This window comes from Neoarius graeffei, chromosome 3, assembly GCF_027579695.1.
Source record: "Neoarius graeffei isolate fNeoGra1 chromosome 3, fNeoGra1.pri, whole genome shotgun sequence".
Classification (NCBI taxonomy): domain Eukaryota; kingdom Metazoa; phylum Chordata; class Actinopteri; order Siluriformes; family Ariidae; genus Neoarius; species Neoarius graeffei.
The window spans coordinates 113,574,797-113,718,975 of record NC_083571.1 but is presented as its reverse complement, the minus strand read 5'-3'; the positions used below and the strand labels follow the sequence as shown (position 1 = coordinate 113,718,975).

The following is a 144,179-nucleotide window of genomic DNA, read 5'->3' as shown; positions in this document are numbered from 1 at the left end:
CCAGTGTAGCTTTAGCAGTATGTTTAGGGTTATTGTTCTGCTGGAACATGAAACTTCATCCCAGTCTCCAACCTCTGGCCAACTCAAACAGGTTTTCCTCCAGAATTGCCCTGTATTTAGTGCCATCCATCTTTCCTTCAGTCCTGACCAGCTTTCCTGTCCCTGCAGACGAAAAATATCCCCACAGCATGATGCTGCCACCACCATGCTTCACTGTAGGAATGGTGTTCTCAGGGTGTTGGGTTTGCACCACACATGGCATTTCCCATGATGGCCAAAAAGATCAATTTTAGTCTCATTTGAACAGAGAATCTTCCATGTGTTTGGGGAGTCTGCCACATGCTGTTGGGCAAACTCCAAATGTGTTTTCATAAGCAATGACTTTTTTCTGGCCACTCTTCCATAAAGCCCCGCTCTGTGGAGTGTACGGCTTAAAGTGGTCCTATGGACAAGTACTCTCATACGTATGGGCGCTGTGTGAGACGGCTGCCTCTCCAGTAGCTCTGTAGTTTTTAGCTTTTTAAACCTCTTTTTTTTCCACGTTTTTTTTTTACTTTTCTGCTCTTCTTATGAAGACATAGTGTGTTTTACTATATAACATGGATATATTTAACTTTAACATGCAACCAGGAGCCAGTTTTCTCACTTATTCAAGAGAGGAGCTGCTGGCCCTGAAAACAATGGGACGAGCCGGGATACGACACCCCATCCCGGCAGAGCTGAGGAGGAAACCCAGGGGCTGCAAGGCTGGAGCTAAGCTAAAGGCTAGGCTAGCGGACAACCAGCGGTGCTACAAACCATCCATTCCCTCCGTTATCATGGGGAATGTGAACTCGCTGCCGAATAAAGTCGACGAGCTTTCTGCTCTGAACAACCAGCGGATTTACTGGGAGATCAGCTTATTTATCTTTACAGAGACATGGCTAACACACCTTGTACCAGATGCTAACGTGGACCTGTGGGGATTCACTGCTGTGGGAGCTGACAGAGACACTAACACATGCGGGAAAAGCAAAGGTGGGGGACTCATCATTTATGTGAACAATCGCTGGTGTAACCTGGGACATATCTCCGTAAAGAGAGTTTTATGTTGCCCGGACTTGGAGCTGCTAGCCATTAGCCTGCGGCCATATTATCTGCCGAGGGAGTTCAGTCATGTGATCACCATCTGTGTTTACATCCCTCCGAGGGCAGACGCAGACGCTGCATGTGAGAGGATTCACTCTGTCACAGCAAGGCTGCAGACACAGCACCCTGAGGCATTTTTTATCATTTCTGGGGACTTTAATCATGCTACTTTGGACTCTACTTTGGCTGCTTTTTACCAGGCTGTGGATTGTCCAACAAGGAACAACATGACAATTGACTAGCTGTATGCTAATGTGAGGGATGCATACAGAGTCACACCCCTCCCCCCACTAGGGAAGTCTGACCACAACCTGGTTCATCTACAGCCGAAGTACACCCCCCTGGTTCAAAGGCAGCCTGCAATAACGAGCTCCATCAGAAGGTGGTCCCCTGAAATGGAAGATGCCCTCAGGGACTGTTATGACATCTCAGACTGGGATGTGCTGCTTAGCCCACACTGTGAGGACATAGAGGGGCTGACACACTGTCTGACGGATTACCTTAACTTCTGTGCAGACGTGGTCTCCCCTGCTAAGACTGTACGGTGTTACCCTAATAACAAGCCATGGGTAACGCAAGAAGTCAAAGCTGTCCTCAACAGGAAGAAGGCCTCCTTCAGGAGCAGGGATAGGGAGGCAATGAAAGCAGCACAGCAGGAGGTAAAATGCTGCATGAGTGAAGCTAAGGACAGCTACAGTAGAAAGGTGGAGCAGAAGCTGAAGGAGAACAGCATGAGGGAGGTCTGGGAAGGTGTGAAAACCATCACAGGCCACAATACAAAGACCAGAGTCATTGAGGGGACAGTGGAGAGGGCGAATGAGTTGAATGACTTTTTCAATAGGTTCAACCAGCCCACGTCCCCCCACTCTCTCCCTCACTGCAGCCATCTCTCCTTCTTCCCTCAACACACCTCCCCCCAGTCATCACAGCAGCCCCCTCCTCCCCCACCTCAACACAGACTTCTCCATGCATTACTGCAGACCAGGTCAGAGGTCAACTGAGGAAGCTTCACCCCAGGAAAGCAGCAGGCCCAGACAAGGTGTGTCCCCGACTACTGAAGACCTGTGCTGCTGAACTTGGTGAACCACTCCAACACATCTTCAACCTCAGCCTGCAGCTGGGGAGAGTGCTAACCCTCTGGAAGACATCATGTGTCATTCCAGTTCCCAAAAAGAATCGGCCCAGCGAGCTGAACGACTTCCGACCGGTGGCACTCACTTCACATCTGATGAAGACGTTGGAGCAGCTCTTCCTCAGCCTCCTCAGACCCCAGGTACAGCATGCCCAGGACTGTCTGCAGTTTGCGTACCGGGCAGGTGTCGGTCTGGAAGACGCCATCCTCTACCTGCTACACCAAGCCCACTCGCATCTGGATAAGGGAAATGGCACAGTGAGGATCCTCTTCTTGGACTTCTTGAGTGCCTTCAACACCATCCAGCCCCTATTGCTTCAGGACAAACTGAACAGGATGTGAGTGGACCCCTGCCTGGTCACCTGGATCTCCAGCTACCTCACTGACAGGCCGCAGTACGTCAGGCTGAAGGACATCATGTCTGACACTGTGATTAGCAGCACCAGAGCACCCCAGGGCATGGTGCTGGCCCCTCTTCTCTTCACCCTGTACACCGTGGACTTCTGTTACAACTCAGAGCTGTGTCACATTCAGAAGTTTGCCGATGACACAGCCATCATTGGGTGCATCAATGATGACAGAGAGGAGGAGTATAGACCCTTTTCAGTCACGTGACCTTCGTAAACGCGACCACCATTTTGGACATGTCGTGGACTTCGGCTCGAATTGGTTTGAATGCGAGGAAGGCGACAAACAGAGAACATACAAGAAAAAGGAGCGAGATGCAGAAAACACCTTCGCTATCCAGCGACATAGGGCATTTACAGGGTGAGCAGAGGGAGAGGTATTTTCAAAAATTGAGGTTAGCAGGCTTAGAGAGCGACATTTACCATCACACTGCCCTGGCGCTGTGTACAGTTTACCTTCTATGGTTTGTGCACTCACTATTTGCCATTACTTTCTCCAACCGTTGTTACAGATTACAGGGAACGGCCTGGATTTAAGAGACAAATACATGTTCCTCTTGTTTTGAACACTTATTTGTATGCAGTGCTTAATTTGTAAAGTGGGAGGTCCCGGAGCGCAGAGGATGAGCGGCTCTGGTGCAGAAAAAAAGAGGGGGGAGGGGGGCGCGGCGCTGCGCTTCTGGGCATGTTTTGTAATAACACTGCAAATTAAGTTCATCTGCAGATATTTTGTGGATGTCGTTTCATGAGAGAAATCACCAACAAGACAGATATCAAAATCAGACATTAACGCTAAATAAACTTGCATTTTTTTATTTAATTATTTGGGGGGTTTTTTGTTGTTACATAGTCAAAAGAGGTGTCGGATCACCGGATCCAGTGTAAATAGCTGCCGGAGCCAACGCCCGAGGTTCCGGAGCGCGCTCCGGCTTGCTCCCCCTCAAATTAAGCGCTGTTTGTAGGACACTGCCTCTGATCTGTCCTACAGTCTACCAACAGCAAAGGAACACAACGCTAGCTAATGTCGTTAGCTAATAGCTACTACAGAAGAACAAAGAGGTTACAATGGGTTATTTTAGCCTATTTGGTTACACACTCGCCGCCACAGAATGTTAACAGCAACGTAATGCCTTTTCTGGCTAATTTTATTCGTCTTATCTCCAACAAAGTGGTCACTACACAAGCGCTGGTATGCCGAGGGCTGCCAATCTTTCCTGTTTATGGCCGCTATCCATCTTCTCCGTCGGTCAGCATCTACCGGGATCCAATAAAATGATAACCCTTGCCTTGTTTGTTGATGGTTACTACATCCAGGTGCACAACAATATAGTGGCATGATGGAAGTCTTGCTGAAAATAAACACTTTCTTTGCTGCCGTTTCTCAATGCTGGCTGTGGTAAACTACTGGTAGTACATGTCCAAAATGGCGGCCGCGTTTGTCGTGACATCACGTGAAAAGGGTCCATAGGAGCCTGGTGAGGGACTTTGCTGTGTGGTGCAACAGGAACCATCTGCAGCTCAACACCTCAAAGAGGTGGACCAAGGAGCTGGTCATTGACTTTGGGAGGTCCAGACCAAGGTCACGACCAGTTCTGATCAAGGGAGTCGAGGTGGAGGCTGTGGATTCCTACAAGTACCTCGGGCTGTGGCTGGACAGCAAGCTGGACTGGACTTGCAACACCAAACACTTATACAGGAAGGGACAGAGCAGGCTATACTTCCTTAGGAGGCTACGGTCCTTTAACATCTGCAGGAAACTCCTGTGGATGTTCTATCAGTCTGTGGTTGCCAGTGTCCTGTTTTACACCATGGTGTGCTGGGGGGGGGCAGCACATCCAAGAAGGACACATCCAGGCTGGACAAACTGATCAGGCGGGACGGCTCTGTGGTCGGCATGAAGCTGGACTTTCTGGTGACGGTGGCAGAGAAGAGGTCTATGGACAAACTATTGAACATCATGGATGATGCCAGTCACCCTTTGCACACTGTCATTAGCAACCAGAGGAGCCTGTTCAGTGACAGAATGCTCCTTCCCAAGTGCAGGACGAACAGACTCAAAAACTCCTTTGTCCCTCATGCCATCAGACTGTACAACTCCTCTCTGGGGGGGAGGAGGGGTAACAGGAGGACAGAGGATGGGAAGGAGCAGTAGCCTAGCCTAACAATAAGCAATACCAGACAATGTGCAATATAATGTGCAATATAAAGTGCAATATCTCTCCTGCCACCGCCCCCCCTTTTTTCCCCTCTTTCCCCCCCTTCCCCATATCTTATTCTTTTTATATTTGTATAGGTAAATAATTTATTTTACTTTATCTAGAAGTTTTCTCTATTTATTTTCTCTGTTTATCTGTAATGATGCTGCTGGAATCTTAATTTCCCTGAGGGAACCCGCCCAAAGGGATCAATAAAGTTTTATCTAATCTAATCTAATCTCATCTCTGCTGTGGATCTTTGCAGCTCCTTCAGTGTTATCTTTGGTGTCTTTGTTGCATCTCTGATTAATGGCCTCCTTGCCCGGTCTGTGAGTTTTGGTGGGCAGGGCCTTCTCTTGTCAGGTTTGTAGTGGTGCCATATTCTTTCCATTTTGCTATAATGGATTTAATGGAGCTCCGTGGGATATTCAAAGTTTGGGATATGTTTTTATAACCCAACCCTGATCTATACTTCTCCACAACTTTGTCTCTGACCTGTTTGGAGGCTCCTTGGTTTTCATGTTGCTTGCTTAGTAGTGTTGCAGAGTCAGGGTCCTTCCAGAACAGGTTGATTTATACAGACATCATGTGACAGATCATGTGACACTTTGATTGCACACAGGTGGATCTTAATCTACTAATTATGTGACTTATGAAGTGAATTGGTTGGACCATTTAGGGGTTTCATACGAAAGGGGGTGAATACCTATGCACACTCCAGATTTCTGGGGGTTTTTGTCATCTTAATTATTGTTTGTGTTACAATAAAACAGCAATGTGCACCTTTAAAGTGGTAGGTAGGTATATATATATATTAGTGCTGTCAAAAATGTCGCGTTATTAACACGTTAACTTGACTCAATTTTAACGGCGATAATTTTTTTATCGCGAGATTAACGCTCTGTGACATGATGCCACGCCCCGCACAGCCAGAGTCCTCTGCCCTCCCCCGAAGAGCCACGGTGCTCGGCTTAGGTTTCGTTTTCCCATCGGCGGCTCCAGCCCGACTTTGCAGTGGCTGTGACAAGACGTGTTATGCTCTGCAATAAAAAAAAAAAACATTGGTACAGCCAGTGTTCGAACTATGCCGATATTTTCGGGGGGGGGGGGGTCCTTTATTTTCCCTTGGGGGGGGTGCTTGCGCTTGTCTCAGAGCGCGGCTCTCCATCGCGCGCTCACTTCGGATATGCAAATGCTTCCCGTTACACATGATTGCTATGTCAATAAACATCATTTTGCCAATATTTTAGAGACCCCCCAACATTTCCCAAATCATGTTTTCAAGGGATCTCATGTCTGTTTCAGGGGATCTCGGATCCCCCGTGTACCCCCGTAGTTCGAACGGTGAGCAAGCCCATTCACTTTTTTATGCTGATAAGAGAATTACAATGGTTTTTCATGTGACAAAAATGTGCGATTAAATTGCGATTAATCGCGAGTTAACTATGACAGTCGCGACATTAATCGCGATTAAATATTTTAATCGCTTGACAGCACTAATATATATATATATATATATATATATATATATATATATATATATATATATATAATATAAACAGACACCTGTGTCTCAGCTATTTTAAAAACCACTGTCACTGGTTTACATTCCGTATATAGTGGACACGTCTTGTGCATTTTGAGATGCCTTTTTGCTCACCATGTTTGTAAAGAACGATTAACTGAGTTAGCCTTCCTGCTCAAATCAGTCTGGCCATTCTCCTCTGACGCCTCTCATCAATAACGCATTTCTACCAACGGAGCTGCTCACTGGATGGGGTTTTTTTGTTGTTGTTTTTTGCGGCATTCTGTGTAAAATCTAGAGACTGTGTGAAAATCCCAGGACATTAGCAGTTTCTGAAATACTCAAACCATACTTACCATGTGATTGTCAACATCAGTGAGATTACATCTTCCCACTATTTTTAACTGAAGCTCTTGAGCTGGATCTACATGATTTTATGTATTGAGCTGCTGCCATGAAATTAGTCGATGTACAGGTGTTTAGATGGTCATAATAAAGTGGTCAGTGAGTATATATGTTAATTTCTTCTTATAGGTCTTTTTTAAAGGTACATAAAACCCATATTAATCCATAAGATACATTCTTAATCATTTACTGCAAATTTCAAGCAGTTAACTCTGTGTTGCAATTTACTGTTCAAACCTCCTTCTGTAGAAGGAATGAGCAGACCTACAATTTTTTTTTTATTTAGGAAATCTCATCTCATCTCATTATCTCTAGCCGCTTTATCCTGTTCTACAGGGTCGCAGGCAAGCTGGAGCCTATCCCAGCTGACTATGGGCGAAAGGCGGGGTACACCCTGGACAAGTCGCCAGGTCATCACAGGGCTGACACATAGACACAGACAACCATTCACATTCACACCTACGGTCAATTTAGAGTCACCAGTTAACCTAACCTGCATGTTTTTGGACTGTGGGGGAAACCGGAGCACCCGGAGGAAACCCACGCGGACACGGGGAGAACATGCAAACTCCGCACAGAAAGACCCTCGCCGGCCACGGGGCTCGAACCCGGACCTTCTTGCTGTGAGGCGACAGTGCTAACCACTACACCACCGTGCCGCCCCATTTAGGAAATAGTTTAATTTATGTATACTTACTTACTTACTTGAGGATGTCTTTAGAATTTGAGGTCACGTTATTCCCTCCTTCATTTGTTCTCTCTGTCCCAAGTGGAAGAGAGTTTTCATAATGCTATTCAAGAACAAAATGAGCTTACCTGACATGCCCCAGGCCTGACCCCGTGCCTCTGGTGACTCAATCCATGGCTGGTTTTCTTACTGCCAGCTACAGATAATCCATCACTTCCTCAAGATGAAGTATTTGTAAATTCCTTAAGCCACATTTAGGTATTTTTATTATTACTTTTATTATTTTAAAATAACAATACATCTGAATAAGCTTGATATGAGTAAAGGCGATTGGCTCACTGAGGACCAGAAAGGAAATGTTGTTCTATTTCACCTACGGGCAGCATGGTGGTGTAGTGGTTAGCACTGTTGTCTCACAGCAAGAAGGTTCTGGGTTAGAGCCCAGTGACTGACGGGGGCCTTTCTGTCTGCATTTCCTCTGGCTGCCCTGGTTTCCCTCACAGTCCAAAGACATGCAGTTAGGCTAACTCTGAGACTATTAAAATTAGTTCTAGATTGTAACCAACTTATTCCAAGATGTCTTGTTAAGTAAAATTATCTGTCCATGCAGCAAGATACTTTCACTAGTATTAAGGAATTTTCTCCTCAGATTCAGTTTTCAGTTTTTTACAGTGTGGTTCTGAATGACAAAGAACCCAAGTGGTTAGAGCTAGGGGTGATGCGGTAGGGTATTTTAAGGTAGGGGGCGGACACCCCAATTTGGGTGATCCACAATAGGAGCAGTAAGGCGTCTCCTTCCCTCTGCAAGCCTGGGAGTCCACTGTGGGAAGGTGGTAGTACTCCCTTAACCCCCCTGCCTGGGATACTGGCAAAACCATGAGGAGCAGCATGGTGGATTTCTGGTGCATTACGGATGAGTTGTCACTGACCAATGACTGCACATGAAATTGATGTTGGGCAGATGATTTGCGCTAAACAAACAATGGCCAAGGTCTCCCAGTTGTGTTAGTTGACTACTGCCAGGACCGTAGGCATGACATCCATGGCTCCTTTTCTTCACCACCGAAAGACTTACCATGTCTCAGCCTCAAATAACTCCAATCCTCACTCAACGGTGTCTTTACAAGAATGTTAAGAACAGCTTGAAATATGTCCTGGAAAGACCATTCAACAAATAAAGAACTATACGGATTTATTCCCCCCGTATCAGCAACCATCCAGGAGAGAAGATTACGGTTTGCTGGCCACTGCTGGTACAACAAGGAAAAGCTGGCTAGTGATCTCCTTCTATGGCAGCCCAAATACAGCACCACCTCTGTGGGTCGTCCCACACGTACCTACATCGATCAATTGCGGGACAACACGGGCTGCCTAGTCAAATAACTGCCTGCAGCAATGCAGGATAAAGTCGGTTGAAGAGGCAGGGTCATGGGGGACTGGGCTTGCTCGACATGATTGATTGATTGATTGATTGAGGGGTGATGCTAACCTTGTAACTTGAGGTATCTCATCCCATTTAGAAAGCATATAAAAAAAAACCCAGAGAGGTGTGCACCATGCCCTGTATCTAAAGGCTCTTTTGTTCAGAATTTTTTTCCTGAACTGCGAGGTCACAGTCCTCTTTGACAATTGACTGACTGAGAATTCCAACTTGATATGTTCTGGCCTTACACCCAGGGGACACAAACCCCTTGTACCTCTGTGGCACCACCCTGATTTTCAGCCTCTACAGAAGGTCGCCACTGTGGTCATCTCTTCTTAATGGGGCACCGCTCGCAATAGGACAACTCAGGCTTGTAGTACTCGAGTCCAGGACTCTGACTCAAGTCCGAATTGTGCCCTAATTTTAAGGACGCGTGATTTAACTTGGACTTGAGCACTGATGACTCGGACTTGGACTCAGACTCATGCATTAACTGCATTCGGACTCATAAATTGGAGACGAGGATGTGGATTTTTTTTCTTTATTTTTTGTAACATGCCATAATAATTGGCATAAGATATTTATATCTACACCGATTTTTGGACTAATTTTGTGCAAGAGTGTCACACCTGCGCGCCTTGGCGTGTGCATCAGATACTCTTGGGTGCACTCCAGACAGTGCATGCACCAAGTGGACTCTTGCGTGTGCCATAAACGACTCACACCTGCACAGGATTAAGACGCAATCAACGCACCGATATAAAAACTGAAAACACACTTACTTTGCAAAGTATTGAGTTGCGTTGCTGACACATTACCGAGCCTTATTTCCTTGTTTGGTTTCCTGATCCCTAATTTCCTGTTTCTCATCTTTGATTCTGCCGAGTCTACGATAGCCTGTTTGTGCCTCGCTTGACCTATCACCTGTTTCACTGTTTTACAATTTTGCCTGCCGTTCTGGATTGTTTACCGTCTTCACTTGTATTAATAAACACACCTTCTGCACTCACATCCGTCTCCCAACCATCTCTGACAGAATACTTCACACTCCCTGATAAAGAGAAGCACATTCACCTGTTCATATGTCATATTCAGGAACAAAGTAATGTTAATGGCGCTGAAACAGCCAACATCAAATGATGCGGTTGGAGTCTTGTTCTCAGACTCGACTCATTTTTTTTTAATGACTTGGACATGGGGGCGGCACGGTGGTGTAGTGGTTAGCACTGTCGCCTCACAGCAAGAAGGTCCTGGGTTCGAGCCCCGGGGCCGGCGAGGGCCTTTCTGTGTGGAGTTTGCATGTTCTCCCCGTGTCTACGTGGGTTTCCTCCGGGTGCTCCGGTTTCCCCCACAGTCCAAAGACATGCAGGTTAGGTTAACTGGTGACTCTAAAATTGACCATGAGTGTGAATGGTTGTCTGTGTCTATGTGTCAGCCCTGTGATGACCTGGCGACTTGTCCAGGGTGTACCCCGCCTTTCGCCCGTAGTCAGCTGGGATAGGCTCCAGCTTGCCTGCGACCCTGTAGAAGGATAAAGCGGCTAGAGATAATGAGACGAGATGAGACTTGGACATGAACACTGGAGACTTGACTCGGACTTGAGGTTTAGTGACTCGACTACAATACTGGGACAACTTTTGTGAGAAATGTCCTCCAGCAAACCGGTTACAGGGCTCCATTTACTGTGACAAGGACACCTTTCTGTCTGTAACATTTGTGTCCAACCTTAAACCTATGGCCATGGATACTGTCATCAGTCCTCCATCAGTCCTAAATCTGATTGGTAAGCGTTATAATGTTAGCATAAAATATAATCTAGGGGCGGCACGGTGGTGTAGTGGTTAGCGCTGTCGCCTCACAGCAAGAAGGTCTGGGTTCGAGCCCCGTGGCCGGCGAGGGCCTTTCTGTGCGGAGTTTGCATGTTCTCCCCGTGTCCACGTGGGTTTCCTCCGGGTGCTCCGGTTTCCCCCACAGTCCAAAGACATGCAAGTTAGGTTAACTGGTGACTCTAAATTGACCGTAGGTGTGAATGTGAGTGTGAATGGTTGTCTGTGTCTATGTGTCAGCCCTGTGATGACCTGGCGACTTGTCCAGGGTGTACCCCGCCTCTCGCCTATAGTCAGCTGGGATAGGCTCCAGCTTGCCTGCAACCCTGTAGAACAGGATAAAGTGGCTAGAGATAATGAGATGAGATAGTTAATCTAGCCTCATGCATGCTAATGAATCATGTGGCTTGCTTTGGTGGTAGTAGACTCTTTTTTTTTTTTTTTTAATCTTCTACCTTTTTTTTGTGCGTCTGTCAAAGAAGGAACAATGGCCTTGCAACAGAGCAATAATTTTGTTTGGGTGAGATTTCAATAAGGCATTTAGTTCAGAAAAGCCTGGGTACCAGCTGCAAAACTGTGGTTAATTTGTCTATGCTGATGTAATGCTTCATCTAGTGAGACCACCAGTGGCATGACACAGGCGTCAGCAGTAAATATTCTGCCATAGCTGTCTCACATGTGATTCACTGTATCAGGCAAAATATATACCACAGACTGCAGATGAGCTGGGGTCTGTAGACATAGCATGTTCTTCTGATAAGAAATGCGGGAGATGACTTTAATCCAATGTATGAACACAAGAACACACAATGTCATTTAGAGCTGTTATTCATATTCATTCACTCTTGCACTAACCTGCAGATCAGCCTTTCACACTTGCTCGCCTCTCAATTCAACTGTCATACGAAAAGCATCTGTTGTCCTCTCAAAGATAGAAATTGATTATCAGGATATAAAAGAAAGAGAGAAAGATAGTAAACGAAGATTGTGTCCTGATGATGTCTATGACATGACATTCGGCTAATTGTACTGGTCATTAATCATTTGCCTTCCTGTGCTGACAGAAGAACATTAATCAAAATAAGGATGATTATACAGTCAGCATCTTCCAAACCAATTACGTCCTCTTGTTCCCCAAAAATATTAGCAAATACTTCCAGAAATAATGGTGTTGAGTGTACAGAGTCTCTCTGTCCTCAATTTCTTTTCACTTGGTCTAACTTGAGTGCTCCAACCTCTCCTCTTGATTGGATTAGTGAAGGAGAAACTGAGGGAGTTTCAGTATTTTTAGCTCTTCTAGCTTGCCTGCAGTTAGCCATTCCTGACCTCAACTGGATCACCAACAAGCTGATTAATCTGTCTTGGAAACTGCTTTCCAAATGCAAAAAGTACTGCCAGGTTTGAAGTTCACAACCTAGTTGACCAGTAAAACATATCCTGATCTGAGAATACAACTGGCCACACCCTCACTAGATCAAAAGTCAAAATGGTGTGTTTCCATCAGCAATGATATATCTAACTGGAGGGATATCTAGATTATGTAAACAGAATTTACTATATCCCCTGCGATGATCTGATGACTTGTCCAGGGTGTACCCCGCCTCTCGCCCATAGTCAGCTGGGATAGGCTCCAGCTTGCCTGCAACCCTGTACAAGATAAGCGGCTACAGATAATGGATGGATGGATGGATGAATGGATAGAACTTACTATATCCATCATGAAAAAGTGCTGTATAATTAACCCTGAATAAATTGGATTAATCCACCATCAAATCACAGAAATTTTAACGATATTTGGTAGCTATTTGTGAGTTCTACTCGCACTCAGGTCAGACCAAAGACCATCATAAAAATGGTACCTCTTGCGGTCTGGCAAGGCACACTGCAATAAAGATGCGAGTAGGGAGTCAAACTCTCTCGGTTACCAGAGGACCAGCCCTCCACTGTAACCCTAGCTGCATTAACTACTTTCACATTACTCATAATGCTTTGTGCCTCGGGAGGGTAATCAAAATATAAACAAACTAAAACAACATGGCGTCGCACACTGACAGCAATCTTTCAAATTTAAATCTCCCTAAAACCTTCAAAGAAGTGTCAAAACTAATGAGACCAAAGCTTAAAGAAATCTGCAAAGCCTTTTCTGCGGACTTCGAGAAATCAATCAGTAAAAAAAGCACATGTAAATATCATATACAATGCTTTGAACATCTCTCCTTCAGGTGACAGTGAGTCAGCAGCCTTCTTCGTCTCTCAACACGGGTGTTCCAACAATTACTGACCTGCAGAAGGTAAAAGATTGGCAGAAGAGCTGAGAAAGATCGACACTGATCAGAGAAGAATCCACAGTGAAATGGTTTTTGCTGGGTGCTGGTTATGACGAGAAAGCCGTAAGAAAATACAAAACGCTTCGTGCACGGGAACACAAGCACAGAATTCACTCAGTCAAGTCAGTACTGTAAACACAGCAGAAATGTCACATTCATTTTAAGTTGAAGTTGATTTTGATTTCCTTCACTCTGGTTTTCCTCGAGCGCATACGCTACCAGATTATGACAATCTTTGGGCTGTTAGAGGAAGCTGTTCGGACTACAGGGTCAAATACTACACTCGATCTCCCAACAGAAACACTAAGGCCCTGTCCACACGGCAACGGATTCAGGTGAATCTGATAAAATTGTTTATCGTTTCGGCCTGGCGTCCACACGGCACCGGCGTTTTGGGTGCCCCAAAACGAAATCTTTTGAGAACGGGTCCCAGAGTGGAAAAATCTGGCAACGGAGCCGTTGTGAAGTCGTCTGGATGAGTAGAACGGATTTGTTTACGATGACGTCACAACCACATGACTGTCAGTGCTTCACGCCGAGTAGAAGTGTAACGAACTCGATGCAACAAATTGTTGACAACAAGTTGTCAACAAATCCTTTAACTTGGTTCATGAAACGCGCTTACAAAATATTTTCACTGTGAATATTTATTGTGTAATGGTGCAAAGTGAGAGAGAGAGAGAGAGAGAGAGAGAGTGAGAGAATAGCCCTTAGGGCAGAGTCTTTAGTCCAAACACTGCGGAAGCAGTACTAAACCGCGCACCACCCGTGCACTTTCCAAAAACAATCCCGCCAGCAAACATAGGAAAAAAAAAGGAGCGATCTCACCTCTTCAGATGTTGGTTTAAGTCCGACAATACATTCCTCAAAAAGGGCGTAGAAGAACAAAGTAATCCATCAATGTGTAGCATTCAATTTATTCCGGACCATTAAAGAATTCTGGAGGATATCAGAATGTTGGCGTACCGGCTTCCATCTACCCCCATTCATTCCTCTTTCCACGTCTTTCGTTTTACGCTACTGATTAATAATCAAAACTTTATGTGGCTAATGCTACAGAAGAAGGGGTTTATGCGCATGCATCTACTTCTATTGTTCTGGTGTCTCCGATGGGACCATCTTACAGCGCACGTAGAGGTGTGGCATGTGTATTGCATCGTTTTCAGCAAGCGCTGCGTTGCCATATGAACCTGAAATTTTACTGATCCGTTGCCCATGTGGACGCGATATTTAAAAAAAAAAAATCTTGTCGTGTGGATGTAGCCTAAAAGGCGAAGGACATGTAAGCTTACTGACACTGCATCGTTTGTGCTTTGTTTTGGGATTTGATCCTTCAATAAAGTCGTCCTTTTCAGTTCTTTGACTTGTCCTTGGTTTTCAGTTTTCGCACTTTTTATGAATAAACACAAAGACAGACGGGTTGTCGGCTTTGTGACTTGGATCATCAGACTTTACTCCACCAATGAAGTGTGTAGAACACAGTCACGTATTGTCTGTCGGCATAAAATTTTGACGGTGAATTCTGTCGAACCACGCTTTTCGACGCTTAGCCTCTTTAGGTATTCTATAAAACTTTTAAATCAGGAAAAGTCATTTTCCCTCATTTAAATTCAAAGAAATGACTGAGATTGTCTGACTTAGTAAACAATATAGCGTCTGGTTACCCCCCAAGGCGCAAAGCATTATGGGTATGTGAAAGTAGTCAATAAGATAAGATAAGATAGCCTTTATTGTCATTGCACAGTCACCCATACAACGAAATTGACGTGCCACAACTGAAGGTGTATTAAAAACATAAGAACAAGAACATACATAAAAACAAAAACACATAAAAACAAAAATATTGGTCATGCCATAAAAATAGAATAAATAAATAAATACAATCAAGGTAGTTAAAATTTATTGCACTTCACAAAAATAAGCAAAAGAGCATTTTAGCAACCCATGTGTGTATTATGTGTCCTGACAGCTCATGGAAAGAAGCTGTTTTTCAGTCTGTTTTTTCTGCTCTTTATGCTCCTGTACCTCCTTCCAGAGGGCAGCAGGCTGAGCAGGTGGTGTCTGGGATGGAGGTGGTCGCAAATGATCTTCCTAGTTCTGGAGAGGCATCAAGAGCTAGCGATGTCATCCAGGGAAGGCAAAGGACAGCCAATTGTCTTTTCAACTGACCTTATCACCCTCTGCATCACACAGTGATGGAGAAAGCCAGCACACTCTCGATGGTGGAGCGGTAGAAGGTCACCAACAGCCTTTCCTCCAGTCTGTTCCTTCTGAGGACTCTCAGGAAGTGGATTCATTGTTGGGTCTTCCTCACCATGGCTGGTGTGTTAGCTCCTCAGAGATATGAGTCCCCAGGAATTTAAAGATGCGGACCCTCTCCACACAGTCTCCATTGATGTAGAGGGGAGCAGGGTCAGCCTTGTGCCTCCTGAAGTCTTCACCTGAAGTCAACACCTCCTTTGTTTTCTTGGTGTTGAGAGCCAGGTTGTTTTTGGCACACCACTCTGCCAGCTGCTGCACCTCGTCCCTGTAGGCCGACTCGTCCCCTCCAATTATGAGCCCCACCAAGGTGGCGTCATCCGCAAATTTAATTATTGTGTTGGTGGGGTGGGTGGGAGTACAGTCATGGGTGTCAATAGGTGAGAGGTTCTATTGATCCTATAAAATATATAACCGACTTCACTAGACAAACTGGATCATCAAATTGCACATATCTGTACCAGGAACACATGGTCAACTTAATGGCTGAAAACATTTTCATACAAGCCTTATATAAAGTATAAATTGCTTTAATGGCTTGTTAGTCTTGAAACTCTACATTGATGGAAGAGATTTATTTTTGTAAACTTACCCAATTCTTTAAAAATATTGGCTAATTTTTGTATTAACGATGTTATTTGGGGGGCAGCATGGTGGTGTAGTGGTTAGTGCTGTCGCCTCACAGCAAGAAGGTCCGGGTTCGAGCCCCGTGGCCGACGAGGGCCTTTCTGTGCGGAGTTTGCATGTTCTCCCCGTGTCCGCGTGGGTTTCCTCCGGGTGCTCCGGTTTCCCCCACAGTCCAAAGACATGCAGGTTAGGTTAACTGGTGACTCTAAATTGACCGTAGGTGTGAGTGTGAATGGTTGTCTATGTGTCAGCCCTGTGATGACCTGGCGACTTGTCCAGGGTGTACCCCGCCTTTCGCCCGTAGTCAGCTGGGATAGGCTCCAGCTCGCCTGCGACCCTGTAGAACAGGATAAAGCGGCTACAGATAATGAGATGAGATGAGATGTTATTTGGCAGAACTGGAACTGACAATTGTGGCCTGAATTGTTTGTTTATCATGAGGAAAGAAACAGGGTGGTGTGTGGGAGTCCAGTCTGCTAGCTGTTGTGTCCTGCGGGTTTTCTGGTTAAGAATAACTTTGCAGCCTTTTGCCATGGTTATTGTAAGCATGGATGCCATATTTGTATTCATCGTATTCATTTGCTTCGTACATCCAGAGGATCCTGGCTATGAGCAGAAATAATGCATGTATTTATCTTCATAGTCACATTATAGTGAATCATGAAAAAATAGACAACGTGAACAAACATGTTTGTAATGAAGGTGATGTTCAGATGAAAATGCAACAAAAAAAAATCAAACATTAAATATAAAATATCTGCGCAGCATTTTGTGAGTTGCTGAGAGGATATTGTGGCAGCTGCTTGTTGGTTTGCTCTTTCAGAAAAGTCACTTGCTTTCTTCTTTTTCCTCTCCCTCCTCCTTCCCTTGCTGCATTCACCTCAGAAGAACTGCGTCAGTGTCGGGCCCAAATAACCAAATCTAGGAGCCTTATTGCATAAGCAACAAGCAGAAAGTAGGCCAGCATGAACTGAACTGGATGTGAGGCACATGGTCTGGTAGAAGAGCAGCTGCTGGTAGCTGTGTCAGTCTGCACCTTATGGGACTGATGTATGTGAAGAGATGGAGAAAGATGAAAAAGGAGGACGGGGTAGGGATATGGCCATGCTGGTGACGTCTAGCCTTCTCCAGGGCCAGCGTGACTCAGAATCCCTTTGCTCGCTCTTCTGCTCATCTCCTCTCCATTCTCCGGCTCTGCCTTTCCCTCTCAGGGGAGTGGAAGCCCTCCCTCTCCGTTCTGTTTCATCTGGGTATGGAGTGCAAGAAGCTGAGTCACAGAACGGTGGGGGTGGAAGTCAGGAACAGAGAGAGAGAGAAAGAGAGAGAGAGAGAACCAAACAGTTGATATGTGTTGGTGGATTTTGTTTTTGCTTCAAAATGATTGGACGTGTTCATAGTGAGGTTGAAGCTTAAAAGTTCTAAAGCTTGTTACCATGGAAATAAGAGCTGACACCATCCTTTTCTGGTGTTTTTTGGATCTGGAGGGCATGAAGCTTTCGATTGCAACAGCACTGAACCAGAAGCAAACAAAAAGTATATGTGTGTGGAAATAACGTGGTGAAAAGGTGTTTTAGCTGGCAGCATGTGCATTTAACAAGAGCATGGGTCCAGCGAAGTGAGATGTGGAACAAGAGAGGATTATTTAAAAAATAAAATAATAAATAAATAAATAACAGAGGAGAAAAGACAGTCGCAGAATGAAACATACGGTAAACGAGAGTGGAAGACTGTACAAAAAATATGCATTTAAACTCGCACGACCTCCGTCTCTCTATATCTCTCTCTGCATGACATCCATTTTTGTCACAAAGACCATGTGTCTTTATCATGCAAATATGTATCTATAATGTATTTTATTGAGGATAAATGCTTAAAAGAAGTCAAAAGGTGTGATTAATCTGTTCATGCAATTGAACTACACTGTCAGAAATAGGGGCTACAGTAGGAGTCTATTTCTGTCCCCTAAGGTACAACCTACACTAATGTACCTCCTAGGGCTCATTATTGGACTTCAAGGTAACTTTAACCTTGTCCACACTAGGGATTTTGTACCGATACGATACTACTTTCATACCGCAACACCTGTCCACACTAGCAACTATACCGGTACTGTAGCGGTATAACCGTATCGGTACGAAACCCACAAATGTATGGGTTTTGTACCAGTACAGTATCGGTACTGTAGCGCTTCGCTGTAGTGTGGACAGATGAAGCGGTTCTGTATGTACAAATATAATGCGCATGCGCAAAGTCACACACCTCAATCGATGTCTTCGCTGAATAAAATAGTGAAGAACGGAGATTCGTTTTCTTTGTTTCTTTCTTAACTGCCTCGCGCGTTTTATACGATTCGATTGAATAAATGACCACCAGAAATACAGACTGTACATTGACAACAAAAAGCACACACACGTTGTTTCATCCGCCATATAGACCCCTTCGCAGTAAACGTCATTCATACGTAAGAGGAAATTGCGCGCGCAGCCTGGACCCAAAAAAGACTCAGCGACGGTAGAGACGAGAAGAAATATTTGGAAGAAATGCCTAGTTGTTGTGTTGTCGGGTGTCAGAATCGTAGCAGTGATGGGGTTAAAATGTACAGAATTCCAGCAGGATCTCACCCATTCCAAAAAAATCGCTGACGTCTATGGGTACAAGCCATCAAACGTGTAGACTGGGATGAAAGCACCATCAAAAATGCGCGGGTTTGCAGCGCCCACTTCATCACAGGTAAGATCAGGCTATTTATTAAATCTTTCTTTTTTATTCTTTCTAGTCTTCGTTTATTGATGTAGCAAAATACTTTGGTAACGTTTGTCTGATTAGCTGGGTCATAGTTACACAATGTAATGAATATTGTTAGCATGTTAACTTAGCTTTGCATGCAATTTTGTTTGTAGGAGAGGTCTCGCTTGACTCAAGCAGTCCAGATTTTGTGCCGTCATTATTTGTGTATGCCGAAAATCACAATTTTAAAGCAAGGATGGAAAGGTAAAATTGTGTGCCCTCACTCTAAATGCCAACTTACGTTGAGTGCTCTAACCTAGCTCCCGCCCCGTTCAGCTTCATTTCTGCTCTCTGCCTCTCGCTTTTTACGCAGCTCTGATTTCTCTTAGCTGCACTCTTTACACTATCATTCCTTTCATGCCATTCCCTCCTGCAAATTGCTGTTTAGTGTTGGTATTTGCTGTTGTAGCTAAAGCCACATTGCCATCACATCACTGGCATAATTTGATTAAAACAAAATGAATATGAATGTCCCATTGTTAATCAAGTTGTAGTCTCGCTGTAACCAGAATGTTGATGGCAGGCTACTTTTGTAAATGGGCAATTCCATGTAAATGTCAACCTCACCATGCAAAAATAAAGCAACATGTAATACATCAAAACCACTCCCAGAGATCTCACCTAGGCCTGTATTTTACAGATGTGAATAAGTTGAACCAATTTGTTGCAACAATTGTTCCCTTCACCTTAATATGTCAGTCTTTCTTTCTGATAATGTAAACCCCAAGCTAAAATCAACTTTGATCATGTACAATTCTATATTATTGCCACAAGCCACAGAAATGTATGCTAAAATCCACCAAACAGCAAAACAATAGCCATCCTAAATATTATTTAAGAACTTTGATAGTTTTAGCTGATATTTAGAGAGTTTTTCAAAGGGTTATGGTGGTTAAATTGCTGATTTTCTAAACATACGCCATGTCTATTTCAGACGCGTCACATCCATAACGGAATTTCGTCACATCCATAACGCTGACTTTTCCTTCCGAAACTCTGCATGAAATACAAAATATTTTAAACAAAGATTTTTTAATATTCACCTTGGACCCCTCTATCAAACGGATATCTCCATTTCGACATTAGGTTTACAATTTCACAGAGTTTGATAAAAATGTACAGTCACCCAAGAAAAGTGATACTTTTTCTGTCACATCCATAACGCATCTTTTATTGGCGTTTTCTGGCATGCCCTAGATGTACTATGGGAATTGTTCTTGTTCTATCACTTCTCCAGTATGGTACAGCCTTAAAATATGCAACACCTGTTTAAATACTGGGAGACAATAAAACATGCACTGGGTCATTTGTTGCCATTTTGAGTTCAAGTGTCACGTCCATAACGCTGGAATTGCTCAAATAGGTTTTTTTTTTTTTTTGAGTTTGACATTTTTTGTAAATAGTATGACTGCCTTCAGGTATCAGAGGAAAACTTACTAACATCGTCCGTCCACTCTTTAATTAAATACGGATCCGGTAGGCGATGTCCACTTGTTAGAGTTAACTTATTTATGTAGCATTCTCGATCTTGTAACGACAATTGTTTTGCATAATCTGACAGCTCATAATGCCGGTCTATGGGCAGCGCCATTGTTTCTGGGTCCAGGCTGCACGCGCATCCTGGCAACAGTCGGTTTGTTTACAAACATGTGAAGGGGTCTATTCTCGGAAGGAAGTTACTCGGTAACCACGGAAACATTTCGCGCACACGCATTTCAACTACCGTGAAAGAAAACCGCAAACATTTCTCGCTAGTGTGGACAGATGCATTAAACTGTACCGGTATACTTTGTATCGATACAGTTATACCGCTATTGTACTGGTATAAGTGTAAACACAGCTTTTATGTACCTTTTTTGGGTCAAAAAGGTACATATATGTTACCAAGTAGTATATAAAGAGTACATATAAGTACCTTAGAGGGTACTGATCCAGTGACAAGCCGCTGTACACCTAAAGGTACCATGATGTACTTTATTTTCTGACAGTGGAAGTTTTTTGTTTTGTTTTTTAAATAAATAACCTTGTGTATGAAGACTGATAATAACTGTGAACATGTATTCTAATTTATTTATTTATTTATTTATTTATTGAAAAGAGCTTAGTCCAGGATTTATGATGAGCTGGATCTGCCAACAGATCTAAATAAATGGTGCAAAAAAAAAAAATTAAGTGAGCACTGGATGAGAAATCAACCTTGAAATCTTGTTCTTTTGTCAGATAATTGTGCATGTTGCAGACATTTATATTTAGAAAGAAGAGAAATTATCTGCTTTTAGAACAAGACAGTTCCAGAGTTGAAAATGTCTAGACAGATGCATAATTTATTTTATTGTAATCTCATAATGAAATATATTAGATAAATCTGTCCAGGGTGGCATGGTGGCACAGCTGGTAAAGTTTCTACCTTACAGCTCCAGGGAACCCAGTTTAATGCTGAGCTCAGGTTACGGTCTGTGTGGAGTTCTCTGATTTCCTCCCAAAAACATGCTAGTAAGTGGATTGGCTAAGTTTAATTGCCCATAGGGTGTGTGTGTGGTGTCATACAATGGACTGGCATTCCATCCAGAGTGTATTCACTGGCTCATGCCTAGTGTTCCCATGAAGGCTCTAAGGCTCTGGATCCATCATGACCTTGATTTGGATAAAGTGGGTACTAAAAGTTACTGAGAATGAGTGTAAATACACACATACACACACACTGGCCACTTTAATAGGAACTCGTTCTTGATTCTAAGATTCCCGTTCTTGACTGCAGGATTGGAGCCGAATGTGGTCTTCTGCTGTTGCATGCTGAGATGTTTTTCTGCTCACCACGGTTGGAAAGAGTTGCTACGAGTTGCTATATCTTTCCTGCCAGCTCAAACCAATCTGGCCATTTTCCTCTGACCTCATTGAGTCAAGTCAAGTCAAAGTCCCTCCCATGCCAGTATCTGGTCTTCCCAGGCAGTCTCCTGTCCCAGTACTAACTATCTCTTGAGGTGCATCTCCATTTCTATAGCCCTTGGCCTTTCGCCTATTATATAGCTAGGGTTGCAGTGGAGGGCTGGTCCTCTGGTAACCATAAGAGTTTGACCAGATGGCAGTAGGTACCATTTTTATGATGGTCTTTGGTATTACCCGATCGCAAATAGAACTCACGATCTCCCAGTCGAGAGGCAGACATGCTAACCACTAGGCCAACTTGTAGTACTGACCTCATTGAAGTGAACATTAACTGAAGCTCTTGATTTGTATCTGCATGGTTTTATGCATTGTGCTGCTGTCAAGGGATCGGCTGATTAGAGAACTGCATCAAACAGCAGGTGTATGGGTGTACCTCATAAACTGGCTGGTGAGTACACACACACACACACACAAAATAAGGTGAATTATTTATTTTAGAATTATTTATTGTGCCTCCAGGATGATGGTATAATGTATAATAAAGGGTCGATGAACAGTGGACCATGTAAAGTGCAAACAGTGCAACAAGTATTACACGAGTTCACACTGAAACAAGTGCAGCACTAAACACTAAATCCAGAACACAGTGCAGGTTATTTGGTTTTGAGTCACGCCACAATGATTATATGATTTGGTAGAAATTCTGTTTGAAGAACTTTGTTCCTTCCTTAAAAGAAAAGACTCTTTTCAGTGTTGCAGGGAGTTCAAGGCTCATCATTATAAAGTAATGAAGAATACTGATTGGTGATTAGTGCATCTAAGTACATTGATTGAACGGTACATTGTATTGATTAGGAATTGATCGATTAGATACAAGCAATCACATTATATTGATTTGGACTTGATGGATTAGATAGCACCATGTCCGAGATAGGAACCTCCTAGTGTTATACATCCACATCCACAAAAGTTTTACATACATTTAGACATACATAAAATATTATTATTATTATTATTATTATTATTTCTGACAGTTTATCCGCTATTAGATAAGGAAATCATGTGTGGAGGACTTTTTCATCATCCACTCCACTATAAAATATTCTATTCTATCCACATTCACTGGATATGAGCAATCGCGTGCTCTGATTGGTTACTCTATGACTATCCTAGTCGTAGAGTAACAGCTCATATACTGTGAGTAGAGAAAAACAAAATGGCGGCCCGCATCAAGTCAGATATATCACTTTGTTATCAAGTATGTAAAAGAAACAGAAATAGCTAAAAGAATATACTGTAGTCATGTCGTCCCCCCCCCAAATCTCCTGTTCCACACTCCAGCCCAGTCGATGGCGGTAATGCACCTTTAAGTCGGTTTGCCAACCACCAAAAAAACCCTGAAGAAGAAGAAAATGGCAGAGTGTGTTGCTGAACCAACCGAGGATGAAAAAAAAAACTCTACTCAAAAACAAAACCCCAAAAAATACAAAAAAAAGAAAAAGAAACAAAATATGGAATGAAAGTATTTCATGATAAGAACATTTTTGTTTTTTTTTCAAGAATTATTATTATAGCATTTTTCACAAATTGCTCCTGTCGTTTTGCTGGTTTGTTTACATTCTAAGCAGAAATGATTTTGTCGGATGTTTTGTACAAAGTTTTTATTTATCAAATTTGCAAAAAATAAAAATACTCCATTTCTCAAAATCCAGTGAATGTAGATAGAATAAAACAGTTGTTCCTCTCAATCTGGTCGTACATGGCTTATGGCCAACTCAGTGCTACGCGCCTCGTCGGCTATCAGCTCATGTATGACTCGATTTCGTGGAATAACTGTTGAATATCTTAGCAAGTGAAAATATATTTAAGATGGGCAAATATATCCATTATTATTATTATTATTATTATGGTGGCACAGTGGTGTAGTGGTTAGCACTGCCATCTCACAGCGACTGGGGCCTTTCTCTGTACAGTTTGTGCTGATATGGGTTTCCTCCAGGTGCTCTGGTTTCCTCCCACAGTCCAAAGACATGTGGATTAGGTCAAGTGGCTGCTCTAAATTTCCCATAGGTGTGAATGTGAGTGTGAATGGTTGTTCATCTCTGTATTAGCCCCGTGATAGATTGGTGACCTGTCCAGGATGTACTGTGCCTCTCGCCCGAATGATTAAAACATAGATGCTTTTACACATTTCATGATTTAAATGATTTTATGATGTTGGCAGATAATGTTTTTTCTTTCTAGAAATAAATTGTTAAAATTAGATACCTGATTGATTTCAAGCTTGAAATTAATCAAAAAAAGACAAGAAAAGAAATGAAGAAATGGAAAAAAGAAAGTCAAGAACATTGTTTAATAATTTTATATCTGAGTTACTGTAATAGATAGATAGATAGATAGATAGATAGATAGATAGATAGATAGATATGACTATATTTAAGACAGTTTCACTTCCTAAAATGTAATTTTTGCAATGCTCAGATTCTAATCTGAGTGAGTGCTAAAGCTTTATTAAAGGCAGGTACGCAGCTTGCTGAATCAGTTACAAGACTGAAAAACTAAATGTTAGTCAGCCTGTATTTGTCTCATGGGTGATATTAGAGAGTATTTGAATCAATCGTAAAATACACTCACCGGCCACTTTAATAGGAACTTGTTCTTGATTCTAAGATTCCTGTTCTTGGCTGCAGGAGTTGAACCCAATGTGTTGTTCTGCTGTTGCATGCTGAGATGCCTTTCTGCTCACCACGGTTGTAAAGAGTTGCTGAGAATTGTTATATCCTTCCTGGCAGCTCAAACCATCCATCCATCCATTATCCATAACCGCTTATCCTGTTCAGGTTCGCAGGCAAGCTGGAGCTGATCCCAGCTGACTACGGGTGAAAGGCAGGGTACACCCTGGACAAGTCGCCAGGTCATCACAGGGCTGACACATAGACACAGACAACCATTCACACTCACATTCACACCTACGCTCAATTTAGAGTCACCAGTTAACCTAACCTGCATGTCTTTGGACTGTGGGGGAAACCGGAGCACCCGGAGGAAACCCACGCGGACACGGGGAGAACATGCAAACTCCGCACAGAAAGGCCCCCGTTGGCCACTGGGCTTGAGCCTACACTGCAAAAAATGGCCTTTCAAAAATAAGAAATAAAAGATTAAAACAAAGCATATTTGCTTGAAATCAGGTGAAAAAAATCTGCCAATGGAACTAGTCAAATTTGACTTGGTAAGATTTCTTAAAGTAAGATGAAAAATCTAACCTGTTTTTAGATGAAATAATTCCAAAATAAGATTGGGGAACTTATTATGCGAGATCTGATTAACTCAAAATAATCAAAATAGTTCTTATAACAAGATCGCACTTCTTACATTTAGCCATTCAAGTCATTTTTATTTATTTCATTTTAAGGGTATTTCACTTAAATATATGACAAAGTCTTAGCAGTAAAAACTGAATTTAAGATAAATATACTAATATTAGGATTGTTAAATTCTACAACTAAGCATTGCTAGCTTAAAAGATTCTCCTTTTGTGACCTGTAATTAGTAAAATACTCTAGATATGAGACCAGAGACTATCTTGAATCAAGTTGACGACACGTGTAGCATTGCAACAAGTTTTTTTTTTTCCCCATTTCAACATTCAAACATCTCTTAAAGTGCCGTTCCACCATTGGATGTATTCTTTGGCATAAAATACAATATATTTTGACAACATATATAAATGGTATCACTAGATAGAGAAATCTTTTAGCTTCAAAATGATATATCAAACAATTTTGACAACGACAAGTATATTAATTTTGTGACCAAAGTCACCTACCCTTTTAATTTCCGCGCGTGATGTCATCGGCAGGTTCCCCTTCTTGTGTACCACGTGACGTGGCACATATGATCAGCAATGGCGGATAGAATGCGATAAAAATAATACCAATAAATCTAGCTAATACCAATAAATCTAGCTAACTCAAAGATTAACTCAATTTTTTGCAATTTTTTTGGCCCCCATATACGAGGAGAAATGACTCTCTCACTTTGGGGGTTTCCTGGTCTAAAAATAGACCGACACGTGGTACACAAGAAGGGGAACCTGCCGATGACATCACGTTTCACTACCGCGCGGAAATTAAAAGGGTAGGTGACTTTGGTTGCAAAATTAACATACTTGTCGTTGTCAAAAAATTATGTTTGATATATCATTTTGAAGCTAAAAGATTTCTCTGTCTAGTCATGTTGTCATAAAATATATTGTATTTTATGCCAAAGAATACATCCAATGGTGGAATGGCACTTTAAGATTCCACTTCCCCAGGACCTCAGGCACCAAAAAATAATAAATAATAATAAAAAAAAAAGTCTACGCATTTTGACTTACAGTGCTTACACAATGCCAAAGCAACAGTGCATTTTGGGGGCACTGACTATTCATGTGTACGAGGGGTTTACAAGATCAGGCACAAAAAAACCCAACCAAACACAAAAAAACACTGAACTTAACTCACAGCATTCCAAAAAGCCCTCACTAAAACGCCCTCCACTCACTCATAGCCTTTTTGAAGGCACTTGTCTGGTCTAGAGTCTGTACAGCATCTAGAAGGAGCTCGCTCTGAATGACTGAGAAAACAGTCGCAGTAAACTTAGGATCTGTAAGGTGGAGTTGAATTGTAATGAAAGATTCAAAGATTTCAGTAAAGTTCATTTATTCCCAAAACAAGCATACTTTGTTTTTTTTTCTTGAAACAAGATGAACCGCATTTGACAAATGTCCAAAATGTACTTACTTGTTTTAAAAAAAAACTTGTTTTATTTTCAAAGGTGCTCCAAATAAGACTTTTTCAAGACATTTTGTCTATACAAGATTTTCAAGATGGACTGTCTAAAAACTAGCCTTTCTAGCTAAATGAGGTTTTGCTTGTTGGGCAATTATGTCTTATAATAAGGGTGGCTAGATGGTTTGACTTGAAAATAGACAAATAAACTTCCTAAGATTTTTATTGGGGCGGCACGGTGGTGTAGTGGTTAGCGCTGTCGCCTCACAGCAAGAAGGTCCTGGGTTCGAGCCCTGGGGCCGGTGAGGGCCTTTCTGTGCGGAGTTTGCATGTTCTCCCCGTGTCCGCGTGGGTTTCCTCCGGGTGCTCCGGTTTCCCCCACAGTCCAAAGACATGCAGGTTAGGTTAACTGGTGACTCTAAATTGAGCGTAGGTGTGAATGTGAGTGTGAATGGTTGTCTGTGTCTATGTGTCAGCCCTGTGATGACCTGGCGACTTGTCCAGGGTGTACCCCGCCTTTCGCCCGTAGTCAGCTGGGATAGGCTCCAGCTTGCCTGCGACCCTGTAGAACAGGATAAAGCGGCTAGAGATAATGAGATGAGATGATTTTTATTTTTTGCAGTGTAGAACCTTCTTGCTGTGAGGCGACAGTACTAACCACTACACCACTGTGCCGCCCCAGTTCCAACCAATCTAGCCATTTTCCTCTGATCCTCTCTTATCAACAAGACATTTGTTTCCACCCACAGAACTCAATGTTTTTTGTTTTTCACACCATTCTGTGTAAACTCTAGAGACTGTTGTGTGTGAAAACCCCAGGAGATCAGCAGTTTCTGAGATACTCAAACCAGTCCATCTGGGTCAAACCAACACCCATGCCACAGTGAAAGAACGTCATACTTTGAGATCATAATTTTTCCCGTTCTGATGTTTGAACATTGTGAACATTAAGTGAAGCTCTTGATTTGTATCTGTATGATTTGATGCATCGTGCTGCTGTCGAGGGATCGGCTGATTACAGAACAGCATCAAACAGTAGCAGGTGGATGGGTGTTCCTAATAAAGTGACAGCGAATGTAAATACATGCTCTTTGTTACAAGTGTCTATTTAGAATGATCCAGACCAGATTTTTCCAGTGAGGTCTAGATTTCTTTTTCCAATAAAATAAAAAGTCACGAACATTTCTCACTTCACTTATACCTTACACCTTTGTAACTTAGGCCCTGTTTACATTATTTCGAATCAGCGGATCATCAGATTAACGTTTTTTTTTTTTTTTAAAGATATTTTTTGGGCTTTTTTTCACCTTTATTATTGGATAGGACAGTGTAGAGACAGGAAAAGAGTGGGAGAGAGAGACGGGGAGGGATCGGGAAATGACCTCGGGCCGGAATCGAACCCGGGTCCCCGGATTTATGGTATGGCGCCTTATCCACCTGAGCCACGACGCCCCCAGATTAACGTTTTTAAAACGATTCGCGTACACACACAAAATTTCTGTGCCCGCAACAAAACCGTTCCCCGTGCACACAGCGACGCCAATACACGGATACGCTAATCACATGACTAATTAGACGGCACGTCACACGATCCCAGTGCATATCGGGCATGCGCAAGTCACTCACCATTTGCAAGCACATAAAGTGTGTGAGAGATTGAGTGAGCGAGTGAGAGAGAGAGAGTGAGCAAGAGAGTGTGAGAGAGAGGAGAAAGAGAGAGCAAGCGAGCGAGAGAGTGTGAGTGAGAGAGCATAAGAATCAAAATTTGAAGTTCTTTATGGAAATCAGGGTCGCCGTGTCATTGGGACTAAAGAGGAGAAGGTTTTTCAGCAGTCGCGTCACATGACCAACGTGGCATGACCAACGCCAGCGAATCAGGAAGGTGGATGTCACAGTGACGTTGTCCAATGACGACATCAGCTAGAGCTCAGCACTGCGTATCCTCGTTCCTCAATGTTTACACAGCACCGGATCAGATACGTACTGGGTTGAATACGTGGGCCCTGGCGGATTCAAACTGTCCGGCCTGTGGAGTCGTTTCCCGGCGTTTTAATGTGCACGGACAGTGCATCCGCAACGACAACGATACGGTCTAATGTAAACACGACCTTAGACTGTCGAATTCTAGAGTATTTAACTTGAACCACTTAAACATTTGACAGGCGGCATATATCCTCAGTAATCACTTCAGAATGACTGCAGTGCTTTCCATAATGAAGTGCTTTTCCTTCATTCCATAAAGCCACTCTTCAGAACGTACAGTGGTGCTTGAAAGTTTGTGAACCCTTTAGAATTTTCTATATTTCTGCATAAATATGACCTAAAACAACATCAGATTTTCACACAAGTCCTAAAAGTAGATAAAGAGAACCCAGTTAAACAAATGAGACAAAAATATTATACTTGGTCATTTATTTATTGAGGAAAATGATCCAATATTACATATCTGTGAGTGGCAAAAGTATGTGAACCTCTAGGATTAGCAGTTAATTTGAAGGTGAAATTAGAGTCGGGTGTTTTCAATCAATGGGATGACAATCAGGTGTGAGTGGGCACCCTGTTTTATTTAAAGAACAGGGATCTATCAAAGCCTGATCTTCACAACACGTTCGTGCGTCGAATCATCTTTATCTTCCTGATTTGACAAAGAAGCCTCATCATCTCATCATCTGTAGCCGCTTCATCCTTCTACAGGGTCGCAGGCAAGCTGGAGCCTATCCCAGCTGACTACGGGCGAAAGGCGGGGTACACCCTGGACAAGTCGCCAGGTCATCACAGGGCTGACACATAGACACAGACAACCATTCACACTCACATTCACACCTACGGTCAATTTAGAGTCACCAGTTAACCTAACCTGCATGTCTTTGGACTGTGGGGGAAACCGGAGCACCCGGAGGAAACCCACGCGGACACGGGGAGAACATGCAAACACCGCACAGAAAGGCCCTCGCTGGCCCCGGGGCTCGAACCCAGGACCTTCTTGCTGTGAGGCGACAGCGCCAACCACTACACCACCGCGCCGCCCACGAAGAAGCCTCCACAACTAAACACAAATGCTTCCACATTTATTTTTCCGAACATCTCCAAATTAATAACTTAGAAAAATCTGCTATTTAAGAGCAGTTCAGTGAACATAGCAGCTTACATGGACTTCTTAACCCTCTGGAGTCTCAGCGTATGTTCTGGTATTCTAATATGTACAGAGTTTGGCATGCTATGATGATAATGATGTCAATTTCAACAAATCTAAGCAGTATTTTTAAAGTCATATGAATTTTCTGTATTCATCACAAGTTCAGCTGCAATAATATCTACAGTCATGTGAAAAAGAAACTACACCCTCTTCTTGTTACATGGTTTTACCAATCAAGACATCTCATCTCATCTCATCATCTCTAGCCGCTTTATCCTGTTCTACAGGGTCGCAGGCAAGCTGGAGCCGGCTCGAACCCGGACCTTCTTGCTGTGAGGCGACAGCGCTAACCACTACACCACCGTGCCACCCCCAATCAAGACATGACATAAAAAAATCATTTGATCCTTACCAGGTCCTAAAATTATGCAAATCTAACCATGTGTAAAGCAACACATGACAGATTCCACCGTGTTATTATTTATTTCACAAAAATTACGTGAAAATGCAGAATCCATGTATGAAAAAGTAAGTACACCCCATGATTCAGTAGCTTGTAGAACCACCTTTTGCAGCAATAACTTGAAGCAATCATTTCCTGTATGATTTTATCAGTCTCTCACATCATTGTGGAGGAATTCTGGCCCGCTCTTCTTTACAACATTGCTTCACTTCATTCACGTTTGAGGGCATTTGTTTACGCGCAGCTCTCTTAAGGTCCCGCCATGGCATTTCAATTGGGTTGAGGTCTGGACTTTGACTTGGCCATTCCAACACCTTGATTTGTTTCTTTTTCAGCCATTCTGCTGTAGATTTGCTGGTGTGCTTGGGATCATTGTCCTGTTGCATGACCCAATTGCAGCCAAGCTTTAGCTGTTGGACAGATGGCCTCACGTTTACCTCTGGAATACTTTGGTATACAGAGGAGTTCATGGTTGACTCAATGACTGCAAGGTGCTCAGGCCCTGTGGCTGCAAAACAAGCCCAAATCATCACCCCTCCACCACCGTGCTTGATGAATGGTATGAGGTGTTTGTGCTGATATGCTGTGTTTGGTTTTCACCAAACATTTCCACTTTGGTCTCATCTGTCCAAAGGACATTGTTCCAGAAGGCTTGTGGCTTGTTCAGATGCATCTTTACAAACCCAAGCCATGCTGCCATGTTCTTTTTAGATAGAGGCTTTCTTTGGGGCGGCACGGTGGTGTAGTGGTTAGCACTGTCGCCTCACAGCAAGAAGGTCCGGGTTCAAGCCCCGTGGCTGGTGAGAGCCTTTCTGTGTAGAGTTTGCATGTTCTCCCCGTGTCCGCGTGGGTTTCCTCCAGGTGCTCCGGTTTCCCCCACAGTCCAAAGACATGCAGGTTAGGCTAATTGGTGACTCTAAATTGACCGTAGGTGTGAATGTGAGTGTGAATGGTTGTCTGTGTCTATGTGTCAGCCCTGTGATGACCTGGCGACTTGTCCAGGGTGTACCCCGCCTTTCGCCCGTAGTCAGCTGGGATAGGCTCCAGCTTGCCTGCGACCCTGTAGAACAGGATAAAGTGGCTACAGATAATGGATGGAGGCTTACTTCTGGCAACCCTTCCAAACAAGCCATACTTGTGCAGTCTTTTTCTAATTCTATTGTCATGAACTTTAACATTTAACATGCTAACTGTGGCCTGTAGAATCCTAGATGTAGTTCTTGGCTTTTTTGCGATTTCTCTGAGCATTGCACAGTCTGACCTTGGAGTAAATGTGCTGGGACGTTCACTCCTGGGAAGACTGGCAGCTGTCTTGAATGTTTTCCACTTCTGAATAATGTTTCTCACAGTAGAATGATGGATTTCAAATTGTTTGGAAAAGGCCTTCTAACCCTTCCCAGACTGATGTGCAGCAACAATTGCATCACTAAGATCATTGCTGATGTCTTTCCTCCTTGTTAACATACACCTGAGTGTTCCAGACCAGCAAACTGCCAAAACTTCTGCTTTTTAAGACGTGGCCACACTTGCTGATGATCAATTAATCAAATTCATTTGATCAGCAACACCTGGCTGCTAACTGCCTTCATAATTTCTATGGAAGCAGTAAGGGTGTGCTTAGTTTTTCACACACTGCTACTGCATTTTTGGCTTACTTTGCGTTAAATAAATAATGACAGGGTGAATACGTCATGTGTTATTGGTCATTGGAGGTTGTATGTTGGTGCTCTGAGCAGCTCCTTCAGCAGCAGACTGCTGCATCCACGATGGAAGAAGGAACGCTACCGCAGGTCTTTCATCCAAAGTGCTGCCAGACTTTTCAACAACAGCCTGGCATAATGTAGCACCGTTTTTTTTCTCTCTCTCTCTCAATGTCACCATCACATTTTTGTCACTTTATCCTCATCTCATCGCCATCTGTGCAACAATATTTGGTCCAATATCTTTTTCATTGCAAGTTTTTTCTTATTCATGTCTCACTTTCAAAATTGTGTCCAATTTTGTCCATCGCCTGTGTTTTTCCTCGTTAGTTCTGTTATGCTTTGCGCAAGAACATTCACTACCAAGTGCAATATTTCTATTCCTATTTCAGTTGCCAGTATTTAATTAGTGCAATATTGCTGCTTCAGGTGAAGTTCTACTCTTAAGTTCCGTTCTTATTTTGTTGTGTACATTACCTGTCTAGGGGCGGCACGGTACGGTGGTGTAGTGGTTAGCGCTGTCGCCTCACAGCAAGAAGGTCCTGGGTTCGAGCCCCGGGGCTGGCGAGGGCCTTTCTGTGTGGAGTTTGCATGTTCTCCCCGTGTCCACGTGGGTTTCCTCCGGGTGCTCCGGTTTCCCCCACAGTCCAAAGACATGCAGGTTAGGTTAACTGGTGACTCTAAATTGAGCGTAGGTGTGAATGTGAGTGTGAATGGTTGTCTGTGTCTATGTGTCAGCCCTGTGATGACCTGGCGACTTGTCCAGGGTGAACCCCACCTTTCGCCTGTAGTCAGCTGGGATAGGCTCCAGCTTGCCTGCGACCCTGTAGAAGGATAAAGCGGCTAGAGATAATGTGATGTGTGTGTGATGTGATATTTTATACTTTTATTGCACTTTATTTCTTTTTGTTACTGTCTATCCTTGACTTGCAAGCGACGTAAAAGCGAAATAGAAACCCGGATGTCGGCCACGTTGGTGGAGATACAAATGCAGGGTCAAGCGACATTCCATACAAAACAGTCACGCGTGCGCAACTCTTTGTTTTTCCACTGCTTTAAGCGTTCTTTTAGCTCTGCCGTGTCTTTGTGCTGTATATAGTTGAGGTCACAACAGTACTCGTGATTTTTTAGAATTCCATCCGTGATTCGAAAAGAGGGCGAGGAAACTCTGAGGCTTAGTACGGAGAGGAGACGAGATGAGCACGGCTGAAGAACATCGGCAGGGCCGATCTAACAGAGGCTAAAACCAAAACAGCTCGTGTTTGCAGTCATCATTTTACCTCAGATGATTCAAACGCTTTCTCGATAATATCGTGGAAGAATTTTATTTTGTGTTGCTAGAATTTTGCTATAAAATGAGCGTTCTCTTGTCGTGGTTCACTCGGTCGCTCATCTCATCTCATCTCATTATCTCTAGCCGCTTTATCCTTCTACAGGGTCACAGGCAAGCTGGATCCTATCCCAGCTGACTACGGGCGAAAGGCGGGGTACACCCTGGACAAGTCGCCAGGTCATCACAGGGCTGACACATAGACACACACAACCATTCACACTCACATTCACACCTACGGTCAATTTAGAGTCACCAGTTAACCTAACCTGCATGTCTTTGGACTGTGGGGGAAACCGGAGCACCCGGAGGAAACCCACGTGGACACGGGGAGAACATGCAAACTCCACACAGAAAGGCCCTCGCCGGCCACGGGGCTCGAACCCAGGACCTTCTTGCTGTGAGGCGACAGCGCTAACCACTACACCACCGTGCCGCCCCTCACTCGGTCGCTGTTATAATTTTAACACGTATATTACCATTTCGCTTCTAGGAGCGCCAGCAAAATTATACAATAGATGCAATCCAGACTGGGCGCCCACTCGGAAAATGGGCTACGTTTCATCCAAGGTCGGATTTGATTCTTTGGCAGCCAAACGACACGAAAGAGCTCAAAGGAGGACGAAGACAGCTGAATTAGCGGAAGCTGCACGTGGTAGCTCGTATGTGGAGTTCCAAGACGTCCAAGCCACCACGGTTGAAGCTGAGAAATTAATACCAGGTCAGCTCATTTTGACTGAAACAAAGTAATAATAATAATTTCACAACTTCCATAAATTTCAGATTTCCAAACTGATCTGGGTACTCGATGGTTGGTAGAAGCGTCTCATCCTCAGAAAAATCTGACTTTTTGAAATAATACTGGTCAGAACCACGCATATCTATCTTCTCTTTGTATCGAATCTTCACTCGGCTGTTCAAATCATGGTAATACTGAGAAAATTCAGCATTGTTTACAGACACGCTTTCAGCGGCTGCCGTCCTAGTCGCTTTGTATATCCACCATCATGGCGGACGCTCATGACGTAGCACGTTTTGATCACATCGTTGCAAGTCATCTGTTCCTGCCTCTTTCTATCTGTGAGCTGCTGGAACATGTATTAATCCCTCGGTAGGGAAATGTAAAGTTTATCTCATCTTATGTAGTATATATGTCGAATACGTGAAAAAAAACATGACCTTACTCAGTGTGACGAACCGTTTTGGTCACTTGAGGTGATTCTGTTAGCACATCCTATAGAATGATGAAGACCACTGGATGGCAGCATCGGGCAGAACATATCCTACAGATACTTTCACCACTTTCGAGAAGCAAATGCCATCAGAATATGCCATGCAGAATGATAGAACTCTGAAAAGTAATCTAAACCTTTAAAATCAGCAGCGTAAATGCCAGTTTACGCTACAGATGATCTAATTTGAAATAAGATGAAATTATTTATTTATGAAATACCCTCGGAGTGATGCCCTCTGAATGTACACGTCTATCTAGGGGAACTCTCTTCTGATGGAGGTTCCTCATTTCCTTAGTGCTTGAGGTTGTGTGGGGTTTTTTTTTTTTAAATGCTTGCCTCTTAATACAGCCGAGTGTGTGAGTGTATTAGCATTATAGCTGTCCATGTTGTTCTTCCAAACCTTAAGTAAATTAATTAGTCTTACTCGAGTGCACTGTAAGCAGACAGTTGGTGGATTAAACTAAGTCACTCCACAACTTTTCAGAAGGATTAAGGTCACGGCTTTGACGGCTGGCCACTCAAGCCTGTTCTCCTTGTACAGACATGCTGCTTGGGCTGTTGTGAGGTCCTTAAGGTCACTCCTGTGATAATCAGTCTGGAGTTTTGCAGAGATAGGAAGTACTTTACTATGACATTTAAGTATCTGTAATTTCCTTTCTCCTCATACAGTGGTGCTTCAAAGTTTGTGAACCCTTGAGAATTTTCTATATTTCTGCATAAATATGATAAAAAACATCATCAGATTTTCACACAAGTCCTAAAAGTAGATAAAGAGACTCCAGTTAAACAAATGAGACAAAAATCTTATACTTGGTCATTTATTTATTGAGGAAAATGATCCAATATTACATATCTGTGAGTGGCAAAAGAATGTGAACCTTTGCTTTAAGTATCTGGTGTGACCCCCTTGTGCAGCAATAACTGCAACTAAATGTTTCCGGTAACTGTTGATCAGTCCTGCACACCGGCTTGGAGGAATTTTAGCCCGTTCCTCCATACAGAACAGCTTCAACTCTGGGATGTTGGTGGGTTTCCTCACATGAACTGCTCACTTCAGGTCCTTCCACAACATTTCGATTGGATTAAGGTCAGGACTTTGACTTGGCCATTCCAAAACATTAACTTTATTCTTCTTTAACCATTCTTTGGTAGAACGACTTGTGTGCTTAGGGTCATTGTCTTGCTGCATGACCCACTGTCTCTTGAGATTCAGTTCATGGACAGATGTCCTGACATTTTCCTTTAGAATTTGCTAGTATAATTCAGAATTCATTGTTCCATCAATGATGGCAAGCCATTCTGACCCAGATGCAGCAAAACAGGCTCAAACCATGATCCTACCACCACCATGTTCTTATGCTGGAATGCAGTGTTTTCCTTTCTCCAAACACAATGCTTCTCATTTAAACCAAAAAGTTCTATTATAGTCTCATCCATCCAAAACATTTTTCCAATAGCCTTCTGGCTTGTCCACGTGATCTTTAGCAAACTGCAGACAAGCAGCAATGTTCTTTTTGGGGAGCAGTGGCTTTCTCCTTGTAACCCTGCTATGCACACCATTGTTGTTCAGTGCTCTCCTGATGGTGGACTCATGAACATTAACATTAGACAATGTGAGAGAGGCCTTCAGTTGCTTAGAAGTTACCCTGGGGTTCTTTGTGACCTCGCCGACTATTACATGCCTTGCTCTTGGAGTGATCTTTGTTGGTCGACCACTCCTGGGGAGGGTAACAATGGTCTTGAATTTCCTCCATTTGTACACAATCTGTCTGACTGTGAATTGGTGGAGTCCAAACTCTTTAGAGGTGGTTTTGTAAACTTTTCCAGCCTAATGAGCATCAACAATGCTTTTTCTGAGGTCCTCAGAAATCTCCTTTGTCCGTGCCATGATACACTTCCACAAACGTGTTGTGAAGATCAGACTTTGATAGATCCCTGTTCTTTAAATAAAACAGGGTGCCCACTCACACCTGATTGTCATCCAATTGACTGAAAACACTTGACTCTAATTTCACCTTCAAATTAACTGCTAATCCTAGAGGTTCACATACTTTTGCCACTCACAGATATGTAATATTGGATCATTTTCCTCAATAAATAAATGACCAAGTATAATATTTTTATCTCATTTGTTTAACTGGGTTCTCTTTATCTACTTTTAGGACTTGTGTGAAAATCTGATGATGTTTTTGGTCATATTTATGCAGAAATATAGAAAATTCTAAAGGGTTCACAAACTTTCAAGCACCACTGTACTTTTGACTTATTTCAAAATAAAACCCTTTACATCTATTTGCTACATTTTCATCACATTTCTTTATCAAACACAGTGTGATTTCAGCATCCAGGGGCAAAGTTAGGATAATTCTAAGGGCCCAGCATTGACAGAAGGCCCTCAGAGAACAAATTTTTATATATAATGTCTCTTAAAACAAGCAAATAATCTTCTGGTTTGGTTTTCCATTTTCCACAAAATTATTAGAATAGATTGTCTTTATATTTCACCCCTCTCCCTATTCATTACATGGTATGGTTTTGCGTAGGCAGAGCCAGAGCATGACACCGTGTTAGGTTTGTTGCTTTCCAATCCAGCACTAACATTAGCTGCGCACGGTAGAAGCAGAATTGACGGTGAACCATCAGTAGATTGACACCATCATGAAGAAGCCAGGTTACCAGAAACGTAAAGGGGGGGGGGGGGGGGGGGGGGGGGGGAGAGATTTTTTCATAGGGTCCAAAATTTCTAGCAGTGCCCATTAGCATCACATGCCTTCACAGAAAACTCCTGATTCATTTTAACTGAAGTGACAGCAAGAATGAGACCCAATCCTGTAATCTACCAGACACTTTGGAGCTGGTATGGTTTGGCATTCAAGAATTCTCCAAGCTAATATTTGAGTGATTAGGAATAAAGCTGCTAGTTAGACTTACCAAATGTTTTCTCATATTCCTTGGTGAAAGATGCAGTCATTTACAATCAATAACTAAAACCGGTGTGTATTTTGAGGCAGATGTTCTTCTTTGTTTTTCTCCTTTACCCTGAGGGAAGAATTTGAAGATGTACAGTGGGGCAAAAAATATTTAGTTAGTCACCAATTGTGCAAGTTCTCCCACTTAAAAAGATGAGAGAGGCCTGTAATTTTCATCATAGGTACACTTCAACTATGAGAGACAGAATGAGAAAAAAAAAAATCCAGAAAATCACATTGTCTGATTTTTAAAGAATTTATTTGCAAATTATGGTGGAAAATAAGTATTTGGTCAATAACAAAAGTTCATCTCAATACTTTGTTATATACCCTTTGTTGGCAATGACAGAGGTCAAACGTTTTCTGTAAGTCTTCACAAGGTTTTCACACACTGTTGCTGGTATTTTGGCCCATTCCTCCATGCAGATCTCCTCTAGAGCAGTGATGTTTTGGGGCTGTCGCTGGGCAACACGGACTTTCAACTCCCTCCAAAGATTTTCTATGGGGTTGAGATCTGGAGACTGGCTAGGCCACTCCAGGACCTTGAAATGCTTCTTACGAAGCCACTCCTTCGTTGCCCGGGCGGTGTGTTTGGGATCATTGTCATGCTGAAAGACCCAGCCACGTTTCATCTTCAATGCCCTTGCTGATGGAAGGAGGTTTTCACTCAAAATCTCACGATACATGGCCCCATTCATTCTTTCCTTTACACAGATCAGTCGTCCTGGTCCCTTTGCAGAAAAACAGCCCCAAAGCATGACGTTTCCACCCCCATGCTTCACAGTAGGTATGGTGTTCTTTGGATGCGACTCAGCATTCTTTCTCCTCCAAACACGACAAGTTGAGTTTTTACCAAAAAGTTCTATTTTGGTTTCATCTGACCATATGACATTCTCCCAATCCTCTTCTGGATCATCCAAATGCTCTCTCGCAAACTTCAGACGGGCCTGGACATGTACTGGCTTAAGCAGGGGGACACGTCTGGCGGCGTAGTGTGTTACTGATGGTAGCCTTTGTTACTTTGGTCCCAGCTCTCTGCAGGTCATTCACTAGGTCCCCCCGTGTGGTTCTGGGATTTTTGCTCACCGTTCTTGTGATCATTTTGACCCCACGGGGTGAGATCTTGCGTGGCGCCGCAGATCGAGGGAGATTATCAGTGGTCTTGTATGTCTTCCATTTTCTAATAACTGTTCCCACAGTTGATTTCTTCACACCAAGCTGCTTACCTATTGCAGATTCAGTCTTCCCAGCCTGGTGCAGGTCTACAATTTTGTTTCTGGTGTCCTTTGACAGCTCTTTGGTCTTGGCCATAGTGGAGTTTGAGGTTGTGGACAGGTGTCTTTTATACTAATAACGAGTTCAAACAGGTGCCATTAATACAGGTGGAGGACAGTTACAGGTCTGTGAAAGCCAGAAATCTTGCTTGTTTGTAGGTGACCAAATACTTATTTTTACAGAGGAATTTACCAATTAATTCATTAAAAATCCTACAATGTGATTTCCTGGATTCTTTCCCCCATTCTGTCTCTCATAGTTGAGGTATACCTATGATGAAAATTACAGGCCTCTCATCTTTTTAAGTGAGAGAACTTGCACAATTAATGGCTGACTAAATACTTTTTTGCCCCACTGTACTTCAGTTTTTATTTAGAGTAACTGAATTTTTACTCTTACCACTTCTGCCGTTATCTGTATATGCAGTGCCTGCTAACCATCTCTAACCCTTCTACAGGCATCCCATACAAACACCGAAACAGAGAGGTGCTGCTGGGATGACGTCACTAGTTTTCAAGCAGTAGGTCATGAGACACAAAATGCAAGGGGTGCAACATATCCATCATCCATAAGCCTTGTGGCTTCAAAATTGGCCTCATCATGAAAAATATAGGCTCCATTTTTGATAAACTGATATGGTGGCACCTTGTACTTGTATCCAACTGTCAATTATTGTGTTCTAACTGTAACTGCAGTCCTACAGCAAGTTTGGTTCCATACTGTTTTGGGCCACAGTAGCCTTGATGGACCTGGATCTTTGGTTGAGGTGGATCTTCTGATGTTCAGCTAAGAAGGCTTCATTTGTCACTAAAGCACAGACTTAAGCACATGGTGAAATGTAACCTCTGCATTTAACCCATCTGAAGCAGTGAAAACACACCCACACGCACACCCAGAGCAGTAGGTAGCTATGCTGCAGCACCCGGGCACTTCAAGGGCACTTCAGCCCAAGGCTGCCCCATGTTAACCTAACCAGAGCACCTGGAAGAAACCCATGCAGACTCCACAGAACCTTCTTACTGTGAGGCACCAGTGCTCACCACGACACCACTGTACCACCACGGTGCACAGAGAATATTCTTTTAAAACACACAGACCAAAATGTTTCATTTTATTTTTGGTCAAACCACAAAATCTTTCAGCACACAGCTCGAGAATGACTCATGAGCGAGCCCTTTGGAAACTGAAGCTGTGCACATCTAAATGAAGTCCTAAAAACAACTGCCTGTCTTTCTTTTAAAATGACTATACATCCTTCTTTACATGTATGTATGTATGTTCACCCTCAGAAGATAAAGCACGTTTTTACTGAATTTATACGAGCTGTTATACCTTTAGAGGTAGAACAGCTCGGCCCTGGGTTAGTACCCTGTAAAGGTACTTATTTGTACCTTTTTTATAGTGTTTGGAAACATATGTACCTTTTTTTTTTAAAGATTTTTTTGGGCTTTTTTCACCTTTATTGGATAAGACAGTGTAGAGACAGGAAATGAGCGGGAGAGAGACGGGGAGGGATCGGGAAATGACCTCGGGCCGGAATCGAACCCGGGTCCCTGGGTTTATGGTATGGCGCCTTATCCACCTGAGCCACGACACCCCCACATATGTACCTTTTTGGCCCTAAAAAGCTACACACAATTATCCTGAGGTCCAACAATAAGCCCTAGGGGGTACATTCGTGTAGATTGTACCCGTGGGGAAAGAAATGGACTCCTACTCTACCCCCGTTTCTGACAGTACATGTATACAGTACCAGTCAAAAGTTTGGAAACGCCTTCAAATTCGATGTTTTTAATTTTTTTTCCTACATTGTAAATTAATACTGAAGTCATCCAGACTATGCAGCAACACGTAAGGAATCATTTAGTAAACGTTAAAATGTTAATCAAACCAAAATATGTGTTTTAGATTCTTCAAAGTAGGCACCTTTTGCTTCGATTACAGCTTTGCACACTCTTGACATTCTCTCAATCAGCTTCATGAGGTAATCACTCGAAATGGTTTCCCAACAGTCTTGAAGGAGTTCCCAGAGGTGCTGAGCACTCGTTGGCTGCTTTGCCTTCACTCTGCGGTCATCCCAAACTTTTTCGGACCGACTGACCTTCATTTCTTAAAGTAATGATGGACTGTCGTTTTTCTTTACTTAGTTGAGTAGTTCTTGGCATAATATGGATTAGAACAGTACTCAAATAGGGCCATCCACTGTATACCAACTCTACCTCTTCACAACACAACTGATGGTCTCAAACACATTGTGCCCATGTTTACATTAGACCGTATCAGCGGATCATCAGATTAACGTTTTTAAAACGATTAGTGTGCACACAGCAACACCAATACATGATTTGCGTGCACACAGCAACGCCAATACACGGATACGCTCGGCTCCGCAGGCATCCTGCGCTCCAAATCACTCCGCCCTGAACAGCGAGTGCCCTCTGGAGGGTGCGCACTCCGGCCTTGCGCAGCTCACAGAGCATGCGAGTGAAGTGAACAATCTGTGATTCGGGACTGAGCCGCTGTGTGTGTGATCCCAGCGCATATCACTTACCACTTGCAAGTGGAAGGATGGCAAGCCTAAAGACAATCATAACTACACAATGGGCAGTATTTGCATCAGTATTTGCAGTATTTTCATACTTTTATACTCTTTAATGAAAGGTGATACAAGGCGGAAGTCCGCGCCGTTTTTCAGTAGTCACGTCACATGACCAACGCCAGCGAATCAGGAAGGTGGATGTCACAGTGACGTTGTCCAATGACGACGCCAGCTAGAGCTCAGCACAGCGTATACGCGTATCCTCAATGTTTACACAGCACCGGAGCGGACACGATCTGGATTGAATACGTGGACCCTGGCGGATTCCCGTTTCCCGGCGTTTCCAGGTGGTTTAATGTAAACGGACAGTGCATCCGCGAAGAAAACGAGACAGATACGGTCTAATGTAAACTTGGCCTAAGAGGTCAAGAAATTCAAGAAATCAACTCTTGACAAGGCACAGCTGTGAACTGAAAGCCATTCCAGGTGACTACCTCGTAAAGCTGACTGAGAAAATGCCAAGATGTGCAAAGCTGTCATCTAAGCAAAAGGTGCCTACTTTGAAGAATCTAAAATATAAAACATATTCTGGTTTGATTAACACCTTTTTTGTTTACCAAATAATTCCATATATATCTTCATAATGTCGATGACTTTAGTATTAATTTACAATTCAGAAAATTTTAAAATAATGAAAAGCCACTGAATTAGAGGCATTTCCAAACTTTTGACTGGTACTGTACATATTTTCTTTTTAAATATATCTACAAAAATATGACGCCCTGCCACCAGTGTCAAAGGGGATTCATTTGCTACCAACAAGTCTGATCCGTCCAGCCGTTTAACCTTGCTGTGACCATGACCCCGTTTGGATCAGTTCCCAAACATGAATTCATCTGCTGGTTACAATGATGATTCCATATAAATCCTACAAACATTCAACTCGTCTTTGAGATATCGTGCTATCAGATGGATGGACAACCTGAAATCATAACGGCTCCACCACCAGATAGAAGCATAATCAAAGATTTCATAAAGGATCTAAGGAATACCATGAACAGTTTTCTCCTGACATGAAAAGTTATTCTTAAGCCACACCAGCACCTACACGTCAAGGCGGAGGCGTTCAATCCAATTCAAAAGGGCCAGTGTGGGTGCAGGATTTCATTCCAACCAAGCAGAAGCCACACCTTCCAATCTATTGAAAGTCAAGGGAAGCCATGGCCTAAAGGCCAATTTATGCTGACAACCCAGTTCTCGCAGATGGCGTCTGCGTAGCCCCCCCCTTCGCAGACGCTCTGCGCGCACCTCCCAAAAATTGTGACCACCGCAGAAGCCTCGCAGACAAGAGGGCTCTGATTGGTCCACTCTACATCCGCTGTACACGCACTTCCGCTTCCCTACTTTCCTGGTTTGGTTCGTTTTCACGACCGCCATTTTTAAAAACACGAGCGAAGATGGAGCAGCACGAAGAGCAGTTGATTGAGGAAGTGAGGAAGTACGTACATCTATACGACTCCAGTTCTAGTCATTATAAGTAACCGGAGGATAGACACTCCACTAACCACACCCACCAACTACTCCTAGTGATTCCGCAACTTGGCGCCCCCTTGCGTTGTGGCGGTGAATAACATCGCGCACGCCTATTACTCCCCGCTCAACGATAAATTACAACTGTCTGCGAAAAGCTATCTGCGAAAGCCTTGTCGCAAGAGCATGCAGAGGCCCTTAAGGTTAGAGAAGCAGCTTTGGGACCAAAAGGTCACTGGTTCGATTCCGTGGACCAGCAGGACTGGCTGCTCCGGTAAGAGCAGTGGTGTACCTTGTGTCTGATTAGCCAAAGAAAAGCTGATGACGTGATAATCAGTTCGGGTGATGCCTGACTGAAAGTCAAGGTCAACTAATCAAACAGGTGGAATCGGGTGCGGTTCGTACTCGATTGGAACAAAAAGCCTGCAACCACACCCCTGTATTAAAGAGACAAATGCACCAGCTGCATTGAACCTGTGAAAAAAGGCGTCCTAATAGATTTCTGCACTACAGCGACTCACTCACTCACACTCTCTCTCACTCACTCACACAGAACAACGACAAGTATAAACAATTGCATTTGCTCTCTGCATGAAAATATAAAACTCACCAATTTTCTTTATTTACTATAGATGTACACCAGTTGAGAATGGTTAAGAGCACACACGAAGGCTAACGTATGACAGATCGCATCACAGATGAAAGAATTCCGAAATAAAAAGTTCTGAATTACAAATTGATAAAAATAGCATTTCAACTCTAAACATTTCTAATGCAAATAGCAACACGTACAGATGCTTGTGCCACTTTATAAACTGTATGTAGTTGCTAATAACGTTTTCATCTGTACATGAGAATTTGTACAAAGTAAGAGATCTACCATTTTATAATAGAAGATAAAATAATAGTACATAATATGTACAATATTAAATGAAGCCATGGAGCAGGGGTGCATACTAAAGGACACTTTGCAATGGTCGGTTCTTCAAGAGAAAAAGCCTCCAGAGATGTTCATTTAAAGCCATTTAATGCTGAAAACAAGCTCCTGTTTGCAGAGGAAAGGATGACACACACTGTAGTAGTGCTCTAATGCACTACCTACCTCTTTTAGAGCACTAGTACATGGATGGTGGGGGGGGAGAGAAGAGAAAAAAAAAAAGAAAAATGCATTGGCCTTTAGAAAGAGCTGAACATACCAGAAGTATGGAACAAAGTATTGGTGATTGCTATTCTTTGACAATTAAAAAGACTGATCACTGTAGTCCTATTTACAAACTTGCACATTCAAATCGAACAAGCTAATGCAAGCAAAAAGAACGAACAAAAATACTTTCAATCATTTTTGAACAATTCCCAAAGACATACAAGACCCCCAGAATGTTATGAGCCTCTCCTCAGCACCTAATGGAAGCTCAAACAATGGCCCAGGTCTTCTTTGGTGACTGACCCCTTGAAAATGGTTCCTCCAGGAACGATGACTTTTCAGTTGTCAAGACAACGGAAAAACTAAAATACAAAAACAGAAAGATGTGTCACAATGCTCTTGTGCACAAAACAAAATGCTCTTGTATTTTAGTTTTTCCGTTGTCTTGACAACTGAAACGTCATCGTTCCTGGAGGAACCATTTTCAAGGGGTCAGTCACCAAAGGGTTAACCTAACAAACCGAACTAACAAAAGAAACGGTTTAAGACGAATAAAAACAAGACGCCATTCTCTGTTGGACACAATATGGACCATGTGGCCTAATCTCTATTGTTCATTACGTTACTCCACCATTCAGTCATGTGGTGACTCCTCCAGCCACTGGTTATGTGGTCTAATTTCACCCACAGTGCATCTTTTATCAAAAGTCGCTGGATATCACCATCATCTCCTCCATCATCTAATTTGGAGGCATTTAGAAACAAAATTGGTTCTAAATTAGAAAACTTTGTGGCCTTTAGATCTTAATTCTTATCTTACAGCATTTCACCAAGGTTGTCTACCAGCGAAAAGGCACTCAATGTAAATAAAGGCTTTGTTTTAACAAACTGGTGCTTCTACATTTCCTTAAACTACCAGTCAGTGGATGTGAACTAAACAAAAAAAGTGTGCAGCTTGTCCCAAGTCCGCTAGAACAAACTCTAAAAGGACATTCTCAGACCCCTTAAAGTCTCAACCTAACGAACTGGATAATGCCAAAAAATACATCGTCGTATGGTGCGTTCTCACCATGAGGGCAGTTCCAGGCAGTTCTTCCACCATAAGGAACTCTTTGAAACGGCCATCACGGTCAAGGAAATACGGAAGCAAAAGCGTCAAATTGTTTACCATTGTTTGAACATCCACACAGTCTGGGTGAACTTATAGCCAGGTGCACTGAATAGCCTCTAAAAATATATTACAACAAAATAAATTGGCACAAGACCTAATTTCTACAGAGGAATATTTTCCTTTAGATATTCATCAAGGTTAGGAGCTTCCAAAAGTCTGGCAAGCTTAATTTAAAAGTAAAATATATACCATAAATCTGCTCCTTTTGCCAAACAGTGACACTTGGCTGACAGTCCCCATTGCTGGACCAGATAACACATGAAACATACATACGTACGTACATACAGCACACACACACAAACTGACGTGAACTACCAGTTTGAGGAACAAAGCTGGAGGCAATAGCAGCTATGTCCTAACATGGAGAAAAATAAAAGGTTAGAGATGGATACACATTTTCACCCAAAATCTGCACTCTCCCATCTTCACGGGTGGGGGGGTTGGGGGGGTCGAGAGGCTTTTGCTCAATTTAAACACAACGGTCAGCAGTCAAACTGCAAGTGCTCCTGTGCTGAAAACGACCCATTCGTGGTCTTCGCCCTAGCACCTACACTTTTAACGACAATTCATGGTAAGTGATAAGGAGGGGGAAGTCAGTGCAGATGTGTGTGACAAGAAAGGGAGAGATTTGTGGAAAAAAAGACCACACGAAAAAAACAAACAAACAAAAAAAAAAATAGTACACCTGAGAAGGTCTAAAATAAAAACTCCAGCGTAGGGGCACTGGCCGAGGGAGGGTCACTGTGGCTCTTTATAGGAGCAGAGCTAAGTGTGTGTCCAGGTTTCCAGGTCACACCAGGCCATCCTGTGCTGCTGCTGCTGCCTCTGCTGCTGTGCACTGGGCGCGCTGTTCTCGGCCTCTGCCTCTGAGCTGCTCCGCCCCTTTAGTGGCCATCACGGCTGGTTATCATGTCCTCCGCACGCCGGTGGGTTTCCAGGGCCTTTACTGTGGACATGTCATGAGGAAGCTCCGATTTGCGACGCATTAGTGGCCGCTCTCTCCGCTGCTCCCTCTGAAGCTACGGCACAAACGCAAGCAGGTTGGTTGTAGTAACAAAGAAGTGGGTTATCAGTCTGTAATGGCTACATTACACGTGACATCACTACTTGAATCTATAATACAGAATACACTGAATGACTGTGCTGGACTCAGGGATGAGAGTGGGTGGTCATCAAAAAAGCAGAAAACAAGATGGCGCCCAAAGCCAACCGGGGGGGGTGGGGGGTGCTTCAAGATGCCCCCCCCCCCCCCGGAAAATTTTGAAAAATAAGGCCTTACAAACCACTTGTCCTGCAATCTGAGCTGTAGTAGATAAAAAAAAATATATATCTGTTGTCTTTTTTATATATTTACATGAAAATGTTTCAAATCAATAGGAGTATTGTTTGAATTCAAGATAAAATCACATTCTACATTCAAGGGTATGGTTATAATTCATGATCAACAAAAACGACAAACTAAATTCACATTAAACTTAAGCTTTATTAATTATCAAAATGTTCATATATTAAATAAAATTTTAGGGTGACTGACCTTTTCTCCCCATGTCCTCATTAGTTGCATACGAGTTCTTCAAAAAGTCTTTTGAAATATTTAAGTTTTCAAAACTGTCAGCATTAATTCAGATTTACTGACTATCTACCACATACATGTTCAATGTACTAAATCGAACGAATGCTAAGTTTATGGGATGATGTCTATGTACACTTTATACAATTATTTACAGTTCACAGTCACTTCTCATTTTCATTTGATCATTTCGACGACTTCTTCAGCTTTTTGGCCAAAGACGAGAGCTTGTCAGTCCTCTCCGTTTTTTATAGACCCTTTTCAGTCACGTGACCTTCGTAAACGCGACCACCATTTTGGACATGTGGTGGACTTCGGCTCGAATCAGTTTGAATGCGAGGAAGGCGACAAACGAAAAACATAAAAGAAAAAGGAGCGAGATGCAGAAAACACCTTCACTATCCAGCGACGTAGGGCATTTACAGGGCGAGCAGAGGGAGAGGTATTTGCAAAAATTGAGGTTAGCAGGCTTAGAGAACGACGTTTACCTGCTTCCACCAGGATTGTTCACTGACATATGCTCTGGCTTGCTCCCCCTCAAATTAAGCAGCGCGCTCCGGAAGCTGGAGCGCGCTGCTTAATTTGAGGGGGAGCAAGCCGGAGCGCACTCCAGAACCTCGGCCGGAGCACTCCGGGAGCAAGCCGGAGCGCGCTGCTTAATTTGAGGGGGAGCAAGCCGGAGCGCACTCCAGAACCTCGGCCGGAGCACTCCGGGAGCAAGCCGGAGCGCGCTGCTTAATTTGAGGGGGAGGAAGCCGGAGCGCGCTGCTTAATTTGAGGGGGATCAAGCCGGAGCGTGCTCCGGAACCTCGGCCAGAGCACTCCGGGAGCAAGCCGGAGCGCGCTGCTTAATTTGAGGGGGAGCAAGCCGGAGCGCACTCCAGAACCTTGGCCGGAGCACTCCGGGAGCAAGCCGGAGCGCGCTGCTTAATTTGAGGGGGAGGAAGCCGGAGCGTGCTCCGGAACCTCGGCCAGAGCACTCCGGGAGCAAGCCGGAGCGCGCTGCTTAATTTGAGGGGGAGCAAGCCGGAGCGCACTCCAGAACCTTGGCCGGAGCACTCCGGGAGCAAGCCGGAGCGCGCTGCTTAATTTGAGGGGGAGGAAGCCGGAGCGCGCTGCTTAATTTGAGGGGGATCAAGCCAGAGCGCGCTCCGGAACCTCGGACGTCGGCTCCAGCAGCTATTTACACTGGATCCGGTGTAAATAGCTGCCGGATCATAATTACAGTAAACTAGTAAATACAGTAAAGGAAAAACTTGAGACTGAAAGGTTTTAACAGTCATCCAAATGACTGAACATAAACATTGCTACAGTAACATACCAGCTACTATGTTGTTGACATTAGCTAGTCAACAATAGCTACTACAGAAGAACAAAGAGGTTACAATGGGTTATTTTAGCCTATTTGGTTACACACTCGCCGCCACAGAACGTTAACAGCAATGTAATGCCTTTTCTGGCTAATTTTATTCATCTTACCTCCAACAAAGTGGTCACTACACAAGCGTTGGTATGCTGAGGGAGGGCTGCCAATCTTTCCTGTTAATGGCCGCTATCCATCTTCTCCGTCGGGATCCGATAAAATGATAACCCTTGCCTTGTTTGTTGATGGTTACTACATCCAGGTGCACAACAATATAGTGGCATGATGAAAGTCTTGCTGAAAGTAAAAACTTTCTTTGCTGCCGTTCCTCAGTGTTAAACTACTGGTAGTACATGTCCAAAAAGGCGGCCGCGTTTGTCATGACGTCACGTGAAAAAGGTCCATACCAGCATTGATTTCACGTACCTTTGCTTCGTCTCGCTTGTCAATTGTATTCGGCATTTTGAGTAAAAAAAGCCGATACGAAAGAGAAACGTATTTTTGAACAGCAGCGACGATGAACATGTGCAAGTTTCGATAAAATAGAACAGATGCAGGTACTTTTGTAAGAACTGTTATGATTGGCTTTTGTTCTCTCCCACACTCTTGTAAGAACTGTTACGATTGGCTATCATGCTCTCGCCAGCGATGTTTTGGCCAATTACATTGTAGATGTAACACATTCTACCGTGAGACTTAGCGAGACTAAAGATGGCGAAAATGTAAACATGTAACATCATCGTAGGAATGAATTACGCTTGAGTATCACGAAGGAACATACCCCAACCCCCCTCAATAAATGAAAAAAAAAATCTCAACGGATTTGGCATAATATAAAAAGGTTGATTTTTACTCAGAAAAAGCGGAAATCCGCCGAAAAGCGGAAAACTCTCATCCCTGTGGACTCTCAGGTAGAAAGAATGCACTAAAACTAAGCTGGAAAACATGAAAACGTTTTAGCGTGCAGGTTTACATTTAAAATTCAAATCAAGTTTTTTTGTTTGTTTGTTTGTTTTTTTTAAACCACGCCCAACATTTCTTTGCTTGCTCTGGCCAGCTCACTAAACAGCAGCAAACATTAGACTAGGCACTTAGTAAAACAAACAAACAAACAAACAAAAAAAAAAACTATAATTACTTCGATACGACTGACAAAACAGTTAAAACCTGCCGAAAGTGTAAAATTGTGATAAAAAGTATTAATAATTAAAAAGAAATCCTCAGAGTGGTGGTGGTATTTACCTGTGTAGCTTCTTCTTCTACTGTCTTTTTGAGGGCTGCGACATCATCCATTCCTACACTGTCTGTTTCAATCTCCATTGGGCTACTCAAGCTGGTTGAGTCAATATACAAGAGGAACTGCAAAACAAATAATCACCACAAACAGGAATAAACCAAATAATAATGCACCTGAAGATAATGCTGATGTGGTAATGAAGTAGCAGCTGAATCCTCTAGATTTTTTACAATACAATTATGAGGCTTAAATTTTTCAGTTGTCTTTCACTAGCGATACTAAAGTAACTAGAGCGGCGGCTACAATTATCGACACCTTAACGATCTTTTGGCGGTTGCAAAAGTAGAAAAGACTTTCAACAGAGATCTTGCAGTCACGTGACCGGAAAGTACACAACCGCCATCTTGTCGGTCAAAAACACCGCTGAATACTGCTGCACTCGTGTACAGAATGGATCAATTTCAACCGACGGACTACACGGCTCATTTTTCTAATGAACAGATAACTAGATACATGTCTAAAATAAACGATCTACAGATTTGTGACCCTTATGGCTTTCCAGACGGAGTTTTCACGACCGGATTTTGAACTGCCAGCGGAATACCCAGACATGTATAATTACCTCATTAACTTTCCCTCGCTGTTCAGTGGTGAAGCACTGCGTGCTTATAAATCTCTGGACAGTTATCTTTACAGAAATTCAGGATTTGTCAGCGACTCAGATGTGGCATCTTGTAAACAAGAATCCTCATTGGACGGGTAAGTCACTTAAGTATTGAGTATAGCACTGACCAGCCGATTATAGAATAGAATAAGGTAATTCCAGTTGTAATTCCAAATCGTCCGTGTTGTTTACATGGATCTGGCGTTGGAGAGGTAGAGGCTTGGCAGTGGAGGTTTGAGCGGCTGTTTTCTGAGCTTAGTCAACAGGCCGGCTCTGCCTGCAGCCTCGCTTTTGCTTCCGCTCCCGGCACCGCCTCCTTCGCTTTGCTTCCGATAACAATCCACGGAGACCCCGCTGGTCTCACTATCTCGTCCGGAATGTTTTTTTTTTTTCTCGTCTGGAATGTTGTGCATGCGATGGAAATCACTACAAACCGTCATTTTCTGCTGGAAACCAATGTCCAGTAAGTCCATACGGTTGTAGTGGATATTGAAGTCCGGTACAGACAAACAACACGCAAAAATGCACACAAAAAACATAAAAACGTGCACAGGTAGGGAGAGCTTGTAGCCGCAGCCGTTGTAGTAGAATTGTATATAGTAGGGTTTTCCAGAAGAAAAGGTAGAAGTAAAAGCAGAAGTAGAAGGCGGAATATGGCGTTTGACCGACAAGATGGCGTCTGTCACAATCTGGATCGGCTGTGACGTCACATGCAAGTGCTCCATACGTAAATTGTGCACGAATAATTACTCAAACCTCCACTAGGGGGGGTTGATTCCCGATTACTTGGCGTATCAGATCACATGACATCGTTCCACAATTATTGACACCTTTGTCCACAGTTAGACATCCAGAGAGAGAGAGAGAGCGCAAAATATCTTTTATATAAATATATGGATGTTGATATAAATGAGGAAGTAATTCTAATGTTTGTAAACAAATGAACTGAATGTTTAACCTGCATCAGAAAATCCTTTTGTTCCACTTTCTACCCGCTTTAAGTATTTCCATAGATCACATTTTGTTCATCGTTCGTTGTTGTTTGTATTAATTTCTAGTTTACCAATAAACGTCAACAGGCAATTGATATTGTAACCGCATGAACATCCAGGTCAAAGGTCGCATCTCATTCCTCGAACCAAAATATAAAACGTCTACTGATATTGTAATATGTGGTCGATATTTACAACAAACTGCAAAAAAAAAAAAAATTCTGAATGGAATAGAAAAATCTGAACATTTCAAGCATTTTTTTTTTAAATGCTAGGAATTTAATTCTGCTCCAATTCTATTTATTGCAATCGGATTCCAAATACTCTATAAATATTCCATTCTGTTATGAATCAGTAAAAAAATGACTATAAATCACAGCACTTTTATTTTTTTTAAAGTACTTCATCGACTTCAACAGTGTGACACAAAGATCGATCCATAACAGTTGTAAATGTCCCTTAATCCCACAGGGTGTCGATAATGGTGGACACCGGTGAAAGTGATCACTATTATCGACACCTCACGTGATTCTCAAACGCGCGTTTAGATACAAAATGGCGGCTGTCAAATGAAAGAGTCAGAAACAAAGTAGGTTTCGACGAGGAGATCATGAAATATCGGTGAATTTGATCAGTAAAAACACGCCCATGATCTTTCCACCATGCTCACCTGCGATGATAACGTCCGGGTTTTCCGAAAAATTGTTGATTGTGCTAAAAAATTCCATCTCAGGTAACAAGTTACGTCATCAGACAAGATCAAAGTGCGAGCGCAGGGTCTTCCGGTTGATAATTAACCGATAATAACCGTTGTAACTGAAACTCACCTTTGTAAAATTGTTTTATATTATATTGATAAATCTGAAAAGGCGTCGATAATTATGGACTGTCGATAATTGTAGCCGCTGAGGTTATGATGTGGCACTCATCTGTAACCCCTAACTGTATTTAAAAACTGTGCTTATAATGGAACAAGTAAAGCTTTTACATATCTGTACTTAAATGAACAATACAGTTTAAAATCTTGTTCTTGTTATATTTTAACATCATGGCCTAATGCAGGAGTGTCAAACTTATTTTGGTTCAGGGGCCACATACAGCCCATCTGATCTCAAGTGGGCCGGACCAGTAAAATAATTGCAAAAATAACCCGTCAACTCCAAATCTTTAGCATAGTTTTTTCAGTAGGCTAGGCTTTATGCTTCAGCCTACATTTGTAGCCTACATAATCACTGATCACAAGGGATCTAGATTATTACACATTTATTCACAGAGGCGCCAATGGATTTGAAATAAGGGCCTGTTTACACGAGGACGCTGTCGGTAAAAACGACTAAATATTTTATCGGAAGTGCCTTTCGTCTACACGGGGACGGCGTTTCCGAGGCTGAAAAACGGAAAAAATTGAAAACGCCTTCCAGAGTGGATAAGTTAAAAACAGCCCCCGTTGCATATCCGTCTAAACTACCCAATACGCGAAACTCTGCTCGGATCTGCTCACGTCGGGTACGCGTTTACGTCATACATATGTCATATACTGCACATGCCAGCCCGGGAAGTAAGAAAGTAAGTAAAAAAGTAAGAGCATGTCTGATTACATCGATCCAACGGACCTTCAAGCTGCTCTGGCAGCTTTAATAAACGTCCAGGAGTCCTTCGAACATCTATACCGAATCTGCACATATACCGTTAATGAACAGAGGCGGGTATAGTATGCTCTTACTTTTTTACTTACTTTCTTACTTACCATAGCCAGAGCAGTCAAAGTTTTCGCGGCGCAGATGTGCAGATCAGACAAGACGGAAGACGTTGCGCATGCGTGCAGACATAGCGGAGGTCTTTCACAGCACCACCTAGCCGCCTGGCATGCACATCCAATTGAATTCCACACATTTATGCGTCACCGTATAGACGCAGATTTCCTCCTTGAAAACGGTCGTGTAGATGCGGAAAAAAGTGAGAACGAAAACGGACTTTTGCGTTTTTGTTTCAGACCGTCCCCGTGTAAAGTGGGCCTCACTCTCAAACAACCGGTTTATTTTTATACAGTTGAGTGAATACATTTTTACATCTGACAACCTGAACCAACTCCCCACACTAACGTTGGCAAAGGCAGATTGCTTTTCAGGGCACACGACTTCTGCAGCCTTCAGCATGCATTTTTTCACGAGTTCACCATCAGAAAATGGCTTGGATGCTTGCACCAACTCGTTTGCAATAAGCTTTCACTGCTCCATCACTGACCTCACGGCTGCGAGTAAATGCAGACTGCTGTTTCTTCAGACCAGCTAACAATTCGTTTATCTTCTCTTTTCTTAATTGTCCATACAAAAAAAAATATTTCCATCAGGCTTTTGAACCACGGATTATAATCACCATCTACCTCTATATTTCCATCAGGCTTTGAGCCACGGATTATATTAGCAATTTTGCACAAGACATTGCACAGTATATCTACCTCTATGTTGGCACATTGTTTGCCTCTTTTTCTTTTTTTTTTTAAATGTTATCTTCATTTTTCACTCTACCTTTATATTTTGCATTCCATATGCACTTTATATTTTATATATACAGTGAGAGTAAAAAGTATTTGATCCCTTGCTGATTTTGTTGGTTTGCCCACTAATAAAGACATGATCATTCTATACTTTTAATGGTAAATGTATTCGAACATGGAGAGACAGAATATCAAAAAGAAAATCCAGAAAATAACTTTAAAGAATATATTTTAATTGATTTGTATTTCATTGAGGGAAATAAGTATTTGATCCCCTAGTATGCATTAGGAGTTCTGGCTTTCACAGACCAGTTAGACACTCCCAATCAGCTTGTTACCTGAATTGAAGACACCTGTTCTAACTAATCACCTGTATGAAAGACACCTGTTCTAACTAATCACCTGTATGAAAGACACCTGTTCACAGAATCAGACAATCAGACAGATTCCAAACTCTCCAACATGGGTAAGACCAAAGAACTCTCTCAGGACCTCAGAGACAGGATTGTTGACCTGCACAAATCTGGAATGGGCTACAAAAACATTAGCAAGATGCTGGGTATTAAAGTAACAACCATTGGTGCAATTGTGAGAAAATTTAAGAAGTATAACATGACCATCGATAGACCTCGGTCTGGTGCTCCACAGAAGATTTCACCTCGTGGGGTGGCAATGATCATGAGAACTGTGAGAAATCGGCCTGCAACCACACAGCGGGAGTTGGTGAATGACCTCAAGGCAGCTGGGACCACAGTCACCAGGAAAACAATTGGCAACACTTTGTGCCGCAATGGATTAAAATCCTGCAGTGCCCGAAAGGTACCCCTGCTTAAGAAGGCACATGTGGAGGCCCGCCTAAAGTATGCCAATGATCACCTCAAAGATGTACAAAGTGATTGGGAGAAGGTTCTGTGGTCAGACGAGACCAAAATTGAACTATCTGGCCTAAACTCTACTCGTCATGTGTGGAGGAAGAAAAATGCTGCCTATGACTCCAGGAACACTGTGCCCACCGTCAAGCATGGAGGTGGAAGCATTATGTTTTGGGGGTGTTTCTCTGCCAAGGGCACAGGGCTACTTCACCGCATCAGTGGGAAGATGGATGGAGCCATGTACCGTGCAGTCCTGAGGGACAACCTCCTCCCCTCTGCCAGGAAGTTGAAAATGGGCCGTGGTTGGGTCTTCCAACATGACAACGACCCGAAGCATACAGCAAAGGCAACAAATGGCCCTTTTCCACTACCCTTTTTCAGCTCACTTCAGCTCGCTTCAGCTCACTTCAGCCCGACACGGCTCGCGTTTCGACTACCAAAAACCAGCACGACTCAGCTCGTTTCAGCCCTGCTTAGCCCCTAAAACTCGCACCGTTTTGGAGTGGGGCTGAAGCGAGCCAAGCCGTGCCGAGTGAGGTTGGGGGCGTGAGCAGACACTCCCCTGTGCACTGACTGGTGAGGAGGCGTGTCCTCACATGCCCACACACGCCCCGCGAGCACGCTGGGACCTGTAAACACCGCAAACCCGGAAGGAGAAGAATTACGAGAATTTCTGAAGCCTTATGCGCCTCGCCTCATCTATACGCTCTTGCCAGTATCTGTCCGCGTTGTCGGTGACAACAAGCCACAGCACCAAGACCAGCAACACTAACGACTTCATGTCCTCCATGTTTATTGTTTACTATCCGGGTCGTGAGACTACCGCTTAAAAGATCACTGATGTCACTGTTTGCGCTGCTTAACGACATCACGCGACGTCCACCCACTTTCGCTAACTCCACCCAATGTGTCCACCCACTTCCAGCCAGCACGGTTCAGCGCGGTTGTAGTCGAAATGCAACTCCAACAGCCCCGCTCAGCTCGACTCAGCACGGCACGGCTCAGCCCGACTCAGCCGCGTTTGTAGTGGAAAAGCGGCAAAAGGAGTGGCTCAAGAAGAACCACATTAAGGTCATGGAGTGGCCCAGCCAGTCTCCGGACCTCAATCCAATCGAAAATCTATGGAGGGAGCTGAAGGCCCGAGTTGCCAAGCGACAGCCCACCAACCTTAATGATTTATGGCCCTTTTCCACTACCCTTTTTCAGCTCACTTCAGCTCGCTTCAGCTCGACACGGCTCGCGTTTCGACTACCTCAGAGCGGCGCGACTCAGCTTGCTTCAGCCCTGCTTAGCACCCAAAACTCGCACGGTTTTGGAGTGGGGCTGAAGCGAGCCAAACCGAGCTGAGTGGGGCTAGGGGCGTGAGCAGACACTCCCCTGTGCACTGATTGGTGAGGAGGAGTGTCCTCACATGCCCACACACGCCCCGCGAGCACGCTGGGATCTGTAAACACCGTAAACCCGGAAGAAGAATTACGAATTACGAGAATTTCTGAAGCCTTATGCGCCTCGCCTCATCTATACGCTCTTGCCAGTATCTGTTTGCGTTGTCGGTGACAACAAGCCACAGCACCAAGACCAGCAACACTAACGACTCCATGTTTATTGTTTATTAGCCGCTTAAAAGCTCACTGATGTCACTGTTTGCGCCGCCTAACGACATCACGTGACGTCCACCCACTTTCGCTAACTCCACCCAATGTGTCCACCCACTTCCAGCCAGCACGGTTCAGCGCGGTTGTAGTCGAAATGCAACTCCAACAGCCCCGCTCAGCTCGACTCAGCCCAACTCAGCACGGCACGGCTCAGCCGTGTTGGTAGTGGAAAAGCGGCATTAGAGAGGATCTGAAAAGAAGAGTGGGCCAAAATTCCCCCTGATATGTGCGCTAACCTTGTGGTTAACTACAACAAACGTCTGTCCGCTGTGCTTGCAAACAAAGGCTTTGCCACCAAATATTAAGTGCTTTTGGCTAGAGGGATCAAATACTTATTTCCCTTAATGAAATACAAGTCAATTAAAATATATATTCTTTAAAGTTATTTTCTGGATTTTCGTTTTGATGTTCTGTCTCTCCATGTTAAAAGTATAGAATGATCATGTCTTTATTAGTGGGCAAACCAACAAAATCAGCAAGGGATCAAATACTTTTTACTCTCACTGTGTGTGTGTGTATATATATATATATATATATTTATTTCTTTTTATTTTGGTAAGCATAGTTTGGTCGGGCAGTTGCAAATTAAGAATGTCATTACCCAATAATAAACCGCTGTGTCTGTTATTGTGTATATGACAAATAAAAATCTTGAATCTTGAAATTGTGAAATTTTTCTTTATGATGAGTCTCATAGAGGCGCCAAATATTATATTCTTGTTGATTACATACCAAGTTGATTACATACCAAGCACACTGGTTTTGTATTCAGCTCTGTGAATAAATAATACTCAGTCCATTTTTCCTGGAAAACTCTGCACTCTACGTCAACTTTTCTTTTTTTTGACAAAGACATTTTGGTAATGGGGGCATCACTCTTGATAATTTTGATAGCAACTTAATAGTGGTGAGGCAAGACTGCCATTCATGGAATCAGACAGCATATCTGGGCACGTTGCTAAAATGTGCTGTTTATTTCCTGATCTCTTGTTATGTCAGTGCTGCTTTTTTTGGCTGCCCCTAGCGGCTGAATTGAGCATTTCGGTTATTTCTTTAAAAATTCACAAGTCGTCACAGGAACGGGCTAGAGATTTACTTTTTTTTTTTTTGACATCCTTAGAAATTTTTTCTCTCCAAGTCTGGGGCCGGATTAAACCATCTAGCGGGCTGTATGTTTGACACCCCTGGCCTAATGTTTACAGAAGCAGCTTTGGGACCAAAAGGTCGCAGGTTTGATTCCCTGGACCAGCAGGAATGGCTGTTTAAGCCAATTCAGATAGTCCAGCTGAGTAGCTTAAATTCAATTCCTGGCTCTTTTTTTTTTTTTTTTTTTGTATTTTGATTAGGCAATCAATACCTCAAGTTCACTCAGGTTTCAAAGAAGCCTTTATGTCAGGAGGAACACTGAGCTCCTTAGCACCTCCGTGAGAAACCAAATCAATCATTACTATGCATTTTGTCTTTACAAATGAGGAACAACCCAGTCCTTGCAGATGGCGTCGCAGATAGCGTCTGCGTAGCCCCCCCCCAACCTTCGCAGACGCTCTGCGCGCACCTCCCAAAAATTGTGACCACCGCAGAAGCCTCACAGACAGCGTCGCAGACAAGAGGGCTCCGATTGGTCCACTCTACATCCGCTGTACACGCACTTCCGCTTCCCTACTCTCCCGGTTTTTGTTTTGTTTTCACGACCGCCATTTTTAAAAACACGAGTGAAGATGGAGCAGCACGAAGAGCGGTTGATCGAGGAAGTACGTACATCCATAGACATAGGATGTCTATGCGTACATCTATACGACTCCAGTTCTAGTCATTATAAGTAACCGGAGGATAAACACTCCACTAACCACACCCACCAACTACTAGCGATTTCGCACCCCCTTGCGTTGTAGCGGTGAATAACATCGCGCATGCCTATTACTCCCCGCTCAACGATAAATTACAACTGTCTGCGAAAAGCTGTCTGCGAAAGCCTTGTCGCAAGAGCATGCAGAGGCCTTAAGATGGCACTCACCTGGGGGTTTGACTTGGCCAGGTTTTCTATTTTTATCCAGGCTTCCTCACGCTCTTTCCACTTTAGCTTCTCTCTAGAAGACAAAGGAAAGTGGTTTGAGGAAGACAGACAAATTAAAAAAACAAAAAGAAGTTCAAGCATTTCTTTTTTTTTTTTTTTTTACTTGTTTTTCTCTGCTCTGAACTGCTGTGTGCAGTCATCGAAGAGTTTCTGGTTCATCTCCATAAAGAGCTTCAAAGCATTGTAGATCAAACCATGGATTGTTCTGGAGGAAAGGAAGACGAGATGATTTAACACCTGTCCAAGTTTTAGATCAAATGTTAAAGGAAAATGCAATATCAAAAGTATAAAAACTGTGGAAGGGGAAAAAAAAAAAAAAAAAGATCACACCTTAATTTGAAAAAGCATCTTAACCATTGGGTATTTATTGAGTCAATTTGTTTTGAAACTTTTTTTTAAGTGCTATCAAGAAGAGAGCTTACAACAAGGCACAAATACAGAAAATTCTATATAAATACAATTTCATAGTTTGTAGACTGTTTTTGTTTATATCTATGAAAAGGTTTAAAGCAGGCATGTTTTTTCCCCCCACCTCATGACTCTACTTTGAAACTATTTTGCACAACTCTAAAAGGGAATTTAGCATAAAGAGGCCAGAAAAGGTCTACTGTAAGAGAACGTGACTCACTTGTTCCAGTGGGTTTTGGAGTTGCGGTAAAGAGACGGAAACATGATGGGAAGGATTCTGGCTGCATTGTCACTGATTAGACTCATGATGTACTCGTTGTTCCAGTAATACAGGGCCCGCTCTGCAACCTGTTACAAAACACAGCAACCACAAAAATGCAGCGTTATGGAACTCATGAACACATTAGCAATTTTTAAAATCCAAAACTAAACGTATAATTTTTATAATGCCTTTTTAGATTCGATCGACAATTATTATTAAGCACCAGCAAGTTCATATTAAAACTTGGTGGTGTCAGTGTAACGTATTCGTTGTTAATCCGCATTAGAAAAGCGAATCTACCCGTGACGACTCGTAATAAACCTGAATTGTCCTATAAATTAATTTGTCAGTAGAAACAGAGATAAAATGTTGATTATGGCAGACAAATTGGATGCCACTGAATACCGTATTTTTCGGACTATAAGTCACACTTTTTTTCATGGTTCGGCTGACCATGCGACTTATACTCCGGTGCGACGTATATGTTTTTTTTTTTTCACCGCGGAATAACTGGAGCTGATGCTGAGTCTGACGACAGCCACGCAGAAGAGGAGGAAACGGCGCTTCATCTGCCGCTGGAGGCAGAGTTGTTCAGAAGCGACACCGAGGATGAGGAATTCAATGGATTTGCTGATTTGGAGTGAAATCATCAGCTTGATAAACTTGATTGACCTGTGTTTTATTATTAATGATAGGCCTATAGTTATTTAAATAAGTTATGTAGTGATTTTAGGCAGTGCTTAATTTGTGAAGTGGGAGGTCCCAGAACGCAGGAGGTGGGTGGGTCCGGCGACTCAAAAAAAAAAAAAAAAGGTGGGGGATGGTTTACTAACTTTACGCACATGCGCTTATTGTGTGTGTAAAATAATAATAATATCGGACATTATGATCTTAGAAAACGCTTTAGTGACAAACAGTTACAGACAGTAATATGTCGTGATATTATATTATAAAATATTAATTTTTATTAGTCTATATATTAAATTATATATTACATTTATCTTCTAAAATAACAGACTGTACTCATCACAACCGGTTTATTTCACCATTGGAGATCAGATCACACAAGACATGAGTTAAATGACTCATTTTAAGGATTTAAGTAGGGGATTTAAAAGTGGTTGTTGTTTTGTTTTTTTTTTTCACTAGACGGTTGTTTTTACTACCGTACCTGTCTTTGGAGATGATATACCTATAGCCTACTTGACCTCTGATTTGATGAAATAAAATTCGACAAAAATGAAGAATGACACTCCTCGATGATGACTACAGCTTTAATAACACAGATGAAAGAGCCATGGGGCGATAATAAGCCCTACCGGTAAAAATATTCTAAAAGCAAACTGATTAATGCATCAGTAATAGGCTACTAATATTAGTTATAATAATAATATAGGCTATTAGTAATAACGATAGTGATAGTATTAAAGATAGTAGTAGATATTTAAAATAATCAGACTAGGTACTTACAGGGCAAAGGGCACGTTATCACTGCTCAGCTGTTCGTTTATTAAATAAACAATGCAGTCGCACAGTAACCACGCGCCACTTATCAGATAGAATCACAGATTCTATGGATAGAATAACCCTTCAAAAAAGTGCGACTTATAGTCCGGTGCGACGTATATATGTTTTTTTTCGTCTTCATAATGCATTTTTTGGCTGATGCGACTTAAACTCCGGAGCGACGTATAGTCCGGAAAATACGGTAATCGGTTTCAAGTCTTCAGTGAGCAGATATTTTTCTAACTTGGACGACTTAAAAATATCTCCTGGATGGATCGATAATTCAATAAATAAAATAGACAAGCGTCATCAAGAGACGACATATCCCCCTGGCTCCCACATGAAAATCTCAAAAAAAAAAAAAAAAAAAAAAACACACAACTCCTCTAGTCACTTACAGTGCCTTGAAAAAGTATTCATACCCCTTTTCACATTTTTCCACCTTACAACCACGAACTTAAAAGGTTTTTTATTGAGATTTTATGTGATGGACCAACACAGAGTAGCACATAATTGTGAAGTGAAACGAAAATGATAAATGGTCTTCAAAATTTTAAACAAATAAGTATCTGAAAAATGTGGTGTGCATTAGTATTCAGCCCCCCTGTACTCTGATACCTCTAAATACAATCCAGTGCAATCAATTGCCTTCAGAAGTCATCTAATTAGTTAAGAGTCCTACTGTGTGTAATTTACTCTCAGCATAAATACACTTGTTCTGTGAAGGCCTCAGTGGTTTGTTAGAGAACACTGAAGAACAAACAGCATCATGAAGACCAAAGAACTCACCAGACAGGTCAGGGATAAAGTTCCGGAGAAGTTTAAAGCAGGGTTAGGTTATAAAAAAATATCCCAAGCTCTGAACATCTCAAGAAGCACTGTTCAATCCATCATTCAAAAATGGAAAAAGTATGGCACAACTGCAAATCTACCAAGACATGGCCGTCCACCTAAACTGACAGAGCGAGCAAGGAGAGCACTGGTCAGAGAAGCAGCCAAGAGGCCCATGATCACTCTGGAGGAGCTGCAGAAATCCACAGCTCAGGTGGGAGAATCTGTGCACAGGACAACTACAAGTCGTACACTCCACAAATCTGGCCTTTTTGGAAGAGTGGCAAGAAGAAAGCCATTGTTGAACGACAGGCATAAGAAGTCCCGTTTGCAGTTTGCCAGAAGCCATGTAGGGGACACAGCAAACATGTGGAAAAAGGTGCTTTGGTCAGATGAGACTAAAGTTGAACTTTTTGGCCTAAATGCAAAGCGCTATGTGTGGCGGAAAACTAACACTGCTCATCACCCTGCACACACCATCCCCACTGTGAAACATGGTGGTGGCAGCATCATGCTACGGGGATGCTTTTCTTCAGCAGGGACAGGGAAGCTGGTCAGAGTTGATGGGAAGATGGATGGAGCTAAATACAGGGCAATCCTGGAAGAAAACCTGTTGGAGGCTGCAAAAGACTTGAGACTGGGAAGGAGATTCACCTTCCAGCAAGACAATGACCCTAAACATACAGCCAGAGCTACAATGGAATGGTTTAGATCAAAGAATATTCATGTGTTAGAATGGCCCAGTCAAAGTCCAGACCTAAATCCCATTGAGCATCTGTGGCAAGACTTGAAAATTGCTGTTCACAGACGCTCTCCATCCGATCTGGCTGAGCTTGAGCTATTTTGCAAAGAAGAATGGGCAAAAATTTCAGTGTCTAGATGTGCAAAGCTGGTAGAGACATACCACAAAAGACTTGCAGCTGTAATTGTAACTGAGATCATCATCTTTGGCCCAAAATCCATCCTTCCCACCTGTCAGAACTTCTCACTCTGTATCGATGGCCACTCTGTCATTCCCTCCCCCCTCGTCAGAAACCTTGGAATCTACATGGATCCTGCACTCTCGTTCAAATTACACATTAATCATGTAACCAAAACATCCTTTTTCCACCTACGAAACATTGCACGCCTGCGACCCACTCTTTCCACCCCAGCTGCAGAGACATTAAAATTCATGCCTTTATCACCTCCAGACTCGACTACTGCAATAGCATCCTGTATGGCCTTCCCTCTACTGTTCTTCAAAAACTACAATATGTTCAAAACTCTGCTGCCCGGCTGCTCACCCGCTCTCCCTCCAGAGAACATATCACCCCTGTCCTCCGTCAACTTCACTGGCTTCCCATAAAACAATGCATACACTTCAAGATCCTCCTCATCACCTACAAGGCCCTCAACAACCTTGCACCCTCGTACCTGACTGATCTCCTTCATCGCCACTCCCCCACCCGCTGACTACGCTCTGCAGATGCCAACCTCCTCACTCCCATCGCCACGTCCAAGTACCGGACCCTCGGAGACAGAGCCTTCGCCATCGCTGCACCCCACCCTCTGGAACTCCCTCCCCCTGGCCATCCATAACTCCGATACACTACTTTCCTTCAAGCGCCATCTCAAACCCACCTGTTCAAGACTGCATATGACACTTGACACGTCACCTTCCTGCAGATCACCTTCCTATTTATCTGTTGTGTGTGTGTATACACACACACACACACGTGTGTATTTTTGAACCTCCTGTAAAGCGTCTTTGAGTACCATGAAAAGCGCTATACAAAACAGATGTATTATTATTATTATTATTATTATTAATTGCAGCAAAAGGTGGCTCTACAAAGTATTGACACGGGGGGCTGAATACTAATGCACACCACATTTTTCAGATTTTTATTTGTTTAAAATTTTAAAGACCATTTATCATTTTCGTTTCACTTCACAATTATGTGCTACTCTGTGTTGGTCTATCACATAAAATCTCAATAAAAAACTTTTAAGTTCGTGGTTGTAAAACGGAAAAACGTGAAAAAGTTCAAGGGGTGTGAATACTTTTTCAAGGCACTGTAACATAACTGTCCGGTTTCATGAAAAAAAAAAATCCTAAGTTTTTGTGGCTACTGCCTCATCGAGGCAAAGCCACGATGTCATCGTGTTGTAAGAACGAGTAACGAGTGCACTGCGCGTGCGCATAAGCATTGCAATCACCAGAACGGCAAACTGCGATCTCACGATACGAACGGTTGATCTCGTTATCAAAAAGGTACACAAGAGCGAGTATAAGAATGAACGCAATAGCAAAACTTCGTAACCAACCAGCACTTATCCTGATCAAGTTCGATTACCCGTTCTACTTCTTGATAAACTTCGGAACCAATAACGAAATAAGAGAAACCTTGTTATAACTTTGTAGTATCGGAAGATAATCGGGAGATTAAAAGAAAAACTAAATTCACCTCGTAGTTCACCAAGGCTATTGATTCGATATTAAGTGGTGTTTATTTTAAGAAAACTGACCTTTTGATTATCACAGCTTTTATTCAGTCCTTCTGAAAAGTTTTGTAAGATTTTTTTTTTTTTGGCAGATATTTACACCAAGAATTCCAGCCATTCAACAAAAACTCGGAGGCAGCGAAGACAACGTTGGAATCTTCTGAGCGATCCGCTCAGTTTGCAATTACAAAAAAGTCCCATGTGGGAATAAATCAGCTTCTTCGGGGGTAATTGAGCCCTTTTGAGGGATTGTTTTAGAGCAGAGGTGGGTAAACTACGGCCCGTGGGCCACATCCTGCCCGTTGGCGTTTTTAATCCGGCCCGCGGAAGACAATCATATAAACGCGATTGAGCAGATCTATAAACTATAAGCGTCAGTGTTATCACGTAGACAGGTGTTCTAGAGATCCGTCTTTCCAGTTAGTCGTATTCACACGAGATTACATTTGCAGAGTGGTGCAGCGCGTGCCATGGAAGTCATTCTGGCGCCCGTGCCACTGATGATCTCGAGAACACAGGATAAAACTTTACAGTGAGTGGTCCTAAAAAAAGAAAAGTGGACAGTGAGTGCCGGGTGTTCAATAAAGAATGGACGACTAAGTATTTTTTTGCTGAAGTCCGATCAAAGGCTGTATGTCTTATTTGCAAAGAAACCGTTGTAGTTTTAAAGGAATATAACATCAAACGGCACTTTTCCTCCAAGCATGCTAATTATGCTAACAACCAGTCAGCGCAAGCACGGACGAATACAGCTCAGCGGTTGCTGAGTGAATGTGAGTATTAACACTATGTTGGAGCTGTAATAAGATGGTAGTCACATGTTTACAGACATAATAATATAAAAAGTATAACTCTTAGTAATTTTGGTTGTCGTGGGTGGCTGCTGTAGTGCTGGTGTTCGTTTATGTGTGTATATATTTTTTATGTGCCAATCTATTGAACTGCAAGCATTTTTCTGCTCTGCCTTTGTTGACTGAGAACTAAAATAAATGTCAATCTGATCTGCATTTGGGTCTCTGTCAGTGAAGGCCTTACAATAACACTAAAGCTTTTCCGGTTTATGTTCGATATGTATGAATTTGGTGTTGGCCCGGCCCGCCTGGCAAATTTCAAAAGTCAATGTGGCCCCTGAGCCAAAAAGTTTGCCCACCCCTGTTTTAGAGTCTTTACAGTACACTTGTGAAACAAAACGTGCTCATTAATACTAAATACCGCTTCTAAGACAATTCATGAACAAGTGCTTTCTTTCTTACTATTTTTGAAAATAGATCGAGTTCACAGCACTGCATTTTGAAGAAAACAGCCAACAAAATACTCCAAGCCCTGATGCTGCTCACAGCTTCGTGAGGTTTGTACGAGAGGACGCGAGTATAATTGATAAAACACATTGGGTGCATCAGTTGCCCTCACTTTCATAAAATCTGATGCATTTTTGTTTGGGTGTTCCTTTTCACCAATAAAGACATCCTGTAAATTTTTTGACCATATTCAAAAGTCTAATGGTGGCACCATGAGGTTCATTCTTTGCCAAAAAACGCTTATTTTATGTTTTCGCGTAAGGTTTGAATCACAATGTTGGACTCCATTTATTGATTTCTTGTGACCCAGAGATCATGTTAAGAACCTTTGCATAAACCTAAAATATTTTTAGACATTCTAGACATACTGTCTACAGTATCTAAGATATTTGGTATACTCTATAAGGTGCCATAATGTTTCATGAAAAGTGATCGAAATTGTGTCATAAAATAGCAGCTTATTCCATAACTTTGAGCTGCTGGTGCCACCATTAAACTTTTGAATTTTGTCAAAATATTTCACCCAGTGTGTTTTCTTACCAAAAGGAACATAAAAACAAAAATGCATCATGATCGGAGGAACTTTTCATTTTTAGGGGGCAACTGATGCACCCTAATATATATATATATATATATATATATATATATATATATATATATATATATATATATATATATATATATCACACACACGTTCAAAAGTTTGGGGTCACTTTGAAATGTCCTTATTTTTGAAAGAAAAGCACTGTTCTTTTCAATGAAGATCACTTTAAACTAATCAGAAATCAACTCTATGCATTGCTAATCTGGTAAATGACTATTCTAGCTGCAAATGTCTGGTTTTTGGTAGCCTGGGCCCGCCCATCCTAAGCGTGACACAACACGAGGGCCTGTTGCGAGCTTAGTCTGGCCAGGCAAGCTATCTACAGCTCTTCCAAGCTCCCGAAAAAATCGGGAACCAATCAACTTTGAGCATCTCCAACGGCCCTGGGTAGAGGCGTGTTCAAGGCACTGACATAGTAGAACTGCGACCGGAAGCCATAGATTGTTTACAGACTCTATGCCAGAAGCGCTTCATTCACGCTTCCGCATCTATTACGCATAGATGCTGTATTGAAAGCATTCAACGGGAAGTTCTCATTGAAAACGGAGCAAAGAGCAGCCCTGGAGGTATTTATTGAAAAGGAAGGACGTTTTCGCATTGCTCCCGACCGGCTTCGGTAAGAGTTTAATCTACCAGTTAGCCCCGTCGCGTCGCATACGTCAGAGGAAAGAGTGATGTGATTGGTTTAAGCTTCGTCACAGCCTTTTCTGGCTTCGACCAGTAGCAAACTGAGGCATTTCAGGGAGGCGGGTCAATCACGGGCTCTGGGAAACGGTTGGGCTTAATATCTTGGCCAGACCAATAGCTCGGAGAGCTTTGAAGTCGCGTTAGCCAGGCTAGGTTTTTGGTGCAATATCTCCATAGGTGTATAGAGGCCCATTTCCAGCAACTCTCACTCCAGTGTTCTAATGGTACAATGTGTTTGCTCATTGCCTCAGAAGGCTAATGGATGATTAGAAAACCCTTGTACAATCATGTTAGCACAGCTGAAAACAGTTGAGCTCTTTAGAGAAGCTATAAAACTGACCTTTCTTTGAGCAGATTGAGTTTCTGGAGCATTACATTTGTGGGGTCGATTAAATGCTCAAAATGGCCAGAAAAATGTCTTGACTAGATTTTCTATTCATTTTACAACTTATGGTGGGAAATAAAAGTGTGACTTTTCATGGAAAACACAAAATTGTCTGGGTGACCCCAAACTTTTGAACGGTAGTGTATATGCACGATATTTACTGTATGGACATGGGATCAGAAAACAGTTTTATTTATAAGCAGTAGCCACATGTACACACGGGGTACTGATTTTTGAGTTATGCTCCAGAAACTCAAACATTCACAGATGGACAGAGCGATAGCTATACCCCCTTTTCTTCAGTAACGTCCCTTTATTCAAACGTTTAGAAAACAGTGCAGACGAACCTGAAAGTGTGGACTGGAGACGCATTTTGCCAACTGCCTGAAGAGAGGCTCCATGACTTTGACAAACTCGGAGGGCTCAATTACATCCAGGATCTCCTCAAGCTCATTGAGGAACATCACCTCCTTTGGGCTGTGGGTCTTTGGCCAGTACTTCAGAAGAGCCATAACCACCTGAAGAAATTCAGTTCCAAAATGCCAGTTTAACAATATGCAGTACATGGGGCAAAAACAAAACAAAACCACCTAGTTCATGCACAGCAACAAAAAAAAAAAAATCTGATCCAAGTTGCAGCATTGAGTTGCAATTCATGCAGAGTAATGATGTCTGTTGTATATAAACACGAGGCATATATGGAAGTCATATTACCTAATACCAAGAGGACCAGTGTGCAAACACATGACACGGCACAAAAGCGAGAGGCAAATACATTGCATAAACAAGTGTCATTTCATGAAGTCTGAGCATTCCGTAAATATGCCCGTGTCTGAAAGAGTGTCTGTCTACTGACAAGTCGTGCTCTCCTGCTTATTTATCAAGTGTCAGAAAGGAGGCAGAACGTACCGGCTCGGTGAGAGTGCTGTCCTTCTCTAAGAACTGTACCACGCAGTATGCCAGCTACACACACACACAAAAAAAAAAAAAAGAGCATACATTTAGTGCTTTGAAAAGCTTGGTTAGGGTGGTTGGATATTATCCTCTCCTAGTGCAAAACCATGAGACTTTATACTGCATTCCTTTGCAAACAGACACGAGTCAGTATACGCACAAAACGAACAGTACTACTGATGTGGATGCGTCGCTCATTAAAGCAGCAAAGTTTGTGAAGATATATTTTCCATTCTATTTTCATTTTTTGGAGGAAAATCCAACTTTTAATTGAAAAAAAAAAGGATTCAGAGAAAAACAAATCCCTCATCAAGAAATTTAACAAAAATAAACGAGCCACAATTATTGGCACCCTTGTATTTAAAGTGCACATCATATGGAATCAACTTTGTGCCAAAATGTTCATACAATACTTTTGAAATATCAAACAAAAACGACAAATCAAAATACAAAAAAAGAAAAAAAGTCAATTTTTTTTTTTAGACTGACAAACAAATTATTCGTGTAATCGTGCAAAATATCAGTCTATTACTCTTCAGAAACCTTTTATTTTTGTTCCTCGTCTTTCTCAGTTTTGTTTGACGTAATTTATTTTGGTTGCGATTCCAGCTTTCTCGTTTGCGCTCCCTGACTTTTTGCTTGCAGTTTTGGCACAAACTTCCCGTGTGGGTGGGCTGTCCAGGAATGCATTCCCATTGGCTAACTTGTGTTTGACTGACAGCTACGCTCAGCCATTCCCTACTCGGATTCTGGCGGACTGTTTGACAAGTGACCGATCCATTGATGGTAAACAAGGATTGAGTGGACTTCAGTGGCGACTATGATATTGAATTTCCACTTTGTTGAATTAATTCAGTATCATAGTCGCCACTGAAGTCCACTCGATCCTTGTTTACCGTCAATGGATCGATCACTTGTCAAACAGTCCGCCAGAATCCGAGTAGGGAATGGCTGAGTGTAGCTGTCAGTCAAACACAAGTTAGCCAATGGGAATGCATTCCTGGACAGCCCGCCCACACGTGAAGTTTGTGCCAAAAAGTCAGGGAGCGCAAACGAGAAAGCTGGAATCGCAACCAAAATAAATTACGTCAAACAAAACTGAGAAAGACGCGGAACAAAAATAAAAGGTTTCTGAAGAGTAATAGACTGATATTTTGCACGATTACACAATTTGTTTGCCAGTCTAAAAAAAACTACTTTTTTTTTCTTTTTTTGTATTTTGATTTGTCGTTTTTGTTTGATATTTCAAAAGTATTGTATGAACATTTTGGCACAAAATTGATTCCATACACATCACGGGTAAATTCAGCAGCAAGATCAAAGTAATTCTCCTATTTTAGATTAAACTTTGGTCAAATATCTGTAACATTCTGCATTCTCTGCGATTTTTTTTTTTACCTTGCGCAATACCAGTTGAAATCGAGCCATTTGAGGTGAATTGGTCCGCCTCTGAAAAAACTTGCCATCCGGATTTCCCGGCAAACATTGATTTTCGTGACGTTGCGTGCGGGACGCCTCCTTCTGAATCCTACGTCAGCGCTGGTTTGTTTATGAGAAAACGACCTGGTGGTTTTCTGCAAATTTCTTCAACGTCATCACGTAATTATTAAAATGGTTAACAGATGTATCGTAGGAGGGTGTACAGTAGCAACACCAATCATGATGGGATTAGTACTCATCGTTTCCCAAAAGACCGGACAATGAGAGAGAAATGGGAGCGCTTGGTCTACACAGGCTGTGCACTGAAACCGTGCAAAGCTCTTGCAGCCTGCTGGCGCTTCCGCAGGTGACGTCACGAATCTGGCTCCAGACTCCCTTGGGATTTTTCCAGGCGTGTTTTGTTATTTTATTATTTTTTTCTGCTGTAGACAGATGGCCTTGTGCAAAATCACCCTTCTGGAGGAGTGTGTAAAGGGACATACTTTCATAAAAAAAAAAAAAAAATGGGTCCAGAATATGCACTTTAACATTTTGTACAACCTCCTTGTGCCAGTAAAACACTAGTCTTCTCCTAGAACATTTTCTAAGGCTGGAGATCCAGAGCAGGGCATCTGAGACCATTACGCAATCTCTCCAGATCATCCAGGGTCCTCGGCTCTTTCTTGTGCCCTCTCCACAAGTTTTCAATGGGGTTCGGGTCAGGAGGCTGAGATGGCCAGGGCAGAAGCTTGATTCTATAGTCAGCAAACCATTTGTGTGTTGATTTGGATATACAGTATGCTTCGGATCATTGTTCTGCTTGTAAGCCAGATTTTGATTTAAAATATCCTGGTATTTCATGGACCCTAACAAGGTTTCTAGAGCCTTTGGAGGAAAACCAGCCCCAAAACATCACAGAACCTCCACGATATTTTACAGCTGGGATCAGGTTCTTTTCATTATAGCCGTCCTTCTTTTCACACCAAACCCACTTTGGGTTTACGTTTGTGGTGAACTGACAGAAAAGACTTTTTTCCCCCCAGTACATGTTCCAAATAATCTGTTGGCATGAAGGTGGCATCTGACGGAGGTTTTGGAGACTTGGAAACCCCAAGATATATTTTTTTTCTTTTTAATTCACCAACCTTGGAGATTTTTTCCACCTCTCTTACCCTCCTCCTCACTGTACATGACTGCAAAATAAACTTGAGTCCTCTTCCAGTTGAGTTTGTAACAGTTCCAGTTGGTGTCCACTTTTTTTTTTTATTATTGCCCCAACAGTAGAAACGGACATTTTCAGATGAGCAGATTTTTTAAAAATAACCATTCCCTGACTTATGAAGGTCAACACACTTCTGTCATTTGGTTTGTGTGTTCTCTTATATTTCCCCATGGTGATGTTGAGGGAATTGGGCCTTTGTGTTGCCTCGTATTTGTTCCCCAGTTAATCAGGAGGTCATGGATTACAGCTGGAAAGTTCAGACACGCTCCAATCAGCGCAAAAACGTAGATAGGAAACATGTTTCAGCTACATTGTGGATTTTTTTTGGCGTGTGTGGTGAGGGTGTGTGGGAATAATTATTTCTTGATGAGGGATTTGTTTTTCTCTGAATAAATTTTACTTAAAGGTTGGATTTTGCTTCTTTTTTTTCCCCAGCATGAGATGAAGCTACTTCACCAAAAGGTGGATTTTTTTCCTTACTCATTTTTACTGTATTTTTACAGAAATGTGCCATAGATGTGATGCAGAGTGGTATAAAATAAATAAAGTTTAGAAAGCACAGGCAAAAAAGATGACATAGTTCATACCTGCGGGTGATAAACACTGAGAGACTTGACTTTATGCAAAGGCAACAAAACTTTCAATAAGAATATCTTGTGCTCTTCTTTCAGTGGTAAGGCAAACCCGTTGATTATGCTGAGAGAAAAATAAATAAATAAATAAATAAATAAATAAAGGACAAATTAACTTCGTCAGTATAATACAAGGGTTTTCAAAGTGTGGGAGAGTCACCCCCCCCCCCCCAGAGAGCAAATAAACAACAGCGCCTCCCCTACAATTTTTGTTGTTGCTACACTTAATGTTCCATTCGTATTTTAAAAAAATGGTTGTTGTACACATTTTTTTCTTTTACACATTTTAAACATCTGTGCTTTTTGAAAAATCTTTTTTTTACACGTTTAAAACATGAGCTTTTTTAAAACCTCTTTACACATTTTAAACATGTGCTTTTTTAAAACATGTTTTCTCATCTCATCTCATTATCTCTAGCCGCTTTATCCTGTTCTACAGGGTTGCAGGCAAGCTGGAGCCTATCCCAGCTGACTACGGGTGAAAGGCGGGGTTCACCCTGGACAAGTCGCCAGGTCATCACAGGGCTGACACATAGACACAGACAACCATTCACACTCACATTCACACCTACGGTCAATTTAGAGTCACCAGTTAACCTAACCTGCATGTCTTTGGACTGTGGGGGAAACCGGAGCACCCGGAGGAAACCCACGCGGACACGGGGAGAACATGCAAACTCCGCACAGAAAGGCCCTCGCCGGCCACGGGGCTCGAACCCAGGACCTTCTTGCTGTGAGGCGACAGCGCTAACCACTACACCACCGTGCCGCCCACATCTTGTTTTACACATTTTAAACATCTGTGCTTTTTTAAAACCTCTTTTTTACACATTTTAAACATCTGTGCTTTTTTAAAACCTCTTTTTTGACACATTTTAAACATCTGTGCTTTTTGAAACCTTTTTTTTTTTACACATTTTAAACATCTGTGCTTTTTTAAAACCTCTTTTTTGACATTTTAAACATCTGTGCTTTTTGAAACCTTTTTTTTTTACACACATTTTAAACATCTGTGCTTTTTAAAACCTCTTTTTTACACATTTTAAACGTGCTTTTTTAAAAACATCTTGTTTTACACATTTTAAACATCTCATAGCATCGTTAGCTAGCACCTCTTGGCAGACAACACACTGTGGCAGTGGAGCATCTTCAGATCCAGTCCATGAAAATCCAAACTTTAAATAATCGTGGTCAGACTTCCTTCTTTTTTTGCTTGGCCCAGACTCTGTCTCCTCACTCACTGTAGCTTTAGGTAATAAAAATCGATCCATTTTGTCTCTGGCAAAGGCTAGCTGAAGTTCGCTAAATGTCTGCAATAGAGATCTTGCACGTGACGTCACATCCGCTCCAGATTGTAAGCAGTCGCCATTTTGTCGGTCAAACGCCATATTTCCGCCGTCTTTCCAACACTGACTTTTTTTTTTTCGCCCAAATCTTCAAATATTACTGTGCCTCAACGCCGGAGAGTTGTATGGCATATAAATGCCACAACAGGAGAGGTCAGAAATCGGGAAGAAAGTTTCATAGGCTGCCACGGGACCCTGACAGGCATACAAAGTGGATTGCTGCTATCGGCCGGGCCGATGCAAACAACAAGAACAAGGCATGGGTACCGACTGGAAAGAACGATCACTGGCGCCTGTGCAGTGACCATTTCATCTCAGGTTCGCCATGTATTTATTTCAGTATATCCATGTGGTTATTCGCAACATAAGTTTATGACTTGCTCTAATAAAAAATTCCAGGAAGTGGGAACCTGAGAAAAGGCTTGGGGCGGGGGGGTGGATTGGGTCTTTAGTGGTGTGACAATCAATGTAGTCTCTAGATATAAAATCATTTTACACTTTTAGGGGGTCACATGAATTTCTGTAAAGATAACTGTCCAGAGATTTATAACCACGCAGTGCTTCACCACTGAACAGCGAGGGAAAGTTAATGAGGTAATTATACATGTCCGGGTATTCCACCTCTGGCAGTTCAATATCCACTGACACGGCCGTGAAAACTACGTCCGGTAAGCGATAAGGGTCACTAATCTGTAGGTCGTTTATTTTAGACATATATCTAATTATCTGTTCATTAGAAAAATGAGCCGTGTAGTCCGTCGGTTGAAATTGATCCATTTTGTACACGAGTGCAGCAGTATTCAGCGGTGTTTTTTACAGACAAAATGGCGGCTGTGTACTTTCCGGTCACGTGACTGCAAGATCTCTATAGTAACTTATTCTGGTTTATTTTTCCTGACGTTGCGCCCCCCCTGAAGAACTCTGGCGCCCCCTAGGGGAGGTGCACCCCACACTTTGAAAAGCCCTGGTATAATATATTAAGACCTTCTTTGTAGCCCTTTTGCAATTCACAGAAATAAAATCACAGACTTAAAATAAATAAATAAATAAATAGAACACGTACCTTCCTAATATTTCAAGTAACTCTGCTATTCCATTATGATGCTCTGTTTCATAAATGAACCTGAAATCAAATTTTAGATATTTCAGTAGCATTACCATGTTTATTTAACACGAAACACAAAGAGCGCTTAAATATTTAGTGTATATACACCATACCCACCTATAGAATATGTTATTAATCTGCTTCCTGATGTAGGCCCTGAGGCCGAGAAACTTGCCATAGATGCGATGCAGAGTGGTTTTCAGGAAGTCTCTTTCTCGAGGGTCTTCACTGTCAAAGAGTTCTAAGAGCTAAAAACGAACCCGTAATTAAAAGACTTACATTTTAGCTTATGGACGACAAAACAAAAAAAACATTCACTGTAGTGCCATACCTGCATGACAAATCTCTGGTCGATGTACTTTTTGGCTATGTTTGGTTGGAAATCTGGAGACTCTAAAAACCGAAGGAAGAATTCGTAGACGAGCTGAGGAAGAAGAAAAGAAAATGCAGAATGAAGTCATGTAGTGTGGACGGGTGTTGAATGTACAGTACCAGTCAAAAGTTTGGACACGCTTACGCACTCATTCATAGTAATAAATATGTCCAAAATTTTGACTAGCACTGGATGTAACACCACATGCAAGGCCAGGGCCGTGTGCATGCATTTATATACTACTGAGGACCAAATATCCTTACAAGGATAGTAAAGTGACAATTTCAACCATGTGAAGACATCTGGATGGTCCCGACAAGGAAATAATTTGTTATTTCACAAAAATAAAGAGCCAAAAATTCATCATCATCATTACTGAAGGCTAAAGTTATGTTTAACTGCATTCATTATGTCGTCAATGGAAGGTCCTCATAAGCATAGTGAGAAAAATGTGTGTGTCTCTATATACACATACCTGCAGGTGTGGCCAGGCAGCCTCTAATGTAGGCTCATCCTCTTCTGGGTCAAATTCTGCCCCTGTCGGGTTGGATGAGGGCGGTAACGTCCTGAACATGTTGATTGCAAACTGAAGGGAAAAAAAAAAAATTATATATATATATATATATATATATATATATATATATATATATATATATATATATAAATATTGATCGATTATTTATAACCTAGTTAGATTAGCTGGAACAACGATCATATTAAAAAAAAAAAAAAAGACATGGTCATCACTATCCCCCACCATGAGCATTTTATGAAGACCTCTTAACACTTACGACGTTGTAAGATCATTGCTTTAATATTGACTAAATGATGTCGTTGCTAGGACGCCATAAAACGCTACCCAGCTTTTTTCAGTAATACGAGTATGCAAAGTTTCACTGATGTAGCTTATGTAGTTTCTGAGAAAACTTGTCCAGATTGAGTCCACTTCTACAAAGTCCAATAACGAAAATCAAGGCCCAAAACTCTCAAAATAATTTCCGAACTCAACTTAAATCGTGACCAGTAATATGAGCACGCAAAGTCTCATTGATGTAGCTTATGTAGTTTCTGAGAAAACTTGCCCAGATTGAAATGGACAGAAGGCCGGATGGATGAACGAACTCCACTCCTATAGATAGTTTTCACATGACGTCACAGAGTTGGGGATTCCCTAGTGGCAGCCATCTCGCAGGTCAAGCTTACCGTACGGGTCACTGAGCACACATTGTAACGCGCGAGTACAAAGTCTTCAAAAGAACCCAAGCAGGCTATTTAAAAGCTAGCAGTGGTGCACACCTGTTGTATTCACGGCTGTCGTAATAGGTCAGATGATGAAGTCAAGCGGAGCTATTATGGAATTCCCACTGTACGGGAGCACGAAGGCGAGCAAACAAAGAAACGCAGCATACAAAGGAGAAATCTATGGCTTGCGAGAATCAACCGCAAGGATTATCAGCCTTCCAAACACAGCAAAGTCTGCGCCGATCATTTTCTAAGTGGTAAGTTGTTTAAATAAACAATCAATTGTGTTTAAGTTTGTTTTTGGAAACCAAAACATCATGTGAACAATCTCTGCAGAATGCCTAACTGGAACCGCTGAGTGTACGTTTACATTGTAATGTACACTTAATATCGCTCGTTTGTCACGTTTCTATTTGACACTTGTCACTTCACTCACGCAAGGGTCATTTTTGAAAAACATTTTAGGTATATTCTGTATGATTTAATTTGTGTTTGGGATGCAAACAGCGCGCCTTTTGGCGGATGCCGCCCGAATCGCGCAGATCCGATTTTTTTTTTTTAGGGGGGGCGTTGGAGTGTCTGATTATAATTTCAAGTAAATTCTGTATTAAAATTACTAAATAAGCAAATCCGTTACAGTCCATGAAACAGGAAGTATAAGGATGAGAAAAAAAAAAGTTTAAATCGGAAAGCTGTGCACATTTGCGCAGCCCGAGTGGTGTGCAGGACTGCGCAAATGTGCGCAGCTTTCCGATTTAAACTGTTTTTTTCTCATCCTTATACTTCCTGTTTCATGGACTGTAACGGATTTGCTGATTTAGTAATTTTAATACAGAATTTACTTTGAAATTATAATCAGACACTCCAATGCCCCCCCTAAAAAAAAAAAATCGGATCTGCGCGATTCAGCCGTGAAAAAGGCGGCATCCGACAAAAGGCGCGCTGTGAATATATAAAGTTGTATATATCAGACAGCCTTTAAAGTTTGAAGTCAGTTTCAGGCTGTGGCAGCCCTGCATAGTCACTTGAAAATGCATCTTTGTCCACTTCGTAGGGGTCAATTCCCCCAATCAAGGCCAGTTTGGCTGCATACCGTTGTCGTGAGATGTCGTCTAATGTATCTATATACTTCTGTTTGCTTGATTTTGCCGACATTGATCTTTATTTTAGAAAACTGACTATATAACTTCATAAATTCGTCCGAGATAATGTAGCCGGTAATGGCGATGGTCCGTTTTGTTTGCCCCACAAGATGGCGCCTGGAGGGCTTTCCCCGGAATGCCGTGACGTCAGTGAAAACTATCTATAGCCCCCTGCGCACTTCGTGGTGGAGGATGTTTGACTTTTACTCAGCTATTTCTTTTAGTCATGGTACTTTTACTGGAGTAAAAGTTTTGATACTCTAACCACCGGTGACAATAATACATTTAAGATATAACATTAAAGCCAACATTTTAATGGACGGTTTTAACTTGGCTATAACAAAGTCAGTTAATTATTTAAAATTAATTTAAAAATGTTTAAACATTTAATTTCTTTTTTCCTCTTCCTTCCATCAAGAAACAGCAATGCTACAGATACAGAAGTATTTGTGTTCAGGAAAGCATGCATTTAAAAAAAAAAATTCCTTTGGTATACACACTACTTGGGACAATAATACAGGACCGCACTTTATTCCCAAAACAACCTCCATCCTTTGTGACGGATTCCACAAGAGGTTGGAAACGTTCAAGTTTCTGGTCCATGTTGACACGACTGCATCATGCAACTCCTACAAATTTTTTCAGGTGCACTTTCAAGCTGTGAATCCTGTTGGATTACATCCCAAAGGTGTTCAATTGGATTCAGATCTGGTGACTGGAAAGGACACTGAATTCATCGGCATGTTCATGAAACCAGTTTGAGATGACTTACTTTGTAACATGGTGCATTAAAATACTGAAAGTAACCGTTACACGATGGTAAATTGTGGCCCTGAAGAGATGCGACTTGAATGTGTCAAATAGGTTGAGGCGTTCACGTAACGATTGATTTGATATGAACCGGCCCAAAGTGTCCCAGGAGAAAAAAATAAAAATAAATAAACCATTCCCCACGTCATTACACCACCACCACCAGCCTGGACTGTGGACACAAGGCAGGTTGGGTCCATGGATTAGTGCCGCTGGTGCCAAATTCTAACCCTACCATCTGTGTACCTCAGCAGAAATTGAGATTCATCAGGCCAGGCTACAGTTTTACAGTCTTCAACCGTCCAGTTTTGGTGATCCTGTGCCCACTGCAGCCTCAGCTCTCTGTTCTTGGCTGACAAAAGTGGAATCCGACGTGGTCTTCTGCCGTTGTAGCTGATCCACCGCAAGGTTCGACATGTTGTGCATTCTGAGATGCTTTTTTGCTCCCCACAGTTGTACACAGAGTGGCTATCGGAGTTACTCTCACCTTTCTATCAGCTCAAACCAATCTGGCCATTCTCCATCGACGTCGCTCATCAACAAGGCGTTTCTGTCCGCGGAACTAGGGATCGACCAATATGTTTTTTTCAGGGCCGATACCGATAATTATGGAATTGGGATGCCGATAACCGATATGTGCAACCGATAAATGTAAACATTATAATTCACATGAAATTAAACATAGCACACACTGACACAGACCTTCATATCCATGAAATGTATGTTTAATTGTAAAATTGAACATGAAATTTTGTATAGGGAGATGCCAGCAGCATTTGTACAATAAAGTCAAACATTAGTTAGAATAAAATGAGAAATAAAATAATAAAATAAATATTCACCAATAAAAAAATTAAATCACTCCCTACTATATTACAGCTCACCATTTTCAGTGGAAAATAAATGAAAATACACTCTGGATTCTTTTATACTAAGAACTAAGTAAGACTTACCAACTTCAAGTAGTTTTTAAATAACAAACCAAGTGTAGGGAGCTGCCTGCAGCATTTTTTAAAAAGTAAAATCAAACGTACAGTAAAGTAGGCCATCACTCCCTATTAGGAGCGGCTGCTCCTTTAAGAGTATATCGCTTTCCGAATCAGAAGCGCTAGCGAGGAGAATCACTTGCGCAAGAATTATAAATACTAGTCACACCTGGCGTGTTTAAATGTTCAAACAGCGCTTTATAAAGTTGCCTTGACCACCTCTCTGTATGGCTGTCATTCTACTGTTCGAGTAGAACTACTGACACATTCACAACGTTTCCAGACGGGGATTTAAAAATGACTGCAGCCTACGTTATGCTGTTTCAGCGAGACTAGTTGGTTGTCGGCTAATTCAAGTGCTTCCTTCCGTAAGCTAAGTTTGCCTGGCTACACAGATGCAAATGGACAATTTTAATGAGTAGTAAACATATAATGATGTTGTGCTTTTGCAACTTGTGTGTTTGTGACTTATTGCGGGAAAAGCAGCGTGTCCTTACCTTGATACGGCCGCCTTGAAACAGTTCGGAGTGTTTAGCTGCGCGTGTCGATTGGCTATATCTCTTGTGCCAAACAAATCAGATGTTGTGGTGGGCGGGACCGTGTTCTTGAACTCAGAGAGGCGAGTGCAGGAAAGGACGTGCAGTGACAGTCGCGTTAGGAACGAAATGGCTGCAAAAAGGCATGTTATCGGCATATCGGTAGAAATTATGGCCGATACCGATAACCCTAAAAATGCAGAATATCGGCCCGATATATCGGCCAGGCCGATTATCGGTCGACCCCTACGCAGAACTGCTTCTCACTCTATGATATTACTATAATTCTGAGTAAACTCTAGGGACTGTGTATGAAAATCCCAGGATTTGAGAAATATTCAAACCAGCCTGTCTGGCACCAACAATCACGCCATAGTCAAAAATCACCAAGATCACATCCTGATGTTTATATCAAACATCACTTGAAGTTGCTGGCCCGTATCTGCATGATCTTATGCACTGAAATCAGGCCACGTTGGTTGATTAGATAATTGAATAGGTATACGGTGTTCCTAACAAAAGTGCTCAGTGAATGTCCATAAGAGATGCACTCTAGCATAAAATGAAGCACGTTTATATCGCACTTGTGTAGGATTTATCTAAAAATAGTCTGCACTAGTAGATTTTAAAGACACCAGATGTGAATTACTCTTATTAAATCAAATCACGACCAAAATAATTAACAACCCAAAATCCACATTCACAGACAGCAGCTCCATGCTTCACACAAGTACACTTGTAATGTATAGCGACGTACTATTTCTCTATATTAGCGCTCACTAGTGTCACAGTTTTTACTTCTTGACCACCAACTCCTCTTCACAAATCTTAATTTAAACAGCAAGGACTGAACACCACCTCACTCCTCTTCACTTTGGGAAAGCTACTACAAGTAGTATGCCCCCTACAACTGACCCAACATTTCCATTGTAGCATCAAATAACCCTACAGGTGCATATATTACTGTCCAGGGCTCGACATTAAGGACTGCCCAATTGCCCAGGGCAAGTCAAACATGCATTCGGGCAAGTGAGATATGTCCCCAACCGGGCAAGTTGGAATGAGCATAATACTACGAACTAGCACCACAAAAATTAGGCTTTCTGATCTTTTATTTCCAGTTCCTAAAAACGTCCCTCACTACGCCTCCACCATCATGTCTTGGCTGTTTTCTTAGTCTCGGTTTCATTTACTGCTTTGCAAGTTATTTTATACACCCCCACTGTTATAATATGGTACGTGTACTGTTTACAGACCCCTTGTGCATGACGTCACGCATCACGTGATAATTACAGCTGGGGTCAGACAGACACCGTCTTTCATGCAAGCAAGGCTTAATCTGTCAATATGGTTAATTATTGCGCTGTTTTTGCTCGTTCAAACAGAGAAATAGATAAAAGGCATTACCGTCTCCCCGCTATCAAGAAAAAAGTGTTAACAAATAGAAGCAAATGCTTCAAGAACAACAAGGAAATGAGCGGTTAAAGAATACGAGGAGAGGAGCTCAGCCTGAAAACGCCAGAGAAATTCGTGATTGTATTTAAAATTTATTTTACAAAAACAGAACGTTGGAAGTGAGGATGGAAGAGTTTGCTTAAGAATCTCATTATTTATTTTCCTCTGCTCACGTTCAAGTTAGCACCTTCAATGAAAGTGTTTGATTTTCTTACAGGTGAAGCTGCTTCCTTATTTGACACTGAAACCAATCTGGGTTTTCTAACAACTCGGGCATTAAAAAAAAATAAATTAAAAAAATTAAATAAACCTCAAGGAGTGACATCTGCGATAAATCCTGAAAGAACAGAACAGATTAAGAGCAGAGAGAGCTGGAGCTTTGTTCCTGTTATCAGAGGAACACCGACCTGTGCAACAGCGCTCGAAACTAACGGTGTCCCGACGTCCCGGGGACCATAAAAAATGTCATCGGGACACAAAATTATCATATCTGGGACAATCCCGGGACAATGGAAAAAAAAATAGATCTAGAAAAAAAGTTCTACATTAATATTATTTACAAAGCCGTAACACATACGCAGACATTCACCTAATTTGTCAATTTTAATTTTAAAACGTTAACAGCGAAAAATACATAGTAGCTACACTTTCGATGCCCCTGCATCCATAGGCTACAGAGCAGCGCATTCTGTTCTGGAATCTTCGGCCGGAGTCCGCATTATATGGACTTGGAATGGAATTGCTAGCGCACACGCTGCGCCGACTCTTGGCAGAACAAAAATGCTGAAGTGGTTGAAGCGGACCGACCGCGGGGAAGAAACTGAAAGCCCAGACATAACGTCTCCGGGACCTTCAGGATCCAAAGTGTCATCGCCTGGTCTGCAGGCAACGCTAGCAACTGAATGAACTTAATGAACACTGTTAGACACGTTATAAAATACAACAGGAATGATGTGGATGATATTGACGGAAGATACCGTTCAACAGAATAAGTGAGTTTTCTTGGTGTCTTTCTAGTTCAGAAAGTTTAGTCAGTCAGCAGCACAACTAGGCTCGGACCTGCCACTATGCTGATGTTGCTAACGTTTGCACCCACGTTTCGGCAGCGAAAGTTCATAAAAATGGATAACGGAAAGTTCATAAAAATGGATAACGTTAATGGTGAAAATGATAAGTTGGCCTTATAAGTGCCAACAGATATTCAAGGTATAAGTAGATGAAATGAACATAAAAGGGGTCTTATTTTCAACTAAAGTGTACTGCAGATGTAGGGAGTTGAAACATTTTCTGAATGAGCTAGTCGGCCCCTTTAAATAAACGGGTATCTATTCATACAGTGAGATCGCCAAAGTTTAATAAACTGAAAATGCAATAACTGTAATTTTGAAGTAGATGATGTATAGGACATGTGTCGCTTGTGTCTTGTGACTTATTGTAAAAATGATATAAAGGGTTCAAAATCGCATCGTTACAAATATAATAGTAACTTCATATGATAATATTAACCACTGGTTATTTCAGAGAGGAAAAAAACGGGGACACTATTGCTTCCATTCGGGACAATACAACACAGAATTCGGGACCACTGGGGGACACAAAGAAAAAAAAGTTAATTTCGAGCCCTGCTGTGCAAATTCTTTTTTTTTTTTTAAAACCTAGAGAAGGATGATATATAAAATAACACCCCATGGCACTGCGTCATGACAGACTGGCTGCACTGATTCAGTTACAGGTTACCAGGTCTGTATAAAAACATCCACAACATACACACTAAACAATTTTAAACTCAAACATTATCCTGTCGGTCATGACACAGCGCTGTTTTTTTTTTTAACCTAGAGATGGAAGATATAATAATTAAAAAAAAAAAAAATCTCCTCAAACCGTACTGTTCAAAAGTCTTGGCACCCTATTGTTTTCTTCATACAAACTTTGTTACAGATTTCTATTTTATGATTTCTGCATTATCGAGTAATGAACCTACAGTCTGAGAGAGCGCTCTACACAAACACACCGAACTTTACAACAGCTGCATGCATGCGAAATGGAAAACTCAACTCATCTCATCATCTCTAGCCGCTTCATCCTGTTCTACAAGGTCGCAGGCAAGCTGAAGCCTATCCCAGTCGACTAAGGCAGGAAAAACTATTTTGGATAAAACTGTTATTGTCTGTTACAAGTAAAAAGTAACCAATAACCAAACTTCAACCTCAATGTGGGATCATTTTATGTTGCAATTCACAATGACTATGGTTTTCCTAAATAAATAAATATAGTAGTGCTCGCAAAATAGGGAGAAAGTGATATCAGGGGGCAAGTGGAAATTAACCCCCAGGGCAAGTGGGTTTAAAAGTTAACGTCGAGCCCTGTTGTCGTCATTCCATCCGCGTTTAACTCGGAAGCAGGTGTACACGTTAAAATATGAAGGAGGTACAATTATAAAAAAAAAAAAAAAAGAGAGACTAAGCTGATCATACAGAATGCACCAGAAAACACAAGTATGCAAGTTCACCACCTTCCCCTGTGAAACTTTAACCCAGAAACTATGGCCTGGAACTGGAACAGAGGGTTTACATTTCCTTGTGCGTTTTGTCGTGCTTGTGTCATCAATGTCAAACCCACAACCACAAGAACAAAACATGACCTTTAGAACACTGCATTCGGAGCTCTGAAAATCAAAACACTGCACAGGTTCAGGCAGTCAAGTTTGCACCTTTACCTTATGGGAACTGCTGAAGTGAGAGTTTTTTAGCACGAGTTGAGTTTTTGGTTTTGTAGTCTATCTGATCTTCTGTCTGCCTGCTTTCTCTCTCTCTCTCTCTCTCTCTCTCGTCAAATGCTTGGAAAAAAGTATTTAAGCCAGATTTCTCTCATATTTTCTGTTTTTGACGATCATGAATAACCAATATGGAGGAGTATATGCATAAAGTATAGCCTAGTAAACTAGACCCACCCGCCTAGCGGCCAAAAATATTTTTGCCTAGTGAGTGGGTCTAGCCTCGCACCATATAAACAAAAACACCCCGGGCATCAAATCGTGCCCGCCAATCACAACGCAAGGTTTTTGTTTGGATTCTTTGGGCGGACTTTTGCAGGAGTGACGACAAAGCTGCGCGACGCTGGAGAAAGCGCAACAGGAAAAATGGCCACGGCTAGTGAACAGCGCGCGTTTGACTCCACTTTGGAATCAGTTTTAGAAGAATTAGACTTGGAGTTTTCGTTGAAACATGAGCAGGAAGAGGCTCTCCGCTCATTCCTTTTCTAGAAGGACGTTTTCGCTGTTTTGCCGACCGGCTATGGCAAAAGTCTGATCTACCAGCTGGCTCCGCTCGTAGCCAAAAGGATGGGGCTAGTTTGTGCAGTACAAAGACTTAATAAACAGCTTCGAAACATTACTTTTTGATTGTTTCTTATTTTCCCGTTATTTTAAATTTAAGGGAAATTATTTCACCAAACACCACTAAATAAAAACTCTCAAAAACAGTTTAAGCAAACCCTTGAAAAAAAATGTGTATGTGGTACAGACTCCAAACTTGTGGTCATTATCTCCAAATTTCTTAATATCTAGAACCTGTTTATTAATTAATACGCATTTTGAAAAATTATTTATTTCAAGGCCTCCCCCACTGCTTTCTGTCGCTCTGACTACGTCACAGTCACTGTTGCGCTGATTGGTCAGAGCGTTGGCCTATACGCACAGAGACAGTTTGAAAGACAGCGGTTTGTTCCTCCTACCCGCTTCGGAAATGTCTACGAGCGAGGCCAGACTAAATATTCACATTTAGTCTGGCTTGCCAGGCTACATAAAGTAGGCATTTTTTGAGACATTTTTACATAAGGTCAGTGGAACAGACCAAGAACCCTAGAACTATATTTAAAAAAAAAAAAAATCTTTTAGGTCACTTCTTGCAGCGGAGTCAATTCAAAGATGAAATGTTTTCTCGCTGCTGTCGAACTGCGCTCGAGTTTGCTTGGAAGAGCACATAGGTTGACTGGGAGAGGAGGCAGTCTTGGACCAGGTGATCGTGGACACAGTCACTGCTGTGTTCTTGCACAAGCGAAGCAGCTTCTGTATTCCCAGTTGCAAGATGACAAAAGAACACAGGGTGGCCAATCTTAAATCTAAAATCTCAAGAGATGCGACGCGGACATCCAGAATTAGGAACATCTGGCCTTAGACCGTCTGGTTGGAGGCGCTTCGTGGCAGCTGGAACCCAACACCACGAAGTAAGCCGACACCGAGAAGCAGCAAAGAAGGAAGGAAAGGCAGAGCAGCAACGGCGCTTCCCTTCTTCCAGGGACCACTACAGTCTGTCCACACGGTCACAGGACTTGCAAGTCTAGGATTGGCCTAGACAGGAGAACCATCCTACGCGTTCGAGTGTGTTCTTACCAGAGCTCAGGTGGATTGGAGGTAAATGCAGCGGATGTGGTGTGATTGCACCCTAAATTTTCATCATGCTGCTATTCCACAACACAAGTCCAGGTCAATCAAAAGGCCATTGTACTTAAAAGTTGCAATGACAGGCCGTTTTTTTAAAGTAGCTGTCATATGCCGCTTTGGAATCAAGTATATTCGATATATCGCACAGCCCTATGTTATCGCGTAATTATTAAAATGGTTAACAGATGTATCGTAGGAGGGTGCAGCAACACCAATCACGATGGGATTAGTACTCATCGTTTCCCAAAAGACCGGACAATGAGAGAGAAATGAGAGCGCTTGGCCTACACAGGCTGTGCACTGAAACCGTGCAAAGCTCTCGCAGCCTGCTGGCGCTTCCGCAGGTGACGTCACGAATCTGGCTCCAGACTCCCTTGGGATTTTTCCAGGCGCGTTTTGTCATTTTATTTTTTTCTGCTGTGGACAGATGGCCTTGTGCAAAATTACCCTTCTAGATGAGTGTGTAAAGGGACATACTTTCATATAAAAAAAAACTGAAATTGGTCCAGGATATGCACTTTAAAATGCAGAAAACTGTATGGAATAAAGAATTGTAAACGTACAGTTTAAAGCAGGGTTGGGTAATAGAATGATAGAATAAGGCATCATTGTGATATCTTTTTATTAAATATGTGTTAATTTTTTTTTTAAATAATTACAGAGTGGCTGGAAACAGCTAATGGGTTAACTTTAATCTTATGTACAAAAAGGTTAAAATAAACATTCTAAATTTTTTAAAACGGGCGGCACGGTGGTGTAGTGGTTAGCACGGTCGCCTCACAGCGAGAAGGTTCCGGGTTCGACCCCAGCGGCTGGTGAGGGCCTTTCTGTGTGGAGTTTGCATGGGTTTCCCACACAGTCCAAAGACATGCGGTTAGGTTAACATGGGGCGGCCTTGGGCTGAAGTGCCCTTGAGCGAGGTACTGAACCCCTGACTGCTCGCCGGGTGCTGTAGTGTGGCTCCCCACTGCTCTGGGTGTGTGTGTGTGTGTGTGTGTGTGTGTGTGTGTGTGTGTGTGTGTGTGTATATTCACTGCTTCAGATGGGTTAAATGCAGAGGATGAATCTCACTGTGCTTGAAGTGTGCATGTGACAAATAAAGGTTTCTTCTTAAATTTGCTTAACAATAAAAAATTTATTTTTGATCATTTTAATGCAACACTACCAGGGCTTTGAACCGGTTCAAGGAACGAAAACCGGGAACTTTTTCTATTTCACATGGAACAGAAACGAAACCAGAAACTTTATTATTTTTTATGTTCCGGAACAGAAACGCTTATTATAAATAATGGTAACCGGTTAATACCGGTTTTTATTTCGTTCCTCAAAGTTTCCGTAGCCTACAAATAAAAAAGCCATTCTTCTCCTGCGCAAGTTTCTATGACCCGCTGGGGTTCACTTCCTGTGTGACGTTCGCTGACTGAATGGAGAGAGCGGGAAGGTGGACTGCTATCACGTCTCCATTACTGAGTGTCTGAGCAAAGAAGAGCCTGAACGACGCAACCTCCCTATTGGCTGTTTGTAAAAATGTATCAGTTGTTGCCCTTCCCACGGGAATCATCGCGGACTTGAGAGACGAGACCTGACGAGTTAGTTCGTTGGTAGCGGAACAAAATGTCTGGACGCAAATCGGGTTTTCAGAAAAGAAAGAAAATAAACGGAGGGTCGAAAATACAAAAAAGGAGGCAGAAAATGCAAAACGAGTTTTAAGGTAGGACAAATGGTTACTTTTCTGAGGCAGCCCGCCGTGGCTGCCTGCAGGCTTATTTATTATAGCCCATTTAGTTAAAATGGTTGATATAAAATGTTTATAGTTATGTGATGGTTGTCCTGAATTAGGCCGTTTTTTTTTTTTGGCGCGATGTTGCACCCGGGTCCAGATTAGGGCAGAACCGGCCCTGGCTACATTTCAGGTGTAGTTTGTTTTATGAATGTATGTACTTGCATAGATGTGTACTTGGTCTTCCAATATGGTGACTACCGAAATCTCGCAGCGCGGTGACGTCATGCGGTAGCCCTCTATAGGGCCTGACTAGCCTTTGGTAACACACTAAACGAATTATCTTTCATTTTTGGCACTTTTTCTGTTTGTGTAGATGGGAAGACATACTGAGAATCCAAATCGCCAACATTTGAAATAATAATTGTTTTGAATTATTTCTTGTCTTATTTAATGAAGGTTGTAATAGAATTAGCCTACATTTGGCTTAAGCTGGATGAGACAGAGACATAATTTTATAGCCATTTGTTAAACAGCTGACAGGGAACGTAATTAACCGTTCCGGGAACGAAATTTTTTTTGTTCTAACCGGTTCGGGAACGTCTATTTAATGGTGGAACCCAAAACCGGAAACGTTAAAATTCCGTTTCTGTTCGGAACGAACCAATAAGAAAAAAATTCTGGTTCAAAGCCCTGAACACTACTGTATTTAGTGAGCAAACATGACACGATACACCCTGTGCATCAGAGAAATGCCTTCAAGGATTGTGGTGATCGTCATATTGCCCACTCCCACTCAGAGCCTCCACTAAATGTGCTTTTGTGAAGAGAAACAGAACATTTTTGTATATTACACCGAAAGGCATTTCTTACAAAAGACATGAGCACTTATATTATCTAGCTTTCTGTCAGCAGAAAAGTGGTGTTCTGTGAAGCCAAAAGCACCTGATGTTTTTTCCAGGCTTGTCATTACAAATGCTTGCCTAAGGCGTCAATTTTTTTTTTTTTTTTTTACACTATGCAACCTCACTACGCACATGGTGGACAATCAAGCCACATGACCTTGTGCTTAATATACAATCTCTATTCCATTAAACCAAGCCTTAATTACTGTCTGGTCAGACAAAAAAAAAAAAAAGTCTCGTCACGAAGACGATAAATATAAGATTTGCACTCTTCAGGGTTCAGACTCGTCTATATACTTTGATCATAAAAAGCACAGAACTTCAAAAGGTGTCCACCTTCTAAGGAGGATGGGATAAGGGACCGACGGTGTACGAGTACATTATCATGCTGATGTTGGGGGATTTATAGTGTTTTTATGCTACATGGATTAAATACGAGCAGAATAAGAAGGCTCAATTTGCACTTCGATTAAAAGTGGTTTCCTGCTTAACATGTCGGCCAGCGTTTGATAAATAAATCAAAGGGATGTTATTCAGCACAGACGTCGCTAATGCTGGCACCAGAGAGCTATGGCTCAGTCAAACGATGCCCTCCAGCCGAACCAACAGTCCTCAACCAAAAAATACTTCAAATAAGGTTTTATTATTTTAAGACCCACTGATTTACGATTATCAGAGTTTCTAAATAAGCCCTGGAACAATGGAGTAAAAAAAAAAAAAAACCTCGGGGGTTATTAGAATTAGAATCTCTTTATTGTCATTGTAAATAAACACAACAAAATTAAATGCAATCCTTGGTGGAAAAAAAATTATCTAAAAAAAAAAAACCTATGCAAATAAGACAAGATAAACTAATAAATATATAAACAAAGAGTTTTAAAAAGCAGTCATCACTTGCAAACATTCACATCCTACGGTGTGGAGGGCGTTGCACGATCCCATACTGCATTACTGAATGTACAGGTTTGCTTTATTTAATGCCCTTATGGCACTGGCGTAGAAACTGTTCCTAATCCTGCTTGCGATTATAACGTTAACCCTTTCACCACTGCAGACCACTATTCCGTCTCACTGTAGTAAGGAAACCCATGTATGAAGTTATGCAGCGGTGAAAGGGTTAAAACGACAAGCAAGCATACTTTTACACAAGTTCTAGCCTTTTGCCCTTCTTAAAATAGCAAAATGAAGATTTAAATATAAAAACTAGTGCTGTCAAGCGATTAAAATATTTAATCGCGATTAATGTCGCGACTGTCATAGTTAACTCGTGATTAATCGCAATTTAATCGCACATTTTTGTCCCATGAAAAAGCATTGTAATTCTCTTATCAGCATAAAAAAGTGAATGGGCTTGCTTTGTACCAATGTTTTTTTTTTTTTTTTATTGCACAGCATAACACGTCTTGTCACAGCCACTGACATCCATAACTTCCATATTAGATGAGAAAACCAAGGGATGAAAAATAAAGTGCATATCACTGTGAAAATAAAAAAATGTTTTATTTTACTCTTCATTAGTTTCTTTTGAAGAGAAGTATTTGCCATAAAAGAAGAAAAAAAACAGATAAAAATAAAAACATTCATCATACGTTCAAAAACGTTCATCATAGTGTGGCGCTGTATTATCTAATTCTCACTGCTTATAAGGCCAAGTTTACATTAAACCGTATCTGTCTCGTTTTCTTCGCGGATGCACTGTCCGTTTACATTAAACCGCCTGGAAACGCCGGGAAACGGGAATCCGCCAGCATCCACGTATTCAATCCAGATCGTGTCTGGTCCGGTGCTGTGTAAACATTGAGAATACGCGGATACGCTGTGCTGAGCTCTAGCTGGTGTCGTCATTGGACAACGTCACTGTGACATCCACCTTCCTGATTCGCTGGCGTTGGTCATGTGACGCGACTGCTGAAAAACGGCGCGGACTTCCGCCTTGTATCACCTTTCATTAAAGAGTATACAAGTATGAAAATACTGCAAATACTGATGCAAATACTGCCCATTGTGTAGTTATGATTGTCTTTAGGCTTGCCATCCTTCCACTTGCAAGTGGTAAGTGATATGCGCTGGGATCACACACACAGCGGCTCAGTCCCGAATCACTGCTCGTGCGCTTCACTCGCGCGCTCTGTGAGCTGCGCAGGGCCGGAGTGCGCACCCTCCAGAGGGCACTCGCTGTTCAGGGCGGAGTGATTTGGAGCGCAGGATGCCTGCGGAGCCGAGCGTATCCGTGTATTGGTGTTGCTGTGTGCACACTAATCGTTTTAAAAACGTTAATCTGATGATCCGCTGATACGGTCTAATGTAAACCCCACCTAACTCTACACCTACCTGGTGGAGATGAGCTGGGAAACTGAAGACTGAAGGAATAGCAATGAAAAGTATTTTTCCAGTCTCACCTGTGAAAGGTAATCCCATGTGATCTCGTTTGGACGGTAAACCTTTTGGCACAATTAAACGCAGCACATGAATGAGGCATCTTTATTCTCGGCTACTGTCTAGACGCTATACCAGAGACGGCTGAAGAATCTCCACTTTGCCACATCCAATATGGCGGCGAGGATGTTTATATGTCTATGCCTTTCTCCATCACTCACACGTACTCTTATTGAAGCAGCACGCGACAAGCCTCAACAGGAACTACGGGTGACTCGCAGGGCCAAATTAGAATTTGCGTTAACGGCACTATTTTTTTAAAATCGCGTTAAATTGAGATCGCGTTAACGCGTTATCACGTCAACTTTGACAGCACTAATAAAAACGCATCACTACAGCCAGTACACAATATTCAGCTTTTAAAAAGAACGTGTACCCTTCAAGCTTTCGATTTCATGAAATCGGTGAAATTTAGTTCCGTCTGAAATGTGGTCATTGTGATACGTTTATTTCTGCAATATCTGACAAAATATCAGACCATTCTGTGGCTGGGAAGTTATTTAATTTGAAGGGATTAAAGCAAATCGTGCATGAAATTGCTTGCTTGGCGCAGTCAAGCAGACAGAGGAAGTCCGTGTGTGCATGCGCAGGTTTATTTTCTTCTTCTTTTGGGTTTTACGGCAGCTGGCATCCGCAGTGTTGCATTACTGCCATCTACAGGTTTACCTTTGAGCGTGCACTGACAGTTCCATCATTCTGTCGCTAAACGAACAATATATTTCCTTCGTATATAACAATGTCTTTTCTTCTCGCTTTCTTTCCGTTACTGTAGTCGGTCTTTCACGTTTCATTCGCACACTCGCGTCCTCCATTTTTCTCTCCGTTTCCAAATTTGTATCCCATAATGCCTTGCACGAACGGGGAAAGCCCACCACGTGATGTGATGCATGACGTAGTATCTTGAATTGGGTCATGGTGAAGCAGGAAAAAATAGCAGAGAATTTAGGGCCATGTGGCCTGAAATTTATTAATTGTTCTATTAAAAAAAAAAACTAATAAAATAGGAAGTCTGATTCGAATTCAGTAGCTTTCGGTCCACTAAACAAAAATAACTGGGTGTCGGGGAAAATTCTTTTCATGACCTACACTTGAAAAATCTGAAAGGAGGTCTAGCTTTAATACCTCACCCGTACTGCAGGTTTGAAAAAGGCATTTTATGGGAATAAGCACGACAGTGTGTGACAAACTTCGAGGGGGCAGCAGATTACTATTAAATGCCAACATTCTAAAACATCAGCATGGTTGGTTCCTTCATATCCGGGCAGCATGTAGTCTTAACTAGGTCCCAGTTTTGATCCTGAACACTGGAGTTTTCACATCATGTACGCATGTCCAAGTAGGCCAGTACATGGAGGAGTGCCCATGCCAAACTGTCTCTAGGTGTGGATTCCTGTGCAAATATGCACACATTCTGTTTCTGGGATAGTCTCTGGATCCACTGCCAATCCGACCAGGATAAAGCCGGTACTGAAGATGAAGGAATGAATAATTAAAATCGTGTGTTAAGTGGTGATCATAACTGGGAGTGATCTCCCGCTAATCGGATTCATGCTGCGAGGTCGTAATTATCTGCGAAGGGGCTTTGCCTGTCTGTTCAACGAGCATCTCGCTGGGGGAAAGTCAAACACACAGGTGCCTGCAATCATGATGCGTCCGTGTTCTCTCTATTCGTCAGTCGGATAAAACCGAGACCGCCGTACAACCTTATTATGCTGGTACAGCTTCAGGGGAGGAGAGAAAAAAAGCCTCAAAACTAGTTATAATCCTGAATTGTTCTAAACTCGCACAACAGTTTTAATTTCAACTTTCCGATGGCTTACATAACGCGTGCTTCTTTGGTGGCTGCCTCTCTGCTTTCTGCCAAGACTGAGTATTTCCTCCAGGGTACAGAATTCGACCTTTAAAAATGTTTATTAACAGGATATATTTTTGTTGAACTGAATCACTTGTATTAAACAGAATACTCGGACTGTAACGATACGCTGTAGCACGATGCACTGTGATGCAAAAATACGACGACGTGCAACATGGAAACGTGAAAGCCATCATGGACGTCCGCATTCGATTAACTCTCGTGCTCATGCAACTGCACCATATGAACACCAGAGGTCCCAAATTTGCACAACCCATAAAATACACAGACCACGCCGACCAACAGCTCCAGATCACAAAGTCGACACACATTATAAATTACACAGTAACTCTTACGACGTGGTTGCGTAAAAGCCAGCGCTTCAGTAACTTTTAAATGACACCAGCCCTGTGACACTGCAGTTCTTGAGAACAAGGCTGCAGAGGCATTTTAGATTCAGATGCTGCCGTGGAGCCGTTTTATGCTCCGATACATAATTTCTCCCGAGTCAGAGACTTTATTCAAAACGACTTGTGGGAGAATTTTTAAATTTATTTTTAAAATGTACGGAACCTGTAGCAGACTTTAATTACAATATTAAACCTCAGTTTAAAAAAAACAAACAAAAAAACCCTCCTTTTTCTTTTTCTTTCAGCCCAGGCTTGTAGTGCTCGAGTCCGACTCGTGAATTAACTGCATTCGGACTTGTAACTTGAAGACGAGGACTCAGATTTTTCCTTTATTTTTTGTAACATGCCATAATAATTTGGCATAAGATATTTATATGATGGAGATGAAAGTGGAGCGCGCGAGCAATTTCCCCCGAAAAAATTTTAAATAACAAACACGCAAAACCCTGCATTCTAGTACTTATTTTCACTAAAACAAGTTACAACTTTTAAGCCTTTTTCTTTCATGTACATTAATGATTAACATGTCAAAAATATCAAATTTAATTCCCCGAGTTAATGAGTAATTTTCAGGAGTGCATTTAGAAAACGCGGTGATTTTCCTGCTACACAGTTCACTACTTTGGAGAAAAAAAAAAAAAAGACAGTTGAAGGTAAACTCAGCAAAATCCCAAAACAGTCCTGTTAAAAAGTAAAAGTCTGTTAGAGTTTCTAAAGCTTTCAGGATTCAATGTTGGGGTCGTTGAGCCTCGTTTATCAATCTTTTAGTAGAGTTGTGCGTTTGCAGAAGCTAAAGTGAACTAAAAATTTACAATTCATATTTATGCGAGTTGAAGCCAATTGTTTACATTAGTTCGTATTGTCTGTAAATTTAAACACACCAATGAATACCAAATTTCTCATGTAAATCGGGGCGTAGCTAGGATTTTTCAGGGTGTGTGTGTGTGTGTGTGTGTGTGTGTGTGTGTGTCACACACTGACCGGCAGCCTGAGTGCATTATGTAACAAAAAATAATTACCATTGCTAGTTTTAGGCAGCTTAGAAACCGGCTCTTCCATTATTGCTGTTTCTTCCATGTTTTCTTGACGGTGTGTTCTAGAAACGGCACTAAAACTTAGCTTCGAAACCACAAAATGCAACTTGGATGGAAAAAAAAATCTATATAATAAATTGCTTACGAAAGGAGGAGGAAAGTTTTGCTTGTTTTGACATGGCGAATTATTAACACGAGGAATTACTCGTAATTCGCAACTAAAAAGACTGCAGCTACACTGGCAGCTTGAACACGCTTTCTAGTGCGATTGTGTTGCGCTTGCGCAGAACGGTGTCAGTCCTGCACGCCTTAAGGCCAATTTATGCTGACAACCCAGTCCTCGCAGATGGCGTCTGGGCTCTGCATGCACCTCCCAAAAATTGTGACCACCGCAGACAGCCTCGCAGACACCGTCGCAGACAAGAGGGCTCTGATTGGTCCACTCTACATCCGCTGTACACGCACTTCCGCTTCCCTACTTTCCCGGTTTGGTTTGTTTTCACGACCGCCATTTTTAAAAACACGAGCGAAGATGGAGCAGCACGAAGAGCGGTTGATCGAGGAAGTGAGGAAGTACGTACATCTATACGACTCCAGTTCTAGTCATTATAAGTAACCGGAGGATAAACACTCCACTAACCACACCCACCAACTACTCCTAGCGATTTCGTGACTTCACGCCCCCCTGCGTTGTGGCGGTGAATAACATCGCGCACGCCTATTACTCCCCGCTCAACGATAAATTACAACTGTCTGCGAAAAGCTATCTGCGAAAGCCTTGTCGCAAGAGCATGCAGAGGCCTTTAGCTCGTGCACCTGAAGGCGCGCCTTGGGCACGCGCGCCTAACGAGCTCCGGCACGCGCGCCGTTAACAAAGAACACCTGTCTTTAAATCAATGAACTATGTTTGTGCTATTTAAGGACCGCGCCCATGCAAGGACGATGCGAAGTATTACGCCGCGTCTAGGGACGCGAAAAAGCCCAAAAATAAAATTTCTCCATTCGGAAAACCAGAGATTTTCAAGAGTTTTGTCAAATATCCGGATTTCTGGGTAAATCCGGAAGACTTTCATCTAATAATATGAGGATGGGTTCCTTTTTGAGTCTGGTTCCTCTCGAGGTTTCTTCCTAATGTCGTCTGAGGGAGTTTTTCCTTGCTACAGGCGTGCTCATTGGGGATAAAATTAGCTCATGTTTAAAGTCATTAAAATTCTGTCAAGCCGCTTTGCGACAATGTCTATTGTTAAAAGCGCTATAGAAATAAACTTGACTAGATCTACATGAATTTTTGTACAAATTTCAAGCGAGAGCGCGTCATACCTACACGCCTTGGCGCGTGCATCAGATAGACCCTCAGGCACACCCCGGACAGCGCACGTGCCGTAAACGGTTTCACGTAAAAGCACCAACAGACACTGTCAAATGGTGCGGTTGGAGTCTTGTACTCAGATTCCACTCGAAATTTTCTTGCATGGCTTGGACTTGAACGCTGGGGACTCCAGACTGGACTCGGACTCGAGGTTTAGTGATTTGACTGCAACACTTTCAGTCAGAATTTTGTTCAAAATATTCTGACAAGAGAAGTAAATCATGACTTGCAAAGCCAATATCGTGACTCAAATCAAACACTGACCAGAGTGCATCATTACACCTCGACAAAATACAGCGATCTTTTGCAGCAGTTGGACAAATGATCAATTCATTTGCGAGCCTATCAGGCCAGGAAAGCAAAAGTGTGCTTGTCCATGCTCTTCCCCATCCTTTGAGATCTCATATCTTCATTTCCATAACAAGTACATCACTGGAGTGTGGCCAGTGCCATTATTTTCTCCCGATACATTTAACCATGCAGTTACCACCACTTACAACAGCAGTGTTGTATGATGGCATGGTGATGCATTTTATTTCCACATACCCAACTAATCAAAAGTAGTTGATTGGTTTGTTTTCGTTTATTGCCAGTTAAGCAGCTGTGGCTATGTCATGGCAAATACAGGTAATACATTTAACTTAACATATTCAAAACCAACAATCAAATAAATAAATACATTAAATGAGTTTGTTCACATCAATACACTTTAAAAAGTTTAAAACCTTTAAAGGTAGGACCTTATTAAAAATATCAAATATAGTATCTTCTTTAAAAAATTTCTGTCTTTTTACTCTAAGGGCAGAGCAAGATAAAATACGCTTAATTGATAAGAGACGACCACAAAGATCACAAAGGGGAGGCTCTCCTCCAGTTAATAAAAAACCATGGGTGAGTCTAGAACAGGGGTCGGCAACCCTAGGCACGCGTGCCACAACTGGCACGCAGAGGAATTTCCGGTGGCACGCTGACGATGATACACAAACCTAATTATTCAACACATTAAAAAATGTTCGAACGTCATCTTGAACGGTTATTGGCTGTTGCATGGCGAGCCTGCTCTTTTAGCATGACTACACAACAATATAGCGCCCCCCCTCCCAGTGTTGCCAGATACTGCTGACGTTTTCCAGCCCAAAATATGTTCAAAACCCGCCAAAATGCACTTAAGCCCGCCCAATCTGGCAACACCTCCCCCTCCCCATATTTCTCACGAGACGGGCCCACTTGATACAGCAGTTGTGCTAAGATGGCAAAGAAGCCGACAGTTCGGGCTTTCCTCTCCTCGTGGACCAAAGAATATGGGTTCGTTTCTCAGAGGGACCGTGCTGTGTGCACGGTGTGTTTTGAAAGTGTTGTGTGTCGAACATCCAGTGTTAAACGTCATTTCGAGGCAAAGCACGAAAAGACTTTCAAAGATCAGGCAGATAGGGACGAATCAATCAATCAATCTCGCGCGCAGTGTGCGGGTATGGGAAGCAAGCCCACACTAACAGTCTTTACCTCAGCGAAAAACAATGCCACTGAAGCTAGCTATATAACTTCTCGCTGCATAGCTAAACATGGAAAGCCATTCACAGACGGTGAATACATTAAGGAGGCCTTTCTCTCCGGCTCGGATAGTCTTTTTGAGGGGCTGCCAAATAAAGACACAATAAAATCGAGAATAAAAGACATGCCCGTATCAGCCAGAACTGTTGAGCGACGAATTGGTGAAATGGCAGAAAACGTAAGGGTGCAGCAAACAACTGGCAGCGGTATTTAGCACTGCGCTTGACGAAAGCGTCGATGTGAATGATGTGGCACATTTGGCAGTGATGGCAAGATATTGTGATGTGACTGTGAGAGAGGAGCTCTGCTGTTTAAAGCCAATGAATCCTGCTGGGCATCTTTACCCGAAAAGTTCAACTGTCTTCGCGATATCGCACTGGCTTTATTGTCAGTGTTCGGATCAACATATCTGTGTGAACAGATATTTTCGCACATGAAGAATGCACTTTGCTAGCCTGGGCCCGCCCATCCTAAGCGTGACGCAACACGAGGGCCTGTTGCGAGCTTAGTCTGGCAAGGCAAGCTATCTACAGCTCTTCCAAGCTCCCGAAAAATTGGGAACCAATCAACTTTGAGCATCTCCAACGGCCCTGGGTAGAGGCGTGTTCAAGGCACTGACATAGTAGAACTGCGACCGGAAGCCATAGATTGTTTACAGAACCTATGCCGGAAGTGCTTCATTCACTAGAAACATTACGAACATGGAGCAAGTTCTCATTGAAAACGGAGCAAAGAGCAGCCCTGGAGGTATTTATTGAAAGGAAGGACGTTTTCGCCTTGCTCCCGACTGGCTTCGGTAAGAGTTTAATCTACCAGTTAGCCCCGTCGCGTCACATACGTCAGAGGAAAGAGTGAGGTGATTGGTTGAAGCTTCGTCACAGCCTTTTCTGGCTTCGACCAGTAGCAAACTGAGGCATTTCAGGGAGGCGGGTCAACCACGGGCTCTGGGGAAACGGTTGGGCTTAATATCTTGGCCAGACCAATAGCTCGTAGAGCTTTGCAGTCGCGTTAGCCAGACTAGCACTTTGCCCCTCCCGAAGTCATCTGACAACGGGCTATTCGGAAGCATGTGTCCAACCCACATCTCGGAGCTAAGTAAGGGGAAGCAGGGCCAGGGATCACATTGACTGATAGGCAAAACATTTATTTTGTAACAAGGCTACTTCAAATTTGCAGTTTATTGTTAAGCCACTTTATGTAGGCTACTTGTCAATGTTGTCTGACACTCATTATTTAATTTTTTTTCTGTAGTTTTATTATTCATCAGTTCCATTTCCATTAGGCTGCTACGTCTTTATTGTGAATAACTTGGGCCTGTTACCTACTGAAAGATTTTGGATGTTATTTTATGAATTTGTATAAGCTGCTTGCAATGTTGTTATCCAATGGGGGGGGGGTTATTAAACCTTGTGTGTGAGGTTAATGGCATAAAACAAGTGCAATGGTGTTTTACATTTGCTCAATGCATTAAATATTCATATCCGTCTAAAAATGCGTGGCGTCTAATTACACATAGTTAACAACACCTATTTGAATGGCACACTAACTAACAAGAAAATTTCTAATTGGCACTACATGGCAAAAAGGTTGCCGATCCCTGGTCTAGAATGTCCAATTCTACTCAAAAGTAGTTGAAGACTAGGCATCTTTGAAGTTCAGCAAGCTGCTGGAAACTATTACACGTTACCAATTTATATAGAATTCAGACCTGTGGTTAGCAACGCGGGGGGGGGTGTCATCTCTGGATTACAACAATGCTCGTTTAATCATCATATACTAATTTAAATAAAAAAAATCAAATGCTATTTCAATACGGATAAAGAAAACCATTCTTTTAAATCTGCTTCCACTCTGATATCGATTAAAGATGTAAATGACGGTAATAAACTCACCATGTGCACCACCTCCGGGTAGATGGGTTCAGTGATGACATTCCTGTTGTGCGTGATGTATTCCACCATCTCACTGAGCGCCGCCCGCTTCACCTCCTTCCATTTCAGGTCACTGAGTGGGTCGGATACAAAGTCAAACAGCACACAGCACTGGCGCAGCTTCTGCACAAACAGATTCTCCTGCTCCGCAGGGGGCACATCTACACCAACAGCGCAGAAAGTACAGATGAGTTTTAAATGTTTCATTTAAAAATAAACAAATAAAGTCAAACTAGTGCAGCAGCGCTCAACAATGCTTATCCAAAGACAGACAGTTGTCTCAGTTATGGTTTGCAAAGCTCTTCTGTACATTAAATAACCATCATGTACAACTCCGTTTTCAAAAACGTTGGGACGCTGTGTGAAACGTAAATAAAAACAAATGCGGTGATTTGCAAAATCATGGAAACATGACATTTCATTGAAAATGCCACAAAGACAACATATCAGACATTGAAACTGAGAAATGTTATTTTTTGAAACAAACATTCTGAATTTAATGCCAACACCACGTTTCCAAAAAAAGTTGGAACAGGGGCATGTTTACCACCGTTTTGCATCGCATCCTCTTTTAGCAATGCTCCGGAAACATTTGGGACCTGATATAGGCTTCCAGCTGCTCAACAGTTCAGGGTTTCCCTAGTCATATTTTTCGTTTCATAACGCACCTCAAGTTTTCAACGGAAGACAGGTGTGGACTGCAGGCAGGCCAGTTTAGCACCTGGACTCTTACTCTGGAGCCAGAGAGTTTCCATGATTTGCAAATCATCGTATTCTGATTTTATTTACATTTTACACATCATCCCAAACTTTCTTGGAATTGGGGTTGTATGATAAGGTTACAAACATCCTCGTGGTAACAGAGGTAACACGTTTGCAACAGTAGTCGATAGTAAAGAGTTAAAGGGCTAGGTACACTGCATTATGGGCATTACAGCAAATGTACATTAGAGAGTGGCGTCCCTCCTCTTCTTGCCATCTTTTCTTTTCCTGCATTCGGGCTTTTTTTTTTGGAAGCAAATGGCTGTTAATTAAAATTCACACACTTCACCATCCCCTCTTGACTTATCTTCGCAAAGTAAAAAGATTCAAATATGGGAATTACCATGGCAGTAAATTTAACCATGCTCCAGTCCTGGAGCTCATTGGGGGGGAAAAAAATCTCCCCTAAAGCAGAACTCAGGAAAAGGATTTTTGTATAGTCTGCATTTCTTGTGTAGAGAAGCTGAGGATGCTGTAATATGATTTAGGAAGGATCCTGAGGGAGGGGGTAGTGACACCAAGGTGACGAGGAACCACTTTAGTGAGAAACACGATCAAGTTAATAAATAAAAAAAATAATAATGTGTGTAAATATATTTTAAATTCATATTTTGAAGGTCACTGGTGAGGTAGCTGTCCCAGTCGTACACCATGAAGCCATAAACACACCTCATTGTTGTATTCACTGACTGATAAAGAGACCAGGTTAAAATCTGTCTGTTCAACTCGTGTCAAATATTACCGGCTGTATCTTTACCGTTTCCACTGGACTCAAAATTTCACGGTCGTCCAGACTGATGAATTCACATCCTGACACAATCATGTGGATGAGCCAGCAAGGTGAAGCAGACTTTTAAAGGCTACTTTACACGACCATAAATGCGCCATGGTCGCTTGAAGTAGTGTCGAGCTTTAAATCAAAATTAATAAAAACAGTGGCCTTCCTTTCTGTTGAAATACTACAGTCCAGGAAGTCAAACCTGGAACCAAAGCACTAGATTTAGATTTCTCAAAAAACGGTACGACTGGAATTAGGCCACAATTCCTACACAAGTTCCTTAAGCATCTTTTTTTTTTTTTTTTTTTTTAATTCAAGCACCAGGAAAACTTGGAAACTATATCCTGATTTGACTCGATCAGCTGGTGCAAATTTGACCCTGAAATCACCTGAATAAGAACAGTGGCTACGAGTTTAGACATTTAGCTGTTCAGGTGAATCTGGAATTTTCTTCTGTGCTCCTGGCCCAACAGACAGAACGAAGCAAACAGCCTTTGTTGTAGGGATCCTTTTTAGCGTCCCCCCACAATCACAGTGAACGATCGTTGTTCATGTTGAATTCAACTTTGTGAAATGCCAAGCCAAAATGCAACATTATACAAAATTAGCATACTAAAAATCAATAAATAAAACCGGGCTATTGTTCTGAATGCATCTTACCCTGTAACTATGTCTGACCTTAGATTTTGAGTAGGAGAGGACTACTTTAAGGATTAAAGGATTAATAATAATAACCCTTCCAACCTGGTTAACATGCCCGACTCCTTTCCTCACCTCTATACAGCAGCCGGGCTTGTTTTTGCATGTTTTTCTGCTAACGTACGTACAGGGTTGCAGGACTGATGAAGGGGTCTAGTTACAACCTACTGCAGGGTGTGGGCTACGTACCAAACTACCAGAAGAACCGAATACATCGAACGAACGCAACAGAGTTCACAGGTCTGCTGGGATTGTTTTACAATGAAAAGGACAGAGAATATAAGCTAGTATTGAACAAGTGGCTGGTGTTTATATTTGGTAAGAAACATTCCAAATGGCATAAGACTCAAAGCATCGACGCAACTGGTATCGTATCAAATCATGAAGCAATCCTGAACTGCACTTGTCAAGGCTTGAACATGTCAAAGAAAAATAATAACGAAAAACGCAAAAGGCATGAGTGGCCTCGAAACAAACCAGATGAACCCTAACTAATAAAGGAACAGCAAATTTCAAGATGAATGCTTGGCGATTTGGAGAAGGTGTTGACACAGGAAAGACGCACTTTCCTCTTTCCTCCATCAGAACGCATCGGCGGAGTCTACACAAAATCCGATAGCTTTACAGCTCCAGCCCCACTTCACACACTTCCCCAAGCTGTGACCTCACTTCCTTTGACATCAACAGTCTCCGTGGGGGATGGGAGAGGCAGGAGACAGTAAAACTGCTCCAACCCCCCTCCTCTACGTACTACCTCTTCGCTCACACTTTTAACTACATTACAACAGCGCTTTCTTCATCTATTTATTTGCAACCTGCAGCAGCCTCCCAGTACCTTCTTACAAACAAAAACAGCATGAAAATGGGACACGGCAAACCTTTACCACCTAATCAAATATTTTTGAGACGCTTAAATAAAAAAAATAAATAAAAACACTCATTTTTACTACAAAAGAAAAAGAAAAAAAAAAAAAGAAAAAAGGCGCCGCATTCTTAAGAGGCAGAGTCTCATCCCTACCCCCATCCACAGACAATGAAGCGGAACGGCTCACCTCTGAAATACGTGAGGGCCAATGGCTGAAAAGGCCCGTTTGAGCTCGGTGTGTCCAAAACCATCTTGCTCCCCTCCTTAAAGCATGTCAACACCTATCTGTCCGTCCAAGAGGGAGGGAGTTGTGGAGGGTAGGAGGGAGAAGGCGGATCACCTACAGCGATTTGAGCTAGCCTCCATTTCAGCACCAGCACTCTCAGCAGAAAATGAAGCTTCACTGCAAGCTGGAGGGAAACAGCTCACTAGTGATGTCATCTACAAAGAGCCACTCGCCATTGGCTGGCCAGAAACACATGACCGGACCTCACGACTGCAAGCTGAGAAGGCTTGCGGTTGGTTGCTAAGTTTAAAGGAGGGCGGGATGTTGTCGATAGAGTGAAGACGTTCAGGTTTGAACGGAAAGTACAGATGAGGATCAGCAAAAGATCTCCAGCCATCAAAATACGTTTGTGCCTCATGCAGGATGATCTTTAACAGCCGTAATAAACCTACAAACCTGAGGGAAATGTGAAGTACACAAGCAAACGACGCATGACAAAAATCAGCAGATATCTCTATGAATCACTGCTGCTGTTAAAGCAACATCACACGTGCATTACTCAGCTCCTTCATGTCATTCCTGATCGAACAGGATGACTCAGGCAACGCTGCCTATTATAGTACGCTTTTAATCCGGTCAGCAGTTCAGGCTTAGCGCCGCAAGATGTAGTTTTCTAAGCCGGTGTCAGCTGTGACTAGAGAGAAGACGCTCACGTGTGGCAGCTCTTCAGCCAAAATTAGCCTTCACGCTTTTACTGTTGACTGTAAAAGAAAAAGTAATGACTTAAGATTTCTGTGAAGGTGCAACAAGCAGGTCACACGCAAGCAGCAAAAGTCTGACAGGAAACCGCATCAGCAGCAGCTCGCCCGCTGCAGCGACACAGATGATCCGGTGCAAAACACCACACCCAATCATTGTCGCTGAGGGAAAGGAGAATTTAGCTTAGCGCTCTGGAGCAAGGGTTTACAGCAGATGTATCTGAAGCAACAGAGTATTTTATCAAAAATGAAATGAGCAAAAAACATTTTAAAATTGTTTTAACTCCAAGTTTTAAAGTCTAAAACACACTTGGTGCACTGCACGGTTGAGGCCTGGTCCCACAATACTGATAACTATTTTAAAAAATAATAAATAATAATAAATGGTCAACAGACCAATAACGATACCTATATCCCCGGCCTGGGTTTATCCGTATCGGTGAGATTGCTTTTGGAGCGACTTTTCCAAACCTGGACCTGAGCCAATAAAACATTTGGCCAATCAGGTAATTGTTTACATCTGACGACATCTGAGCACATGCTGTTTTTCCCCGGGCATCTTTGAGCATCCTTTTTGCATCATGAAGTCACGAAATACGGAGTCGCAGAAAATTAAAAAAAATATATAAACACGGAAGCACGGATCTTTAATTCACGAGTATGTGATATTTTATATGAAACATCAATAGCAAATGAATAAACATGTAAATGCAGGCAAGATATTTTAATTATGAACTTCGGCAGCCTAAACATTTAACTGTTTTAGACTTCTTACATTCTTTTTTTTTTTAATCTGTGATGCATCATCCGTATGAAACCCGTAACGTAATGAAACATCCGTGCCTAATCCGTAAATTATTAGCATCTGTATTAAAATCCGTATTTTGTATGCTTTTTTATCAGGGTTTCCGTAATCCGTGACCTATCCGTATTTTATCAACCACTGGAGTGTGTACATGGGTTGTTTTGAAGTCCAAGCTGTACAGTATGGCCCGGAATAACGTGCTACTACTTAGGAATATAGTCAGAGAAGAAGTTGTTTTTTCCAAATTGCATGCATTTATTTACCGGAGTGTCAGGACCAAGTGATATTGTAGTCGGGATTATTAGTTGTGGTATTTCTGCTCCAGACTGGAACTAAATTCCAGCAGAGGTATAGTCAGAGTTGTAGCTATAGGTATATGGTTATAGTTATCACTGTTGTGAGACCGGGCCCAAACAGAGGAATGGCCTTTGGACCACAGGTTTAGCTAGCGAGCCGTGCAGCCGTGTTTCACACGGCCAAGTCTCAAAAAACACGGCCATAAATCCCCAAACGTGGCCTATAAATTTTATACTAACCCGTGCTAACCAAAATTTTGTTGTTTTGTGCATTTCTGTGGACGTTTTTGTCGACGGTCAACAGTTTCCCAGGGCGTGTGCTTTCCATATACGGAAGTTAAATTGAGAAAATCAAAGTTACCGCCAAAAATGTAGCATTTTTATTGGTCAGACTTCAAAACGAGGTTTGAATGGAAGCAAAATCCTACGAGCTTTGAGAGCTTCGCTGGCGAAGCTCGACAGGTTTAGAATGAGTAGGTCATGTATTTAGATAAATTCTTCGCGAGTTTATTATACAAGCCTGATAAACATACTGACAAACTTTATACTTTACATTTTCCTATGTGCCCGCTGACAAATAATATTATAGTTTCTAAATGAAACATAAAACTCGTCACCTTCCTCAGTCCCGCCGGACTCGGCACCGACAGCCCACTTCCGCATTCATAAAAGACTGTTCCCATGGTAACGGCACGATGATCACTTTCACTCTTTAGGCGTCGATTGGTTTCTCTTTCGCCAAGATTTACACCATCTTAAATAGTACCTTCATAAACTACCATTATTCCTGAATTGCTTACAGCAGGGCTTTTCAAAGTGTGGGGCGCACCCCCCCCGGGGGGCGCCAGAGTTCTTCAGGGGGGGCGCAACGTGAGAGACAAAATGGATCGGTTTTTAGTACCTAAAGCTACAGTGAGTGAGGAGACAAAGTCTGGGCCAAGCAAAAAAACAGAGCCTCCAGGATGTTGCGATTTGCAACTTCAGCGCAAATTCAACCAATCCCCGCGAATTCAGGGCGGCGTTGCAATTATATCCAATCACCGCAACTTTCCCGCAAATTTGACCAATCGTTGGCGTCGTCTTGAGGTGACGTCGACAAACTACCTTCCGCCTTACTTCCGTGTGTTCAAGAGAAGCAGCATGCGCGTCGTGTTGCCAGATTGGACGTGTATTTCAAGTGTATTTTGGCGGGTTTTGAACATATTTTGGACTGGAAAACGTCAGCAGTATCTGGCAACACTGAAAGTGTGTTATGTTTACAGTGAAGCACCGTGTGCACTTTTTTTTTTTTTTTACTTAATACAAGAAGTTAATGGATGCCAACATTTTTGCCAAAATGGTATTTTATTTTCCATTGTTTAGGCAGCTTCAGCATCATACTGTGGGATTCTGTTCAAATTGTTTTTTTTTCCTTCTATGAAGCCTGAGCCATTTATTTTATTAGTTTATAATTATTGTTTAATTTAGTCTTCAGGAGAGACTGCCTGCACACAGTACTAGTATTAATAGTTTTTTTTTCTTACATGAAAGCTGAGGCATTTATATTTTAAGGTAACTGCATGTTGTGCTGTGAGGTTCTCTGCACTTTAACTTTTGAACCAACAGGAGCATTTGGATAAGTAAAGCCTATTTTTCTGCATTTTTGTAGTCCTGGTAATCTTTTATATTGGTAAAGTTGTTTATAGGACCATTTCTCTTTGTTTTTTTAATCAATAGTTTTTCAGTAATAACTTAATATTTAACATATCACTCAATTTTAATCACAGAAAGAGAAAATCGCAACAATTTCTCGCAACTTTCACTTCCTCCCGCAATGTAATCGCAATAAAAACCTAAAAAACACCGCAACTTTCATCGCAATTTTTTTGGAAACCCCCCCCCCCCACACACACACACACACACAACATCAGACATTTTAGCCCGCGACAATCACAAAAAAGGCCCGCGGAATCCTGGGGGACTGGAAAAAGAAGGAAGTCTGACCACGATTATTTAAAGTTTGGATTTTCATGGACTGGATCTGAAGATGCTCCACTGCCACAGTGTGTTGTCTGCCAAGAGATGCTACCTAACGATGCTATGAGATGTTTAAAATGTGTAAAACAAGATGTTTTAAAAAGCACAGATGTTTAAAATGTGAAAAAGAAAAAAATAATGTGTACAACAACCATTTTTTTTAAAAATACGAATGGAACATTAAGTATAGCAACAACAAAAATTGTAAGGGGGGGGCGCTGTTGTTTATTTGCTCTCCGAGGGGGGGCTGACTCTCCCACACTTTGAAAACCCCTGGCTTACAGCATTTACATTTCAAGTAACTACAGGAAAAATTTCCTTTCATTTGTAACTTAAATCTCATTTAGTTTTAACTCCTGTTTATTGCACTTTAACAGAATCAAAATGATTCCTAACATTTTGTGATGTAACATTTGCATTATGTATATTTCGTAAAATCAAAACTTGTTAAAGCTGTTATTTTCAGTCGTATACTGTACATTTCATAATATTAATCTTCAAAGTCGGCTGAATCTCATTTATCTTTGTTGTACAGAGTAAAGATGTATTCTGTGTGATAGGACTTGATTGCAGCAATTTGGTTTTTTTCCGTCAAGTGCACGAGAAATTATAATTTAAAAGGTTTCTGCTTTTATTGCAGGAATTTGGAGAAGATTTGTAAAGTTCTGGTTAATGAATAAGAAACTAAATTTAAAAGAAAAAAAACTTTGTTATAACATCTGATTAAGTTAGTAAATAAAACGTGTTAAATGCCTAATTAAATATAATTCACACTTAAAATTAATGCTTTCTTTCATTTCTTTTTAAAGCTCCATTAGTCACCAGATTGCACCAAAAAAGATGAAATTTTAAAAATTTGTGCCCCCCCGTCACGACCAAGTTACACTCCCTACTTTCAGAGAAATACTCCCAACCTTCCCAATCCTGGCTAAGCGTGCAATGATCTAAAGGCAGTCTGCACCATCATTACAGGTATCTATAGCTATAAAAGACACAAGGGTTTGATTTATTTGACTAACAGATAACACCAAGTTAAATTTTACCAATCTGTGCGAGTTCAATCTGCTTTGATATCACCACTAAGAGGAACAGCAAAAGGAGAGAAGTTAAAAATAAAAAAAAGGACACTGATCTGCATCAAAACGCATGACCTGATCATAATGCTGGAAAAGAAGGAAGTTGCGACCCAGGGTAAATATAATCAGAGACTGTGTACCGGTAAAAAGCTCGTCTATGCTGTGGCTCAGGCTAAAAGAGCTTTTGTTATTTGAGGCACCTCACCACAGTCATGAACTGCTCGGAGAAGCCTGTGACTTGAAGCCTTGGATGTTTTGCTCTTCAGGTCAAATTCTCAGAAAGTGAGATTGAGAATCTAGTTTTTTTTTTTCCTTATTCAAACCAGGAAGTAATCGATGTTCGCGAATTTCATGTTGGAATTCTCCTTTGTCATTTTCTTGAGTGAATAACATTTTTCAGCCTCAGGGTTTTCTGTATTGTGTATCTAAATCATCGAGGCACAGGAGAATTTATCTTGGTGCTCAGTAATAAAGGTTTAGTATATCAGCTGTATCTGGGAGAACGTGAAGTGAAATATCAGAAAGATGAGCCAAAAAAAACCAAACAAACAAACCATTCATTCGAATGCTGTTTGAACATTAGTGTGTTCGCTCACCACGATACACAGGATTCGTCACGCAAACGCATCCTACGACAGTTAAAACCCTGACCATGAGCAAGCAACCCTGTACGACTGGCTTTATACTTTCTGTAAATCATAATAGTCGCAGAAAGCTATTTCGAGCAATTCTGTGGGTGTGTGCCAGACCTTCCCAACATGATTAGACATAGGTATAAGGTGTTATTCTTCACAATTTCCAAGGAAAACATGGCTGGCTGTGTGGTGATTAACAGCAGAATTGTCTTTAAAAAAATCAGTCCAACGATCAAGGAAACAGATTTTATCTCCGTTCCAAACAACTCAAACCCCAGAGTGAAAATCAGACAAAGGTCTCTCGCTTTTTGTTTGTCCCCTATATTGACGAGTCTTTGTACGATGAGTAGCATGCTATAGCTGCACAATGGTGTAACATAGGGAAAAAAATTAAAAATTCAGGTTTTGAGTTTATGTACTGAAATAACTATTACGCACAATTTTTATAATATAAAATTAGTTGTTTTTACCCATTTTAACCTTGAAATCAGCATTTTAATGATTACCCATAATGCATTGTTTATCGCGCTAAAACAAGCAAAAACGTCATAAGACAGTGGAAGTACTACCTTTACTACCTTCACGTGGCGTCTTTCTCGATCGCACGTGCCTAGAAGCGTACCTTCTAGAACATTCCTGGGTGGTCACGGACTGTCACGTAGCCTAGTTCGGTTGTGAAACTCGCTAGGATGGAGTATTTACGTGAGTTTAGTGGTAAACTTTTGCGCTGCAATTTCTCTATTCTCGAAATTTGTAACCTGAAGCCCTACAAGAAATGTTTCATAATGTTTGGGATTTTGAAAAATGCTTCTAGCAAGTTTATTTCGCTGTATTTTTCCGTGAAACTTGGCATAAATTATCCTTAAGTGATGAGCGTGACATTGTTATTTTGGTATGGGTTACGGACTTGGTTGGAAGCGGGAGAAATGAGAGTTTCTCAACTACAGCAGCACTTCTCACCATAGATGGCTGGCGTGTTTCACAGCGTTTGGGATTTACTAAATCGACTAAATCTCTAGATCTACTGAAGCTGCGAGGATATAAATCACCAGGATTCTAATTTACTGGGTGAGAAGTATTATATATTTTTTGAAAGGTTTATTCGCGCTACAAGTCCATGAAAGTTGGAATTGTTCGTGAAGGGGTTAGTTAGATTTTGGTAGCGTGACGCGCACAACAAGCAAAAACAAATTTTCTTCCGAATTTCCTTGCTTTATCAAAATTATTTTTTGATACATTAAAAGACTGTATTTATAATATTTAAGCGATTTTTTATTAGAGAATATTTGATCAAAACTTTCAAAACAGCATTCAAAGTGATTTTTCATGGGTGTAAATGTTACGCGTGACGTCCATAAATTACGTTAAATTTTAAGAACTAAAATTCTGTTAAAAATTCTAGATTTGTGCTATCATTCTGGGGTTTTGCTGAATAATACTTTAGGGAGTTCTCTTACAATGCTGAAAATTCAATGAGTTTTGGTGAAATTCTAGAAAAGTTTACATTTTAATGCGCCTGATAGCGATTGTGCTCACACAGCGTGCTACTCGTATACACGTGTTATGAAATATATGTCCTGCTAAATATCTACTGCATACTTAAGGCAACAAAACCTATTTATTATAAATTCCTGCCTGAAAGCACAGCTAAAAGTTATAACCAGCTTGCACAAAACACACCATTTACCTTTCAAAATACATGCCCCGTTATAAGTTTTAGGACATTTAAATAGGTCAGTCAGATAACTGAGGAGAAGTAAGGAAGTGCTACCCATAATGTCTTTCTACACTTAAACCGAATGAGCTGCTCTGAAAGGTGGTGGTGTGTGGAAACGGCGCCACGATACAGTTTTCCTCAAAATTAAAAAAAAATAAAAATATGAGTGATTCCACGCTTATGGGTACTGAAATGGGGACATGAACTTATTTTTAAAAATTCACCTAAAACCATTTCTTTTTTTTACCATCAGGTCACAAAACATGTAATCTTTAATGAATGATATGTTAAAAGATAACTTTAATTTTCTGAGATGTAATAAAAACATATTTATATGCCAAAGTCAGAACGTAACAGAAGTGTTGTGGACATATATATTCTCAATTTTAACAATGTAGAATTACTTTTTGAAACATAGGAAGGTGATGTTTTAGCAAATATAATTAATAAACATGTGTAGTAGAATAAACATACACATTCTTTCAATAAGATTAACATGGTATATAGCTAGATTGTAATTAATTTGTAACAGACGCGAGATGGACAATCGTAACAGAAGTAATGTAACCGACATCATTTTGGAACTCATAGGCTTGACTTTGGCATATAAATATGTTTTTATTACATCTCAGAAAATTAAAGTTATCTTTTAACATATCATTCATTAAAGATTACATGTTTTGTGACCTGATGGTAAAAAAAGAAATGGTTTTAGGTGAATAAGTTCATGTCCCCATTTCAGTACCCATAAGCATGGAATCACTTTTATATATATATATATATATATATATATATATATATATATATATATATATATATAAATAAACACATGCATACATACTATTGTGCAAAAGTCTTAGGCACATGCAAAGCAAAGCTGTAGACCAGAAAATAGCTTAAACACAGAATGACAAGTTTCAACAGCTTAAACAAGAGTGCTCTGACAGAACAATATCCCCCACTGGCAACTCTGCCATAACTCTGGTAAAATTCGTTCAATTCAGTCACAATTGCAATACGCATATTACCGATATACAACAAAGAATCCTGCCAAGTTTCGTGAAATTCCTCCAAAAATTGTGAGAGGTGGTCATTTCAGAAGGCGAGTACCCTTCCCAGGATGGACGGACGGAGAGACGGACATCACCACGACATAATCCCCCTTCAGGCCTTTCAGCCAGCAGGGGGTTAAAAAAATTATTTAAAAAAAAAATAAAAAATTGTGAAGGAAGTTGATTTCAGAAAGCAAGCACACCTTGATGAAATTGACAAAGTACAAGTTTGGTGAAATTCCTCCACAAATTGTAAGAGGAGTTGATTTCAGAAGAACGTCCACCCTCATGAAATTGCCAAAGTACAAGTTATTTAATCAAGGGTCAAAACTCTGGGAAAATTTTCACATACTAAATTAAATCGCAATCTGCGTATTACCGTCATATAACCAGGCCTTTTGTCAAGCTTCGAGAAACTCGTCCAAAAATTATGAGAGGAGTTGATATCAGAAGGCGAGCACACCTTCATGAAATTGTCAAAGTACAAGGTTGTTAATCAAGGGCTGTAACTCTGGGAAAATGTGACCGAATTGAACAAAATCACAAATATGCGTATTACCGACATATAACAAAGAATCCTGCCAAGTCCCGTGAAATTCCTCCAAAAACTGCAGACAGACAGATAGAAGTCTCAGGTCCAGTGAGTGCAGTTTTATAAGACAGACAATGAGCTGTAGGTTTTACTGAGCATCTTACAGAACCAGCCACAGTTCCTCTGGACACTTTGTCACGCTCACTTCATTTTGCACCAAAACCCAGTAGCCTTCATTATGTTTTCTTTTTTCATCTGAAAAGTGCTCTCTTATAGAATATGCTGCTCAGATACAAACATTTTTTCTGTAATATTTAATTTTGTGCTGGAAAATGAACGTCTGGCACTCAAATGTTTCTTGTACTGACTCGATAATGTAGAGGTCATAAAAAATAAATCTATAACAAAAGATCGTATGGCGAAGAAGAGAAAGAAAAAGAAAAGGGGAAAAAAGGGTGCCTAAGACTTTTGCATAGCACTGTGTATACTGGTGCTTGAAAGTTTGTGAACCCTTTAGAATTTTCTATATTTCTGCATAAATATGACCTAAAACATCAGATTTTAACAAAAGTCCTAAAAGTAGATAAAGAGAACCCAGTTAAACAAATGAGACAAAAATATTATACTTGGTCATTTATTTATTGAGGAAAATGATCCAATATTACATATCTGTGAGTGGCAAAAGTATGTGAACCTTTGCTTTCAGTATCTGGTGTGACCCCCTTGTGCAGCAATAACTGCAACTAAACGTTTGCGGTAACTGTTGATCAGTCCTGCACACCGGCTTGGAGGAATTTTAGCCCATTCCTCCGTACAGAACAGCTTCAACTCTGGGATGTTGGTGGGTTTCCTCACATGAACTGCTCACTTCAGGTCCTTCCACAACATTTCCATTGGATTAAGGTCAGGACTTTGACTTGGCCATTCCAAAACATTAACTTTATTCTTCTTTAACCATTCTTTGGTAGAACGACTTGTGTGGTTAGGGTCGTTGTCTTGCTGCATGACCCACCTTCTCTTGAGATTCAGTTCATGGACAGATGTCCTGACATTTTCCTTTAGAATTCGCTGGTATAATTCAGAATTCATTGTTCCAACAATGATAGCAAGCCGTCCTGGACCAGATGCAGCAAAACAGGCCCAAACCATGATACTACCACCACCATGTTTCACAGATGGGATAAGGTTCTTATGCTGGAATGCAGTGTTTTCCTTTCTCCAAACATAACGCTTCTCATTTAAATCAAAAAGTTCTATTTTGCTCTCATCCGTCCACAAAACATTTTTCCAATAGCCTTCTGGCTTGTCCATGTGATCTTTAGCAAACTGCAGATGAGCAGCAATGTTCGTTTTGGAGAGCAGTGGCTTTCTCCTTGCAACCCTGCCACGCACACCATTGTTGTTCAGTGTTCTCCTGATGTGGACTCATGAACATTAACATTAGCCAATGGGAGAGAGGCCTTCAGTTGCTTAGAAGTTACCCTGGGGTCCTTTGTGACCTCACCAACTGTTGCACGCCTTGCTCTTGGAGTGATCTTTGTTGGTCGACCACTCCTGGGGAGGGTAACAATGGTCTTGAATTTCCTCCATTTGTACACAATCTGTCTGACTGTGGATTGGTGGAGTCCAAACTCTTTAGAGATAGTTTTGTAACCTTTTCCAGCCTGATGAGCATCAGCAACGCTTTTTCTGAGGTCCTCAGAAATCTCCTTTGTTCGTGCCATGATACACTTCCACAAACATGTGTTGTGAAGATCAGACTTTGATAGATCCCTGTTCTTTAAATAAAACAGGGTGCCCACTCACACCTGATTGTCATCCCGTTGATTGAAAACACCTGACTCTAATTTCACCTTCAAATTAACTCCTAATCCTAGAGGTTCACATACTTTTGCCACTCACAGATATGTAATATTGGATCATTTTCCTCAATAAATAAATGACCAAGTATAATATTTTTGTCTCATTTGTTTAACTGGGTTCTCTTTATCTACTTTTAGGACTTGTGTGAAAATCTGATGATGTTTTAGGTCATATTTATGCAGAAATATAGAAAACTCTCAAGGGTTCACAAACTTTCAAGCACCACTGTATGTAATATAGATTTTTTTTTGTGAATTAACTTCTTGCAGGGAGACAAAAAAAAAAATATTAAAATACACATCTTTGACATCATTCAAACCAGGAACACACTGCATTGAGACCACTTGCCCACTGTATACACAGGCAAGTACGCAAACTCTATTGGTGGTTAAAAATTAAAGGTCATTTTTAGATGACAAAAATTTCCAAAGCACAGACAAGTGTACAGAGCACAAGAACAATGGTCTGTAATTAACCACCACAGACACTTGTTTTATATAAATGGACTGCTGTACGGTGCTGTCGCAAACATTTATCTGCCAGAGGACTGCTAAAATAAAGAGGAATTATAAAGCATGCAAAATGTGACTTGGTAAAAAGATTGAGCTGAAATCAAAAACAGAGAGTTCTTTTACCACCAGAGCGAGGTTAAGGAAAAAAAAAAAACATGCCTTAAATACAAGTCAAGTTCAAGTGACTGTCAAAGCAAATTGCCAAACATGCCATTAGAAGTATGCATTTATAAAACAAATACTGCATTAAAAAGATGAATTTTTGTAATGGTCTTTAAAAAAACACCACCTGATTAGCTAAAAGTTTCTGAACATCACAGCTGATAAAGAGCCCAAGTCTGAAATAGCATGGGCTGCAGCATTTTACCAACTGTGAAACCTTGACACCACAACATCCCTCCCTGTTTGTATATCACCCAACTTGCATGATCACAAAATATGGGCAAGTGTAAGGATTGGGACGTCTTTCAAAAAAAAAAAAGTTAGTCAAAGTCCCGCTCATGCCAGAACCTGGTCTTCCCAGGCAGTCTCCTGTCCCAGTACGAACCAACTCTTTATAGCATGTGCAGAGATGCCTACCCCAAATTTTGAATTTCAGTATTCTTGAAAACATTTTTCAGTATTTTGGAATGGCTTTCAGTAACATTAATTTATGCGCATTCCCATTATAAAGAGGTGTATATACCAATATGTTTAACATTTAAATTAGTGCTGTCAAGCGATTCAAATATTTAATCGCGATTAATGTCGCGACTGTCATAGTTAACTCACGATTAATCGCAATTTAATCGCACATTTTTGTCACATGAAAAACCATTGTAATTCTCTTATCAGCATAAAAAAGTGAATGGGCTTGCTCACCGTTCGAACTACGCGGGTACACGGGGGATCCGAGATCCCCTGAAACAGACGAGATCCCTTGAAAACATGATTTGGGAAATGTTGGGGGGTCTCTAAAATATTGGCAGAATGATGTTTATTGACATAGCAATCGTGTGTAACGGGAAGCATTTGCATATCCGAAGTGAGCGCGCGATGGAGAGCCGCGCTCTGAGACAAGCGCAAGCACCCCCAAGGGAAAATAAGGGACCCCCCCGAAAATATCGGCATAGTTCGAACACTGGTTGTACCAATGTTTTTTTTTTTTTTATTGCAGAGCATAACACGTCTTGTCACAGCCACTGCAAAGTGGGGCTGGAGCCGCCGATGGGAAAACGAAACCCAAGCCGAGCACCGTGGCTCTTCGGGGGAGGGCAGAGGACTCTGGCCGTGCGGGGCGTGGCATCATGTCACAGAGCGTTAATCTTGCGATAAAAAAAAATTATCGCCGTTAAAATTGAGTCAACTTAACACGTTAATAACGCGACATTTTTGACAGCACTAATTTAAATTATTAAAAAGTACTGTTTTGTGTGAATTGAATAAACAAAACACGAGCAGCCATCTCAATTGAATTTCCACTCAACAAATTTCTAGAGCATACAATATATCACATTTTTATAAATACAATAGTGTTCCCTGTTTGCAGACATTACGGTTGACTACCAATCATTGGTATTGAATGTAACTCCTCAAAAGTATTATATTATATTATATTGCCTGGCAAAATGTTCCTGTTAACGGATTCTAATAAAATTTTTAAGAAATTTCTTATTTCCTGCCAAAGAGTCCGACATTGTTATCTTAATGTCCCAATATATAAATACTTCAGCATAATGCTTCAGAAGAGACATTGAATAAAATGGCATTTATAAAATTGTATTTAAAACAGTGGAAAGATCAATTTTTTGCCACAATCCCAACAGCACTAATCATAAAATTCTGTTTTTGATCAGACTACATGTACATTTGCACTTGCAACACTGAAAAGACTTTGAATTAAAGAAGTCCAGCCAGTGTTTGATATTTCAGTGAATAAAAACATCATACATGTAAAAAGAAACTGAATAAGTTTAACTCACATTTCATGGCACTAATCGGCAAGTTCAACTCCAAGCACAGGTCAACCATCACCGCTTCAGCACGTGTCACGTTCCGTGTCTTTTCATCCACAGATTTCATAAAAAACTGCTGGATACCCCCAGATTTACTTTCCGCCTGACTCGCCATTTCAGCATACTCCATATGTTTTTTGGAGTTGACATGCCGCGTGCAGTCATCGCGACCACCATGAGTGATGTTAATGTCAGTTCTACACAGTTTGCAGTGCGCGTATCCATTGCCCTTTTGACTGGGTGTAATGCACGGCCATTCTACCGTATATCGTAGGAGGAACACCTGAGACCTGGGTTTCATTTGTCCCGATACTGAGCGTTTCATTTCCACTATTGCGAAGCAGCACCATGCGTGTGTGATGCCGAGCGAAAATAGCGCGAAACAAATGTGCGGCATCTGCGCATGTCACACACATGTGTGGTTGCCGTAAAAATAAATAGCCGTGAATCGCGCATGGACTGAAAAAGTCGCTTGGACATTTAAAAACAACTCACTGGAATTTTAAGACTTTATAATAATTCCGTACAGAATAACACTGTTTGCCGTAACATCGTATTTACCGTACAAAAAATCCGTACAAAACACGGCCAATCCGTACTAGTAGGCATCTCTGCATATGGGTGCGACGCCAATCTCCGTTTTGATAGCCCTCGGCCTCTCGCCTATTCAGTTCAGGTCACAGTGGGGTCTAATCCTCTGGCAACGGTCAGAGTTTGACTTCCCTACTCACATCTGTATTCCAGCATGCCTTGCCAGTACCATTTTTATGATGGTCTTTGGTATGACCCGACTGCAAGTAGAACTCGCGATCTCCCGGTCGAGAGGCGGACACACTAACCACTAGGCCAACTCGCAGTCTCGGGGCGTCTTTGACATGGGCCAAATTGTGATAGCTAGACCAGCCTTTCTCAACCGGGGTGCCGTCAAAAAATTATATAGTCGAACACTGAAATAAATAAAATGAATTAAAATTCAAAAAACCGATAGTTACACTGATGCAGATCATCACCACCTCATGCATCATCAAAATTTGTCTCGCGGCCCCCTTTCCCATGTCACAACGTCACTGCCAGGGTCAGCGTGACTATGGGGGTGCCTTGAGAACTTGCATACTTCTGAAGGGTGCCGTGACTGAAAAAAGGTTGAGAAAAGCTGGGCTAGACAACTGGGTCAGAGCATCTCCGAAACGACAGGTCGCTTGTGGGGTGTTCTGCGTATGCACTGGTTATTCCTGAACTAAACTAGTCCAAGGAAGGTCACCTAGTGAACTGGTGACAGGGTCATGAGTACCCAAGGCTCAGTGATGAGCATGGAGAGCAAAGGCGAGCCCGTTTGTTCTGATCCCACAGAAGAGCTACTGTAGCACAAATTGCTAAAAAAGTCAATGCTGGCTATGATAAAGGTGTCAGAACACACAGTGTCTCGCAGCTTGCTGTGGAGCCACAGACCAGTCAGAGTGCCCATGCTGACCCCTCTGTCCACTGCCAAAAACAACTACATCGAGCACGTGAGCATCAGAACTGAATCATGGAGCAATGAAAGATGGTGACCTGGCTTGATGAATCATGTTTTCTTTGACATCATGTAGACAGCCAGGTGTGTGCGTGCGTCACTTGCCTGGGGAAGACATGGCACCAGGATGCACTATGGGAAGAAGGCAAGCCAGCAGAGGCAGTGTGATGTTCTGCTGGGAAACCTTGAGCCCTGGCATTCATGTGGATGTTACTTTGGCACGCATCACCTACCAAAACACTGTTGCAGACCAAGTACTCCCCTTTATGGCCACAGTATTCCCTAATGGCCTCTTTCAGCAGGATAACGTGCCCGGTCACACTGCAAAATTTACCAGGGATGGTTTGAGGAACATGACGAGGAGATTTGGCCTCGAGATTCCCCAGACATCAATCTGATTGAGAATCTGTGGGATGTGCTGGATAAACAAGTCCAATCCATGGAGGTTCCACCTCACAAATTACAGGACTTAAAGGATCTGCTGCTAACGTCTTGGTGCCAGATAACACAGCACACTTTCAGAGGTCTTGTGGAGTCCAGGCCTCAACGTATCAGAGCCGTTTTGGTCGCACAAGGGAGACCTACACCATATTCAGCAGGCGGTTTTAATGTTATGGCTGATGGGTGTACATAGTACAAGAATGTGCTGACAAAACATGTCTTGCAGTTCACCTTTAGGTGATCGCCTATATTTAGCGCAAAAAAAAAAATCCAAAACTGAAAACCGAATACCTACCCAACGAATGAATATGCAAACAGTTGAACATTCAGATCTAACCCTACGTTTTACAGCTGAAATTCTCGGACTTCTTTAAAATCATTTCAATGCAACATCTTAACATGGACAAATTCATTTTAAATATACTTCGGTATTCTCAAATGCCTTCTGAAAAATTAAGTATGATTGATAGTCATACAGTGGTGCTTGAAAGTTTGTGAACCCTTTAGAATTTTCTACATTTCTGCATAAATATGACCTAAAACATGATCAGATTTTCACACAAGTCCTAAAAGTAGATAAAGAGAACCCAGTTAAACAAATGAGACAAAAATATTATACTCGGTCATTTTATTTATGGAGGAAAATGATCCAATATTACATATCTGTGAGTGGCAAAAGTATGTGAACCTCTAGGATTAGCAGTTAATTTGAAGGTGAAATTAGAGTCAGGTGTTTTCAATCAATAGGATGACAATCAGGTGTGAGTGGGCACCCTGTTTTATTTAAACAACAGGGATCTATCAAGGTCTGATCTTCACAACACGTTTGTGGAAGTGAATCATGGCACGAACAAAGGAGATTTCTGAGGACCTCGGAAAAAGCGTTGTTGATGCTCATCAGGCTGGAAAAGGTTACAAAACCATCTCTAAAGAGTTTGGACTCCACCAATCCACAATCAGACATGTTGTGTACAAATGGAGGAAATTCAAGACCATTGTTACCCTCCCCAGGAGTGGTCGACCAACAAAGATCACTCCAAGAGCAAGGCGTGTAATAGTCAGCGAGGTCACAAAGGACCCCAGGGTAACTTCTAAGCAACTGAAGGCCTCTCTCACATTGGCTAATGTTAATGTTCATGAGTCCACCATCAGGAGAACACTGAACAACAATGGTGTGCATGGCAGGGTTGCAAGGAGAAAGCCACTGCTCTCCAAAAAGAACATTGTTGCTCGTCTGCAGTTTGCTAAAGATCACATGGACAAGCCAGAAGGCTATTGGAAAAATGTTTTGTGGACAGACGAGACCAAAATAGAACTTTTTGGTTTAAATGAGGAGCATTAGGTTTGGAGAAAGGAAAACACTGCATTCCAGCATAAGAACCTTATCCCATCTGTGAAACATGGTGGTGGTAGTATCATGGTTTGGGCCTGTTTTGCTGCATCTGGTCCAGGACGGCTTGCTATCATTGATGGAACAATGAATTCTGAATTATACCAGCGAATTCTAAAGGAAAATGTCAGGACATCTGTCCATGAACTGAATCTCAAGAGAAGGTGGGTCATGCAGCAAGACAACAACCCTAAGCACACAAGTCATTCTACCAAAGAATGGTTAAAGAAGAATAAAGTGAATGTTTTGGAATGGCCAAGTCAAAGTCCTAACCTTAATCCAATGGAAATGTTGTGGAAGGACCTGAAGTGAGCAGTTCACGTGAGGAAACACACCAATATCCCAGAGTTGAAGCTGTTCTGTACGGAGGAACGGGCTAAAATTCCTCCAAGTCGGTGTGCAGGACTGATCAACAGTTACCGCAAACGTTTAGTTGCAGTTATTGCTGCACAAGGGGATCACACCAGATACTGAAAGCAAAGGTTCATATACTTTTGCCACTCACAGATATGTAATATTGGCTCATTTTCCTCAATAAATAAAATGACCAAGTATAATATTTTTGTCTCATTTGTTTAACTGGGTTCTCTTTATCTACTTTTAGGACTTGTGTGAAAATCTGATGTTGTTTTAGGTCATATTTATGCAGAAATATAGAAAATTCTAAAGGGTTCACAAACTTTCAAGCACCACTGTAGCTTGCATGAACCCAAGTGTTTACATAAACATACCTTTGAAGGCAGGCAGTTTCTGGAGCTCCCGGTTATTGCTGAGGCTAAAGCGAGAGGAGCTTTGCCTCTTCTCCTTTTTGACAGGGGCCTGAGATCCAGATTGTTTCCCCTTCAGCAGCTGTGTGGTGGGCGGCACACTATTGCTGCCCTTCCTGTTCGATCCCTGTAGGGAGGAGAGATGCTCACTTGTATAAATTCGTATTTCGCACTTGCGTATCTAACACACCTTTTGCAACATGAAGGAAGAAGAGTTACCGAGTTCAGAGGGTCAACTTTTTGCTATTCAAAATGAGTTTAGACGTCAAACTGACCAACTCTGATCTGATCACTAAAACGGACCTGCCCGAAGAATATCGTTCATCCAGACGTGTAAGCAAAAGACCGTCCCACACTGACTCACCTAAGTTCTACATCTCCCAGATCATAAACAAGTTTAACATTGTGTAGGTAGTCAGAATGAAGCAATCAAATTTATTCATCATAATACACCTACGTCTGGAAAAATAATCTGTGAAACCATGCTCAAATGTGAAAACAATTAAAAATCCTCACTAGAGTCATCCTTTCTAGTATCTAACCTATCTAATTCAAGCATCTCTTCCAAAATAATAACTAAGTTCAGGAACCAGCCTTGTATTCCAAACGTACAAGAACTCACTGATTCTCAGCATTAAAACAAACAAACAACTGTTTACCAAATGTACGCGATTATAAAGATTAGAGGAAAGACGACAAGATTAAAATGGGGATGAGTAAACTCGCACCCTTCTGCACATCAGTGGTGTGACGGGAGAAACAGTGAGCAACTTCCTCACTGGGATTTTCCTGGTAGTGCACATCACGGATAATTTCACACGGTCCCTCAAAACCTCATTAGCGAAGAAAGCACAGCAGCACGTCTGCTTCCTATGACGTCTGAAGAGGGCCAGCAGGTGCGCATGCATCCTCATTTATTTCCACAGGTGCTTCATAGAGAGCATCCGGACTTGGAGAATCATGGTCTGCTACGGAAACTTATCCTTCTCAAACAGGAAAGAGCTGCAGTAGGTGCTCAAGCATAGGTTGAGCTAGCGAGCTGTGCTTTACATGATCAATCCTCAAACACGGCCTATAAATTTTATACTAACCTGTGCTAACCAAAATTTTGTTTTGTGCATTTCTGTGGACATTTTTGTCGACGGTCACCAGGTTCCCGGAGTGTGCCCGGTGCATGTGCTTTCCATATACGGAAGTTAAATCAATCAAGAAAATCAAATTTACCGCCAAAAACAGCGTTCTTCTTGGTCAGACTTCAAAAACGAGGTTTGAACGGAAGCAAAATACGAGTTTTGAGAGCTGCCGGCGAAGCTTGGCAGGTTTAGAATGAGTAGCTCATGTATTTAGATAAATATCTTCATCAGTTTTATCATCATACAAGCCTGATAAACACATTGACAGAAACTTTACACTTTCCTGTGTGCCCACTGCCACATTATTATAGTTTTTAAATGACTTAAATTAAATGAAACATAAAACTTGTCACCTTCCTCAGCCACAACGGACTCGGCACTGAGAGCCCACTTCCGCATTCATAAAAAAAACAAAACAAACCTGTTCCCATGGTAACAGCATAATAACTTTTATGCTTTCAGTTTCGATTGGTTTCTCTTTCGGCAAGATGTACATTATCTTAAATAGTACTTTCATAAACTACCATTATTACTGAATTGTTTGTATTGTTTACAGTAACTACAGGAAAATTTCCTTTCATTTGTAACTTAATTTCACTTATTTTAACTCTTCTTTATTCCACTTCAACAGAATTAAAATGATTCCTAACATTTTGTGATGTAACATTTCCATTATGTATATTTCATAAAATCCAGACTTGTTTAAAGTACAACCCCGATTCCAACAAAGTTGGGACAAAGTACAAATTGTAAATAAAAATGGAATGCAATAATTTACAAATCTCAAAAACTGATATTGTTTTCACAATAGAACATAGACAACATATCAAATGTCGAAAGTGAGACATTTTGAAATTTCATGCCAAATATTGGCTCATTTGAAATTTCATGACAGCAACACATCTCAAAAAAGTTGGGACAGGGGCAATAAGAGGCTGGAAAAGTTAAAGGTACAAAAAAGGAACAGCTGGAGGACCAAATTGCAACTCATTAGGTCAATTGGCAATAGGTCATTAACATGACTGGGTATAAAAAGAGCATCTTGGAGTGGCAGCGGCTCTCAGAAGTAAAGATGGGAAGAGGATCACCAATCCCCCTAATTCTGCACCGACAAATAGTGGAGCAATATCAGAAAGGAGTTCGACAGTGTACAATTGCAAAGAGTTTGAACATATCATCATCTACAGTGCATAATATCATCAAAAGATTCAGAGAATCTGGAAGAATCTCTGTGCGTAAGGGTCAAGGCCGGAAAACCATACTGGGTGCCCGTGATCTTCGGGCCCTTAGACGGCACTGCATCACATACAGGCATGCTTCTGTATTGGAAATCACAAAATGAGCTCAGGAATATTTCCAGAGAACATTATCTGTGAACACAATTCACCGTGCCATCTGCCGTTGCCAGCTAAAACTCTATAGTTCAAAGAAGAAGCCGTATCTAAACACGATCCAGAAGCGCAGACGTCTTCTCTGGGCCAAGGCTCATTTAAAATGGACTGTGGCAAAGTGGAAAACTGTTCTGTGGTCAGACGAATCAAAATTTGAAGTTCTTTATGGAAATCAGGGACGCCGTGTCATTCGGACTAAAGAGGAGAAGGATGACCCAAGTTGTTATCAGCGCTCAGTTCAGAAGCCTGCATCTCTGATGGTATGGGGTTGCATTAGTGCGTGTGGCATGGGCAGCTTACACATCTGGAAAGACACCATCAATGCTGAAAGGTATATCCAGGTTCTAGAGCAACATATGCTCCCATCCAGACGACGTCTCTTTCAGGGAAGACCTTGCATTTTCCAACATGGCAAATGCCAAACCAAATACTGCATCAATTACAACTGCGTAGAAGAAGGGTCCGGGTACTGAACTGGCCAGCCTGCAATCCAGATCTTTCACCCATAGAAAACATTTAGCGCATCATAAAACGGAAGATACGACAAAAAAGACCTAAGACAGTTGAGCAACTAGAACCCTACATTAGACAAGAATGGGTTAACATTCCTATCCCTAAACTTGAGCAACTTGTCTCCTCAGTCCCCAGACGTTTACAGACTGTTGTAAAGAGAAAAGGGGATGTCTCACAGTGGTAAACATGGCCTTGTCCCAACTTTTTTGAGATGTGTTGTTGTCATGAAATTTAAAATCACCTAATTTTTCTCTTTAAATGATACATTTTCTCAGTTTAAACATTTGATGTGTCATCTATGTTCTATTCTGAATAAAATATGGAATTTTGAAACTTCCACATCATTGCATTCCGTTTTTATTTACAATTTGTATTTTGTCCCAACTTTTTTGGAATCGGGGTTGTATCTATTATTTTCAGTCGTATACATTTCATAATATTAATCTTCAGAGTCGGCTGAATCTCATTTGTTATCTTTGTTGTATAGAGTCAAGATGTATTCTGTGTAACAGGACTTGATTGCAGCAAAATGTATTTTGTTTGTCTTAAGTGCACTAGAAATAATAATCTACAGTTTCTGTTTTTATTGCAGGAATTTGGAGAAGATTTGTAAAGTTCTGGTTCATGAATAAGAAACTAAATTTTAAAACTGTTATATAACATTTTATTAAGTTCGTAAATAAAATCTGTTAAATGCCTAATTAAATATAATTCACACTTAATTTTAATGCTTTCTTTAAATTCTTTTTAAAGCTCCAGAAGTCACCAGACTGCACCAAAAAAGACGAAATTTTCAAAGTTTCAATTCAATTTCAGAAAAATGGCCAGGCCGTCACTGGGGCACATTATTCCTGCTGTATCTAAACTGAGGGGTGCTTTTTTTTTTTAAACATCAGGAAGGATCCCACTTATCCCTCCTACAGACTTTACATTCCGCTCACTGTTCACAAGTCGTCATCTATGGAAGATCCGTCCAGAGTTCAGTTTCACGAATGGCGGCATCTCATAAGGCTCCTAACCAGAGCCATGTGGTTTATTTTCACTCGACCACCTTACCTATTCTCGCCCCTGAACTCCGTCACTTTACACAAGATACATCCTACTTACAAATTCACACGTAGGTCATTCATACTCGTACCCTTTTCCACCAAATCAGTTCCAGGGCTGGTTCGGGGCCAGTGCTGGTTCACAACTCGTTCAACTTGCGAGCCAGCTGAGAACCAGTTTGCTTTTCCATAGCTCGGGGTGCTAAGGGAAGACGCGTCATTACGTCGCTGTATACATCAGTTACGTCGTTGTATACGTCATTACGTCGCTGTATACGTCAGTTACGTCGCTACGTTTGCATAAACCTTGTAGCCCAGGAGTAATAGGGTTATACCCGGAACAAATTAGTAACAAGCTGAAAATTTCAGAATATGTTCAGAATACCTTTAGGAATAACATACTAAAAGTCCCCGGAAATCCCCCTTGTGCTCTCTGAGAAATTCAAGATGGCGTCCAAAATGGCCACCAAATGGAGATCTGCCCATATCTCAGGCCCAAAACAAAATATTAATGCAATTAAAAGGTCAGAATATATGTTTTGTAGGGTAGGAGAGTAAATTCCAACATGTGTGTATTAATTACATTGTGTATTAACATTATATAATAACAATGTACACATTATTATAACAGTATATTTGTGTATAGTGTGGATCCATTGGTTACTCGTTCACTCCGTATCATCCTATTCTGTTCACAAAACAACAAACACAATTACTAGGGGTTGGAGCACTTATTTTCATTAATATTAATTAAAGTAAATTGGTGGTGTAAAATGAAAAATGGCATGTTAAAAGGTCATGCTGAGTTCAGTCATTTTTTGTCCGAACACACTGGCATTGCTAGTAGTAAAGAGTGGCGCTAGAAACTCAAAGATTAATTTTTTTCCACCCTTAAACAAGCTTGAATAAATTCCCTACTTCATTGATGGTACAACGAAGGTCCAAGCATTACAACTGAGGCACTGAGAAGTGTTTAAGTCTACTCATTGTTTATAAGCAAGAGCTTTTATCGAGGCAGACCTTTTTGTCATGAAAGTCGCCGGAATGTTGAAGAAGTGGACTGAAACAGCTTGCCATTGTAGTTTTAGAAGATAGAGTTCTCAAATTTCATTTCCCTTTAATATTTTATCAAAGCTTAAAGGTGCACTAAATATTAAGGAAATTGATGTCTAATTGTTGTCTTACATTATGTTCATGTATGTAGGTAGCCTACTAAGCTAATCTGTCAATCATGTCAACCATCAAATTCCATGTAATTTCCACATTAATGACCTTGTAATCTTGGTTAATTTTAATTTTAACAGTGTGACAATGGTGAATTTGCATTGCTTGTATGAGAGAACATATAATTTAACATTTTAATTGCATTTATATTACGTTTTATCCCTGAGATATTGAAAAATCTCCAATCGGCGGCCATCAGAGAGCACAAGGTGGATTCCCGGGGACTTTTAGTATGTTATTCCTAAGGGTATTCTGAACATATTCTGAAAAATTCAGCTTGTTACTAATTTGTTCCGGGTTGGACTCAATTTTGAGCTAATGCTCTTGGGCTATTGGCGCGAATATCGAAGCAAAAACAACACGGAAGAAGCAGCAGCAGCAGCAACAATAATAATAAATGACTTCGCGTTTGTACAGCTGCTGCTTCTCGTCACTTAAAAATGGCGATCTTTCGCGGTCTTGTTATTGTTGTTGGTCTTAACAACTCCGCCCCCCCGCTGACGTAAGCGGTTCTTTCCTCTGGCCCAACAGAGAGTTGGTGCTAGCCTGGAACCGGTTTTTCTGGCCCCAGAGACAGTTCTTTGTCAGTGGAAACAGAAAACCCGGTTCCAAACTAAGCACTGGCCCCGAACCAGCCCTGGAACTGCTTTGGTGGAAAAGGGGCATTAATGTTCATACTGCTTCTCAGGACTATAAACAGAGCTTACTGGGTCATATCTCACTACTGTGCCATAGAGTTTGTTATGCAGCTTAGTAATCATTGGACAATTTATAGCATGGTTTATTGTATAGCCTGTTGTCTCCATTTATTGAGTTTGTACTCTCGGTCACTGAGTTTTACTTCTCCTCTTATCTGTCTGGCATGATTTGATTCCATATTTTGAAACATTTACTTCTGAAAACACGACTCCAAGTCAAGTTGAAAAGTGCTTTCCATGTAACCGTATTCTAACCTCTTCAAAATGAAAAAAACTCCCCTCAACCAAGAAACAGCTGGAAAAGGGAACAGTGTGCAGGAAAATAAGCAACCAAAAACGCACCAGCGAACCATTTTTGAGCTGCTAATGTTGAGCATGTCGTACAGCTGACGTATCGGATATCGAGAGGATTTAACTGGACAAACGCAATACTCGTACAGGATGAGTCAATAATTCTGAATCCTTTTCCTGGAGGTAATGACGACTGAGCGAGTATCTCCAAAATGATCTCTCTTTTCCTAGACATACTACCAAACCAATGTCCATAACATTAAGGGACAGGTTTTTAATTTAATTTAAAAAAAAAAAAAAAAACCTGCTCAGAAACACCCACTTTGGATTGACACCAAGTGCAGTACCATGATACGAGAGGAAGAATATTTCATCCCGAACATTACACCCATCTGTGATGAGAGGAATCACAAACACTGCTTGACATTGTGGAATCAAGCGCAACCTATTCTGGGGAAATACACCGAGCTATATGTGCTGGGCTGTCAGGACCAGGTTTGATGTGACATAGCAAAGCTGAGTCAAATATGACGCAAGAACAGTTCAGAAACACTGCCGCATAGCTGTGAATCATAGCTGGGGAAAGCAGACCAAAACATCATGTGTTTAACAATATTTAGGATATTAGAAAACATCCTAACATGCCCATGCAGGCTTGGGCCCAAAGGGTCACTGGGTCGATTCCCTGGACCGGCAGGAAAAATGAGAGGGGAGTTGAGTAAATGAACAGCACTTGACCCTCCCTCTGTATCATGGCTGAGGTGCCCTTGAGCAACGTACCTAACCCCCAACTGCTCCCCGGGCACTGTAGCGTCGCTGCCCACTGTTCTGGCTGTGTGTGCGCGCGCGCGCGCGCGTTCACTGCTTCAGATGGGTTAAATGCAGAGGAGGAATTTCACTGTGCTTGACTCAGGCTTGTACAACTCGAATCCGACTCATGCCCTAGTTTTAAGGACTTGTGACTCGTGCATTTTTTCTTAAATTTTCTGTAACACGCCACAATAATTTGGCATAAGATATTTACATCTACATCAATTTTTGTACTAATTTCATGCAAGTGTGTCACACCTGCACATCTTGGCGCATGCATCAGATACTCTTGGGTGTGCTCCGGACAGCGCGCACGCCAAGCAGACACTCTCGCGCACGCCAAGCAGACAGGATTAAGGCGCAATCAGCGCGCCGATATAAAAACCGTGAAAACACACTTACTTTGCGAAGCATTGAGTTGTGTTGCCGATACATCACCGAGCCTTATTTCCTTGTTTGGGTTCCTGATCCCTGATTCTCGTCTTTGATTCTGCCGAGTCTACGATGGCCTGTTCGGGCCTCGCTCGACCTATCGCCTATTTCACTGTTTTACGATTTTGCCTGCCGTTCTGGATTGTTTACTGCCTTCACTTGTATTAATAAACACACTTTCTGCACTCACATCCGTCTCGCAGCCATCTCTGACAGAATACTTCACACTCCCTGATAAAGAGAAGCACATTCACCTGTTCATACGCCATGTTCAGGAACAAACTCATGCTAATAGTGCTAAAACAGCCACCGTCAAACGGTGCAGTTGGAGTCTTGGACTCGACTCTGTTTTTTTTTTTTTTTTAATGACTTGGACTCACAGGTGACACGATGGTGTAGTGGTTAGCGCTGTCGCCCTCACAGCAAGAAGGTTCCGGATTCGAGCCCAGCGGCCGGCGAGGGCCTTTCTGTGTGGAGTTTGCATGTTCTCCCCGTGTCTGCGTGGGTTTCCCACACAGTCCAAAGACATGCGGTTAGGTTAACGTGAGGCGGCCTTGGGCTGAAGTGCCCTTGAGCGAGGTACCGAACCCGTGGCTGCTCCCTGGGCGCTGTAGTGCGGCTGCCCACTGCTCTGGGTGTGCGCGCGTGTGTTCACTGCTTCAGATGGGTTAAATACAGAGGATGAATTTCACCATGCTTGAAGTGTGCATGTGACAAATAAAGGTTTCTTCTTGAACACTGGGGACTCAAGGTTTAGTGACTTGACTACAAATCAAATCAAAGTCCTTCCCACGCCACGTGGCGCATAGGGCGGCACCGATCCCCGTTTCCGTAGCTCTCAGCCTCTCGCCTATTACATAGCTAGGGTTACAGTGGGGGGGCTAGTCCTCTGGTAACTGCGAGAGTTTGACTCCCCGCTTGTATCTGTATTGCAGTGTGCCTTGCCAGACGGCAGTAGGTACCATTTGTACGATAGTCTTTGGTATGACCCGACCGTGAGTAGAACTCGTGATCTCCCGATCGAGAAGCGGACAGGCCAACTTGCAGTGACTCGACTACAACACCGCCCCAACTGTTCCCCAGGCACTGTAGCATCGCTGCCCACTGCTCTGGGCATATGCGCGTGTGCTCGTTACTCACTTGCGTGTTCACTGCTTCAGATGGGTTAAACACAGGGAAGACGTGACAAATACGCATTCGTCATCTACGTATTATAACATACATGGATTAAAGCAAAAAAAAATTATTTGACTGAAAATTTATGGGGGGTGGGGGGGTTATGGGTGGATTTCGATAAAATTCTGAGAATGATTAACTTAGAACTGATAACTTTATTATCAATTAATTAATGGATTAATATATTCAATTTATTGCACTCTCTTTCCACTGCTTCCGTATATAATTTTTTGTGGCAAACTACACATATGCAAGCGCCTGGAATGTTTAGTTTTTTGCACCATGAACTAAATGGCTTTCCATTTTCACCCATTTCGTACAGCCAAGCCCACCTCCACTTGTTTTACACCTTTATCGATGGCAGACACATCAGTGCCTTCTTTCATGTAAAGCGCATCCATGCTGCCGAAACCGAAAGCAGAATGACATGCTCCTCTACGCTCGACGTCAATATAGAAAAAAGTTTGGATCTTCGCTTAAATTAAAATTATAATTTGACCTTACTTTGTGTTGAATACGACTTCAAAAACAATTCAAGATTTTATTAAGAGAAATATTGTGGCCAACACGAGTGTTAAGTTACCTAAAAGATCGCGTGAAGTTGGCTGCTATCTACTTTGCGTTCGTTCTCATTTTCCTCCATCATTTCATCGGCCAGAAATGATGGTTTTACCTAATTTAACTTAGCAGGCTATGATTATTATTTAACCGTAATCTTCTAGATATTTTGACTGTTTGGCATAAGGTTCAGTTCAGTTCAGTTCAACAAGTTCAGTTACACAAATTGAAACGTAGCGATTTTCTATGCTATGGAAAGTGCGCACTATAATGACAGGCGTACTAACACCTTCTGCACGCTTCGGCAGCGCATTGATATCTGAGCTCCGTATCAATGCGCTGCCGAAGCGCGCAGAAGGTGTTAGTACGCCTGTCATTATAGTGCGCACTTTCCATAGCATAGAAAATCGCTACGTTTCAATTTGTGTAACTGAACTTGTTTCATATCACTGGTCATATAAACCTATGTAAACAGGAAAAACGCGGAAGAGTTTGGTCGCATCTAACTACAGCCCCAAAAAATACCATTGGTCATACTGAGCCTAGCTACATTGCTAACAGGAGTGACAGCGCGTCTGACTGACTGGGAGGTCGCGCAAAGCTTGGAGAGGTACGGAGCAGCTCGTCTCAATTCAGATAAGAGCATATTTCATTATGGAAGTACGGTGGACTGTTCCTTTAAATTGTGATATAACGTAGGCTATAAGGCACGGTTCTAACATACCTTACACATTGGCCTAACGAAAATAATAGTTGTTAGGGCGTCTGCTGATTTGTTAGCTATAAATTTAGGTCTAATTACTTCCGACAGTCTGCAAGCATTGCACCGTCGGGTCTTCAAGTCTGGCTGAAGCAGAGGAGCGGGCTTTCCGGGGTTTATTTTTTCGTTTTTTTTTTTTACATGCTCTATTTCTATATGTCCAGGTTTGAACTAAGTCATTTTGGCAAGATTTAATTTAATACAAAACAGAAAATGGTCAGACACAAGCACGCCAAGCACATGGGAATGTATTTTGCCAATTTTGACAGCGCATGTTTTTTTAATGCCGCACTGTAGACAGCAAACGTTTAAACATGATCAAACATAGGAAATGAACGACACAAAGCATGGCTCAAAACCAAAAAAGTTAAATAAACCCTGCTGGTGTTGCAACACATCAGTGTTATAACCCAATCTCTACCCAGCCACCCGTCATTTTAATTCTCCTCGGATCAGCACCGACCTCACATTTGGCCTTGGGAGAGTTCAGTTGACGGAAATCCGTCACATGACGGAAAACTTTAATCCATGAACATAGCTTACAGTTAGTGGGCTGCTTTTCAGAGGGTACACTTTGGGGAGTCCCCTGTTAGGAGTATGGGGTGGTTGTTTTTCTTTTTGTTTTTTTCTCCTCTCCCTCTGTCATAACCGTCACATATACACTACCGTTCAAAAGTTTGGGGTCACTTTGAAATGTCCTTATTTTTGAAAGAAAAGCACTGTTCTTTTCAATGAAGATCACTTTAAACTAATCAGAAATCCACTCTATACATTGCTAATGTGGTAAATGACTATTCTAGCTGCAAATGTCTGGTTTTTGGTGCAATATCTCCATAGGTGTATAGAGGCCCATTTCCAGCAACTCTCACTCCAGTGTTCTAATGGTACAATGTGTTTGCTCATTGCCTCAGAAGGCTAATGGATGATTAGAAAACCCTTGTACAATCATGTTAGCACAGCTGAAAACAGTTGAGCTCTTTAGAGAAGCTATAAAACTGACCTTCCTTTGAGCAGATTGAGGCTACATCCACACGACAACGAGATATTTTTTTTTTTTAAATATCGCGTTCACATGGGCAACGGATCAGTAAAATTTCAGGTACATATGGCAACGCAATGCTTGCTGAAAACGATGCAATACACATGCCACACCTCTACGTGCGCTGTAAGACGGTCCCATCAGAAACACCAGAACAATAGAAGTAGACGCATGCGCATAAACCCCTTCTTCTGTAGCATCAGCCACATAAAGTTTTGATTATTAGTCAGTAGCGTAAAATAGTATCTATTGTCTAAGACATTTATATTTCATATTAAAACGTCTATGTAAATTAATACATAGAAAGCCTGGCCAGGCGCTGAACGTTCTTCTGCCTTCACTTTCAGAGAAATTCAGGGCGAGCATGAGCCTAGGTTCTTCCCTGTCACTGTCACACGCGCACACCTTCTCACTCCCTGTCCTATGGCTATAGTCCCTTTAAATCACGTGCTCGTTTTTTGAATGGAGACACGGAAAGAGGAATGAACGGGGGTAGATGGAAGCCGGTACGCCAACATTCTGATATCCTCCAGAATTCTTTAATGGTCCGGAATAAACCGAATGCTGCACGTTGATGGATTACTTTGTTCTTCTACGCCCTTTTTGAGGAATGTATTGTCGGACTTAAACCAACATCTGAAGAGGTGAGATCGCTCCTTTTTTTCCCCTATTTTTGCTGGCGGGATTGTCATGTGGTTGTGACGTCATCATAAACAAATCCGTTCTACTCATCGTCACATCCATAACGGAATTTCGTCACATCCATAACGCTGACTTTTCCTTCCGAAACTCTGCATGAAATACAAAATATTTTAAACAAAGATTTTTTAATATTTACCTTGGACCCCTCTATCAAATGGATATCTCCATTTCGACATTAGGTTTACGATTTCACAGAGTTTGATAAAAATGTACAGTCACCCAAGAAAAGTGATACTTTTTCTGTCACATCCATAACGCATCTTTTATTGGCGTTTTCTGGCATGCCCTAGATGTACTATGGGAATTGTTCTTGTTCTATCACTTCTCCAGTATGGTACAGCCTTAAAATATGCAACACCTGTTTAAATACTGGGAGACAATAAAACATGCACTGGGTCATTTGTCGCCATTTTGAGTTCAAGTGTCACGTCCATAACGCTGGAATTGCTCTCATCCAGACGACTTCGCAACGGTGCCGCTGCCAGATTTTTCCACTCTGGAACCCGTTCTCAAAATATTTCGTTTTGGGGCACCCAAAACGCCGGTGCCGTATGGACGCCAGGCCGAAACGATAAACAATTTTATCAGAGATTCACCTGAATCCGTTGCCGTGTGGACAGGGCCTAAGTTTCTGAAGCATCCCATTTGTGGGGTCGATTAAATGCTCAAAATGGCCAGAAAAATGTCTTGACTATATTTTCTATTCGTTTTACAACTTATGGTGGGAAATAAAAGTGTGACTTTTCATGGAAAACACAAAATTGTCTGGGTGACCCCAAACTTTTGAACGGTAGTGTACATAAAGTCTAACAAACCTATGCAATACTGGATATTAACTCGATATTACATTACCTCATGATCTGAATTTTCTTGTCCTGCAGTTTTACTGACTTTTCCAGACTTGGGTGATTCCTAATAAAGAACAGAAATGAGAAATTAAGTGTTGGTCGTGGTGTTTGTGTACACACAACAACAACACAGCCAAAACAAATATATATCTCACACACACACATTAAACGGAAAATTAGCTCCAGATTAGCATTTTATTTGACTTGACTGTGAGGCGGTTAGCTAAGTTAGCCGGCTAGTCAAGAACTTAGAACTAACGTCAGGTTTTGCAGCAAGGCTCGATATTTTATGATAATTAGGAGTATTTGAAACCAGGAAAGCATTAAACTAAAATTTAAAGTAAGTTATCTTGAAGAAACACAACAGGTTATCTGGCTAACCATGAAGCACCAGCCGGTTGAACCCAATGTAGCCGTTTTAGCGCTAGCGACCAACCAAGCTAACTAGCCATCCACCCTAAGTGGGTTTCAGAAATATCCTGGCCGTATATTAAGTGTTATGGATTTTAAGATTTAGAACAAACTCAGACAAGTTTACTGGCTTATTAAAAATCAATAAGTTCATATATTTGTCCAAGTACGTAGACGGAAGGCTAGTTTGAAAGAATCTCGTTAGCGTTGCTCCAAGCTAGCCAGCATTACCATACTCCATCGAATTAATACGGTAAGAGGAAGCTTAGCTAACAGTTGCTAACAGTTACGAGCCTCTGGGGTTGTTTTTCCCCTCTCTCTGTCTGACTCATCTGAAGATGTATTTGTTAGAAGAGGAGGAGAAGAACATGAACCTTGAGAGGAAATGCACATTACCTTATCTTTTTTTGTTTTGTTCGGCATCGCACTCATATATCCGACCCAAGCCTCAGACTCAGAGCCCACTCCCAGACTGGAGCTACACACACACTTTCCCCCTCATATCTCCTCTGATAGGTGGCTCTCTCTCTCTCTCTCTCACACACACACACCCTCACACACACCTCAGACTGTCAGTGAGCAGCTCTGTCAAACATCTCTTCTGCACAAATTATTATTTCATACTGATGAGACAATGATTTGGTTCCCTGTGGCTAAAACAAGCTGCAATGTCCTTCAGTTTTCCTTCATGACAGTCTGACAGAAAGCACAACTTTATTCATCACACACTTGTGAAATTTCCTCTCTGCATTTAACCCATCTGAAGCAGTGGGCAGCCACACTACACAGGCCTAAAATTCATATATTTTGTCACCAGCCAGCCGGATTAGTTCCCTTCCAAAGTAGAGTAGAGTGGGGGAAAAAACCCCTTAAAGGGATAGTTCGGGATTTTTGACATGAATCTGTATGGCATCCCCATCAATTGAGGTATTTCACTCACGTGACCAAGTCATGTGATGCTGCCATTTTGGACGGCACGGCTCGAATCAGTTATGCCGCTTTTCCACTACAAACGCGGCTGAGCCGTGCCGTGCTGAGTCGGGCTGAGCGGGGCTGTTGGAGTTGCATTTCGACTACAACCGCGCTGAACCGTGCTGGCTGGAAGTGGGTGGACACATTGGGTGGAGTTAGCGAAAGTGGGTGGACGTCACGTGATGTCGTTAAGCAGCGCAAACAGTGACATCAGTGATCTTTTAAGCGGTAGTCTCACGACCCGGAGAGTAAACAATAAACATGGAGTCGTTAGTGTTGCTGGTCTTGGTGCTGTGGCTTGTTGTCACCGACAACGCGGACAGATACTGGCAAGAGCGTATAGATGAGGCGAGGCGCATAAGGCTTCAGAAATTCTCGCAATTCGTAATTCTTCTCCTTCCGGGTTTACGGTGTTTACAGATCCCAGCGTGCTCGCGGGGCGTGTGTGGGCATGTGAGGACACTCCTCCTCACCAATCAGTGCACAGGGGAGTGTCTGCTCACGCCCCCAGCCTCACTCAGCTCGCTTTGGCTCGCTTCAGCCCCACTCCAAAACGGTGCGAGTTTTGGGTGCTAAGCAGGGCTGAAACGAGCTGAGTCGTGCTGGTTTTTGGTAGTCGAAACGCGAGCCGTGTCGGGCTGAAGTGAGCTGAAAAAGGGTAGTGGAAAAGGGCCATTTGAATGCGAGGAAGGCGACAAACGAAAAACATAAAAGAAAAAGGAGCGAGATGCAGAAAACACCTTCACTATCCAGCGACGTAGGGCATTTACAGGGCGAGCAGGGGGAGAGGTATTTGCAAAAATTGAGGTTAGCAGGCTTAGAGAACGACGTTTACCTGCTTCCACCAGGATTGTTCACTGACGTACGGAAGTACACGAAGCCCTCGTCTTTACCTGACTTCGGCCCACATGATCTGTATACCTATGTCGTTAAAAACCCATCGCCATACACAGGTACTGATCTGAAAGCGCATACGAGTTTGGATGCCTACAAATATTTTGTGTCAGGCTGGGTAACATGCCTACATCAGCGGGTCGTCCCTGGAGCCGGTGGTCGCCATCTGATTACAGCTAAGGTTTGTTCACATTTTCATTTACTTTCGGTCCTCAGGATAAACAAAATGTTATTAAATGTCATTGAAATAACTTCTTAGTCTGTTGAGACATGGCCCGTTATAAATTTGCTGTTACCAGGCAATGACTAAGAACTGTATTATTAGGGTCGGTGTAGTTGTAGCAGTGTATTAGCAACTAGCTGTTAGCACTAGCTAATGTCAACAACATCGTAGCTGGTATGTTACTGTAGCAATATTTACGTTCAGTCATTTGGATGACTGTTAAAACCTTTCAGTCTCAAGTTTTTCCTTTACTGGATTTACTAGTTTACTGAGCTAGCACGCTCGGCCAAGCCGGGAGCCATCGCGCGCTAGCCGGCCAAGCCGGGAGCCATCGCGCGCTCGCCGGCCAAGCCGGGAGCCATCGCGCGCTCGCCGGCCAAGCCGGGAGCCATCGCGCGCTCGCCGGCCAAGCCGGGAGCCATCGCGCGCTCGCCGGCCAAGCCGGGCGCCATCGCGCGCCGCGCTCGCCGGCCAAGCCGGGAGCCATCGCGCGCTCGCCGGCCAAGCCGGGAGCCATCGCGCCCTCGCCGGCCAAGCCGGGAGCCAGCGCGCGCTAGCCGGCCAAGCCGGGAGCCAGCGCGCGCTAGCTCAGTAAACTAGTAAATCCAGTAAAGGAAAAACTTGAGACTGAAAGGTTTTAACAGTCATCCAAATGACTGAACGTAAATATTGCTACAGTAACATACTGTTGTTGACATTAGCTAGCTTGCCGTCCAAAATGGTGGACACCGGGGCGTCACGTGACCCTGTGACGTCAGGTGAAATACCTCAATAGTGTCGTGCAAACACACTGACTTACCCCTGACAGCATCCTGTGAGTCCAGTTCTTGTCCAGTTTTGGTCCAGACGAAAGTAGTCCGGCAAGTTTGTTGGGGTCACGAAAGTAAAACGTTTTTCGTCTCAAAACAGTGTGTGTTCAAAAGAGTGAGATATTTGCATCACAAAACCGTTGCCAAATAAAAAGTCAGACCTCGAAATCGCTTGGCACTATTTTCGTTCCCTTCTTATCACTGCGCGCTGCCGCCAGGTGACAGCAAAATATTGGTGGGACATGGCGATTCATTTCTGCCAGTTCGTTCATGTCGGTCAGTTCAGCAAAGAAATTCGTTCGTTCAGTTCGTTCACTCGTTCATTTTGATGACGTCACACCAAAGCGGCACAATGGCTGTCGTCCGAAGTTTAGTTCATCTTGAGTGAACGAGAGGCGGCAGAGGTGCCATCCACAATAGATTTTCATACATTACAATGTGCTTGAGAAAAAGATGGAAGAAAAACATTATCCTAGCATTATCTGAAAAAGACTACATAAACAAAGCTCTGAAAGTTAATTAAATGTAGATGAGAATAAAGCTGTTTTTATATTTATTATATTTATTTTAGTAGAGCCATGGTCTGCCGGCTATGCAGTTGTTCTCTCAAACCCATTAAGCAAAAAAAAAAAAATTGCTTATTTAACAGGAACACTCATTTCAGAGAATAAACAACTTTACAAGTCATCGTATTCAGCGAACAGTAGCCTGCGATGTCTCTCTGCTGCATTCATGATCATTCATTGTTTGGCCTGGTCATGGACATGGAAACGGTTGTTATGCATGAACATTCGATTGACGTCACGTCTAGCGAGACCTTTTCCAGCTGTTCGAGCAAGATGCGCCCAGCCCAGTATGGCAGCAGGCAGGCTGGCTGCTGGCTGTTCATTCGTTCGCGAACTGCTGAGCTCGTTCGCTGTGAACTGAAATGTATTGCTGAGTGAGAGCTCTAAATTGTAAACTAAAGACCTGGCATGTGTCAACGCTCTGATAATAGGGCTCAGATAGCCCTTAAAGAAGTAAAGTGGCGCTGCTCTGCACAGATCAAAAAGCAAGTTGGACGCCCTTCTGCTACTGAACAGATCCTGCTGATTCGCCAACGACCGAGATTCAGCGACCGCCCTGCTGCCAGCGAGCAGAGACTGCTGATTCGCGAACGACCGAGAACGAGAGGCAGCGCGAACTAGTTCTAGTCGTTCACTTCGAAGACTCGTTCAAAAAGAACGGTTCGTTCGTGAACGACACACCACTACTATCCACGGCTTACACACGTGATGGCACGGAGGATGTGTATGGACCCTTTTCAGTCACGTGACCTTCGTAAACGCGACCGCCATTTTGGACATGTAGTGGACTTCAGCTCAAATCGTTTTGAATGCAAGGAAGGCGACAAACATAAAAGAAAAAGGAGCGAGATGCAGAAAACTGTATTTACTAGTTTACTGTAATTATGATCTGGCAGCTATTTACACCGGATCCAGTGTACCGTAAATAGCTGCCGGAGCCAACGTCCGAGCTTCTGGAGCGCGCGCGCCGGCTCAGGCCGGAGCCGCGAGCGAGCGCGCTCCGGAACCTCGGACGTTGGCTCCGGCAACTATTTACACTGGATCCGGTGTAAATAACTGCCAGATCATAATTACAGTAAACTAGAATGGAATGTTAACAGCAATGTAATGCCTTTTCTGGCTAATTTTATTCGTCTTACCTCCAACAAAGTGGTCACTACACAAGCGTTGGTATGCCGCTATCCATCTTCTCCGTCGGTCAGCATCTACCGGGATCCGATAAAATGATAACCCTTGCCTTGTTTGTTGATGGTTACTACATCCAGGTGCACAACAATATAGTGGCATGATGGAAGTCTTGGTGAAAATAAACACTTTCTTTGCTGCCGTTCCTCAATGTTGGCTGTGGTAAACTACTGGTAGTACATGTCCAAAATGGCGGCTGCGTTTGTCGTGACGTCACGTGAAAAGGGTCCATAGTGGCAGCATCTGTCCCCCCAGAGAGGATCTTTTCAAAAGCAGGACAGATTATAACTGAGAGGAGAAATAGAATCAGAATTAACTAGTTAATTGCAGCAATTAAAGGAATAGGTAGGAAAAGGAAGGCGCAAATGGCCCTTTTCCACGACCCTTTTTCAGCTCGCTTCAGCTCACTTCAGCCCGACACGGGTCACGTTTCGAATACCAAAGAACAGCACGACTCGGCTCGCTTCAGCCCTGCTTAGCCCCTAAAACTCGCACGGTTTTGGAGTGGGGCTGAAGCGAGCCAAAGCGAGCTGAGTGAGGCTGGGGGCGTGAGGAGACACTCCCCTGTGCACTGATTGGTGAGGAGGAGTGTCCTCACATGCCCACACACGCCCCGCGAGCACGCTGGGATCTGTAAACACCGTAAACCCGGAAGAAGAATAATTACGAATTATGAGAATTTCTGAAGCCTTATGCGCCTCGCCTCATCTATACGCTCTTGCCAGTATCTGTTGGCGTTGTCGGTGACAACAAGCCACAGAACCAAGACCAGCAACACTAACGACTCCATGTTTATTGTTTACTATTCGGGTCGTGAGACTACCGCTTAAAAGCTCACTGATGTCACTGTTTGCGCTGCTTAACGACATCACGTGACGTCCACCCACTTTCGCTAATTCTACCCAATGTGTCCACCCACTTCCAGCCAGCACGGTTCAGCGCGGTTGTAGTCGAAATGCAACTCCAACAGCCCCGCTCAGCTCGACTCAGCCCAACTCAGCACGGCACGGCTCAGCCCAACTCAGCCGCGTTTGTAGTGGAAAAGCGGCAAAAGACACCGCGCAGCGCCTGAAAACGGGTTTTCAGGCGCTGCGCACCCGTTTTCAGGCGCTGCGCGGTGTCTTTGCGCCTGCAGCGGTGCTTTGCCTGTGCTGTGGCTGAAAATAGTTCCAGATATAAATTGGTCTAGTAAATCCCTTCGTGTTAATTTGCATTGATATGTGCACTCGATGTGAATGTACAGGTCATGAGAAATAATTATAAAAAATCTTGAGTTATTTAATTCACTTTTGCAACGACAATGCTAGCTGGACACGCCGGATTACAGCGACTACGCTAAGCTAAGCTAACCTGGGCGTTTATAGATCAGGACAATGGCTGGGTCGGCTACAAAACGCTTTGGCTCACTCATCCAACTCTAGGGACTGCAGGGACCGACTCAATTTCATCTGCGGGTGGCGTACTCCTTTAAATCAAAAATAAAATCTCAGGAGCCGTTTGGGAGCCGAAAGAGCCGGCTCCTTATAGTAAGAAGAGCCAAAAGAGCCGGCTCCCGAAAAAGAGCCGAAATTCCCATCACTAGTAAACAATGAATGAAACAGCCGTGGCTGTCACCTGGCGGCAGCGCGCAGTGATAAGAAGGGAGAGAAAATAGTGCCAAGCGATTTCGAGGTCTGACTTTTTATTTGGCAACAGGTTTGTGATGCAAATATATCACTCTTTTGAACACATACTGTTTTGAGACGAAAAACGTTTCACTTTCGTGACCCCAACAAACTTGCCGGACTACTTTCGTCTGGACCAAAACTGGACAAGAACTGGACTCACAGGATGCTGTCAGGGGTAAGTCAGTGTGTTTGCACGACACTATTGATGGGGATGCCATACAGATTCATGTCAAAAATCCCGAACTATCCTTTTAAGGAAAATTCAGTTTTTCTCCAAGTTGAAATGAACTATGTGTTTAGTTTTAATCATAGTTTTTGACAACAGTGACATGAACAATAATGCCACCTAAAGTTTGCCTAAAGTTAATACTTAATTTTTTTTTTTAAACAAAAACAAACATTGTGCCAAGGGGGCCTTTTACCCCCCCAGTGGGGTAAAAGGCCCCCTGAGGTGGGGCAATAGGCCCCCTCACTCAAAAAAAGCTGTTTGGATAGCAAAAGTGTTTACTTAAGCCTATAATGTGAAAGAAACAAGAAAATATCCCTGAATTAATGAATAGATGCATTATTTTATTATATTTCGCATTTTAATTTCAATTTTTTTTTATTTCAATTATTTTTAATATTAAGTTCAAATTACTTGCTTTACTCAACCAGGTAAGCGAGATGTTATTAAAAACTATGCATCTGCTAATCAGAAATGTATGAAATACAGTAATTATGATAAAAGGAAACGATGCCCCCTGGGGGCCATCTACCCCGCCATTAAGGGGGCGTTTTATCCCACAGACTACACTTTTACAAAAAAGGGTCTTACTTTCAAAATGTGATTCAACTTTTTATACCTAATGTATTTTTTTAACGTACTGACTTGTCTACTCATACCACACACACAGCTGTGATATCTGACAAAATAGCAGCTATCTAAATACAGTTTGACTGATATCTGAAAATACCATGAAATTAGATTTCTCTCCGCTGCGTTGCTGATATGCGATCCACAGTGGATATTTGTATATCCCCGTTGTCAAGCCAGTCCATAGCAACAATAGAAATGTAACTTTGCGCCATCTGGTGGTTATTTTGGGTAAAACAGGCCGGGACGTATTACCCCACGGGGGCATATTACCCCACTCTACTTAACTCGCCAAACAGAAAATCAACTCGCCAAAATTTGTTCATGTATGAATTTTACTAGTGCATCTCAAAAAATTAGACTACCATGAAAAAGTTCCTTTATTTTTCATAATTTAATTCAAAAAGGTAAACTTTCATATATTCTATATTCATTACATGCAAAGTGAAATATTTAAAGCCTTTTTTGTTTTAATTCTGATGATTATGGCTTCTAGCTCATGAAAATCAGAAATCCAGTATCTCAGATTATTAGAATATTCCCTAAGATCAATCAAAAAAAGGATTTACAATACAGAAATGTCCAACTTCTGAAAAGTATATTCATTTATACACTCAATACTTGGTTGGGGCTCCTTTACCATGAATTACTGTATCAGTGTGGTGTGGCATGGAGGTGATCAGTCTGTGGCACTGCTGAGGTGTTATTGAAGCCCAGGTTGCTTTGATAGTGGCCTTCAGCGTATCTGTATTTTTGGGTCGGGTGTTTCTCATCTTCCTCTTGACAATACCCCATACCGGTAGATTCTCTATGGGGTTCAGGTCAGGCAAGTTGGCTGGCCAATCAAACACAGTAATATCATGGTCAGCAAACCATTCGGTAGTAGTTATGGCACTGTGGGTAGGTGCTAAGTCCTGCTGGAAAAGGAAATCAGCATCTCCAAAAAGCTCGTCAGCAGATGGAAGCATGAAGTGCTCTAAAATCTCCTGGTAGATGGCTGTGTTGACTTTGGACTTGATAAAATACAGTGGACCAACACCAGCAGATGACATGGCACCCCGAATCATCACAGACTGTGGGAACTTCACACTGGGCTTCAAACACCTTGGATTCTGTGCCTCTCCACTGTTCCTCCAGACTCTAGAACCGTGATTTCCAAATTAAATGCAAAATGTACTTTCATCTGAAAAGAGGACTTTGGACCACTGAGCAACAGTCCATTTCTTTCTCTCCTTAGCCCAGATAAGACACTTCTGACATTGTCTCTGGCTCAGGAGTAGCTTGATATTAGGAATACGAAAATTGTAGCCCCTTTCTTGAAGATGTCTGTTCGTGATGGGTCATGATACACTGACACCAGCCTCAGTCCACTCCTTGTGAAGTTCCCCCAAGTTCTTGAATCAACTTTTCTTGACAATCCTCTCAAGACAGCGGCCATCCCTGTTGCTTGTGCACCTTTTCCAGCCACCCTTTTCAGCAATGACCTTTTGTGGCTTACCCTCCTTGTGGAGGGCATCAGTGATCATCTTCTGGACAACAGTCAAGTCAGCAGTCTTCCCCATGATTGTGATTGTGTGTACTGAACTAGACCGAGAGATACACTGTGTTCATACTGTTTTACTCAAACTCGAAATGAAATATTCTAATATTTTGAGATGGTTTTTAATGTTTTTGTACTGTATGCCATACTGATTAAAATTAAAATAGAAAAATGCTTGAAACATTTTAGTTTATGTGTAATGAGTCTATAATATATAACATTTTCACTTTCTTAAATAACTGATGGAAAATATTGAACTTTTTCACAATATTCTAATTTTTTGAGATGCACTAGTCAAAAATAATACAAAAGAGAGTAGTTACCATTGTTCACGGCTAATGTGCATTTATTTCAAGACCCGAGTATTTTGATACTGTTGTTAAATACATAAATGAGAACAACACAGAGCACCATAATATAATATCAACAAATAATAATATATTGGAAAACTTGGCAACTTGGTGTATGAGTATTGAAAACAAATATACTGACTATCATGACTATAGCACCCAAAATATGTCCAACATGCTTTCTGTATTTAACCATTTATGAGAGAGAAAGCATTTGGAGCTTCATATTGACTAGGAATCAACTTGAAAAAAATTAATTATTCCATAAAAATCGTATCGCAGCCAAGGCCTACCCCGCTCCCACGTTTGCTTATAAGTCCTTTGCTGTTTCTCCTTCTCGTACGCTTTATCGGCGGCCTTTTTCTCCTCTTCAGACCGAGGTCGCTTTGTCCCTGTCTCTGGCGGTTTCTGTACACCTTTCAGAAAATTCCACATCGCAACGTAGCTTTGGCAGATGTAGATGTAAACAACAACAACATGTTTAAATGGGCGATAATGTGGCCACATCTATTGAATTTGATAACGTGATTACTGCGATATTCAACGAGATGCGTTATATGCATGCGCAGTAGTGAAAAAAACGACAGCCTGACTCGTACACCATATGATTCGGAATTCTTTGGTATTTTCCCTCCTGCCGATAAACACATTGATGAACACAGACACGGCACGCGCTTAGTATGTGGCGGCTTTCGTTGACGGTGTGTCTGAATCTTCGCTTCATATATGTTTTTTATTTTCAACTAGCCAGCCGGGCTGCCTAGTGACAGGAATTACCTGCCAAATGACAAATTAAGTTGCCTCAGGCGACTGGACCACCGCGAATTTCGAGCCCTGCTACAGCGCCTGGGGAGCAGTCAGGAGTTCGGTGCCTTGCTCAAGGGCACCTCAGCCCAAGGCCGTCCCATATTAACCTAACCGCATGTCTTTGGACTGTGTGAGAAACCCACGCAGACAACATACAAACTCCATACAGAAAGACCCTCGCCAGCCGCTGGGCTCGAACCCGGAAACTTCTTGCTGTGAGGCGACCGTGCTAACCACTACGCCGCCCGTCTGTGTGTTGTGTTCACATTTTAAATTTTTGCTTCAAGAGGAACTGTAAAAAAAAAAAAAAATCCATCATGAAAAGTTCTCTCTCATCTTCTCTACTGAGATTAAAAAGGACAATTTTACTTCTAGTGCATTTGCTTTATCATTTCTATGACACAGCTGACTTTGGGCCTAAAACCAGTATCTCACTGGCCTGCGACAGCCTGTGACTAGTTGGAGACACAACAATTGTGATAAAATATGCGAATATGAATTCAGTGTCATTCCAAGTGAAAACTGTCGCTAATTCGTACAACCCCGATTCCAAAAAAGTTGGGACAAAATACAAATTGTAAATAAAAACGGAATGCAATGATGTGGAAGTTTCAAAATTCCATATTTTATTCAGAATAGAACATAGATGACATATCAAATGTTTAAACTGAGAAAATGTATCATTTAAAGAGAAAAATTAGGGGATTTTAAATTTCATGACAACAACACATCTCAAAAAAGTTGGGACAAGGCCATGTTTCCCACTGTGAGACATCCCCTTTTCTCTTTACAACAGTCTGTAAACGTCTGGGGACTGAGGAGACAAGTTGCTCAAGTTTAGGGATAGGAATGTTAACCCTTTCTTGTCTAATGTAGGATTCTAGTTGCTCAACTGTCTTAGGTCTTTTTTGTCGTATCTTCCGTTTTATGATGCGCCAAATGTTTTCTATGGGTGAAAGATCTGGACTGCAGGCTGGCCAGTTCAGTACCCGGACCCTTCTTCTACGCAGCCATGATGCTGTAATTGATGCAGTATGTGGTTTGGCATTGTCATGTTGGAAAATGCAAGGTCTTCCCTGAAAGAGACGTCGTCTGGATGGGAGCGCATGTTGCTCTAGAACCTGGATATACCTTTCAGCATTGATGGTGTCTTTCCAGATGTGTAAGCTGCCCATGCCACACGCACTAATGCAACCCCATACCATCAGAGATGCAGGCTTCTGAACTGAGCGCCGATAACAACTTGGGTCGTCCTTCTCCTCTTTAGTCCGAATGACACGGCATCCCTGATTTCCATAAACTGAACTGCTTTAGAAAGTCATTTGTGCCTACTTCCATCAAATTTTTAAATGATGTGGCCTGAGGCTGTGGTCACTGTGTAATGGTGCCATGGTGTTTACGGGAAGTGTGCATTCTGGGGGGGGGGGGGGGGGGGGGGGGGGGGGGGGTCAGTCTGTTATGTGTTATTTATGCTGAGTTGTCTGTCTTGTAAGATTTTGATTGTTGGATTGATGCTGCCTGAGGCTGTAGTCACTGTGCAATGGTGCCATGGTGTTTATGGGAAGGGTGCAATCTTTTTTTTTTTGGGGGGGGGGGGGGGGGGGGGTCTGTTTGTCTGTTATGTGTTATTTATATTGAGTTGTCTGTCTTGTAAGTTTTTTTTTTATTATTATTATTGTTGAGCATTGTATACAGTGCATGAGTCCAAGACAAATTTCCCTTTGGGATAATAAAGTATATATCATCATCATCATCATAAAGAACTTCAAATTTTGATTCGTCTGACCACAGACCAGTTTTCCACTTTGCCACAGTCCATTTTAAATGAGCCTTGGCCCAGAGAAGACGTCTGCACTTCTGGATCATGTTTAGATACGGCTGCTTCTTTGAACTATAGAGTTTTAGCTGGCAACGGCGGATGGCACGGTGAATTGTGTTCACAGATAATGTTCTCTGGAAATATTCCTGAGCCCATTTTGTGATTTCCAATACAGAGCATGCCTGTATGTGATGCAGTGCCGTCTAAGGGCCCGAAGATCACGGGCACCCAGTATGGTTTTCCAGCCTTGACCCTTACGCACAGAGATTCTTCCAGATTCTCTGAATCTTTTGATGATATTATGCACTGTAGATGATGATATGTTCAAACTCTTTGCAATTTTACACTGTCGAACTCCTTTCTGATATTGCTCCACTATTTGTCGGCGCAGAATTAGGGGGATTGGTGATCCTCTTCCCATCTTTACTTCTGAGAGCTGCTGCCACTCCAAGATGCTCTTTTTATACCCAGTCATGTTAATAACCTATTGCCAATTGACCTAATGAGTTGCAATTTGGTCCTCCAGCTGTTCCTTTTTTGTACCTTTAACTTTTCCAGCCTCTTATTGCCCCTGTCCCAACTTTTTTGAGATGTGTTGCTGTCATGAAATTTCAAATGAGCCAATATTTGGCATGAAATTTCAAAATGTCTCACTTTCGACATTTGACATGTTGTCTATGTTCTACTATGAATACAATATCAGTTTTTGAGATTTGTAAATTATTGTATTCCGTTTTTATTTACAATTTGTACTTTGTCCCAACTTTTTTGGAATCGGGGTTGTATATTTTATCGCAATTGTTGTGTAGCCGGCTAGTCAAGAACTTAGAACTAACGTCAGGTTTTGCTGCAAGGCTTGATCTTTTATGATAATATAAACCACGGCACAGTGATGTAGTGGTTAGTACGGTCACCTCACAACAGCTGGCAAAGGCCTTTCTGTGTGGAGTTTGCATGTTCTCCCCGTGTCCGCTTGGGTTTCCTCCGGGTGCTCCGGTTTCCCCCACAGTCCAAAGACATGCAGGTTAGGTTAACTGGTGACTCTAAATTGAGCGTAGGTGTGAATGTGAGTGTGAATGGTTGTCTGTGTCTATGTGTCAGCCCTGTGATGACCTGGCGACTTGTCCAGGGTGTACCCCGCCTTTTGCCCATAGTCAGCTGGGATAGGCTCCAGCTCGCCTGCGACCCTGTAGAACAGGATAAAGCGGCTAGAGATAATGAGATGAGATGAGATGTTGTGTAGCCGGCTAGTCAAGAGCTTAAAACTACTGTCAGGCTTTGCTGCAAGGCTCGATCTTTTATGATAATATAAACCACGGCACAGTGGTGTAAGTGGTTAGCACTGTCACCTCACAGCAGCCGGCAAGGGCTTTTCTGTGTGGGGTTTGCATGTTCTCCCCATGTCTGTGCGGGTTTCCTCCGGGTGCTCCGGTTTCCCCCACAGTCCAAAGACATGCGGTTACGTTAACATGGGGCGGCCTTGGGCTAAAGTGCCCTTGAGCAAGGTACCGAACCCCTGACTGCTCCCTGGGCGCTCTGGTGTGGCTGCCCACTGCTCTGGGTGTGTGCGCGTGTGTTCACTGCTTCAGATGGGTTAAATGCAGAGGATGAATC

General features: G+C 42.1%; 1 protein-coding gene across 4 annotated transcripts; it reads right to left on the bottom strand.

Annotated features, from left to right (window-relative positions):
• Positions 1 to 43,167: 43,167 nt before the first annotated feature.
• ppp2r5cb (protein phosphatase 2, regulatory subunit B', gamma b) lies at positions 43,168 to 131,397 on the bottom strand. Of its 4 annotated transcripts, none has more exons than XM_060917915.1 (16): positions 131,274 to 131,397; positions 130,471 to 130,530; positions 117,810 to 117,972; positions 97,110 to 97,309; positions 73,801 to 73,911; positions 73,284 to 73,376; positions 73,070 to 73,200; positions 72,911 to 72,970; positions 70,457 to 70,565; positions 67,184 to 67,237; positions 66,622 to 66,792; positions 58,435 to 58,562; positions 57,910 to 58,011; positions 57,747 to 57,819; positions 49,058 to 49,174; positions 43,168 to 45,901 (listed from the first exon to the last, which is right to left on the bottom strand). In XM_060917915.1, exons 1-16 carry the CDS (start codon positions 131,307 to 131,309, stop codon positions 45,767 to 45,769), a joined length of 1,743 nt encoding a protein of 580 aa, XP_060773898.1. In that variant the 5' UTR covers positions 131,310 to 131,397; the 3' UTR covers positions 43,168 to 45,766. The 4 variants fall into 4 exon arrangements, with proteins under 4 accessions (XP_060773898.1, XP_060773899.1, XP_060773897.1 ...); XM_060917916.1 differs by lacking the exon at positions 131,274 to 131,397 and adding an exon at positions 130,848 to 131,141; XM_060917914.1 differs by lacking the exons at positions 130,471 to 130,530; positions 131,274 to 131,397 and adding an exon at positions 118,574 to 118,768.
• Positions 131,398 to 144,179: the final 12,782 nt, after the last annotated feature.

What these genes read in the sequence shown, in the direction of transcription:
- ppp2r5cb (XM_060917914.1), bottom strand. Translation starts at nt 118,759, where the DNA reads ATGAGGATGCATGCGCACCTGCTGGCCCTCTTCAGACGTCATAGGAAG. An exon ending in GAAACTGCCTGCCTTCAAAG is followed by an intron (nt 97,310 to 117,809) that starts GTATGTTTATGT and finishes CTGTTGGTGTAG; the next exon opens with ATGTGCCCCCTGCGGAGCAG. An exon ending in TTCAGAGCAGAGAAAAACAA is followed by an intron (nt 57,820 to 57,909) that starts GTAAAAAAAAAA and finishes TTTGTCTTCTAG; the next exon opens with AGAGAAGCTAAAGTGGAAAG.